Genomic DNA, 144,179 nt, shown 5'->3' with positions numbered 1-144,179 from the left:
CGGATCCGTTTTGCCTGATGACACTGGAAAAACGGATCCGGTATTGCAATGCATTTTTCTGACTGATCGGGCATTTTTCTGACTGATCAGGTTCCTGATAAGTCTTAAAAATGCCTGGTCAGAAAAAATGACATGGGTTTGCATACAGTTTGCCTGATCAGGCAGGCAACGGAACTGCCTGTCAGAATCAAACAACGCAAGTGTGAAAGTACCCTTAATCTGATGGTGGCAAAAACCTATTTGCCTTTTGCAACAAATTGGCAAGTTTTGCATCTTAGCATCCCACACTTGTGAAAACCTGCAAGACTGCGCCAGGTTTCACTGTTGGGGGATTGTGAGGTGTAATAAGATGGAGGTACAATACGTTTTTTAGATACAAATCTGCATCCTGGATGTAACACCTGTCTCATAATTTCTTCCTGATTAAATATGGGCAAATATTTTTTAATTATACAGACTCATTATCTCATTATATTCTAAAGAGAAGCTAGTGGAAAAAGTAACAGGATTATCCGTTTTTTTCTTTCTGTTGTTAAATAAAACACTGTTTTAATGTTAACACTCCATTCTCTCAGAGCCCTCTCTGTGGGCCCCCGCACCCTGGAGAAAGTCTATGTTGTACCAATATGCCTTAGACTTTTCCTGCCATCCATCAGAGCAGGGCGCACTATGAACAGCACGAGCAGCGCACTGAATGTAGGCAGGCTATTATAGCTAAATGATAAAGTACATGGAAGATATATTATAGTGGACTGTAGCATTCAGGTTAAATTTCCGTACTGGCACTTTGTGATAAATTAGTGGTTTTTGGGTTGTAGTTTGGGCGCTCGGTCTCTAAAAGGTTCACCATCACTGCTGTAGAATATACAAGAGAATACAATACTAATTACTGCCGGAGGTCAAGACAGACTCTAACCTCCGGCAGTACTTTGAGCCACAGGGCTGTAAAGATGGCCGCGCAATGTGAGTGCCGCTCCACTCACTTCCGCGCAATGTGAGTGCCGCTCCACTCACTTCCCCCAACTTCATCTGATCCAGAGTGCTCCTCAATGGGTCTCACACAGCCAGATACAGTGGGCGCAGTTCCAGGAATACAGGATCATTGAACCTTATCACCACATTAATGGAGAGTGCAGAGAATAGCACACAAGGAGCAACACCAGACATGAGCTGTGTGACTGAACATGGAAATGGCGCGCCACAACACTTCAGGCCACACCCTTACAGTCTGGGACATAGGAAAAGCCACCCTGATGATCCCCAAAAGCTACCAAATGAAGAGGAGAATGCCTCAAGGGATGAAAGGTCAGTTGGTAATACAAGGGATGCTCTAGCAGCCCTACCTGCATCTTACTCCCCTGTGTCTGAACACGCACTTATGTGTATGCTCCTAGCCTTGAAATCCTCCTTCCATGAGGACATTACTACATTACTAGCACCCATATCAGCATCTGTACAAGCCTTGGATGCTAGAGTATTGCATACTGAAACTAAAATGGGAGAATACGCAGAATCCCAAAATAATGTAATTGATGCCCACAATGACATTGACATGGCAGAGGAGCTGGAGCGGGTGAAATCTAAGCTAGCAGACCTGGAGGACTGCTCACGATGAAATAATATCAAATTGCGGGGCATTCCAGAAACAGTCCCCCCAGTCCAACATCACTTCATATATGCAGAAATTATTTCGGTCATTAATTCCCAATTTATCGTCTCAAGATGTATATCTGGCGGACACGGTACCCAGAGATACACTAGCGAGAGTGCACTTCTTCCATGTTAAAGAGGCCATACTATCTGCCGCCTGGAAAACTCCAACCCTACCAGAGCCTTTTCAAATCGTCAAGCTTTGCACAGATCTTTCAGCAACTACCCTTCGCCAAAGGAAAGTGCTGGCACCAATTACCGTCACATTGAGACAGAGCAAAATCCCATATCGCTGGGGATTCCCAGTCAAAATCTTGGTGAACAAGGACGGCACTGTGCATACAATCAAATCACTGGAAGAAGGCAAGAAACTGCTATCCCCATGGAACCTAAACTTGGCAGACTAGGGACCACCTCAACATCCGAAATATCTCCGGAGGAATAAAAATCGACAAAGGAATCCACCATCTTCTACACCGGGCTGACTTTATGCTACATCACCAAGAATGAATGGTGCAGAATGCTGCAATCCCTCCTTCTGGTACTACACCGGGACCTGCTGATAACAGCCTAGAGCTGATCTCCGTATCCTTTATCCTTTCAAGTTCACGGGACTCTTGTTCAATGATTCCCTTTCTTGTTCTGTTCTGTTCTGTTCATTCAGTTTTTTTTTTCAGGTTTCTTGGCATTTATGTATACTGTCCTGGGTCGATATACCGGGTATTCCAATGCCGGTTAAATGGTGCTCCACTTTATGTCACTTAGGCCTCATGCACACGACCGTTGTGTGCATCCGTGGCCGTTGTGCCGTTTTCCGTTTTTTTTCGCGGACGCATTGACTTTCAATGGGTCCGTGGAAAAATCGGAAAATGCACCGTTTTGCAGCCGAGGCCGTGATCCGTGTATCCTGTCCGTCAAAAAAATATGACCTGTCCTATTTTTTTGACGGACAACGGTTCACGGACCCATTCAAGTCAATGGGTCCGTGAAAGAACACGGATGCACACAAGATTGGCATCCGTGTCCGTGATCCGTGGCCGTAGGTTGCTTTCATACAGACGGATCCGAAGATCCGTCTGCAGAAAAGCTTTTTCAGAGGTGAGTTTTCACTTCGTGAAAACTCAGATCCGACAGTATATTGTAACACAGAAGCGTTCCCATGGTGATGGGGACGCTTCAGGTTAGAATATACTGAAAAACTGTGTACATGACTGCCCCCTGCTGCCTGGCAGGTGCTGCCAGGCAGCAGGGGGCAGACCCCCCCCCCCCCCCTGTTTTTAACTCATTTGTGGCCAGTGCGGCCGCCCCCCCCCCTCCCTCCCCTGTAGTTAACTTCTTGGTAGCCAGCCCCCCCTCCCTCCCCTGTAGTTAACTAATTGGTGTCCAGTGGGCCCCCCCTCCGTCCGCTATAGATAACTCATTGGTGGCCAGTGGGCCCTCTCCCCTCCCTCCCCCTCCTAATTAAAATCGCCCCCTATCATTGGTGGCAGTGGTGAGTACCGATCGGAGTCCCAGTGTAACTGCAGTCCCGGTTGCCATGGTAGCTTAGCAATTTGTAGAAGCTTCATACTTACCTGAAGAGCAGCGATGTCTGTGACCGGCCGGGAGCTCCTCCTACTGGTAAGTGACAGGTCTGTGCTATAAGCAATGCGCCGCACAGACCTTTCACTTACCAGTAGGAGGAGCTCCCGGCCGGTCACAGACATCGCAGCTCTTCAGGTAAGTATGAAGCTTCTACAAATTGCTAAGCTACCATGGCAACCGGGACTGCAGTAGCGTCCCGGTTGCCATGGTTACCGATCGGAGCCCCAGCGATTACACTGGGACTCCGATCGGTACTCACCACTGCCACCAATGATAGGGGGGCGATTTTGATTAGGAGGGGGAGGGAGGGGAGAGGGCCCACTGGCCACCAACGAGTTATCTACAGCGGAGGGAGGGGGGGCCCACTGGACACCAATGAGTTATCTATAGCGGACGGAGGGGGGGCCCACTGGACACCAATGAGTTATCTATAGCGCACGGAGGGGGGGCCCACTGGCCACCAACGAGTTAACTACAGGGGAGGGAGGGGGGGCCCGCTGGCCACCAACGAGTTAACTACAGGGGAGGGAGGGGGGGCCCACTGGACACCAACGAGTTTACTACAGGGGAGGGAGGGGGGGGGGCGGCCGCACAGGGGAGGGAGGGGGAGGGGGGGCGGCCGCACTGGCCACCAATGAGTTAAAAACAGGGGGGGGGGGGTCTGCCCCCTGCTGCCTGGCAGCACCTGCCAGGCAGCAGGGGGCAGTCATGTACACAGTTTTTCAGTATATTCTAACCTGAAGCGTCCCCATCACCATGGGAACGCCTCTGTGTTAGAATATACTGTCGGATCTGATTTTCACGATGTAGCTCATATCCGACAGTATATTCTAACATAGAGGCGTTCCCATGGTGATGGGGACGCTTCAAGTTAAAATATACCATCGGATTGGAGAAAACTCCAATCCGATGGTATAAAAGAACTCCAGACTTTACATTGAAAGTCAATGGGGACGGATCCGTTTGAAATGGCACCATATTGTGTCAACTTCAAACGGATCCGTCCCTATTGACTTGCATTGTAATTCAGGACGGATCCGTTTGGCTCCGCACGGCCAGGCGGACACCAAAACGACTTTTTTTTCATGTCCGTGGATCCTCCAAAAATCAAGGAAGACCCACGGACGAAAAAACGGTCACGGATCACGGACCCACGGACCCCGTTTTTGCGGGCCGTGAAAAAAAACTGTCGTGTGCATGAGGCCTTAATGTGAAGGGTCTTAATTGTCCATAGAAACCAGATTATATGTGGAGGGAAGCGTTGCTGCATCATGCTGATGTAATGTGCATATGTAATATCAGAAAAGAAAACAAAGGGTGTTTTGATAGCCGTTAGGAACATGGTTGCTTTTACTCAGGTTACACAAATAACGGACTTGCAAGGCCGCTACGTAATTTTAGTATGTTCCTTTAACAATGTCACTTACACCATTGTCAACCTCTATACACCTAACCGTAGACAACTCTCATTCCTGCGTAAGGTAATAAAAAGAGTCAACAAAGTCAAACAGGTCCGCCTACTTATCTGTGGGGATTTTAACAGCATTATAGATTCATCTATGGACTCCAGCAACCCTAATAGGCTGGCTCATACAGGCCTAGCGTACCTTGTACACTCAGGAAAACTCTTTGATGTATGGAGGACACACCATAGTACAGAAAAAGATTTCACCTTCTTCTCTGAAAGGCATGGGACGTACTCCCGTATTGATATGTTTCTAGTTGACCACGCATTATTATATAGAAGTTAAGCAACCAGTATTGGCTTAATTAAATGGTCGGATCATGAGGCGATAACACTCCAAGAAAGCTCTGATAAAACTCCTGATAGAATATGGAGAAATAATACATTTCTCCTTGGCCATTCCACATATGGAAAAGAAATAGAGGCCGCCACTGAAGAATTTTTCAAATTCAACACAGGGACATTATTTAATGTGTGTTTCAAATGGCTAGCCTATAAAGCTTTCATAAGAGACGTGGTAATAAAGATAGACCATAAAGATAAGAAAGCCAGAGAACATAAGCAAACCACCTTATTGGCTGAGATAGACAAACTTGAAAAGCTGAACAAACAGAACCCAACAACTAACACTTCTCAATCCATAAGGAATACACGTAACCAATGAAGAGACTTACTACTTCATGATTACGAAAGGGCCCTGGTTAAAACTAAAACCAGATATTATGCCCAAAACAATAAGGCTGGCAAACTCTTAGCTTCTAAATTAAAATCCCAACATACTCTCTCTAGAATCCCCTATATTAAGGACCTGGCCAATGGGGCTAAATATACAGATCCCAGGGATATTGCTGCACAATTTAAATCATACTATCGTGCTCTATACAATATAGGAGATCAACAACCCCCTTACGATGGCATATCTGCCTCAATACAAGATTTTTTTAATCAGAGCACAACTACCAACTCTGACACAGGAACATTTAAATACTTTATGCGTCCCCATCACTATAGCAGAGATCCTTAACACCAATAAAACACTACCCACTGGCAAATCCCCAGGCCCGGATGGCCTATAAGAAGCTCTCCACACTAATATCCCCATGCTTGGAATCAGTTTTTGAACAAGCCACACAGGGTGTTCCATTCCCGCCTGAGATGCTCTCTGCACTGATTGTAACATTGCCTAAACCGGGAAAACAAGCAGCCGTTCCCCAAACTTTTAGGCCTATATCCCTTTTAAACATTGATATTAAACTAGATGCCCAAATATTAGCCTTCAGACTATCTTCAATCATGCCTCTCTTGGTGAAGCCTGACCAAACTGGTTTTGTCAGCGGAAGACAAGCCTTCGATAACACTAGACAAGTGCTAAATATACTAGATTATGCTGAAACACAGAAAGTCCCTATGGTGGAGGTGACGTTAGACGCCGAGAAGGCATTTGACCGTATTAACTGGTCCTTTGCATTCTTGGTGTTACAGCATATGGGCTTCAAGGGGACAATATTTTCAGCTATACAAAACCTATACAGCAATCCATCGGCTAGAGTTTTTACCAATGGAGCTATCTCTGAGTCCTTTCAAATCCGCAATGGGACATGTCAAGGATGCTCTTTGTCTCCACTGATCTTTATACTAACCATTGAACCTTTAGCACAACACCTACGCTTAAATGATAGTATTAAAGCAATCAATATAGGAGGGCAGAGGACACCTTATTTCCCTATACACAGACAATATCATTCTTACATTGACGGAACCAACTAGCTCATTACAGGGGGCTCTAGATATTAAATCTGAATATGGCTCCTTATCATACTATAAGATTAATACGCCCAAATCTCAAATATTGCCCCTGAACATTCCCCAAGAAACCCTCCATGTACTAAAGTCTTCTTTTCACTTAGACTGGCAAGACAATGAAATACAATACCTGGGCATTCACCTTACTAAAACCCGATCATAATTGTACTCCTGTAACTAGTACGAACCACTACTAAAAACAATAGAACAAGAGTTACCAGCTTTTGCTAAACATGAAATCTCCTGGGCGGGCAGGATAGCCACCTCCCAAATGTTACACTACCTAAAGTATTTTATGTTTTCCAGACACTCCCTCTGCCACTTCCTACCAGTTTCTTTTTAAAAGCTAAACAGCTCCTCAACAAATTTATCTGGAAGAATGTGAAACCCAGAATATCATACAACCTAATGGTCCTCAGGAAAGGCAAGTAAGGATAAGGACTACCATGTCTTCGCTACTACTATATAGCCACTAATATTTATATTTTGAGAGACTGGTGGATAGGAAACACGGATAAGGATTGAGTTCATATAGAACAAAATGTGGCCCACGTCCAAAACCTTAGAGCCTTAATGTTTGGGTATGTCCTAGATCCTGCCACGAATCTTGGTAAATCACACGTGGTAACATACTCTGTAAACCTTCACTCCTCGGTAGGTAAAATGTCCCAAGTTGGCATTACAGCAGCCCCCTTAGAGGTCCTAGAAATGTTATTTTATATGTCCTTACGTAATTGGACACAGAATGGGATAAACTCAATCCAACAATTGTACTCCCAAGAGACATTACGATCCTTTACAGACCTGCATGAAGCCTATGGAATTCCTTAATAGGGATTTTTACAAAAACTTGAGGATCAGACATTTGCTAACAACCCTACACAGATCCCCCCCACCCCACTATTCCATGCCGATATTCTAACTAACCCTTTTCAACATTACTTCTCCTAAGGTCAAAATAATTATACCAATTTATGAAGCTCTATTACATACCACAACGTTCGAGAAAACAACCCCGATCATATCCTGGGAAAGAGAGATGGGCAAAATATATGAAACTGACGTTTGGAGTAATGCCATTCTTTTCTCCTCTACAACTTTTAGATGTACTACTCATTACGAGACAGCTATGAAAACTCTCTTACGCTGGTATTATACGCGTAGCAGACTACACACCATTTTTCCAAACTCACCACCTTACTTGTGATCATGCCCTATCCTCCTCTCTTACTGGAATGCAGTGTTCTCACTTTTATCCGAGATACTGCACTATAGAGTTGAACCTTCCCCAGGCCTTGCTCTCCTTTTCGTGAATATAGATTCATTCCCGGTAACTACACGAACTATTGTGGGGTATGTTCTAATGATTGCAAAACTAGTGGTGGTACATTTCTGGAAGGAGATAAAACCCCGGATTTGAAAGAAGTAGTGGCATCATTCAACATTACATATACTTATGAAAAGCTACTTTCCTATAGGTTTCTGCATAATAGTAAGATAGAAAAATTGTGGCATATGTGGACATCACACCCTTTACACAAATAGGGATAGATGAAGAGATAAGCAAAGACTCACAGACAGTACTTTATTTCCTTTATTTCATTTATTTACTCATTGTATCGATATTAATTGTTGATTCAGTTCATACTTGATGTTTTGATGTTTTCATTTTGTCCTACTTTACAGTGGATGTATACTTGATCTGCCATCTGAAATCGCAACTGCCTGTTCAATTTTACGATTTAAATTGTATTTCTACACACAATATGCAATACATTTCAATGTGCTGATAACTCAATAAAAAGTAATGAAACAGATTTTTTTTTATTGTGTAAAACTTATTAATAAATTTAAAAAAGTATGCATATTAGGTATTTCCACATCCGTAACAACCTGCTGTATAAAAATTTCACATGATCTAACCCCTTAGGTGAACACCGCAGATAAAAAAAAAAAAACGGTGACAAAAAAAGCTATTTTTTGTCACCTTACATCACAAAAAGTGTATTACCAAGTGATCAAAAAGTCATATGCACCCTAAAATAGTACCAATCAACTGTCATCTCATCCCGCAAACAGTGAAACCCTACCTATTATGTAAAACTGAAACAAATAACCAAAAAAATCATATTTGGTATTGTCACTCTATAAAAATAGCACATGATCTAACCTGTCAGATACACACTGTAAATAACAAACTAAAAATAAAACGGTGCCAACATATAGAACAACAAAAAATCATATGTACCCTGAAATAGTACTAACAAAACTGCCACCTTATCTTGTAGTTTCCAAAATGGGGGTCACTTTTTTGGAGTTTGTACTCAAGGGGTGCATCAGGGGGTCTTCAATTGTGACATGGCCACTTAAAATTATCCTTCAATTGTGACATGGCCACTTAAAATTATCCCAGTGAAATCTGTCCTCAAAAAACCACATGGTGCTCCTTTCCTTCTGCGCCCAGCTGTGTGCCTTGTAGGAGAGTCCCCGGAATAATAATGGACGGACGATACGTGCCACCAGAGGTCCTGGCCTCGGTGGAGTAAGAACCGGATCATTGCGGTTACAGCGGCGAATGCTGCTGGCGCAGCGTGTCCGGGCCGGTTCTTACTGTTCCCCACGGCCAGCCCAGGTTTTTGGTGGAGCTGGGCCTTTAAGAACCCAGCCTGCTGATGATGGGGGTGGGGTGTGTTTTGCTGTGCTGGAGATTTCCACAGACAGAGTGAGTGCTGGTGAAGGAGAGTCTGGGCGCAGCACACATTGAAGGATAGCCCTTGGGACCTGTGGTGCTACGAGCCGAAGGGGCTCTGGCCTGAGGGAGACAAAGGCAGATAGCCTAGAAGCCTGCAGAACTGCTGTGGTCTGTCCAAAACAAGGTGACTCAAACCTGCTGTTTATTTTCTATGGAAGGACTTTTGTTTTATGCACTATGTGGATATGCACCTGTGTGGTCTGCACATTGCCTGTTATGCCGTTGGTGTGAATAAAGTCACAGTGTATCACAAAGACTGTCTATGATTGCCTCAATACTGCCGCCGCTACCGTAGCCTACCACGAGCACATCCCCACAATTGGTGGCTTGGAGCGGGCATTCCTGCAGTGAGGCAGGCCTGAGGCAAAAGTTGTGTTGGACTGCATGTCATATATCAGGCCTGCAAGTTTTATGGTTCCTGACAAGATGGAGGAGGCCATTAAGCACCTGATTCAGAGTAATGTACAGCAGCAACAGGCATTGCAGGCTCAGAAGGAAAGACATGATGAGGCTATGTGTGCACAGCAGCAAACAAACAATCTCCTAATGCAGCAGCTGGTAGCCATGCAAGAGTCGGTGCGAACATCCCTGCAAGGAGTTTCAACTGCAACAACCCCGACTGTGTCTACCGCCAGGGACAAAGTCCGATCCGCCCTGAGGAAAATGGGTCCGGGAGATGATATAGAGGCATTCCTGATGGTATTCGAAAGAACCGCGGAGCAAGAGAGGCTGCCGTTGGAGCAGTGGGCCGAGGTGGTGGTGCCTTTTCTGGTGGGGGACGCACAAAAGGCCTATTTTGACCTCAGCTGCGATGAGGCCAAGGACTATGAGAGGCTAAAAACTGAGGTGTTGGCCAGGTTGGGGGTAAACACCTATGTGCGAGCGCACAGGGTGTATCAGTGGGTGTTTGCCGAGTCCCGACCCGCCCGTACACAAGCCTATGACTTACTTCACCTAGTAAAAAAATGGCTTCAGCCTGAAATATTGAGCACTTCTCAGATGGTTGAAAGGGTCGTGGTCGACAGATTCGTGCGTACCCTCCCGAGAGCCATACAGCGCTGGGTGGGACAAGGCGATCCAGGCAACCTGGAACAACTGGTTAGCCTGGTGGAGAGGTATATGGCCACTCAGGATTTGGTGCGGGACTCAGCGGTACTACCGAAGTCACGTCAGCCCCCGTTGCCGACCCGGGATCCTGAAAAAGGGATCCCACCACATAAGGAGGGGAGTGGATCTCCAGTCCGTGGGAGGAATACCCTGGGGAGGAGGGAGGCTGCGAGGATCAGATGTTGGCATTGTCAGGACTGGGGACATGTGGCATCCAACTGCCCTAGGGCATCCGAACCCATGGACTGCGGGTTCGCTCGCCGGTCCTCTTTTTATGCCCAACCGGTGTATATAGCTGACCCCCTGCTGGCGGCGGACAACCCTCCGGTGTGTGATGTCGTTGTTAATGGACACTCCGTGCAGGCCCTGCTGGACTCTGGGAGCCTGGTAACTCTGGTCCATGAGTCGCTGGTAACGGAAAAACTCCCAGAAAGGCGAACCCTTACCATTGTCTGTATACATGGGGATCGCAGGGAGTATCCCACCACTAAGGTTACCCTGGCAGTGTGTGGAAAGGAGGTACCACATGTCGTCGGGGTGGGGAGACGGCTCCCTTATGCCGCAATATTGGGGAGGGACTTTCCCCTGTTCTGGACTTTGTGGAGGAACGGGTTGCCTACCTATGGGGAAGGAAAATGTCCAGGTCCCGAGCCCGAGGACCCCGAGGCAGGGACCCCAGCTGTAGGGGTCACCGTAGAGGAGGTAGAGTGTAACCCTGACCGGTTTCCCCTAGAAGTATTGGCGGGTGAGACAGTAGAAAGTTCGTCCATCCTGGATCTGGAGGTACCCCGAGAAACCTTCGGGACCGCACAGCTCCAGGATTCGACGTTATTGCGGGCTAGAGAAGGTGTGTCGGTGGTTAATGGTGTTGCCCAGCGTCCCGGCGCCGATACCGTATTTCCTCACCTGGCCTATAACCAGGACCTGTTATATAGGGTAGACAAGGTGAGGCAGGAGGTGGTGGAACAACTGGTGGTGCCCCAGCCTTACCGGCGAATGGTCTTGGATTTAGCGCATGCGCATGTGTTGGGTGGTCATCTAGGGGTTAAGAAAACGCTGGAGCGAATTCTAAAACGGTTCTATTGGCCTGGGATATATGAGGAAGTCCGGAGGTTCTGTCAGTCCTGTCCAGTGTGTCAGCTGACTAGCCCCCAACCTCACTATCGCAGTCCACTGGTACCTATGCCCATTATAGAGGTGCCCTTCGAAAGGATCGCCATGGATCTGGTAGGCCCCATTATTAAGTCAGCCCGAGGTCACCAACACATCCTGGTAGTGTTAGACTATGCCACTCGCTATCCGGAGGCGGTCCCATTGCGCCATACGTCGGCCAAGGTAATAGCTAAAGAGCTCATGAGTATGTTTGCCCGGGTGGGGATACCAAAGGAGATTCTGACGGACCAGGGGACACCCTTTATGTCCAAAGTAACAAAGGAATTGTGTAAGCTATTAAATATTAAACACCTGCACACGTCCGTCTACCATCCCCAAACCGATGGGTTAGTAGAACGGTTTAATAAGACCCTGAAGTCCATGCTAAAAAGAGTCGTGGCTAAGGACGGGAGGGATTGGGACTTACTGTTGCCCTATGTTTTGTTTGCGGTACGGGAGGTGCCCCAGGCGTCCACGGGGTTCTCGCCCTTTGAGTTGTTATATGGGCGACATCCCCGTGGGCTACTGGATATCGCTAAGGAAGCATGGGAGCAACAGCCTACGCCTCATAAAAGTGTGATAGAGCACATAGGAAAAATGCAGGACCGAATAGGGGTCGTGTTGCCGATCGTCCGTGAGCACATGGAAGCGGCACAACTGGCCCAGAGTCGGGTATATAACCGAACCGCCCGGGTAAGGACATTTCACCCGGGGGACCGAGTTCTTGTACTCGTGCCCACGGTCGAGAGTAAATTCTTGGCCCGGTGGCAAGGACCCTATGAAGTTAAGGAGAAGGTGGGCCCAGTTGATTACAGGATATACCAGCCAGGGAGGCGGAAGCCCGAACAGGTATATCATGTGAATCTACTAAAACCTTGGAGAGACAGAGAGAATTTGTTGGCAGACAGCCCGCCCTCTGTCGGGACGTCAGGGAGTGACCCGGGGTCACCAGGTGTTCCGGAGAGCGCCGCTGGGGTGACGATAGGGGACGGACTGTTGACCAAACAAGCACAAGAGGTGAAAGAATTTGTTAGTCGGAATAGGGACGTATTCTCTGACCTTCCTGGACGTACCACCTTGATCGAGCATGACATTATCACCGAGCCCCGGGTGAAAGTCCGCCTAAGACCATACCGAGTACCGGAGGCTCGGCGACAGGCCATTTCGCAGGAGGTAAGATCGATGCTACGTCTAGGGGTCATAGAAGAGTCAAAGAGCGAGTGGGCTAGCCCGATTGTCCTTATTCCCAAACCGGATGGTTCATTACGGTTCTGTAATGATTTTAGGAAATTGAATGAGGTATCAAAATTTGACGCCTATCCCATGCCTCGGGTAGACGAGTTGATAGAGCGGCTGGGAAAAGCCCGGTATTTTTCGATCCTAGATCTCACGAAGGGCTACTGGCAGGTACCTCTGACGGAGGCGGCAAAGGAGAAGACGGCCTTTGTCACCCCGGAGGGGCTTTTTCAGTATAGGGTGTTGCCTTTTGGGTTACATGGCGCTCCGGCTACGTTCCAGCGTCTGATGGATGTCGTCCTCAAGCCCCATCACCAGTATACCTCCGCGTATCTGGATGATATAGTCGTGTTTAGCCCAGACTGGGAGGGTCATTTGTCAAAACTTCAGGCAGTGATAGATTCTCTAAGGAAGGCGGGGTTAACTGCCAACCCAAAAAAATGCTCGGTGGGACTAGAGGAAGCTCGCTATTTGGGGTATGTGATTGGACGCGGAGTCATTAGGCCCCAAGTAAATAAAGTTGAAGCAATCCGGAATTGGCCCAGGCCTCGTACGTCCAAGCAAGTACGGTCATTTTTGGGCCTGATTGGGTACTACATGAGGTTCATTCCCCATTTTGCCACCTTGGCAGCCCCGTTAACCGGCCTCTTGAAGGGTAGAAAGTCGGTGATGGTTCGCTGGGGGGAGAAGGAGGAGGAGGCGTTCTCCCGTTTGAAGTCGGCCCTATGTGAGTCCCCAGTTCTGGTGACGCCCGACTTCAAGCGGGAGTTTGTAGTTCAAACAGATGCCTCGGGAGTAGGACTAGGGGCTGTGCTTTCCCAAGAGCTCAACGGGGAAGAGCACCCCGTGGTTTTTCTAAGCCGCAAGCTTACCCCAGCAGAAACCCGGTATAGCATTGTGGAGAGAGAGTGCCTCGCCATCAAGTGGGCACTCGAGTCTCTCAGATATTACCTTCTGGGGAGAAGGTTCCGTCTGGTGACTGACCACTCCCCTCTCCAGTGGATGAGTCGGGCTAAGGAGGGGAGCGCTCGGGTTACCAGGTGGTTCTTGTCCCTCCAAAACTTTAAGTTCACTGTTGAGCACAGGGCTGGCCGCTTACAGGGGAACGCAGATGCCCTGTCCCGGGTACACTGCTGTGCGTGTGTTCACCCCCTCAGGCTTGAACGGTATGTTCAAGCCCTCAGGGGTGAACAAAGGGGGGGGGGATATGTAGGAGAGTCCCCGGAATAATAATGGACGGACGATACGTGCCACCAGAGGTCCTGGCCTCGGTGGAGTAAGAACCGGATCATTGCGGTTACAGCGGCGAATGCTGCTGGCGCAGCGTGTCCGGGCCGGTTCTTACTGTTCCCCACGGCCAGCCCAGGTTTTTGGTGGAGCTGGGCCTTTAAGAACCCAGCCTGCTGATGATGGGGGTGGGGTGTGTTTTGCTGTGCTGGAGATTTCCACAGACAGAGTGAGTGCTGGTGAAGGAGAGTCTGGGCGCAGCACACATTGAAGGATAGCCCTGGGACCTGTGGTGCTACGAGCCGAAGGGGCTCTGGCCTGAGGGAGACAAAGGCAGATAGCCTAGAAGCCTGCAGAACTGCTGTGGTCTGTCCAAAACAAGGTGACTCAAACCTGCTGTTTATTTTCTATGGAAGGACTTTTGTTTTATGCACTATGTGGATATGCACCTGTGTGGTCTGCACATTGCCTGTTATGCCGTTGGTGTGAATAAAGTCACAGTGTATCACAAAGACTGTCTATGATTGCCTCAATACTGCCGCCGCTACCGTAGCCTACCACGAGCACATCCCCACAGCCTGTACAGCAGTTTACAAATGGGGTGTTTTTGTAAACTACAGAATCAGGGTAATAAATATTGAGTTTTATTTGGCTGTTAACCCTTGCTTTGTTACCGGGAAAAAATGGATTAAAATGGAAAATCTGCCAAAAAAGTGAAATTCTGAAATTTTATCTACATTTTCCTTAAATTCTTGTGGAACACCTAAAGGGTTAACAAAGTTTGTAAAATCAGTTTTGATTACCTTGAGGGGTGTAGTTTCCAAAATGGGGTCACTTTTATGGGTGCAAAAAGGGGGTCTTTAAATGTGACATGGCAACTTAAAATTATCCCAGTGAAATCTGCCCTCCAAAAACCACATGGCGTTCCTTTACTTCTGCGCCCTACTGTGTGCCTGTACAGTAGTTTACGATCACATATGGGGTGTTTCTGTAAACTAAAGAATCAGGGTAATAAATTGAGTTTTACATCAAGACACGGAGGCTCATATTGCTTTCTCCTTCTTTACTGAACCACCAATAGCAGCAAAGAGAAAAAATTAACATACAGGGAACCATAGCAACCAATGTCCCTCCCCTATGGCCCCTATAATAGGCCGCTCCTCCTATGGCTCTTCCTCTTTCTTTGCTGCTGCCAAGCTAAGTACACCTTTTATTCTCTGCTGTTTTTAGCTTTGTGTTAGGTTTTCTCTTCATGTTTGCGCTGCGTACACTGGGTGACTAACCCTGTTTGCTGTACAGCGCTCCCCTTGCTTTTACCCCCCTACCACTTGCGGTGCAGGTGGGGGGTTTGTATTGCTGCGCTTATCCCTGCGCTTTGGGGGATATTCGGTCGGCGCCCTCTGGGCTCCCCCCCTTTTTGTTGCGTTTTTCTTGCTGGGTTTGCCCTGGCTTTGGCCTTGCTTCGCTGGCCTTTTCTCCCGCCCCTATCTTAATTTATTACCTGCGCTTGCGTTCACGCTGCCCGGGGGTTTAGGGGCGGGTCCTCCCTCTTCTATTTTGCGGCGGCACCATTTCCCGGCGCTTCTCCGATCGGGGTGGCCGCGAGATCTCGGCGGCCATCTTGGAAACCCTCTGCGATCGCCGGCCACGAGATCTCGCGAGATCTCGGCGGCCATCTTTGTGAGAACGGCCGCATTTCGCGGGCTTCTGGGGGCGGTCCTTTAGCTCCTGTTTCCGATCGGTCACTCGTCTGTCTCCCTGCACGGTCGGCGGCTCCTGCTCTCCTGCCCTTTGTGTCTCAGGTGACCGTCGGCCTTTTCCCTGGCCTATTCTTTTAGCTGGCTTATTCTTTTAGTCACAGCGCTGCCCCATATAGGCATCTGTTGGGTCATGTCTGCTCCTACCCCACCTCCTACTGCCAGTCGCCCCCCCCTCCTCCCCTGAGGGGCTTAACTCCAATGATTCAGATACGCAGGCGCTTGCGCTGCAGCGCTCAGTGTCTGACACGATTATGGCAGCCATGGGCTCCATGTCGTCTGTTTTGTCACAGACTATTGCCCAGGCTCTGTCCGCACAGCCCGCTAGTGCTCCCTTGCAAGACCCCATTGCCGCACCGCAGCCTACCTCTGTTGATCCCCCTGTATTACAGGGGACTTTGACTGGTGCGCATCTTGCCACCCCAGAAACCGTGCTTAGCTCACGGAAAAGGGCCTCTTCCCGCCAGGCAGAACGGGCGCGGACATGGAAATGCGCTAAAGCGCAATCACCGGATCTGTCTGACTCGGATAGAGTTTCAGATGAGGAGGCGTTAGCGGACTTTGAGTACGGCATAGAGGAGGATCTCACCCCCCCAGTTCAGGGCCCCTCTACCTCCGCTGCTGCGGCCTCCTCTGCCAAGGAAGTGGCGTCAACCTCCACGGCTACCCGTTCTGAGGTTGTGTTGGATGATTCGGGCGAACCTATGTTCGACCCCGAGTCGTTGCATCACCCTCGGTCGGCGGAATGGCTTCCCTCTCCTCATGTGGGAGCGTATTTGTAGCACTGGGTGCGTCACTCGCTTAGCCGCGAGTCGCGCAATAAACTTAGGGCCGAGTGTCCCCGGCCAGTGGTCCCAAATAAGGTTTGTGACACCCCGTTGGTAGACCCCAAGATGTCGCAGTTTTTAGCCAAAACGGGTTGGAACCCGAAGAAGGGCCTGGATTCAGCTCTCCGCAGCTGCCAGGACAAGATGTTAGACGTGTTTGGCCCGTTGACCAGAATCTTGGAGATGGCCGAGGCGGCTAGAATCGAGGGTACCCCAATTGACCCGGCGGAATTGAGGGGCTGGGCCCAGAGGGCCGTATGCCTTGCCGGCAGTGCCAATACGGCTATAGCAATTGAGAGGCGCAAGGCGATCTTATTTAAGATTGACCCCAAATTGGCCAATTTGGCGCTCACTGAGGCAGGGAAGGATGCCTAGGGCCTCCTCTTCGGCGAGTCCTTCATCAAGGACATGAGCCGGTTCGTGGGCACTTTTACTGCGCTGGACAAGGCCCAAGCCTCTATGCGCAGGGTCTTCCAGGGACGGGTCTCTCATCGGGCCGGCAGTGGTAGGGGCCGCCTGTCCGGCCGTGCAAATTTCCAGGTCCGTGGAGCGAACAGAGGTTCCGGTGGACATCGTCCTCAGTTCTAGGACCAACGCAACGCATCTCCGTTCTTCGCCACAAGAGGAAATCAATGGCGTTCTCGCTCCTTTCGGGGCAACCCGAACCATCGCAGACCCTTGGGTAAGTGCTCCCCAGATTGGGGATTCTATGGTACCTTGTGTGGGGGCAGACTCCTGCTTTTTTCCCACGCTTGGAGCCTCATTACCGCAGATCCGTGGGTGCTTGCCACGGTCAGGGGTTTTCACATAGAGCTCACGGGGTCCCCTTATCTGATTCCTTCCCCACCGCTCGTCCCTCTATCGCGCACGGATCGTGCGTTGGTGGACGCGGAACTGCAGTCCCTCAGGCAAAAAGTTGGCAATAGAGCCGGCGCCCTCTGCATCGGCGGGTGTGATCAGCAATATCTTTCTCGTGCAGAAGAAAGATGGGCAGATGAGACCGGTCATCAACCTTCGCTCGTTGAATGCGGTAGTACGTTACCGTCATTTCAGAATGGAAGGGATCCATCTCCTTCGGGACTTGTTAGTCCCTGGGGACTGGATGGTGAAACTGGACCTGAAGGATGCCTACCTGCTTCGTTTCAGGTGGGACGGAGAGGTCTGGAGGTTCACCTGTCTGCCGTTCGGGCTGTCTTCAGCTCCCTGGTGTTTCACCAGGTTGCTGCGTCCGGTCGTGTCGTGGTTGAGGACTCGGGGTGTGCGCCTCATCATCTACCTGGGCGACATCCTTCTGATGCACGAGTCCAGAGCGGGATTGCTGGAACATCTACGCTGGACGGCGGACCTGCTGTCGGGTCTCGGTTTCCTCCTCAACCGGGAGTAATCCTGCCTTGCTCCGGCCCAGAGGATGGAATTCTTAGGATTCACGGTGGATTCACTCTCGGAGTCCCTCAGCCTGCCGGCGACGAAGTTGCGGGCGATCCGCAAGGAGTTGAGACATGCTCTCCTCGCTCCCCATCTCTCGTTACGTCACCTGGCCCGCATTATCGGCCTGTTGGCCGCGTCGATTCAGGCGGTATTCCCTGCCCCACTGCATTGCCGGGCGCTCCAGCGACTGAAGATCACCCATCTTCGGACCGGTGCCGCCTTTGCGGACGCGGTGGTTCTGGATTCGGAAGCCCGGGAGGAGTTGGCTTGGTGGATAGCCAATCTAGAAGCGTGGAACGGGAGAGCGATCTTTGGATCCCTACCGGAGTTGACCATCGAATCGGACGCAAGCCTCCAGGGCTGGGGTGCCCATTCCGTTTCGGGGGTACTCGCTCGGCCACTTTGGCTCGTTTGGCCAAGGATTTTGGTCATTTTGCCTGTCCAGGGACATCATGGTGCAGGCGGAGTATTTGCCGGGGTTGAACAACGTTCAGGCGGATTGGAACTCGCGCTACCTGTTGGATGGCAGCGACTGGCAGTTGGATCCGCAGGTGTTCGCGGCGATTTCGGATTTATGTGGTCCGATGTCCGTCGATCTCTTCGCCTCTCGGCTCAACAGACAGCTCACCCGGTTCTTCAGCTGGCGTCCGGACCCGGAGGCGATGGCGGTGGATGCATTCCTCCAGGAATGGTCGGTGTCCCGCCTGTATGCGTTTCCTCCATTCTCGATGAACCCGAGGACTCTCCTGCAGGTTCTCCGCCATCGGGCGGACTTGGTTCTGGTGGTCCCGTTCTGGGGGTCCCAGGTTTGGTTCCCTTCATTGTTGAAGATTCTGGTGGAAATCCCTGTTCTTCTCCCGAGCCGGTTACATCTCCTACGCAACCCTCAGGGTCTACACCATCCCCTTCTCCTCGACGGATCCCTGCGGCTGCTGGCGTGCCGGATCTCCGGACACCTGGATCTTTCGAGGGAACTTCGGCTGAAACTCGACGACTATTGGACAGCGCGTGGGCTCCCGGCATCCGAAAGTCTTACCGGGCAGCCTGGAGAACTTGGGCTAATTGGTGCGTGGAACGGGACTTGAATCCCGTTTCGGCACCTGTAGTTGACCTGCTGCTTTTCCTCACCTCTCTCTTTGAGGCGGGGAAGGCGTGTCGGACCATTAACCTTTTCAGGTCCGCTATTTCTTCTACCCACGAGGGCTACACGGGTTTCGCGGCTGGTCAACATCCTTCTGTGTCTCGCCTCCTTCGGGGGGCTCGGTTGTCTCGTCCCCCTCGGCCTCGTTTTTCCACTACTTGGGATGTCTCCCTGGTTTTGGGCTTTTTGGCCTCTTGGCCCGAGAATTCTGCTCTATCCATTAGGCAATTGTCCGCCAAATTGTGGGCATTGTTTTGCCTCATTTCATGTAAGAGAGTATCGGCTGTGAGGACCCTTGATTACGATGCGCGTTCACTTACCCCGGAGGGGGGTTACCTTTAACATCTCGCGTCGCACCAAGACTAGCATCCGGTTCGTGTCCTACCCTAGTTTTCCTGCGTCTCCGATCTTATGCCCCGTGGCGTGCCTTTGGGAGTACGAGTCCAGGACTCTGGCACTCAGGTCTCCTTCCAGGCCACAGCTGTTTGTGTCTATTCGGCATCCGTTGGGCCGGTGGCTAGCCCTACGTTAGCACGTTGGCTTAAATGGGTTATGTCGTTGGCGGGTGTTGACACTTCTGTCTTCACGGCACATTCTGCGCGGGGGGCCTCTGCCACCGCGCTGGCGGTTTCGGGGGCCAGATTGGAGGACGTGATGCGCCTGGCCGACTGGTCTAATGTTACCACGTTCAGAGAGTTCTATTTCCGTCCTCCAGCTAATTTGTTTGCTTCAATTATTGACAGGCTTTGAACTTGCAATATGAGCCTCCGTGTCTTGATGTAAAACTAAATGATTTTCCTATTTCATGACGTAAAGTCATAGTTTTATTAAAGACACGGAGGCGAGTATTGCCCACCCTGGATTCCCTCCCTTGGGTCTTTTGGTGGGTTGTTTTTCTTTCAGGGCTCGCTTATGTATATGTCTTTGCGGTGTTTGTTGTCCTGTTATTTATTAATGACATTGTATTTATTGTCCTGTTGGTTGTTTCTTTGCCATTGTAGTGTTTGTTTAATGCACTTTATTGCCGTTGGTCATTCAATCCCTATCGGGTCTGTTTGAGCAGTTGGTGTCCGATGCTCTTGTCCTGACATGCCGGTTTCACCTGGGCCCATGGTCTGTTCTCTCTTTCAGGTTGAAGCTGCTTCTAGGATGGTATACCGTGTTCCGGTTTAAAGTTCTTCGGTGGTTGACCAGGTTGGCGACTGCTGGTTCCTGCTTCGTACAGAGTGGAGTTCTTCGTTCCGGTTGATGTTCAGAGTTCGTTGGATTGTTCGGGATGTTGGCACCAGGATCCCAAAGAAAGAGGAAGAGCCATAGGAGGAGCGGCCTATTATAGGGGCCATAGGGGAGGGACATTGGTTGCTATGGTTCCCTGTATGTTAATTTTTTCTCTTTGCTGCTATTGGTGGTTCAGTAAAGAAGGAGAAAGCAATACTCGCCTCCGTGTCTTTAATAAAACTATGACTTTACGTCATGAAATAGGAAAATCATTTAGTTTTGTTTGTCTGTTAACCAGGGGCATAGCTATAGGGGAAGCGGCTGCTCTGGGGCCCTAACCCAGAAGGGGACCATCCAGGAGAAGGAGGACTAAAAGATTTTGTCAGGACCCCCTCAACAGTATTACACAATGAAATGATATACAGTGGCAGTATAGATGGATGGAACAGCTGCCGGGCCTGGTCTGAGAGAGTAATTTTTACTAGCCACAGGAATGGGGGCGGCATGAAAGGAAGGTGTTGCAAAAAAATTACTGGGGGTTGCAAAAAAATTACTGGAGGAGGGGGACCCCATTAAAAAATTTCTGTGGGGCCCAGTCATTTCTAGCTACACCACTGCTGTTAAAGGGAGTCTGTCACCAGATTGTGACCTTATAGACCGCTTACATAGCGCTCTAGCATAGCAGTCTATGATTCTAATGGTACCTTTGATGTTTGCTTGTGAAGTTCCCCCAAGGCAAAAACTGACTTTTATTCAAGGGCTCGCAAGTGCCCAGGGAGGGGTTCACCTCGTTGGAGCCCAGGCTGTTCTGCCTCTTTTCGCCATATCCCCGCCCCAGCCTCTTCCTCTGCCCGCCCCGCTCTTCCTTTGCGTCCTCCTTCTCTGCAGCGAGATCCCGCGCCTGCACTATCCATTGCTTGGCCGGGGCATGCGCACTGCGATGCCCATTGTGGGCACCGCATCGCAGTAGCTACTACGCATGCGCTGGCCAACGGTGAGAAACAGCGGCGGGGAGGCGGACCAGAGACACCCACAATGGGCATCGCAGTGCGCATGCCCCGGCCAAGCAATGGATAGCACAGGCGCGGGATCTCGCTGCAGAGAAGGAGGACGCAAAGGAAGAGCGGGGGCGGGCAGAGGAAGAGGCTGGGGCGGGGATATGGCGAAAAGAGGCAGAACAGCCTGGGCTCCAACGAGGTGAACCCCTCCCTGGGCACTTGCGATGCCTTGAATAAAAGTCAGTTTTTGCCTTGGGGGAACTTCACAAGCAAACATCAAAGGTACCATTAGAATCATAGACTGCTATGCTAGAGCGCTATGTAAGCGGTCTATAAGGTCACAATCTGGTGACAGACTCCCTTTAACCTTTGCTTTGTTACTGGAAAATATAGATTAAAATGTGAAATCTGCCAAAAAAGTGAAGTTCTGAAATTTCATCTACCTTTTCCTTTAATTCTTTTGGAACACCTAAAGGGTTAACAAGTTTCTAAAATGTGGTCATTTATGGGTTGTTTCTATTATGCAAGCCCCACAAAGTGGCTTCAGACCTGATCTGGTCCTTAAAAAGTGGGTTTTAGAAATTTTCTGAAAAATTTAAAGATTTGCTTCTAAACTTTTAAGCCTTCTAACGTCCCCCAAAAAATAAAATGGCATTCGCAAAATGATCCAAACATAAAGTAGACTTATGGGAAATGTAAAGTAATACCTATTATATAAGGTATTACTATCTGTTTTAAAAGCAGAGAAATCGAAACTTGGAAAGTTGCAAATTATTCAATTTTTTGGGGGCAAATTTGGTATTTTTTTTAAATGAAAAAATATATATATTGACTGAAATTTAGCACTATCATGAAGTACAATGTGTCACAAGAAAACAGTCTCAGAATAGCTTGGATAAGTAAAAGCATTCCAAAGTTATTACCACATAAAGTGACATGTCACATTTCCCAAAAACTACCTGCTCCTTAAGGTAAAAAATAGTAGGGTCCTGAAAGGAAAAAAAAATAAGGGGGGGGTCAGTCACCACATCCCAATGTGCAGGTGCACACTGCCATGGCTAGAAACACAAAGAAAAAAAGACAACACAACAGCATTCTACAAACACAAATAAAGTACAATAATGCCATAATTATAGAAAACATTCTGATGCTAATGCTACACTTATTTAGCAAATTTTAGATAATTGGCAAATACATTGTGTCCTGCACTCCTTGAATTTTATGGTGGCCATTAAGGCACAACACCCAAGGCTAATATCTGCGATCGGCGATAACATTAAACTCCTCAGATGCCATGGTCAAATCTGAGTGGTGAAAATGCAGGAGCAGTGCGCACAAGTGCCGATAACAGCTTCCCCTCGCCTAGTAATGATAAGCCAGAGACTGCTGGAGGCGCCGATGCCTATCACAGGTATATTCCAATACAGGCTTGTAGGTGGCAACGCTGTATTGAAATATACAGAATTCTATATTGAGTAATGGATCAAATTATTTTACTAAATAGATGTGTCAATTTAATTATTGCTTGTTATAGTCATCTAGGGTGACTTACAAAAGTAAAAAAATAAAAAAAGTTTATAAAATAGTTTTTAAAAATATAAAAATTTAAATAACCCCTTTGCCAAAAAAAAATCCTAGACATTGCTATGTCCGAAAGTTACTATTAAAATATTCCAGCTTCCCACTATATTATATGCAATAGGGAATCTGTCACATTGACCATGGTGTCTCAGCTGTAGGCAGCATATTATAGAGCAGGATGAGCTGAGCAGATTTATATATAGTTTTATGAGAAAATATTCAATATTATTTGTATTTCATTCATTTATATCCCTGCTCATTCTGGGTTTTGAAGTCAAGAAGCCGGTCCTATCAATGATTGACAACCTTCCCTCTATGACTGTGTATACAGAGATAGCGGTCAATCACTGATAGGACCGCCTCCTTGACTTCAAAGCCCAGGATGAGCAGAGATTTAAATGTATAAATTACAAGTTTTATTGAATCTTTTCCCATTAAACTATCGATCAATCTGCTCAGCTCCTCCTGCTCTATAACATGCCTCCTACAGGTCATACAACATGGTCAACGTGACATGTTCCCTTTAAATGGTGCCATTTAGAAGGTACAACTTGTCCTGCAAAAAACAAGCCCTCATGGCTCCGGAATGGCAAAAAGTAAGAATTCCTCAGGGGCTCAAGGGGTTAAAATCTATATCTATAATGTGCTAATTACAATGGATGAATTCAAAATTAAAATCAGCAGTTGAACACCCCATTTTTAAGGTTGTGCATTCTGGTCAGTTTAATTAAAAGACATTTCTCCCCGACATTACATTCCCCAATCTACAAAAGAGGAAATAGATGGATAGTGTAACCTCTAGTTCTTCAGTGCAGCACTGTGCACTTGTATTTTTCGTGGTGTGTACCATTATATGTTATGTGGGATAGCATACAATTGACCATTGATGTAATCATAGATAATATATACAGTATATGTTATTATACATTGCACCCTTATGAATATATATATCATGTAAGCTTAGCAGTGCTGTATGTAGGGGAATGATGCTGTATTCTAGTGTTAGTCTGCAAAGCTGTGCTTGGAGTCAGCGTGTAAGATGATGAGTGTGATGCAGGGGTGGTGTCTCTGCTTTGCTGAGTTGAGAACTTTGCTGCAGTATAAAAGCTGATGCTGTCCTCTATCTGCCGCAGTGCCCTGCATCCCTCTTCTAGTGTCTGCCAGGCCCAGGACAGCTCCTTGCATCTAGTCTTTCTTTCAGTGCATGATTCATTACTTTTCTCTTTGAGATTGTTTGTCTGTTCCCATTTCAGTCTCTTTTTTCTTTTTGCATTTGACATTTTTGACTCTTTGCATTTCTCTTTCTCTCTCTAATTTCCAGTTTATTCTGTTACTTCATTATGCTCAGCTTCAGCATGGATCGTTCACTAGGTCCTGTTACCTACAGGAGAACTGCGGATGGCTACGTTAGATCTAGTTCTGTTTCCCAAAGTGGCAGCAGCACTTTTCAATCGCAGACTCGGAGTCGTAGAAGTGCCCCATCTTACAGTGAAAGTCGTGAGTCCTCCAATGGGCCAAGGGATGAAAAGGAGGCTTTGCAAGGGTTGAATGAAAGGTTTGCTGGCTACATAGACAAGGTCCGAAGGCTGGAAGAACAGAACCAGAGTTTACAAGAAGAGACAGAAGTCTTAAGGAAACAGCAGGCTGGCATCTCTGCCATTGGGCAGTTGTATGAAAGAGAGATAAGGGACATTCGCAATCAGCTCCTGAAAATAAACTCTGAAAATACTCAAGAACAACTGGAAACAAACCGACTTAATGAGGACATTGAGTTATTGAGGCTAAAGACCCAAGAAGAGGAGAGGCTGAAGGGAGAAGCCGTGTCTGCTGAGAGGGCACTTAGGCAGTACCTACAGGACTGCAGCTTAGAAAGTGAGCAAATTGGAAGGAAGGTCCAGGCCCTGCAGGATGAAGTAAACCACCTGTGCAAAAGCCACCAAGAAGATGTGGAAGAAATGCTTAGGCAGATACAAAGCAGCCAAGTGGCAGCACGTCAGTTTGGAGAATTGCCTGGATTGGAAGTGGCATCAGCTCTGAAGGAAATCAGAGCTCAGCTGGATTGCCATATAGGAAGAAGTAACATGCAAACCCAAGAATGGTTTCAAGGTGAGTAAGCATAAAACGTACATCTACAAGCCATCTACAGCAATCTGATATTCTGTGTCCTCGGTGGTTGCTGCATTGACTAATACTGCAACATATTCACAAATAGCACTAGCATTATAGATAGCGCTACGTTATACTGTATTATTGTAATCTGCATTACATACTGCATAGTGGCTAGAAATAATCTGCACCTATTATACAGCATATGATTGTAAAATGTATACTGAGTCATGTAACGTGTAGTTTAGTCTGGTGTATGACGTGATCAAGCAGATAACAATGAGCCCAGAGTAATGGATGTGATTTTACCTTCTGGCTAGGAAGAGGTTACATCCTAGCACATGAAAATCCTGAGTCATGCTTGGTCTCTGCACGTCTTCTCCTCCTTCATCCTTTCTTGTGCCGCAATAAACCACAGAGAAGCTAATTTTCAATCATCAACCCTATACTGAAGGGAAATATTTTCCTAGTGGAGGGGTTTTGTATTTTTTAGCAGTTTTGTCTGTGTATTATACTGTTTTTGTAGGAAAATATGAAAATTTTTGCCCTTAGCTCTATAGCCAGGATTTGCATACAAAAAAATTAAATATGTCAAGATAAAGACATTAAATTTGCCCTTAAAGGGGTTGTTAGAAGGGACCCTTGACAATAAGCTGATCACAAAGTGTGGCCTTGTGGGGAACCATAAGTGATCAGCTGTAATTTGTGGGGGGACCTGGCAGTAAATGTGTAATTTATGTGCGGCGTCACCACAGGGAAAATTAAACAGTGCACATTCAGATCAATGGATTGTCTGTATAATGCAGAACAGGACAGGTCCTCAAGGGCGAAAGACTCTTTATATGCTCTTTCAGCACTGGCCAAGTAATGAGGATCCAGAAGAGAGGATCTTCTCTTAATATTGTATATGAAGGTGCTTTTACATAATTCTCTAATGGGGTATAGGAAAATGTATTTTCATAATTTTCGAATGGGGGTATAAACTTAAATGGGCTTTCTTAAAGAACTTCTGTAAAGTGGTTCCTCTGGTTAGCAAAATGGTCACAGGCAGGAAATGTATTAAAATAATAAAATAAGTTACACACCCCAGTTCAAAACCCTTCTGCTCCAACGCTGCCGCTCCGATCCTCAGGCTTAATTCACATGACTGCAGAGGTGACATACCATATACTGCACTTGACTGCTGCTGCCAATCACTGGCCTCTGCAGAATTATATGGCATACCGCTGCAGCAGACACATTACTGCAGCCAAGAACACGACTGGGGAGGATCAGGGCGGTGGCCCTGGAGCAGAGGGGGTTTGAACCAGTGGGTATAAACTATTTTAACGCCAGTTTTTTTATGTATTTTTTTTTTTTTAAAGAGGACCTGTCACCACACAATGCAATGCAATCTGAAGGCACCATGGTTTAGAGCAGGGAAAGCCAAGCAGATTGATGTATAGTTTTGTGGGAAAAGATTCAGTAAAACCTGTAATTTATACATGTATATGTCTGCTTTTTCCACTTCCTGTACTGATAGCTGTTCACAGGAGGTGGAAAAAGCAAAGATATAAATTTATAAATTGCAGGTTTAATTTAATCTTTTCCCACAAAACTGCATATCAATCTGTCCAGCTTCTGCTGCTCCATAACAAGGTGCTGGCATTGCACTTTGTGGTGACAGGTCCTCTTTTCATTATGACAACTCCTTTAACGCTACACAGTGATTATTGTCCAAATAGCCCCAGCTCGATCACTGTTGTTTTCGCTTGTCCCCTGCGAAGCAATCATTAGACCATGGAAGTAGGTAGTCAGTAAGTAGTCAGGAAGTAGTCAGGAAGTAGTTCCTGAAATATCTTATATTCTTTTTTACATGTTTTTTTACATTTTTTCTTCATGGTTATTAACAGTTAAGTTAGAGAAACTGAATGAAGCGTCACATGTGAATACCCAAGCCATCCGTTCTGCTAGTGATGAAATAACCACCTATCGACATCAACTGCAAAACCAAATCACCCAGCTAGAAGTTCTGAAAGGAACCCAGCAGTCTTTGGAAAGGCAATGCATGGATCTAGAGGATCGCCACCAGGCAGAACTGGCATCTTACCAGGTAAGACCTGTCATCACTAGGGCTCCGAGGTTCCATTTTTGGAGCACATTTTGCAATTTTAAGCACACAGGTCATAACAAAATGATATAAGGGGTCAAATAAACAGCTTGGGAAAGAAAATTAAACTTTGAATACACCAAATGTATCAAGGCCCCCACTAGTGACCCAGTCTATTAAGAACATATTTTATATCATCCCTTTAAAAATAAAAACAATGTTAGTGGGTTGATCCATGTTCTTAATAGCCTGAGTGCCCTTTTGGTACTTTTTTGGTATTCAAAATCATGGGTAAACTAAATAATTGAGCGCCATTATTTACAGACTTAAGGAGAAAGGAAGAAGACACGATAAACAGGGAAAATGATTAAGGCCTTTAAACATGTAAAGGTTTTAAATAAAGCAGAGGTGGACACTTTCCAAAAAAAGGTGAACTTGAGAACAAGGAGGCACAGTCTAAAACTAGAAGCTGGAACCATGAGGAGAAACATTAATTCATGATGCTTGGGAAAGACATAATTCATTCTAGGACAAAACACCAAAAAAACAACAACATACAAACATAAAAATGGCAGAACAGAAAGTCATCTTGGTCTTTTTCTGCCATGTTTCTAACTGTAAACAAAATATTCTTCTATTACATTTAGATGAGGTAAAACATAAAGGTTTCATTAACAGGGTTGTACAGCCCTTACTAAGCGATGGCCTATCCCCATCACTAACTGATTGGCAGGGGTCCAACACCCCACCAATCAGCTAGTGATGAGGATTGTCAAAGTGGAGTAGTGAAGGAAGCTCATTGCTACAGCACTGTTTCCATTGACTTAAATGGGAGCAGCACTCTAGTAATGAGCTCTCTCCACTACAATGTTGGGACCCGCACTTATAACGAGAACGGAACGGGGAGAGCTGTGGCTCGAGGACCCCAGGTTTCCCGGGGTCCGTCCACCACCAAGCGCTGCTCCCTGCTGCTCCCATACAAGTGAATGGGAGTGCACCACGCATGCGCGGCCCATGCTCCTATTCACTTCTATGGGGCAGACGGAAATAGCCGAGCCAGAGCTCAGCTATTTTCAGCAGCCCCATTGAAATGAATGGAGGGCGGCTGCGCATGAGCAGTGCGCTCGCCACTCATTTCCCCGCTCCGTTCTCGTTGTAGGTGCGGGTCCCAAAGGTGGGACCCGCACCTATCAGACAATGGGGGCATATCCTAGAAATATGCCCTCATTGTCTGTGATGGTAAAACCCCTTTAATAATTATACTTTAACAGTGTTGCCTTATTCTGTGTTCCCCTTAAGGGCTCACGGAGGTCATAGAAAGGGGTCTTTTGTTAGGGATCTTCCTTTTATAAGACCTATAAGACCCATGTATTATAGGGTTGGATATTCATTTAAATGTAAAAGTGACCAAGTTGCAGCTTCACAAAGGCACGTCAGTTGATTGTCAAGGCTTTTTGAAGCTGGCTTGGTGATTATCTGATCAGCCTCCAGTACAACCTTGTTAAAGGGGCTGTTCATTAAAGGGGTTGTCTGACTTTTACTATTGATGACCTATTCTCAAGATAGGTCATCAATATCAGATCAGTGGGGGTCCTACTACTGGCACCCCCACAGATACGCTGCCTCCTCTGCTCCGTTTACCTGCTAGCAGCAGCACTTGCAGCAGTGAGCAGGTGTAATTACAATTAACTGGGCTTCTGAGTTCCTCATTCCTATTCACCGCAGTCATATTTGAAGGAAGTGAAGGTTGAGCATGAGTGATGCCACTCCATTTAAATACAGCGCTTAGCTGTTTCCACTGACCCCATATACATTGAATGGAGCATCGGGTGCATGGTCAACCACTGCTCCCAATATCCTCCTCACTTTATTTGTACAGTGATGGTTGGGGGGCTCACTACTTTTAGTATTTGGTGGGGGTCCCAGCAGTTAGCCATAAAATATCTATGTGGTGAAACCTAAAACTGAGTTTGAATTCTTAGGTTTTTAGGTTTTTAGGTTTTAAATGACAGGATTGGATGACATACACTTAATCTCTTAGATTAATCTTTACTTATAAAGAGAAACCTTATATGAATTTAAGGGAAAGTGTAAGAGGCGCTAAGGGATATTCTTCCATTTACAGGTAGATCTAGCTGAAACTACAGACCTCTGTGCCTGCATAGCTCAGAAGTAGAAGTGAGTGAATCGACTCTAAATTAATCGGATTTGTTATGAACTTCACAAAAATACGAATCCAAAGTTGTGCCAATTCATTTAGGATGAATTGCGCAGAATGGTACCCACGCCATTTTACTATGAACATTAGCGGGCAGGGAGGATGGAGATGGAGGATCATATTACCGTGGGAGGGGGGCATATCCTGATTGGCTCAGAGACTGTCAGACAGCCTGTGAGCCAATCGGGGGGGCAGGGGGGGATTTTGGCAGTTCCTTGAGTTTTTGGGCTAGTTCAGAAGGAGAGACGTCATTCTGAGCTTAGTCTACAATGTGAAAGGGTGTGTGTTGGCTGTGTCTGGCAATCAGCAATTACAGGCGAAAGCAAGTAAGCTTAGGGTATTGTAAGGATAAATTAGGGACATATTTAATTAGCTAGATTAAATAAATAGGTAGAAAAGTCAGGATTTTATCAGACAAGGAAAGCATAGGGTCACTCAGAGTTCTGTGTGTGTATATGTGTGTGGGTGTATGTGTTTTATACTGAGGGAACATGCTGCAATTGGAAATCTACTGCAATGACCAAAAATCTGCAGTGCCTGCAGAAACATATTTTTTTTAGCAACCAGCCTTTAAAAAAAGGCTGCTGGTGCTACCATGGGCTGATAGAAAAGTGCTTTATTCACAACGATACAGGTCAGTACCTCTCTGCAATGTCCTTCATGATCCTGGGGCTGCTTCTCAGTGCAATAAAGGTTAGGAAGCAGATTCTCCTCCACTTTCTGTGGAGAGAATTGCAAATTAAACATTCAGTATGCACATAAGAAAACTGCTAAAAACATAGAAGGGGAGGGATATTTAGTTGTGCTTCTGTCTGGTAATCATGGAAAAAACACTTGCAATTTTGCTACCGTTTAGTCAGTGTATCAAACCTGTGACTTGGCATTGCTAAAATAGGTCTCATAATAAAATGTCTGGTAAATGAGTGGAAAACAGAAGACCCGTACCCTCGTCATCTGCAATCGCAGCATCAGCCATCCAGCCAGTATTAGTAGAAGTAGCAGCAGGCCACAGTTCTCCCTCACTTTTGATAGGTGCCAGATTATTATTCAGGACAATGAGAATGATATTGTGGACTGGATGGCTCTCTTCTCTTCCCAATCACAGCAGGATATTGTCGATGTCACCTCTGAGGCGGACACCGTGCGTTTGAGCCAGTAGTTACTGCATTCCTCCTGCTCCTCCTCCTTTTAGGCCCAGAGAAGTCTTTCACTTGCATCATCTTTGTCTTCATTGCCTCCATCTAGTGGGCAACTTCTTTTTTCCTGAGACAAGGCAACAAAAGCCCATTTGCTATGGAATATACTCAAGATAGTCTCCATGTTGATAAAAACATAGAAACACAGAATGTGTCGGCAGATAAGAACCATTTGGCCCTTCTAGTCTGCCCAATATACTAAATACTATGAATAGACCCTGTCCCTATCTTATATGAAGGATGGCCTTATGCCTATCCCATGCATGCTTAAACTCCTTCACTGTATTTGCAGCTACTACTCCTGATATTACTTTTAAACCTTTGCTCCTCTAATTTAAAACTATGTCCTCTTGTAGCAGTTTTTCTTCTTTTAAATATTATCTCCTCTTTTACCTTGTTGATTCCCTTTATGTATTTAAAAGTTTCTATCATATCCCCTCTGTCTCGTCTTTCTTCCAAGCTATACATGTTAAGGTCCTTTAATCTTTCCTGGTAAGTTTTATCCTGCAATCCATGTACCAGTTTAGTGGCTCTTCTCTGAACTCTCTCCAAAGTATCAATATCCTTCTGGAGATATGGTCTCCAGTACTGAGCACAATACTCCAAATGAGGTCTCACTAGTGCGCTGTAGAGCGGCATGAGCACCTCCCTCTTTCTACTGGTAATGCCTCTCCCTATACACCCAAGCATTCTGCTAGCATTTCCTGCTGCTCTATGACATTGTCTGCCTACCTTTAAGTCTTCTGAAATAATGACCCCTAAATCCCTTTCCTCAGATACTGAGGTTAGGACTGGATCACTGATTTTATATTCTGCTCTTTGGTTTTTACACCCCAGGTGCATTATCTTGCACTTATCAACATTAAATTTTAGTTGCCAGATTTTTGACCATTCCTCTAGTTTTCCTAAATCCTTTTCCATTTGGTGTATCCCTCCAGGAACATCAACCCTGTTACAAATCTTTGTGTCATCAGCAAAAAGACACACCTTACCATCGAGGCCTTCTGCAATTTCGCTGATAAAGATATTAAACAATATGGGTCCCAGAACAGATCCCTGAGGTACTCCACTGGTAACAAGACCATGGTCTGAATATACTCCATTGACTACAACCCTCTGTCTGTCCCTCAGCCACTGCCTAATCCATTCATCCATTGATGATTTGTGTGAAAACAATCAGCTTTTAGACTGCCATGAGGAAGAGGTTCAGGCGGAGGACGAGGACCCCATGCAGAGCTTATTGTTGTTGTTGGTGGTAATAGTAGTGGCTCGTGTAGCCATGGTGAAAGCGGTATGGGCAGTGGTAGCTGTGGCAACAGTGGTACTTGGAACAAATACAGAGGAGGGAATTTTGAGGGGGGCCAAGGAGCCCATGATGACATATTATAGTTTGATAAAAGTGACAGGGAGGGTAAGGGCTATGATGGCGATTGTGTGTAGGACAGAACCTGAAAACCAGATTGGGTTGCTGAGGAACAGGTGACATCAGAGGAAGCGTATGGTGGCTGCAGCAGTAATAAAGAACAGAGACAACTACATCCAAAACCTAAAAATAAAAAAAGATCTGGAACTGACAATGTCTCGGCGCTCATCTGCCTCTGGATCTGTGCAAGTATCTCAGTATGACATCCCAGATCCAGTGGGAAAATATAACTGGCCAGCAGTTAGAACGAGACTGTCCTCCTTCCTTCTGGTCTCCTTTGCAGCAGCCAAGCCACTTTCATATGCAGTACAATGTCCTTGTCATCATCAGTTACTGCTTCTGCTACTGATTACATGTGCTCAGCCTCAACGCAAGATACCTAGCTACCATTATTTCTCCAAAAGAGCCATCCCTGCCTTGTACAGTCGTACACTGGCCGCTGCTTCCAATTGTTGGGCAGGGACAGTATGTGTATTTCACAGATCACTGGGTCAATTCTTTGAGCGGTAGCTGCCATGCAGCACCATGTGCTATTAACACCTTCACAATTGTCTTGGTCTGGTTCCCACACCAGGTTCTCCAACCCCTCCACATCCTAATCAATGGGCATTCTCCTGTCCCTACCAGAAAAAAGGCAGATCATTGCTTTTATATTATTATTATTATTATATTCCTCCGTCCTATTATACATGTAAAGTGAAGTATTGCCATGCAGTGTTAGAGCTGATCAGCCTTAGCAAGAGTAGACACACAGCGGATAAGTTGCTAAAGCACATCAAGCAGCAAATATCCCCCTCACTGTCTACCTGCCAACTCCAACTAGGCAAGATGGTCAGCAACAATGGCAGGAACAAGATGGCTGCACTGCATTTGGAAGAAATAACACATGCTCCGTGCATAGCGCATGTCAGAAATTTAGTGCTGCAACACTTTTTGAAAAAGTACCAATGCTTGCAGAAGGGACTGCCCTTGCATTTCAGCCATTCTTCTGTGGCAAGGAATACCCTCCTGGACTTGCACCACTTGATCTGTGAAGTTCCACCTAGCTGAAATTTCACCTTGCATATGCTGAAGCGTCTGTATGAGCAGTGTGAAGTGGTGAATGATTTTATCATGCACCAGACCACCGCAGCGAGCTTATGTAGTTTTGAGCTGTTGTCCCATGGAGGAGGAAGTGGAGGAGGAGGAGGAGGAGGAGGAGCAGAAGATGCAGGAGGACGTGGCTAATAATGATGACACTGGCCATGGTAAACAATCATCGTAGTGGAGTGAAGCCAGAAAGAACTGGGTCTTAGGGCACACAGGTGGGCATGGTAAGTGGTATGCTTGCTTGCTTGCTTACGTACTCAGAAGCATTTCAATAGCATCAAGCAGTCTGCTGATTACTGGATATCCATGCTTGTAAACCCTCGCTAGAAAAGCAAAATTAGTGATTGTTTTCCTGTTTCCAAAAGGGAGATCAAATTGCTGTTTTACCAAGATACCCTGTGTACACAGCTTGCTGCAGCTTTCTGCAAACAGGTGCCTGCTGCCCACGTCTGACCAGGAAGCCCCTCTCTGCCCCAACGCTGAGTCACCAATCTGCTGCTGTCTCTGATACCACAAGTAGCAGAACCCGCAACAGCACCAGCCGCAGCCAGTTCAGTCTCATGAACATGATGGAGCAGATTTTTTCATGTGCCGTGCCAAGTTGATGCAATTCAGCAAATGGAGTCTTACGGCCTGAACAACCACGTTCAGTTCTACCTGGACTGTAGCCTTTCTCTGGCACATAGCCCATTCCCTGACTCAATGGATTTTTGGGCAGGTACATTGGAACAGTGGCCGGAACTGGACCAGTTTGCTCTCCCTGCACTACCAAATAAAGTTGTCCTCAAAGGGTACAAAACATCCCTTTTGTCAAAATGAATAATGATTTTCACACATCTCCAGCTGAGGCCTGTGAATAGATTTGCCATTGATGACAGTGGCTATTTATCACTGGCATGATCAAGTCACTGTCACTAACATCATGTCCAGTTCTGTATGGCTGCCGCCACTGCTGATACTCCTTCTACTGCCACTGCCATTACTCCTACACAGTCTCCACTGCTACTACTACCTCAACACAGCCGTGCACACCTTTTGCCTTATCTGTTTCATGCTGTGCTGCTACTGCTGGCTCAACTATTGCCTCCAGTTATTATCTCTACACACCTTACCCTTTCCACATAAACACTGTACTCCTGCTGCTCCCAAATAAAAGGGAGAGTTTTTCCAGGCTTGTTCAGAACAAACAACTGTTCCTTCAGACATTAAAATCTGTGTGTATAAACAAGGGTCCGACTCTGTTAAGGCATAATTTTTGGATGCTTGTTCAAATGATCAGACAGATGCCTCCTGAATTGCTCTGCCAGATCATAGAGCAAACAGCAGTTACAGCAACAACAGTATTTTAACACGTGTCCACTCTGTCCCCTCACTGCAGTCATCTTTCTAATCAGTGAAGGAAGAATCCTGTAGCAAGGTTAAACTCCTGTGGTCGAGGATCCATTCCAGTAACTTGTTAGATCCAACAAGTAATTGTTCTGCACCAGGAGATTTAAAAACATCCACCTTTTTTCTGACATGGATGAAAAACATTCCAAAGCATACCGCTGCTCTATCTTCAATGCATTTAGAATGCTAGACAGTCCTAAGGTGCATGTACACATACTGAGGAGCAGCTAAAGGTAGGGAAGGAAGCGCTCCCACCCGACAGTCGGCTGCTCGTTCAGTGGGAGTTAAGTGCTGTATTTACATGAAGCAATCACCTCTACATTATGAGGACAAGAGATCGCTGCTGCTATCGCTTGTCCCCATACATAATCATTGCTCCTGAGCAGTAGAGTTCTGTTTAGACAGCACGATCTTCTTCCCAGGAACGATGGTTGAGGTGTCTGCATCATTTCACTCTGATCTGCAGCACCTTTAGACGGGCAGATTATTGGGAACAAGCATTTTTAGGAACAGTTGTTTCCATTAATTGGCCCCAAATATCGGGACGTATAAACCCACCTTTTTTCATGACTAATGCCTCATTCACACGTCAGTGTTTTGGTCAGTGATTTCCATCAGTGACTGAGCCAAAACCAGGTGCGGCTCTAAACACAGAACAGGAGCAGATCTTATGTCTGTGTAGCCTACGCACTGGTTTTGGCTCACAATCACTGATGGAAATCACTGACCAAAACACTGACGTGTGAATAAGGGTTAACATGCATAGGAACTGACATAATTTAAAAACATGAGTGTAGTCACTCTGTCAACCAGCTGAGATTTCGGGTCATTGATTCGGTCGACATTCCAAGAAGGGGTGGTGGTGATAGAGAACGCATGTTGAGAAAGAAAGAGTTAAAATTGATTTTCACATTACAATCTCTACAAGCCATTGGGCATAATATCGAATTCAATTTGAACAGTATTGATAGGTAGGATACTTTATGAGCCATTTGTTCAATTCAGCATGATGCTGTTTTTACATGCTTGATAAAGGCTACTATGTAGCTGAAACGTCGTATTTAGCTTTTGTACGCACTCAAGGCTTCAATAAAAGAGACACCGGACATGCTGCTGTGATCCTTCTTTCTTCTGCTGTTCTGTAGATTGCTGTGGATCTGCGGACTTGTTGCGGCTGATGCATTCCAGAATTGGTTGATGAGGTCCGTTTGTGCTGCTCTACAACATTACTTGTACATGATTTAAAACCAGTGACACACCTGTTGCAGGGTGGAACGTCATTGGTTTTAAATTATGTATTTTCCTATGCACATTAGTCGTAAGACTGTGTAGCAGACAATGGAGCAGCTGTATGGAATGGGTTTAGAAAGTCAGAAATAAAGGTGGATGTTTTTAAATCAACTGGTGCAGAACAATAACTTATTGGATGCAGCATTAGCCCCTTCACCTGTATATTTGGCTGCATTATAGCTCATTATTATACTTCTGTATAATAAAATGTATTTGATTTGGATCTGTATTGCCCGGCTTACAGGGAGCAGGGGCCAGTTCCCAAATTGCTCTGCTCACGAGCTACAGAGACTTAGAGCAACAATGCTTTCAGTTGCTCCCCTGGATGCTTCGCCTTTTACAATTCTAATACCTTAGTTAAATGTTAGGCTGTGGGTGGATTTGATATACATCAGCATGACAGCATCTCCATAGTGCTAATAGAAGTGGGCAGCAGCTTAGAAAATGTAGTCAAAAAAACCATTAGAGACAGGTTTAAGCAGTACGGTTTTCTCTTAGAAGCTGAAGTCCTCTCTCCCAGCCCTTGAGTTATGAGTTTTGTTGTATGGTAAGGTGGGATTGCGCACTTCAGACACATGGAGTTTGGGCCATGTCAAACTAAGTACAGGCTGGGCGGTAGGGGTTCTCATCAGTGGGGGAGACACAAGCTGTGCGGCAGGTCCTCTGATCACATGGGTTTGGGCAGTCACGAAGGTCTTTAGGCTGCTGGGGGGGGGGGGGGGGGGGGACTAGTGGCACTAAGAGCCATAGATGAAGCATGGGCATAGCTGGGTCTTATTTGGTTGGAGGGCCAGGACAGGAATGCTTTAGACCAGCGCTTGGAGCGCTGCAATCTGCCAGGTTACCAAACGTGTCTTCTGCTCCCAAGCTACATTATTACATCCTAAACATTTATGACAGTTCTATTAGACATACAACAATGAAATAGCATATTTTTCAGACTATCCAGTGCAGTAGGAACAAAATGTTCCTATCTGAAACCTGTGTGTACAAAACCCTTTGTACAAACCAACACAAATATGGGTCTTGTATTGAGATAGACCCATAGGGAAATAGAGAAAGAAATAAATGAAGAAGGAGGGGGGGGGGATTGTAAGATACCTACTATTTATCTTTCAATCTAAACCAAAATTGTATTAAACAAATTAGATACCTTACTTAAAGGGGTTGTCCCGCCTTGGAGCCAACAAACTGTGCCACTGAGAAAAAACAAAACAAAAAAACATACTCACCTGCCTGCGCTCCTGCGACTGCTTCTTCCTGGTCACTTTTGGTCCCTGTACGATCAGGGACCGGCTTGGTCTCAGCGGTTATAGTGGTTACGGGTACAAGTTGTTTCCTGGTCTTGTGGGAACGGGAAGCGTCCGGGAACAGAGCAGCGGCAAGATTGCGGACAGATAAATGGGGTTTTATTCATCTATTTATATATTTATGTACAGGGGCACAAGTTAAAGGGAACCTGCCACTATGAACGTGCAAATTAATCTACAGGCAGCATGTTATAGAGCAGGAGGAGCTGAGCAGATTAATATATAGTTTTATGGGAAAATATTGAGCAAAACTTGTATTTCATTCATTTAAATTCCTGCCCATTCTGTGCTTTGAAGTCAAGGAGGCGGTCCTATCAGTGATTCACAGATATCTCTGTATACACAGTCATAGAGAGATAGCTGTCAATCACTGACAGGACCGCCTCCTTGACTTCAAAGCCCAGAATGAACATGGATATTAATGGATAAATTGCAAGTTTTACTGAAAGTATATATCAATTCACTTAGCTCCTCCTGCTCTATAATCTGCAGCCTTCAGCTCAGACACCATGTTCAACGTGACAGGTTCCCTTCAAGACTCCAGGGGTTGTCAGATACAAGGCCAGGTAACTCCCTTAACTAATGTAAGCGCATATCTGGTTTATTCTTTAACCTCTAGATGAGAGGCATGCATGTAGGGCACAGCAAACAGTGTTTGTAGTGCTGTACATGTACAGCTCGCTGATTGATCAGGCACAGGAGCTGTGCCCACTTGGTCCATACAGGGGCTTGGCATTAACTGACAGCCAGGCCCCTGCTGTATCTGCCGGCATCGTTGAAAACTCCAATGCTAGTGATTTAGCCACTTAGATGCCGCAGTCAATGCTGACTGCAGCATCTAAGAGGCTTACAGAGGGACAGGATTCCTTCTCCAACTCTATCGGTTCCCGATGTGATCACAGTGTGATGATGGTTGCCATGGCACCAGGAAGCCTGACATGTACAGAAGCCTATGAGGCCCAGCCTCCAAGCTGGGTCTCATAGGCAACTGTCAGTTTAAAGGCAGTACAATACAACATGTATTGTACTGCATTGAACCAGGGATCAGACTCTGAAAAGTTGAATGGGGACTAACAAAAAAAATGTAACGTGTCTTATAAGAAAAAAAAAAAAATACAACTTTCAAGTATAAAAAGTATCCCTATTCCGCTAAGTCATTTATAATTGAAAAAATAATTTATATATATATATATATATATATATATATATATATATGATATCACTGCATCCACAACAACCAGCTTTATAATGTTATCATATGATCTACCCCATCAAGTAGACACTATAAAAAAAAATCTTAAAAACTATGCCAGAACAGGCATTTTTTGGTCACTTCATCCCACAAAAATGAGCCCACACACAAGACCATCGCGAGACAAGAAAAAGGCATAAAATAGCAACACAAAAACTCTTTTATTGTGTAAAACGTAATATTTTTTTTTAACTAAATAGACATTTGGTATCACCACGTTTGTAATGAGGTGCTCTATAAATGTATCACATGCACTACCCCATCAAGTGAACAGTGTAAAAAAAAAAAAAAAAAAAAAAAGAAAGAAAAAACTATGCCAGAACCGCCATTTTTGGTCACCTCGCCTTGCATCATACCAATGAAAATGTCAACTCATCCAGAAAAAAATTTGATCAATGCCAGAAAAATGTATATTGCTCTCAGAAAATGGCGACACAAAAACGTGATTTATTTTTCTTTTTTATTCTGTGTAAAAGTAGCAAAACATAAAAAAAAACTATATAAAATTGATATCTCTGTATCTGTACTGACCGGCAGAATAAAGTTACTATGTCATTTTTCGCTGTTTATGTATCCTAAAATAACACCAATGATAATGGCAACTCATCCCGCAAAAAATAAGCCCTCACATAGATCTGTCGAGTAGAACTCCCCCTAACAATTTAAGGGGCGTATTGCGTCTCAGATTGCACAGGCTGGGCACAGCATATTAGGGACTGAAATGCCATATTTGTAAATATGTAGTCTCCAAAATGAGGTCACTTATTGGGGTTTTTACTGTACTAGAACCTCAGAGTCTCTGTAAATGGGATGAAAATCGGCATTTCAAAAGCCAAATACTGCTCCTTTCCTTCTGAGCCCTACCATCTGCCCATATAGCAGTTTCTGTCCACATTTTTTGGCATTTCCATACCCCGTAGAAGCAGCCTATAAATCCAAGTATTGTGGTGTGAGTCTCAGATGGCATGAGTTGGGCACAACCTATTTGGCACTGAAATGCCATATTTGTGGAAATATTGCAATTTGTATTTTGCACGGTCTTCTGTTCATTAATTTCTGCAAAATACCTGTGGTGTCAAAATGCCCAGAGTCTGCAGTTGTTGGCAGCCAGTGCTGTATAAATCACAAAACTAGGCCTCAAATACACATGGTGCTCCTTCTCTTCTGAAGCCTGAAGTGTGCTCAAATAGTAGTTTACGACCACATAGGGGGTATTGTCGTACTCAGGGAAAACTATATAACAAAATGTGGGTGGCTTTTTCTCCTATTACCCAAGGGCTGACACAGACAGGAGAGGGCCCCCATGCAAGACCAGCACAGGGGTCCCTTGCTCTCAAACCGATCACTATAGAGCCCCTCAATTCCTTAGCTCAGTCCATTACATACAGTCTAAGGCTACATGCACACGACCATATCCGCAAATTGTTTATCCGCAAAACACGGATGGCACCCGTGTGTGTTCCTCAGTTTGCGGAACGGAACGGGCCGCCCATAATAGAAACGCTTATTCTTGCCCACAAAATGGACACGGGGCCACAGAACGGAGCAACGGATGCAGACAGCACACAGCCCCATTGAAGGGAATGGGTCTGCACCCGAGCTGAAAAAAATGCGTCTCGGACCCAAACAACGGTCCTGTGAATGAGGTCTAACAGGCAGCAGATAGAAACTTTTAAGGTCACAGTGGGCCCCCTATCTCCTAGGCACCTGTGCAGCTGCACAGGTTGCACATATGGTATTTCTGCCCCTGCTATTACCATTTGTAAAAATGAAATATTTGAGTCTAAAACTAAATATAATTGAAATACAATAAAAAAATGTATTTCATATCCCAATCTTAAAAAAATCTACGAAGCACCTGTGGGGTCAAGTGGTACCTCAGGGGCTCTGCAAATGTGACATGTCAACTGAAAACCTTTCCAGCGAAATCAGCCCTCCAAAAGCCAAATGGTGCTCCTTCTCTTTTAAGCCTTTTGATATGCCCATTCAGCAGTTTACGACCACATATGGGTTGGCTTTACCCATTTTTATAATGAACAATGTGGGGCTAAAGCAGCATTCAATTGAAAAAAAATTAATGTTATTTTTCATTTTCACAGCCAAGTGTTTCTAAATTCTATTGTTTCAAAACACTCACTACACCCCTCGATAAATTTCTTGAGAGGTGTAGTTTACAAAAGGGTCATAGGGTCATTTTTATGGGGTTTCCATTGTAGGTGGGTTGCCATATACAGGGAAAATGCTTAAAACATTGTGTGGTGCTTTGGGAGAAGTAACCCTTGTGAAAATAAAAAAACATGTGGGGCTAAATAAGCATTTTATTGGAAGAAATGAAATTTATCATTTTCACAGCCAAGTGTATGAAATACCTATTGGGTCAAAGCGCTCATTTAGGGGTTTCGTTTGCAAAATTGGGGCACTTTTGGGGTGTTTCTACTGTAGGGGTTTTTCAGGGACTCTTCAAATGTGACATGAAACCCAAAAAACATTCCAGCAAATTCTGATCTCCAAAAACCATATGGTACTTATTCCCTTCTGAGCTCTGTACTGTGCCCATACAGCAGTTTTTAACCAAATATGGAATGTTTCTGTAAACTTCAGAATCAGGGTAATAAATATTCAGAGTGGTTTTTCTGTATTACATGAAACAATGGATTAAAATAGAAAATCTGTAAAAAAAAAACTAATTACATTTTTAAATGTCACCTTTATGTTGCTTTAATTCCTGTGGAACACCAAAAGGGTTAACAAAGTGTCTAAACTTTGTTTTGAATAAATTGAGGGGTATAGTTTCTAAAATGGGTCATTTATGGGTGGTTTCTTTTATGTAAGTCCCGCAAAGTCACTTCAAATCTGAATTGGTCCTTAAAAAAGTTGGTTTGGGAAAATTTCTTGAAAATTTCCAAAATTCTAAGTGTCCTATCCATCTTAAAAGCTGAAAAATTCAAATCTAGAAAAATGGCATTTATTTTGGATTTCTTTTTAAAAATCGGAGTAGAACATATCCACCCAATTTTACCACTAACTTGAAGAAAACATTCTCAGAATCTGTTGGATAAGTAAAAGCATAACAAAGTTATTACCACATAAAGTGATATGTCATCCATAAGATGAAAACTGACAGGGAGGGATTAAAGAGTACCTGTCACTACAAAATGCAGTGCAAATTGCAGGCAGCAATCCATTCAAAAGGTAAAACGAAATTAGAGCAGCTCTCACCTGCCTGGAGACTCTAACCATAAGGACACGGACCGCTCCCTCACCCGCTTTGGGAGCAATATATGAATAAGTAAAGAGAAGTTGTTCCAAAAGCACTTTATTCGATATCCAATATTAAAAACATCCAGGTACAGGTTGCATCAGTCTACGCGTTTCGGGCAGAAAACAATTTTAGCCCTTACTCATGGCCCAGAGTAAGGGCTAAAATTGTTTTCTGCCCAAAACACGTGGACTGATGCAACCTGTACCTGGATGTTTTTAATATTGGATATCGAATAAAGTGCTTTTGGAACTTCACAAGAAAAGGCTGGACAAGTTCTCTTTACTAATTGCAGGCAGCATATTATACAGCAGGAGATGCTGAGCAAATTGATAAATAGTTTAGTAGGAAAAGATTCAGTAAAAATGTATACATTTAAATCTCTGCCATTTCTGATTGTTCATGGTCAGGTGTTATCAGTGATTGACAGATATCTTTATATACACACACAGGGAATGCTATCAACCATTGTTAATACCTCCCCTGTGCACATCTACCAGTGACTGACGACTATCTCTGTATACACACTTACACATAGAATATTATCAATCACTGATAACACCTCCCCTGTGTACATCTATCAGTGACTAATAGCTATCTTTGTATACACATTACACAGAGAATGCAATTAATCACTGATAACACCTCCCCGTGTACAAATATCAGTGACTGACAGGTATCTATGTATACACACTTACACAGAGAATGCTATCAATCAAGGATAACACCTCCTCCTTGTACATCTATCAGTGAGTGAAAGCTATGTATACACACTTACACAGTGAATTCAATCACTGATAACACCTCTTCTGTGTACATCAGTGACTGACAGCTATCTATCAATCACTGATAACACCACCCACATGTACATCTATCAGTGGCTGACAACTATCTCTGTATACACACTTACACAGTGAATGCCATCACTGATAACACCTCCCCTGTATACACCTACCAGTGACTGACAGCTGTGTGTACACACTTACATAGAGAATAATATTACTAATAACACCTCCTCCGTGTACATCTATCAGTGACTGACAGCTGTCTCTGTATATACACTTACACAGGGAATACTATGAATCACTGATAACACCTCCCCATGTACATCTATCAGTGACTGACAGCTATCTATGTGTACACACTTACACAGGGAATGCTATCAATCACTGATAACACCTCCCTATGTACAGCTATCAGTGACTGACAGCTATCTCTGTATACAGACTGTAATGGCGTGGGCTCTTTTGACCAGGTTTGAAGAAAGTCAGGGACAAAACAAAGTCTCTTCAACACTGTCTATTGCTTGTTCCAGCCAACTTACAGTTCATTTACAGCCGGATCACAGCCGGGTCAGGTAATCAGTCCACAGGCCAGTGTTTGCGTCACATGATCTGCAGCCTCTCACTCCACAGACACACACTGCTTCCTGCTGCTCACTTTTAAAACACAATTGTGCACATGAGTCACGTATAAAATCTTGAGTGGATAGTGGGGAGTAAGCACTCACCCAGTTCTTTGCTTACTCCCAGTAAAAGCCAGGCCCAGATTAGTTGATACCGGCTAAAGTAGATCGCAACAGTGTCCACCATCTATCTTAGTGGACACTAAGTAAGTCTCAGGTGCATCACAGCAAACTACAATATGTATCTCCTTAATAGGTTTCGTGCACCATTCTCGGAGATACATACCGTTCTTCATATATGAGGCCTGTTACTGCCTCACAACACTTACACAAAACTATATATCAATCTGCTCAGCTCCTCCTGCTCTATAACATACTGCCTGCAGATTGCACTGCATTTTGTGTTGAAACGCCCTTTTTAAACTAATTGCCTTCTATATTGAAGCTCTTGTCTAAGCAGTAGACCAATGAGCCAATCATCTGAAACAATATATTAACTGACTTGTATAGATGCTATGTCACTGTATAGCCATTGCAATTACCCAACCATCACTCAAAGTCATGGCACCATTTTTGCACATGTTGTACTGTTATAGTGTTAGGAATGTATATGGCTCACAATTAGCTGTTAGAGGGGTTGTCCAACAGCCTGCACCCCCAACGATCAGCTGTTCTGCAGCAGCTCTGGCACAGGAACTACACAGCTTTGTCCATTGTGCAGTGGATAGAGCAGGTTACTGCAGTGCTGCTTTTATTGACTTCAGCTCTGTCCACTGCACAATGGACTTTGTAGGTCCAGTGCCATAGCTGCTGCAGAATCGCAGATCAGTTGGGGTGCACAGTGACACACCTGCCAATCAGGTAGTAATGGTATATCCTGAGAATAGGCCATCACTTGTAAAGGGTTGAACGACTTTAACTGTGGAACTTTTGAGGACTTTTATTCTCTTATATTTCTGTTAATAAAGTCCTTTTTTTTGTATTCAGGAAGCTTTGCATCAGTTGGAAAACGAACTAAGGAACACCAAGTGGGAAATGGCTGCTCAGATACGAGAGTATCAAGATTTGCTGAATGTCAAGATGGCTCTGGATATTGAGATTGCAGCATATAGGTAGGAGTGGCATTGCCTTTGAAGAAGCACTCCCAGAATTTTTTTGTCCCTATGTAAATGTGCTGGTTTAAATTAATGTTTGTTTAACAAACTTTCATATCAATTTATTTATATATTTTTAGTGTCCATTACTTTTGGCATTTAGATCATGTGACTTCTTCTTGAGACTCACAGATTGCCACAGAGTCTGCCGTATGAACAGGAATTATTTTTGTCTATTCAGTCCAATGAGATTATACCAGCACACTTCAAATTTCCAGGAGTGCCTCTTTAAATCTAAAGCTGTAATCAATTTTAAATGTATATGAGATCTTCAAAGTTCCTACTGAAGTCTACAAATGTTTAAAAAAAACAAAAACAAAAACAAACTTTTATTACAATTTTACATTGAATTTATTGTTTTATACAATACATCAATATGTTCATGAAGAATCCGAAGAAACCCCCTTTTGCAATACAAGCTGGCCTCTTGATCAATTGCAAGAGAGGGACAAGAGCGTGAAAAATTGTAGGCTGCGTACCTATTGGTAGGGAATTATAAAATCACATAACTAAATGAAGGACTGTTCATTCAAAACTATGAAGCTGATCTTCAGTGACTAATATTGCAGCACATTTTGAATAAATCTCTTTGGGCACCAGCAGAGCTAGTCCTACCATTAATCATCTGATCTGTGGGTCTGGCATCACACACTCCAGCATTCAGCCGTTATCACCATGGAAAGCTGCAGCCGGTCCACCAGAGCAAAACCTGTCTGCTATGGTGAAGTGGAATTCTATTGACATCTATGGAACTGTTCCTCTGTTATTGCTCCAGGGAACATACAGTGGATATAAAAAGTCGACACACCCCTGTTAAAATGTCAGGTTTCTGTGATGTAAAAAATGAGACAAAGATAAATCATTTCAGAACTTTTTCCACCTTTAATGTGACCTATAAACTGTACAACTCAATTGAAAAACAAAACTGAAATCTTTTAGGTAGAGGGAAGAAAAAATATAAAAATAGTATGGTTGCATAAGTGTGCACACCCTTAAACTTTGTTGAAGCACCTTTTGATTTTATTACAGCACTCAGTCTTTTTGGGGTATGAGTCTATCAGCATGGCACATTTTGTCTTGGCACGATTTGCCCACTCTTCTTTGCAAAAACACTCCAAATCTGTCAGATTGCAAGGGCATCACCTGTGCACAGCCCTCTTCAGATCACCCCACAGATTTTCAATCGGATTCAGGTCTGGGCTCTGGCTGGGCCATTCCAAAACTTTAATCTTCTTCTGGTCAAGTCATTCCTTTGTTGATTTGGATGTATGCTATGGGTCGTTGTCATGCTGAAAGATGAAGTCCCTTTTCATGTTCAGCTTTCTAGCAGAAGCCTGAAGGTCTTGTAACAATATTGACTGGTATTTGGAACTGTTCCTAATTCCCTCTAGCTTAACTAAGGCTCCAGTTTCAGCTGAAGAAATACAGCCCCAAAGCATGATGCTGCCACCAGCATGCTTCACTGTGGGTATGGTGTTCTTTTGGTGATGTGCAGTGTTGTTTTTGCGCCAAACATATCTTTTGGAATTATGGCCAAAAAGTTCAACCCTGGTTTCAGCAGACCATAACACCTTTTCCCAAATGCTTTTGGGAGACTTCAGATGTGTTTTTGCAAAATGAAGCCTGGCTTGGATGTTTTTCTTCGTAAGAAAAGGCTTTAGTCTTGCCACTCTACCCCATAGCCCAGACATATGAAGAATACGGGAGATTGTTGTCATATGTACCACACAGCCAGTACTTGCCAGATATTCCTGCAGCTCCTTTAATGTTGCTGTAGGCTTCTTGGTAGCCTCCCAGACCAGTTTTCTTCTAGTCTTTTTATCAATTTTGGAGGGACGTCTAGTTCTAGGTAATGTCTCTGTTGTGCCATATTTTCTCCACTTGATGATGATTGTCTTCACTGTGTTCCATGGTATATCTAATGCCTTGGAAATTATTTTGAACCCTTCTCCTGACTGATACCTTTTAACAATTAGATCCCTCTGATGCTTTGGAAGCTCTCTGTGAACCATGGCTTTTTCTGTGGGATGCGACTAAGAAAATGTCAGGAAAGACCAACTAGAGCAACTGAACTTTATTTGGGGTTAATCAGAGGCACTTTAAATGATGGCAGGTGTATGCTGACTCCTATTTAACATGACTTTGAATGTGTTTGCCTTATTCTGAACACAGCTACATCCCCAGTTATAACAGGCTGTGCACACTTATGCAACCACATTATTTTTTTTCTTTTTCTTCCCTCCACCTAAAATATTTCAGTTTGTTTTTCAATTGAGTGGTACAGTTTATTGGTCACATTAAAAGGTGGAAAAAATTCTGAAATGATTTATATTTGTCTCAGCACAGAAACCTGACATTTTAACAGGGATGTGTAGACTTTATATCCACTGTATAAGACAACTGGGTATTACACCATTCCCTTTTTTAATAAGTTGTGTCCCTTACACAATTTGACACTATCAACACTGGGTGAAGAGTGTCAAAAACTGTAGGAACACACCACTTTGACAAGGGGAATTCTAACATTAATAACTGACATGTCGGGAATGCTGATCCTTTTTATAGAAACTGTCCACCTTACAGATTTCAGTCTGTATTTGAAACCATAAAGAGTAAACTCTCTATTCAGTAAGTTGTGAATAATAATGTTCCTCTTAAGCATTAAGCTACAACTCTGTATCATATCCACAATATTTGAGATGTTAAGGTAAGGAGAAATGCAAAACACAATATTTACCACAAAATAGCTATGAAAATAACTGATGAACCATTTTTATTTACTAAAATAGCATTAAAAGCAGCACAATGCAAAATAAATATATGTGATGTATTTGTAACTGTGGTATTTGTACAGATTTAAACAAAGAAAAAGTGATTTTGAGGGCATTATTGTTGGGAGAAATTAAAAACCTAATTTTATCAATTTTCCTTCATAGAAAGCTACTTGAGGGAGAAGAATGTCGTATTGGTACCAGTTTTGACCATTTTCCATTTGATGCAAGAAGCCCAAGGTTACCTAGCACACCGAAGCACATTAAAGTAAAAAAGGAAGAAAAAATCAAGATTGTAGAGAAGTCAGACAAAGAGACAGTTATTGTAGAGAAACAGACAGAAGAAACTCATGTGACTGAAGAGTTGACAGAGGAAGAAGAAGTGATCACATCTCCAATAAACGAACCTGAAGAAGAAAATGAGAAGATCAAAATAAGACCAAGAAAATATCAAGAATTAGATGACCAAACTGAAGTTGATGAAAAACCATCTAAGAAAGATGGAAAAGCAGAACCAGCAAAGAAAGAGGGAAAAAAGCCAGTCATCCATGAAGAAAAGCCTGACACTAATGAAAATGAAGGTCAAACAAAACAAGATTCAGGAAGGAAAGATGATAAGCAAATGGTAATCAATAAGGAAGAGAAAGGAGAGAATAAGGAAGGGGAACATGCAAAGTCAACAAAAAAGGGAGAGTCCATCAAAATAGATGAAAAGGCAGAAGAAAAAATAAAGTCACCTAAAGTAGAAGAAAAGGCAGAAGAAAAGCAGCAAGATAAAGAAGTGGAAAAAAAGCCAGCTCAAGTAGAGGAGAAAAAAAAACTGCCTGTAAAGGAAGATGAGAAAAAGTCACCTAAGGAAGAAAAACCAACAAAGGTAGAAGAAAAGCAGCCAAAGAAGGAGGAGGGAAAGAAGCCATCTAAGGCAGAGGAGAAGAAACCACCTGAAGCTGAGGAAAAGTCAAAAGTAAAAGAAGAGGACAAAAAGTCAACTAACGAAGAGGAGAGGAAAAAAAAGCAGCCTGTGAAGGAAGAAGAAAAAAAACCTATGGAAGAAAAGAAACCTCCTAAGATGGCTGAAAAGCCGTCAGAGAAGTTGGATGAAAAGAAACCATCTACAGTAGAGGAGAAGAAACCAGCTCAGGTAGAGGAAAAGCAGTCAGAGAAGGAAGATGAAAAAAAGCCAGCTAAGGCAGAAACAAAGCAGCAAGATTTGAAAGAGAAAACTAAACCAACTACAGAAGAGAAGAAGGAAAAGCAGGTAGAAAATAAGTTATCTAATGAAGAAGAGAAAAAAACTGCTAGTAAAGATGAAAAACAGACGTTGAAGGAAGAAGAAAAGAAGTCTCCAAAAGCAGAGGATAAAAAAACAACTAAGAAAGAGGAAAAGCAACCAGCAAAGGAAGAAGAGAAGAAGCCAACTAGTGTAGAGGAAGAGAAACCATCAGAGACAGAAGAAAAGCAACCAGTGAAGGAATTGGAAAAAAAGTCAGCTAATGTAGAGGAGAAGAAAACAACAAAGGCAGATGAAAAGTCGCCCCAGAAAGAGGTTAAGACATCATCTAAAACAGATGAAAAGACATCAGTTAAGACAGAAGAAAAGCAGTCAGTGAAGGAAGAGGAAAAGAAGCAACCAAAAGCAGATGGCAAAGAAACAAGTAAGAAAGAGGAAAAACAACCACCAAAGGAAGAAGAAAAGAAGCCAGCTGTGGTGGAGGAGAAGAAGTTAACTAAGGCAGGAGAAAAGGAGCCACTGGAGGTAGAGGAAAAGAAGCCAGCTGTGGTGGTGGTGAAGAAAACAACAAAGTTGGATGAAAAGCAGTCTGTAAAAGAGGATACTAAGTCATCTAAAGCAGATGAAAAATCACCAGTTAAGCCAGAGGAAAAGCCGCAAGTGAAGGCAGAGGAAAAGAAGCAACCAAAAGCAGAGAGTAAATTAATTGTGGAGGAGGAAAAACAACCAGTTAAAGAAGATGGAAAGAAGTCAGCAAAGATAGAAGAGAAGAAATCAACTAAGGCAGAGGAGAAGAAAACAGATAAAGCAGAAACAAAAAAAGAATCTGCTGCGGAAGATGATAAAAAAGCATCCAAATCAGAAGAGAAGAGGCCAAGCAAAGAAGCAGAAAAGCAGCTAGTCAAAGAAGAAAATGGACCAATTAAGGCAGAAGAGAAGGTACTAAAGATGAGTGAGGTAAAATCGGACCAAAGGCCTAAAAAAGAGAAATCCCCAGTGTCAGAGCAACCTACTAAAGAGAAAAAAGAAACAGGGGATAGCCCAAAGTTACCTAAAAAGGCCTTGGAAACAAGTACTATAAAGTCTAGTGGAGATCTGAAAACTAAGCTTGAGAAAAGTGAGAAGTCTTCTGGTACAGATCAGATAGCAAGTAAGCTCTCTCAAGAAGCAAAGAAAAGTGAAAAGTAAAATAGCTTATAAAACACCAGCGCACACGGATGGTTGGAACCACCAAAAAGGTCCCAAAAGATCCAAGAATCATGATCTGGAACTGTCATTTTCAGAGACGCTGCTTTGATGTGGTGAACCCCACTGTACTGCTGAACAGAACTTGGACAAAAAGCCAGCCACTTACTAGGGTGATCACAAACAACAGCAGCTCTGCCGGTTCCTTTAGTCCAGTGGTTCAGCTCTATTCTTAAGAAACAGTAACACGTATGTACTACTGAACATATAGAATACACTTGAGAGGTTCAACCCAAGGGTCACATAAAGGGGTTCATAGCAATATGATAAATGCATTACTTGTTCCACTGTAGTTACTATTAGAGTGTTTTGAAAGTAAGATATAGTAGGAATACTCTTTAGAAAGGATTGAATTTATTGGACATATAGGTGGTAATTTAACTAATGCATTAAGCTAATGAAGATGTAGCGAGGGGATATTTAGTGAAAATATATTTGAAGTTCCTGCACCCTTTCACACCCCCACCTTGTCTTTTCACTAACAGCAATGCACATCCTATTTTTCTCACTTTATGAGACTAGTAAACGACTGGTGGTTTGGATGACTCCACAGAGTAATGCTCTTGATATACAATGAAAAATTAGCAAGTGATAGTGGAATATTATAAATTAGATCTTTGATGGACATGATTAGGTAGGTTAAAGTCAGGGGACACATGCAATAATTTCTCGTATAGTTTTATGGGATATGCTAGTGATTTTAGTTTCACTGATTTAATGCAATCCAAAGTGTAGAAGCCATGTGTAACTGTTCAGAGTCGGCAGGACACATCCCTCAGTTCACATAAGTACCACACTTGCCTGTAGACACCTGAGTCGAACACTCTTCCAGTTGAAGATGCCTTCTTAGTAAAATAATGAATGTAGTGATATAAAACTTCAGGGAAGTAACACGGGTGTATTTAAACAGCCATACCTAAACATTCATGAACAGACACCTTAACACAGCTGCACTTTTTGCTCTGGTCAGCCCTTTGCACAGTACTACAGAAGAACCTTCAGTGTGATCCTGATCCTCAGTCTACCATCTTCATTACAACTTGTTTTGAACTAGACCTACCTGGTTAACTTCAACATCCCACTCTCCTTCATGTCAAACTCAAAAGAGCTCAGGAAGCTAAAATACATGAGTTGTTTGCTGTACTCCAAAACCTTCACAGCTACTTTACATGGGTCTGCCCGTGTCAGAGTTTATATTTTTTTTAAAGTCTCCATTCCCTAACAAAATACTGGCTCTAAAGGGTTAAGTAAAAAAAAAAACCCTATGGAGCAATTTGGTTAGTAATAAAATCATTTATGTCACCTTCACAGACAGTGAAAACACTTCCAAACTGTAAGGATACATTCCCATAGAACATATTTTGCAGCAGCAAAATCCCTAAAGAATCAATGGCAAACCCCACCATAAAGATTTTTGTGGATTTTGCTGCAGATTTCGCCCTATGCTTTGCAAAGAGTAAAATTCTCAGTGTAAATCCAGATCATACATTGGCATGCTGCTGTTTTTAAAATCTGCACCGCATGTCAATTTCCGCTGCAGGCTCTCTGTAAGGGCTCCGTGCCTGTGCTGTGGACCGCAAACTACGGTCCGCAATGCACGGGCACCGACCGTGGGGCAGCCGCATGCAGATCGCGGACCCATTCACTTGAATGGAGTTCGCGATCCACATCCGATGGTCCGCACAGCAAAAAAGTAGTGCAAAAAAGTAGACAGCTGCAATTACACATCATCTCTGTCTCGTGGGAACACAGCTTAAACAACTTCTCATTCTTCAGCTTTTTGGATCCCTACAACATGTAGGACAGAGGGACATTGTTAAAGGAATTATCTGGGATTTACATATTTATGACCTATCCTCAGGATAAGTCATCAATATGACATCGGGAGTTGGACCCCTACCAGTCAGCTGTATGAAGAGGCTGTGGGACTCCATGAGTGCTTAGGCCTCTTCCTAGACCATGTGACATCATGTTCATCATTCACATGGCCCAGGTGCAGCTCAGTCCCATTCAAATGAATTGGGCTGAGCTGCCATGCCAAGAACAGCCACTATACAATGTATGGGGCTGTGCTTGCTAAGCTGCAGCTGATTGGTGGTGGTGGTGACAGGAGATGGACCCCTGCCAATCTTATATTGATCACCTATTCCCAGGATCATCAATATGTAAATCCTGGAAAAGCTCTTTAAATGCAGTTACACCTTAATTTTCATGTCTTGGGTGAAATAAGGCATTATTTCTTTACAGGTTGCTTAAATGAAGAGGGAAACACAGGACATTGAGCAGCAGATGAAATGGTTCATGGTGTAAGATGTATGCTATGGCTTAGAAGTAACAATGCACTAATGTAGTCCTGGTTATCTTGCTTACTGATTTGTGCAATATATAGATATATATTAATAAAATTATTATAAAGTTATATTCAGTTTGTGTGGAAAGTGGACTTCAAATGTTCTGCCATTCTTCTAAAACTGCTGCATGTAACCATCTCTCTATGGTACCAAGTCCCCAAAAAATGTGATCTTCTGTACACTCCCATAACTCAGTCACTTTCAATTATATAAATACACAGAGATATGGCTATTTTAGCAACAAAATTACATACCTGTGAATGAGCCTTAAACAGTGAGAAGCCTTACCAGAAAGTGGTTCAAGTGGACATCCCGCTGGTTCAGCTGGACAGGGGCCCTGAAGCCTGGTGGACATTCCTGCCAGAGAACAGGAGTTGATAATGACCATGGATTCCAGGCACAACTTGTAAGCTGGAAGGTCAGGGTTGGTTGGAAAGGGTTTGCTAAAAAAAATAAAATAAATGGGGGTGTGATATAATCGGACAAATAGGCATGGCTTCATAAAAGCAGGGCATGCATCAAGTTGTCTATGCTCTGTCTCCTCATTCCAGCAGTGGCCAGGGTAAAAGAGGTAAGTATTGTAATATGATTGAAGCGTTTGATAAAGGTGTAGTAATAAGCAACATGCTCAGTGTATAAGTAAAATATGCACTTTCAGCATTTGGTTAATATATCAATGTGTACAACACGTCCAGTGTGCTTGTAGTGTGTGCGGCAACAATTTGAGCATGGTGCGTCTGTAGTAGGTGTCCAATGTGTGTGTACGTATAGGATGAGTGGCATCTGTGCATGTGTTTAACATATAATTCCCCACTATTGAGTTGCAAAATTGGATCAAAGTAGATTTTAGACACCAATCAAAGGAAATGTCAAATGATGAAGTGAAAGGTGGGACACAGATTTACCCAGTCTAGATTAACTTTTTTTTAAGGTGTAGCTTTGGTGTTTTGATGATCTATCCACAGGAAAGATCATCAATATTAGTTCAGTGGGGGGTCCGATTCCTGATACCGCCACTGATCAGCTGTTTGAAGAGGCCGTGGTCTTTTCCTAGGCCACTGATGGCATTTTATTGGTCACATGGCCTATGTGCAGCTCAGTCCCATTCAAGTGAATAAGTCTGAGCTGCAAAACAAATCACAGTCACTATACACTGCTGATTGGCAGTGGTGATGGGAGTCAGACCCCCACAGATCGCATATGGATGATCTATCCTAAGGATAGATCATTAGTATTGTATTTCTGGAAAACAGACTTCCCCTAAGGCCTCAGCGCACACAACTGTACGTTTGGACTGTATCTGATCCACATTCATTTCTATGGGGATGTCTGTTCTGCAAAAAATAGAGTATGTCCTATTCTACAAAAGTCAATGGGTCTGCAAAAAGAACGGATGAAACATGAATGTCATTTGTTTTTTGAGGAGTGGCATTTTGCAGACTGAGAATGAGCCCTAAAGAGTGAGAAGTCTTACCAGAAAGTGGTTCAAATGGACTATTGGTTAACCCTGAAAGAACCACATTAAGGTTCCAGGGAGGAACCACAGATTTAAAAGTGGGTCTTAAAGGGAACCTGTCACCGGGATTTTGTGCATAGAGCTGAGGACATGGGTTGCTAGATGGCCGCTAGCACATCCGCAATACCCAGTCCCCATAGCTCTGTGTGCTTTTATTGTGTTAAAAAAAAACGATTTGATACATATGCAAATTAACCGGAGATCAGTCCTGTCCCTGACTCATCTCACGTACAGGACTCATCTCAGGTTAATTTGCATATGTATCAATAGTTTTTTTTAACACAATAAAAGCACACAGAGCTATAGGGACTGGGTATTGCGGATGTGCTAGCGGACATTTAGCAACCCATGTCCTCAGCTCTATGCTCAAAATCCCGGCAACAGGTTCCCTTTAATTTAACTGCAACCTTTAGAAGGCGTATCACCCAAGGAGGATCAGCTATTTGCTTATCATATACAGAACTTAATGTAGAAACATGCACCTTCAAAGTGCTAGGATAAAATCCCTTATTAAAGCCAGCCTGCAAAAACCCAAGAATAGCCTGGATAGAAAATTTGATACAAAATAGGCTGGACAGCCCACACCACCAGCAAAACCTATTCCAGATTTTTTAAATATATCTTTGAAGCGACCTGATCGCTGGCAAACATGATAATTATTACGCCATCCAGCAAACCATGCTGCTCAGTCAGGCATCAGCAACATTCGGCACTTCAGCTGTGGTGAAACTACACCATAGAAGTGAATGTTGCATATTGGTAGTTGTAGTTTCACATGAGCTGGAGTGCCGGGGGTTGCTGAACCCTGTGCTAAGTGAAGAAGTACTATCTGAGAGTGAAGGATTTGACTCTGAGATAAGAGATTGAGAATCCATGGTAGCACCCAAGGACCTTCCAGAGACATTAACTTCAGCAGGGGGAACCAGGATTTTTTTTAGGCCAGATTGGGCTATCAAAATTACTAGGGTTTTTTTCTACACAAATCTTCCTCAGGACTGGGAATGAGGGATAGAGGAGGAAAAGGCTATGCTAGTAGAAATTTCCAAGGCTGGGCAAGAGTATCTCCTTCTACCACTTCTGTTATTTGGAGAAAGGGTGAAGTTTGGTAGTTTTGTAGAGATCTGTGGAACTCCCGTCTGTTATCTGAGAAAATGTTTGAGGATCTAGACTCCATTCTCCTAGGTCTAACCTCACTCTGCTGAGGAAGTCTCCTTCTTTATTCAGATGGATTGCAGACAGCGATATTACGTGCTTCTCTGCCCCAAAACTCCTGCAACCAAAGGCTCTTTGTTCCTCTCTTTTGAGGTAGATATGCTGTCATGTTGTCTGATCTCACTTTCACATCCTTCCCTATCCACTGTCTGTAAGGATTTCAGGGCCTCCCAAACCGCTAATAGCTCTTGTAGGTTAGAGGACATGTCTTTCTGTAGGGCTGACCATTCTCCGTGAAATGAGAGATATGACCAGTAGGCTCCCCATTCCCAATAGCTTGTATCTGTGGTGACTATCTACAGATCATTGTAAATCCACAGAACCCCCTTCTGCAGACTGGCTGGATGAAGCCATCAGGTAAAAGATTAGGCTACTAATGGAGAGACTTGCGTCCTGTTGTCTAAAGAAGACTGTTCCTAGTCCCACACTGATAATATGGCCCTCTGAAGTTGTCTTTGACACAGCTGGGCCCATTTTTCTGCTGGAATACAAGCTGTCATAGAAGGCTGTAGATTCAGGAATTCTGCTATTTGACTCTGTAGTTTGCATATTTTCTCTGACAGAAGATAACATTTTTGCCAATTGGAACCCAAAATTATTTTTATCAATACTACCTCTAGTGAGGGAGAAAGACTGGATTTCTTCCAGTTTATCATCCAAGCCATGCAGTACAACAGCTGACAGACCTGAAAATTGGATTTTTGTACTTACCGTAAAATTTGTTTCTCGTTCAATTCATTGGGGAGGACAGCACCTTGGGTATATGCCCAGCTACCACTAGGAGGCGACACTAGATATGAAAAAGGTTGGCTCCGCCCAGGTGGGCTATACCCTCTCCACAGACACTAGGCTAATCAGTTTGTACCAATAGCAGTAGGACAGAGAAACAAAAGCAAAGAACCAACATGTCCTGGACCAGGGGAAAAGGGTTTCCCACGGCGCAAGAAACCAACCATGGTCCAGATAATCGTAGGTTAAGGTCTTTATTGCAGGTATACAATGCGTTTCGGGGAAACTCTCACCTTCATCAGGTAAAAACACTGCATATGCTCTGGAAAGCTTGTATCTTTTTGGGGAATTCTGGCAGCTCCGATAAGAAGACCACTATCCGTGGCTGCAGACCTACCACCAAACAGGATTCCAGTACACATCTTGATGAGCCCATTCTAGAGTTGTGCCTACAGGTAGCATATCCTTTCAAGTTGAGCCTTATACTGGAACCAATACTTACCCGTTTCATATGGTATTAGCCCATGGTGCACTTTTCTGTCTAAACAGCACAAACAAAGCCTGTGGATTTAGACCAGGGAATGAATTAGAACAGCAGCCCAGTGACAAAAATAGAAATGAAAACAAAAGGGTGGGATTTGTGTCCTCCAATGAATTGAACGAGAAATTGATTTTATGGTAAGAACAAACATCCAATTTTCTCGTTAATGTCATTAGGGGACACACACAGGTGCAGAGCCATGTGACCCAACAGGACCAGGAGGGGCCATAGCATGAAATGGTAGATAGAAAACTAAGGAAGTGAGCCGAGAGGCTCCAGGACCAGGAAGACTCAAAAGATAAAAATTGTGGGAGACCACCAGGATCCCAAGGACAAGTGCCTGGTAAAAAGGCTGTATGCAAAAAAGGAACAAAGGGAAACACACAGCTCCACCCAAGGTGGGAAAAATAAAGAAGCTAGAGGATAGGGAGCAGGGCTAGATGTCCTGCACAAGAACCGAGAGTTGAACAAGTGCGCACTAGAGAGCCAGAGGAAGGATCTGGAAGAACCAGGGCTCCCTCTGGAGAAACAGGAGAGCAGCACAACTGGAAGGAGTCTGTTGGTAATGGCCTAGCACTCTGCATATAGAAGGATGCTCCAGGAGGAGGATCTATAAGAGGACAGACCCAACAAAAAAAATTTCACCTCGAGGGAACCTGGCAGGAGAGAAAATGCCTGGGAAAAGGACAGGAGCAGTCCTGAGCCAAGGAAGAAAAAAAAAATAAAACTTCCTGGAGACAAACTAAAAGGAAAACCCTGTGAACCACCCCTCGGCAAAAAGAAGGCGATTCCATAAGGGCTGGAAGCAAAGTAACCTGACCAGTAAGAGGACCCGGCAAGGAAAAAACTCTAAATTGTCTCAGACCAAAAACATGGCCTGTCCGTGGCAAACACCATGTGAAGATCAGGGTAGAGAGGAAACTAGGAAGCACTGGAGGCTGAACAATTGAGAGAAAAAATAGCAACGACTCACCATGGGAAGGGAAGCAAGCCTTCTTTCACTGCAAGGCAGGTGGGAAAAGAGAAACACCCTATGAGAAGGTGGAAACCCCATCCTGCCAGAGAAGGCAGCCATCATCTGGGGGAGAAGGGGGTTCTTGGTAATGGCCAGGAGAAAGGAACATAAAGACATGGTTCCCACACAAAGAAGGCGAGAATCAAGCCTAAAAAAAAAAAAATGGAACAAAATAGCACTGTAAAAATGTAAGACCAGAGAAATCTCTGGCCACATGAAGTCTTAGGAAAAAATGAACCAGTCACAGGCCCTGGTAACAGTCATTGAGTCATTGATAATTGTGATGAAAGACTCAAAAAAATCAATGCTATATTTAATATAGAAGATGAGGACTCAATGTTCTGGATCTCAAAATTCATATGAGTTATCTTGAAAAGTTGCTCACACGTGAAATGCGCACCTGGTGGGACTTAACCTCATTAAAGTAGTATGAGGATAGAGGAATGATTCCTCGCGGCCTGAGTCTGCTGAAGAAACCCACAACTATTTATTCTGAGGATTTTACCACCAAATTGCAAACTATTTTGTCAGATTGCTCCATCAAATTAATGGGACTGATTATCTCTCACAAGAAAGAGACCCTGGTTAATCTACGGGAAGAAATCAGTTACTCAAAATTCCATTGCACCTCTGGCGGACTCGTCCATTTTTTTAGATCTGGATGAGAAACTCCAACTGAATTTAAATAAAATGGAGGACAGTCTGATTGCTATCAAGCAGGAAAAATTTCGGCAGAGACATGCAAGATTATAAAACCAATAATGTCTATAACTGGCCTGCTGTTAAAACCAATACTCCTCTTTCCATCATGAGAAGAATGTATAGAGGAAAGAAATCCAGGTTTCCCAAAGTCAGCTTCAGTTCTACAGACATCGACTCCTCCGACTCAGCGTCAGAAACCACACGTCCCAGCACTTCATCTACACCTCACGTTACCGCAGAGGAAACCACCTGCCCTAGAAAACCAGCAAAAAACGCTGAGCAGGGCGTAGACACAAGAAAAGGTGGGCGTTACCCCTCGCATCAGAGAAAAACCTAGTTCATTCTCAAGTGATCAACATTTCCTCTATGATACTCTCCCAACCACAGATTCAAGTTCTATCTAAAGGACTATCTTTTTAACCAACGTGTCATTTTGACATCTACAAGACCCTACTGGATGTGAACAGATTAGCTCGGGACCTTACCCTAAAGAAACACTTTGCTTGTAATGATACAGGTGAATCCTCCCCTGCCATTTTTGTTCCTGTCTCTACTCCTCCTGCCACAATTTCTCTCAGTCAGATAAATACGTCCTTCCAGGAACTTGTCCACATGTCTCATTTACAGAAGTGTCGGGACATTTCTAGTTCTTTGTCTGTGTCCGATTTCTCTCGATATTTTGTAACTCATAATCGTGATTTCTATCCCATACAGTCTCGCTCTCTGGCTCTTGATCCTTTTCAGGAATCAGTGGAGCGAGATCTGGTTGCTTTGAGGGATAGCTGTCAGTCCTGATCTAAATTTAATAGTAATTGCAATCTATCTACTGCTGAAAAAACGGCTCTAAAAGGAGCTTGAAAATATGAAAGATGTTGTTTTTAAACAGGCGGACAAAGGGGGGTCAGTTGTGGTCATGGACCGCTCCATATATGCGTCCCAAAATCTTCTCATGTTAGGAGACTCAGACACATTTCTGGAGAGGTCACATGACCCCACTCCCCAATTCCAAAAGAATTTATCCTCTTTGTTGTCTTTGGGGGTTAAGAGTGAGTTTATGGATCAAAAACAAGCTGATTTTATATGTTTTACATCCTATCATTCCCATTTTCCACTCTTTACCCAAGATCCACAAACCAGGCTTCCCCCCACCTATGCGGCCTATTGGGATAGGTTCATTTACGGATCGGTTGTCTGCCTGGGGTGACAGTTTGTTGCAGCCACTTGTCCAGACTATTCCGGGCTTCCTTCTAGATACTAGAACTGTACTCCAGTCCTTTCATCAATTTTTCTGAAAGCCGGAATATGTCTGGATAACTGCAGATGTCACATCTCTTTATACTGTCATTCCCAACCATGCAGCCATAGTCTCTTTACGATGGTTCCTGAATACCTATGCTGATTAGAACCAGACAGATGAAATGGCTATAGCATCTGAAGATGGTACAGGTACTCTGTGGAATAAGGGAGCAATATGGTTGCGTGATGCACACTAGCACCAGGATGGTGTATTGGCTACAGCGTCTGGAGAAGTAATACGGTGGCCTGGAACACTCTCCGACTAGGAGGATGTGTTAAATATAGCCCCTGGTAATAGTAAAATTACTCCAGCTGAAAAGGAGATACATTAGAACCAGGAAAGTCTGCCGGATACAGCATTTGGCAGTGGTACAAGTACCCCCCTGTGAAGGGGAAGGCGTACGTACCTGGAATACCACATAGGTGTGCCGGCGTGCTAAACATGGCGGCGGGTAAAGCACCCCCTAATGGAGAGGCAGCAAGCTGACTTACCTGTGTGGATAATATCCTGTGCAACCAGGGGAGTGCCATCTGAAAATCTACTAAAGGGGATACCAATCCTGGAGAGGAGAGGTTCCTCAGTGGACATTTGTCTTTGACCACACAGAGATTCTGTATGGCGGAAGACCGCCTGAAACTCTGTTCAGAGTCAGAATCTGTGCAGAGGAGTCCCCCTATGAGGCAGAAGAAACCTGAGGCGTTTCCCTCAGTGCTGGTCAAGTCCTGGGAGGAAACGAGGATGTAGGGGATGCAGGGGATGAGCGGGACCTATGAGGGGAGACCATAGGCCACTATTGGACTCTGCCCCCTGATATGGACGAGGCAGGAAGCAAAGGACTCCCGGGGGGGCCGATGCTGCCGCATGAGGGCAGGGAAGAGCGCCATAATATCATCATAGCTGAGAATGGGCACAGGCTACGGTGGAGGTGAGGGACCCACGTGGGGAGAAGGTGACCCCTGAACAGAGTTTAGGGTAACCCGACTGAGCCCAGGCTCCAGTCACGGCATGCAGGCCAGCCAGGACGATAGCACAGCAACCCCCAGCCACCGCAGGAGAAGATGCAACCCAGGGGGAGGGATGAAGGGCAAGGGGACCTGCCACAACATGAACCACCGAACAGGGGCCCAAGATAATACGCCCTACCAATAACGCTACATGCGGGCGTGGGGCACTGTGAGTATGGGGAAAGCACCCTCTGGGAAGAAGGACAACTCGTCCTCTCACCGGAAATTCAGTTCAGAGACCTCTAGAAGGCCATGAGGGAAGCAACACCCCTAGAATAAAATAAATAATAAATAAAAAATGGCGGGAGAGAGTTTGGCCTAGCCCCGGCAGAAGCCAGGAGCTAGAGTAGTGTAGCCGAAAATGAGGCACCCCCTGCGGACTGATGCTGCAGGTTGCTGGGAAGTGGAAAAAAGCTCCAAAAGGCAAAAAAAAAGGGTAGTCACGGAAAGGGGGTCAAAGCGACCCACATTATTGAGAAAAATGACCCAATAGAATCCCTAGATGGCAGGGAAAAATTGGAAAACAAATACGGCCTTGTCACAGCCAGAGCCGGGGACTAAAGTAGATGCCGCAGCCGAAAATGAAGCACCCTAAGAGGGCGGACACCACGGGACCTGGAGAGGGGAAGAAGGAATGCCCTGAGGGGGGAGGGAAGGGGGTAATAGCAACCACCATATAGAGAGAAAATCAGCCACACAGAGATCCTGGATTCCAGAAAAAAGGCGGGAACTGGAGCAGCCTAGTCCAGGCACAAGCCAGGGACCAGAGTAATTAGGAGGCCGAGGAAGAGAAGGACAGCCAGGGGGGAGGGGACCCTGATGGAGTATGAATGGATGGGAGGGAAGGAGTCCTAACTAGGGTAGGGAGCATACTCACCATCTGGCATCTTTGGGCACCACAGGGTCACCCCTTCGGTAAATTCGCACAAGAGTGGGATTACCGGTACTCCACTGCAGATGCTGTAATAGGGGACTGGGTGACCGGCGAGGTACGCTCCTGCAGGGGGTGCTACTAAAGTGGACTTCCACGATGAAGACCCCCCCCCCCTGCTGCAGGATAAAACCTGCACTTGTAAAGTGAAAAAAATGTAAAAGAAAAATAAAGAAAAAAGCTAAAAAAGTAGCAGCAAGACCTGCAGGAGAGAAGGTTGTGTCTGCCTCCTACGGACACTAGACTAAAACTGATTAGCCTAGTGGAGATGGTATAGCCCGCCTGGGCGGAGCCAACCTTTTCCATATCTGGAGTTGCCTCCTAGTGGTAACTGGGCATATACCCATGGTGCTGTGTCCCTAATGACATTAACGTGAAAGACATTGTTTTCTAGGCCTGATGCTGAACTTACCACTAGGAGATCATATAAATAAGGAATGATCGGTATATTTGTTCTTCCTCAAATGAGCTATGACTTCCAGCACAATTTTTGTGAAAATTCTGGCCACAGACGTAATCCACAAGGTAAGGGCTTGAAACAGAAAATTATGTACTACATCCTTGAGCTAAACCGCTAGTCTTAGGAATTTTTGGTTCTTGTGAAACTGGAATACGAGTCCTGTAAATCTAGGGACTCCATAAAATCTCCTTTTTGTAGCAGATTTATAATTAAAGAGAACCTTTCACCGCTCCTGACATGCCTGTTTAATAGCTTTATGCATTCCCCATGTAATAACAATTCTGGAACATCTTTTCTTATGTCTCTATGTCATGCCATTACTTTATTATTTCTACTACAAGTTATGTATGAATTGCTATTAGCCTTCAGTAAGGGTACAGAGGGGAGGTAACCAGTTGGGTTACAGTCTGAAAATGGCAGCACTGATTAGATAGCGTGAGACTGTGCAGATACACACCCGCGTCTATTCAGTGCTGCCATTTTTAGCAATTCATTCATAACTTCTAGTACAAATAATAAAGAAATAGCACAAAACAGAGCTATAAGAATAGATGTTCCAGAATTGTTGGTACATGGGGAATGCATAAAGCTATTAGACCTGTCAGGAGTGGTGAAAGGTCATCTTTAACTTTATAGATTCTTTGTTGAACCTTTCATATTTGATGGATTTGTTGAGCTCTGTTCCCTGGCGTCATTGTTTGGTATTTTCAGAGGTTTATGTATTAAAAATATATATATTTTCTTTCCCTCTTTCTGGGATTTCCCTCTTTTTTTCTTTTACCCTGGAAAAAAGTTCCCTTTTTGAATTTCCAAAAACGAGATTTTTGTGAACTCGCCTGTGAAATCTCTTTCTCGCCGAGTTCATTGGGGGACACAGGACCGTGGGTATAGCTGTTAGCTCCTTCCTTGCAGGCTATACCCCCTCCGGCCTGGAGAGAGCAACTCAGTTTGTGCCCAAGCAGTAGGAGTAGCCGAGAAAAGAAAAAAAATAATATATAAAGGAACAACCAATTAACACCAGTAGGACCGAACCACCACAGAGGCCACTACCGGAAACCAACCACCACATATGCGGCCACAATGGTAACTAATGGGTGGGTGCTGTGTTCCCCAATGAACTCGGCGAGAAAGAGATTTTACAGGTGAGTTCACAAAAATCTCGTTTTCTCGCTTGTTCATTGGGGGACACAGGACCGAGGGACGTTCCAAAGCAGTCCACGGGGAGGGAAGAACTACATCCTATGGGACAAGCTTTCACGGCCGTTCAGACACTGCCGCCTGCAAGACTTTGCAGCCCAGAACAGCGTCTGCCGATGCCAAGGAATGCACCTGGTAGAATTTGGTAAAAGTGTGTAGGGAGGACCAAGTCGCAGCCTTACACAGTTGAGAAGCAGAAGCGTGGTGGAACCGATCCCATGAAGCGCCTACTGCCCTGGTGGAGTGAGCTGTGATCCGGACAGGCGGTACCTTACCCCGGGAGTGGTATGCCTCGGCAATTGCCAAACGAATCCACCTTGCAATGGTAACCTTAGAAGCCGCCAGACCCTTATGCGGCCCTTCGGGAATGACGAACAAAGAATCTGTCCGTCTGAAGGAGTTAGAAGTGGACAAATAAATCTTCAGAGCCTGAACCACATCCAGAGTATGGAGAGCCCGTTCCCTAGGATGAGAAGGGGACAGGCAAAAGGAAAGGAGGACTATGTCTTTATTGACGTGAAAAGCCGAGACCAACTTCAGTTGAAAAGACGACACCGGACGGAGCACCGCCTTGTCCTGGTGCAAAACTAGGAATGGTTCCTTGCATGATTGAGCACTCCGAAACAGGTCTGATTGATGTGATAGCCACTAGAAATGCCACCTTCAAGGTAAGCATACGGAGAGAAACATCGCATAATGGTTCAAAGGGAGCAGACTGAAGAGACCCCAAGACCAAGTTGGAGGTCCCAGGAGGGTAAAGGGGAGCGATAAGGAGGAACAGTATGCGCCACCCCTTGAAGAAAAGTCTTCACCATGTTCCGCGTAGCCAGGTTGCACTGGAAAAAGATAGACAGCGCCGACACCTGCCCTTTTAGAGAGCTAAGCGCCAGACCAGAATCTAGGCCCGATTGGAGAAAGGAGAGGATATTTTGGAGCGAAAAACGCAATGGTGGAATATCCCGGTCCTCACAGAACTAGAGAAATTACCTCCAAGTCCTGTAATAGATTCTGGACGACACCGGCTTCCTGGCCCGAATCATTGTCTAGATGACTTTATCAGCGAAACCTCGCTGTTTCAGAATGGCGGGTTTCAACAGCCACACCGTCAAAACATAGCGACTCGAAATGCTGGTAGAAGATAGGTCCCTGCGAGAGTAGATCTTCTCTTAGCAGAAGGGGCCACGGTGTGATTATCACAAAGGGGCCACGGTGTAATTATCTCAGAGTACCACGCTTGACGAGGCCAGTCGGGGGGCGATGAGTATCATCTGGATGCCCTCCATCCTCATCTTGCGGAGCACTCGAGGAAGAGGCAGAAACACGTACAGAAGGGAGAACCCGTCCCATGGTCTACTGCGCATGCCTTTGGATCCCTTGTGCGAGAGAAGAAGGCGGGCAGCTTGTGGTTGAACCTGGACGCCATCAAGTCCACGTCTGGCTGTCCCCAACGGTGACAGATTTCTGTGAAGACCTCCGGGTGCAAGGACCATTCCCCCGGGTCCACGGTCGTCTGACTGAGAAAGTCCGCTGTCCAATTATCCACCCCTGGGATATAGACTGCCGACAGGGCTGGTACGTGCTTCTCTGCCCATTGAAGAATCAGTGAGGATTCGGCCATCGCCGCTTCACTGCGGGTTCCCCCTTGATGATTGATGTGGCGTTGTCCGACTGTATCCGGATTGGCTGGCCCTTCAGAAGGGGGGGGGGACCAATAAAGGAGGGACAGACGAATGGCCCGAAGTTCCAAGATATTGATTGTCAGTTTGGACTCGGATTGAGACCAAACCCCCTGTACCGTCCGGGGTGGGAAGACTCCTCCCCAGCCCTGAAGACTGGCATCGGTAGTGATGACGGTCCAGTAAATCGGGAGAAAGGATTTCCCCGAATCCAATGTTGGTGTGGAGAGCCACCATCTGAGTGCCGAGCGCACCATTGGAGCGAGGACTATGGTTTTGTCCAAGGAGTCCGCAGACTTGTCCCAGGACGAGAGGAGTGCCCGGGTGTGAAACTGGGTGAACGGCACAGCTTCCATAATTCCCAGAATTTGCATGCACCGGCAAATGGATGGGGAACGGAGCTTGAGAAGAAGGTTGACCACTTGCCGGAGGGCCTGACGCTTGTCCCGAGGCAGGCGAACTAAAGCCACGTCCGAGTCCAGAATCATCCCCAAAAATTTGATGCATGTGGATGGGCATAGGGACAACTTCCGGAAGTTCACTAGCCAGCCAAACTGTGCTAGTGTCTCCAGAGTGATGAGGAGACTGTCCTTGTTGTGGGTGAAGGATGTCACTTTTACTAAAATGTCATCCAAGTAGGAAATGAGAGATGCCCCTGGAACGAAGGAGGGACAGGACTCGAGCCAGAACATTTGTGAAAACTCTGAGCTGTTGCCAAACCAAAAAGGGAGGGCGATGAATTGGTAATATTGGGAGCCCACTGCAAAACGCAAGAATCGATGATGCGCCGGGGCAATGGGGACGTGCAAGTATGTGTCCTGGATATCTATGGAGGAAAGGAATTCGGAACAAAGACTCCATCCGGAACCGCTGTATTCGGAGAAACCAATTTAACAGCTTGGAGGTCCAGAACCGGACGAACTGACCCCTCCTTTTTGGGAACTACAAACTGATTTGAATAAAAACCTGTGAAGTGTTCCGTGCGGGGAACCAGTGAAATGACCCCCTGAGACAGGAGAGCCTAGATCGCCTGAAAGAAAGCAGTGGCCCGATCCACCTTTTTGGAGGAAGGGAAGCAAACTCGAGCTTGTAACCTGACGAGACGACCTTGAGTGCCCATGCGCCCGCCAATATTCCTGAAATAGGAGAAGGTGACCCCCCACCCAAGAGGATGGGGGCGTACCATCATACTGAGGCCTGTTTGTTGGCTGCGGGGTGGGTAGGCTAAGCCCGTGGCCATCAAGCTGGTTGCGGCTTAAAGAATGGCTTATTTAGCTGATCCTGAGGGGTGGCTCTGGAAGAGATCCCTGTCGCCGGGCGCGTACCTGCAAAGCCGCGAAAGGACTGGGACAACCTAACGTGAAAAGTGCGCTTATGCTTGCTCCGCGGAAGGTGGGTACTCTTACCTCCTGTAGCCTCAGAGATGAGCTCACCCAGACGAGACCCGAATAAACGAGTGCCAGAGAAAGGCAGAGCTGCCAGGGAACGTTTTGAGGATGAATCCGCTGCCCACACCTTGAACCATAGCTCGCGTCATAGAGTGACTGCGAGAGCTGAAGAGCGGGCAACAAGCGTGCCTGCATCCAATGATGCTTCACAAAGGTACTTCCCTGCCTGGGAGATTTGTGAAGCCAAGGCCTGGAGTTCTGGAAGCGGGACCCCCACATGGAGGTGTAGAGCCAACTCTGAGACTGCCTTCGCCACCCATGTGGAAGCAAAAATGGGCCCGAGCATGGAACCACTAGCCGCGAAAATAGACTTAGCAACAGATTCCATGCGGCGATCTACTGGATCCTGAAGTGAGGACCCGTCCGCCACAGGCATAGCTGTATTCTTGGCCAGACGTGCTACAGGGGGATCCACTTTAGGAGAAATGGAGACAGTCTGCCGGAAAAGGGTACAGCAGATCCAGACGCTTTAAAGTACTAAAGCGGGGATTTGGATGATCCCAAGCCTTAGACAAGACGACGGAAAAGTCGTCATGCAGTGGGAATGTCCCGTTGGACTGCCTTTTGGAGTGGAGAAAAGACGCGCTCTGGCGGCTGGTAGAGGGAGACTCATCCTGCACTTGGAAGGTGTCCCGTATAGCGGCAATTAGACTTTCTACCATAGCCACAACCCTGGGAGAGAACTCAGGATCCGTATCGGAATCAGAGTCTCCAATTTCCCCTTCAGACAGCACTACTCCAGGAACAGATAATGCGTCCGAGCGTGACCCCTGAGGGGGTGGGGAAGCAGATGCGTCCGAGAAGGAGGACTGTCCTGCTCTGCAATGTTTTTGTGAAGATCTGCTCCGCAGTTGCTCACCCGATGATGGCACGGCCTGCAATGGTGTGGACTTATCAACCAAGCAACCCATTAGAGACAGGGTGGATTGGGATAACTTGGAGAGGTCCTCCACTGCCCAGGCCCATTCTGGTTCCATATTGGAAGGACAGTCGGGTATCTGCATAGGCTGGGAAAGGGGGACCTGTTTGGGCGCAGAGCAAACAGTCCGGATGGCCGCATGGAAATTTAACGCTGCATATAGTGCAAGCAAAATAGGTGGTGTCTGGAAGTTTGCGGGGGTCGCTGGTGGGCTCAGACATGGTAGTCCCCCTAATGCTGGAGACAAGCTGTAAAAAAGCTAAAAAGAACTGCCCTACCAGCATGTGACCTCAGGTCCTGTGTCCCCAGGCACCTCCTTTTTGCCCCAGTAGCAGCAGGAATTTAAGCCACGCCCCCACAAAAACCAGAGAGGGACGAACTGCGGTCTGGACAGATTGAACAGCCGTCCTGACTTGATGAGCCGCGGCCTATTGTAGCGGGAAATGAGGCAACGCCCCCCCCGGCGGAGATGGGGGCTGGCGAATTGCAGCCTGAACGGCAGGACAACAATCACTTGTGTGCTTGTTAATGGGCCGCGGCCGACCGCAGCAAGGAAGCCCTGCAAAGCCACCAGTTATGGACCCCCGATGTCCGGTGCGGCATCCACCGCACCGGTATAGTAAGAGCGGAAGGGAAGGGGCGGGGCCAACCTCCGAATGGTCACTGCTCCCACACCACCTCAAATGCTCCCCTGAGAAATTTGCCCCCAGCAGGTTAATGCACCCCCCACAGAGCTGCCGACCTCCTGCCACAAGAGTGTGTGGAGGGAGGGGGGTTAGTGAGAGGGTTAATACTTACCCTATGTGCCTACTCACCTCACCTTCTTCCTCTCCTCTTTACCCTCCGGTGGTGTACCAGCAGGGGCACCCCCTCAGCAGCTGGCACATCAGTGGCAGGCGCTGGAATGGTGGAGGGTTACCTGATCTGGGTGACCCTTAGTTGGTGGGAAGCAGGGGAGCGAGGCTGCCCTGGTCCTCTTTTCTTCTTGGGGGAGGTCGGACGGTGAGGAAAACCTGACACCGGACTCGCTCCCTGGGTAGACAGAGTAGCCAGGCTACTCAGTTTCCCATACCTAAAATAACAAGCATGATGCCCTGCAAAGCAGGGAGGTCTGCGTCCTGCGACACTAAGCTTCGCATCTGAGTAACACTGCAACTTGGTCCTCCCTACACTTTTACCAAATTCTACCAGGTGCATTCTTTAGCATCGGCAGACGCTGTTCTGGGCCACAAAGTCTTGCAGGCTTGTCCCATGGGATGTTTCTTCCCTCCCCATGGACTGCTTTGGAACGTCCCACGGTCCTGTGTCCCCCAATAAACAAGCGAGAAAACAAGATTTTTGTGAACTCACCTGTAAAATCTCTTTCTCGCAGAGTTCATTGGGTGGGGAACACAGCACCCACCCATTAGTTACCATTGTGGCCGCATATGTGGCGGTTGGTTTCCGGTAGTGGCCTCTGTGGTGGTTCGGTCCTACTGGTGTTAATTGGTTGCACCTTATGTTATATATTTTTTTCCTCGGCTACTCCTACTGCTTAGGCAAAAACTGAGTTGCTCTCTGCAGGCTGGAGGGGGTATAGCCTGCAGGGGAGGAGCTAACACTTTTTTCAGCCTAGTGTCGCCTCCTAGTGGCAGCAGCAGCTATACCTACGGTCCTGTTTCCCCCAATGGAAAAAAACAGGGGAAAAAAATAATTGGCGTTAGAATACTTTTCTGAAGTCTTTTCCAGGTCCTGACCAAATAATAAACCTCCATGAAAGGGAATTCTACGTGACTTCACTTTTTACCCAACAACAGCTGACCAAGATTTCTACCATAATGCCCTTCTAGCAGTATTAGTAAGCACAGTGGTTCTAGCTGCTATATGAACAAACTCGGCAATAGCATCTTAAAGAAAATCAAGAGCAGCGTTTTAGAATTCCTAACTAACTTTGCCAGGGAAATATCCACCTTAGGACAAGCAGAAAGCACAGACTCATCCTCATCACTGAAGAGTAATCTGTGCTTAACAGTTCTGGGTAGGCTTGAGCGAATCGATTTGTTCAAAATCTTCATTTTTAATGTGGTTTCCTTACAGCATCAAAATGTATTGGCTACGCGGAGCTAAAGTTTGTATTGGCCAAAGTCTGTGAATTACTACTGTATTTATACAATATCTGCTTTTTTAAAACACTTTAAAAGAGGAATCTGAAGTGGGCTTTGATACTGGCTGGTACCTTAATACCAAAGCACACTTTGGATTTTTATTTCTATTTTTAAATACGCAGATAGGAATACAGAAGTAATTCACCAAAGTCTTAGGCAACTTCGACCGATGTGAACTTTGGCTCTATGGCTCTAATTAAAGCATGGCGGTTTTTATGTACGGGAAAAGCATATCTTTTTCTGCTCTAAACCACCGAACATCTGATCTTGAACTGTTGTCGGAATTATTTTCATCAGATAAATTCATAGCTGCCCATACAGCTTTAATTATTTTTTCTGGCAAAAACCCTCAGAATCTAACAAAGAGAAAACAGGAAGAAATAATCTTACTCTCCCTTAGACGTGACTGGTATAGGCTCAGAGACGGCAAAATCTGCTAAGGCTGAAAGCATATCCTGCTCAACAATATACTTCACTTCATCTCTCAAAGCACATTTTTAGCTATATTTGAGGTACATTTCTGGCATAATATATGCATACAAGTCTCAGATAGTTTAGCAAGATAGGCCGCACATTTTTTTATTTTAGGTGCAGATTTAGCTTTATGAGTGATTTCTCTCTCACTCTAATCATGCATCATGCACACCAGGAAGGAAAAATACAAGAAAACCTAAGAGATCCATAACATGAGCCATAAGGGCACCCTATATTTGCCGTAACTTACTCCATTCAGGTCAGTGGGCGACCACCACCTTGAATTTCACGCCAGCATAGTGTGGACCCACGTCAGAAGGGGCCATCAGGCATCGCTTAGCCAACTCAATCAAGCCCCCTCTGACGTCATACGCCAGAGCTGAAAATATCAGATTGCGAAGGGGCTATATTAAGATCGAATGGACTCCTTGAGTGCTACAGCAGATCTGAGGAAGGAGGAGTTAGATACCACATCCACATCACGACACTCTACAAATGTGGCAGACAAGCCATGTGTGCCCCGTTCCTATCTGCCTCCACAAGAAAGGACACACAGACAAATTTTGTGGTGCTGGAGGAGTGTCAAATCTATTTTTCTTGTACCTGGTTGGAGGAGGGTCATCTCAGCTTAGTGCCATCGTGAAGGACAATAAGAAAATAGGGGTGTCAATCCAGATAAGAGTTACAGCATATTCTTTGTTAAGTACACAATACAAAATAGTTGGAATAAAACTGCAAATTCTCTTTCTAGGCAAAGCTTGGTCTAATTCTGATTTGATTCCATTCATTTAATAAATCTGGAGTAGTGGAAAAGAATAATGTAATAATAAACTATAGTCATTTTGGACAATGGTTTATTTCAAACTATTACACCATCTGCTTCCACAATGTGGTGATGGGAAGGAAACAGCTAAACAAACAAATGAATAAAAAAATAGTGATGATCTGTGTTTCAGCGGTGGCTGAAAAACCCTTGTGGAGAATTATACTTGAAAGGCTTCATACGGCTGGGTCCCCTGTGGTAAACAAAAAGAAGATGATTATGTAAATTAGCGGAACATGCAGAAAGTTCTTTAGTAAATGAGCAATTCTTTATTCTTTTTAATTAGCATTACAGGCTGGTTCTAGATGGATGCATTACGGCCACAGCAACGGACCGCCATGTTTCTACAGAACCAGATTTAAGCCACCGTAGAACCCGAATGAGATCTTATGTCACAGGAAAAATCAATATCACGGTATATTAACCCTTTTGCTAAAAGCGCCGTACATGGTTTAGATGCAGTGATCAAGTGAGATCACGGCATCTAAAGTGTCAAAAACCTAAACGCTTGTATCGGGTATCACCGCGACCAAAAATGCCCCTACTATTCAAATATAAAAATATTTTTTCAATACACTGAATAGAATAACAGAAAAAAGGGTCAATATGGCCAATTTACAATTTTTTCATTGCTTCTCTTAGCCAAGTAAATGTAATAGAATGTGATCAAAAAGTCACACACACTCCAAAATGGTATCAATAAAAAGTACAGATTGTCCTGCAAACAAATTAGCCCCTATACAGCTCAGTAGACATAACTATAAAAAAAATAAGTTATGAGGTCAGAATATGGTGATGTAAAAACATTTTTTTTTTCAAAGTTAACATTTATTTTTACATTATTTAGACATAAATGAATGGCATAGGTCCGTTTTGCCGCAAACGAAATGCAGTTGGTACAAAACCCGTAAAATAGTGGCAGAATTGCATTCCCCCAATTCCACCCCATTTGGAATTTGTTTACCGCTTCCCACTACACTGTATGCATAATTAATGGTGGCATTAGAAAGTACAACTTGTCCCGCAAAAAATAAGCTCTCATAAAGCTATGTGAACGGAAATATTAAAAAAAAGTTATGGCTCAAGGAAGATGGGGAAGAAAAATAAAAACGCCAAAAAAAAACCAACTAAAACAAAAAAAAAAACACTCCGGTATCCTAAGGGTTAAACAAGCTTGAAAATCCCTAATTTGTTAGGAGGGTCTCTTAATAATATTCCCATAGTACCAGCTGCTAGGACCCCAGAGATCAGGTGTGATTATGGCAGCAAGTGTTTAACTCCCTACAGTATCACCCAGAGTAAATAAAAGGTTTACAAAAGCCCTCACTGAAATCAAACGGCGTTAAAGGGATTCTGTCACCTCCCCTCAGCCAAAAAACGATTTAAAAGCAGCCATGCAGCACAGCTTACCTGGATTAAGCTGTGCTCTTTTATCTTGAAATCCGTCCAGCAGTTACTGCAAAAAACGACTTTGATCGATATGTAAATGCGTCCTGAAGGTGCCCAGAGGGGCGTTTTTTTCTTCTTAGTGAGCCCAGTACCGCCCCTATTTCAGTGCCCAGCCCGCCTTCCTTGTACTTCCTAACCGCCGCCCCCAGCCTGCCACAGCCTCTCCTGCCTCTCCTCCCCCTCCCTCACGCCGAACGAAGTCTCGCACAGGCGCAGTACCCACTGAGGGCTGCGCCTGTGCGATCATCAGGAGACTGAGGGCGGCAGCTTCATCTTCGTCACTGGGCATGCGCCGAGCCCAGTGACGTCCGATGTTAGCTCTTTCCCTCAGTCAGCCTGGTAGGATGCGCAGAGGATTGCCGATCGGCTGCTGCACCCTGCGCTTTCTCCAGTCTGCCTGCCACAGTGAAGACGGCCAGCGATTTCTTTCCCCACAAATAAGTATTTGTTTTTGCTCAGTGAAAATTTATAAATTCAGTAAAGCTTTACTTAATATAATAATACCTAATTCGCCCCAACAAATACTTATTTCTTTCCTGAAGGGAGGGTGGGGAAAGAAATCGCTGGCCGTCTTCACTGTGGCAGGCAGACTGGAGAAAGCGCAGGGTGCAGCAGCCGATCGGCAATCCTCTGCGCTTCCTACCAGGCTGACTGAGGGAAAGAGCTAACATCGGACGTCACTGGGCTCGGCGCATGCCCAGTGACGAAGATAAAGCTGCCGCCCTCAGTCTCCTGATGATCGCACAGGCGCAGCCCTCAGTGGGTACTGCGCCTGTGCGAGACTTCGTTCGGCGTGAGGGAGGGGGAGGAGAGGCTGTGGCAGGCTGGGGGCGGCGGTTAGACAGTACAAGGAAGGCGGACTGGGCACTGAAAGAGGAGCGGTACTGGGCTCACTAAGAAGAAAAAAACGCCCCTCTGGGCACCTTCAGGACACATTTACATATCGATCAAAGTCGTTTTTTGCAGTAACTGCTGGACGGATTTCAAGATAAAAGAGCACAGCCTAATCCAGGTAAGCTGTGCTGCATGGCTGCTTTTAAATCGTTTTTTGGCTGAGGGGAGGTGACAGAATCCCTTTAATGTAATGCGCAAGATTGAGAGTGACACTTCCCCAAATTGGCACTGAATCAGGTAAGTGATTCAACTTTGGGAGTATCATACATAAAAAATAAGTGTATATATATATATATATATATATATATATATATCTCTTGAAAAACATCCAACAGTACATTGTAATAGTTCTTCTTGATTACATACTTAACCAAACGAAGACATATCTTCTCTGGAGGAAATTCATGTGGACCCTCCACACTGTTATCATGGCATTCTGTCTCCAAATAGACATCCAACAACATGCACAGTCTTTGCAGCTGATTTGTCAGCAACTGAAACCCAGGGGAAGGACCACTAAGTTCTTTATAGTAGACGTTGATTTCACTTTCCATAACCTTCAAGGGAGTATAAAGTGGCAGATCAGACCCCATCATCCACACACCCAATAAAACATATCACAATGTAGAGCTGAAATTCTTTACATCATAGAATGCCATACATTTTTCTTTAATGCCTTATTTAACTTGATTTCCATCAGTGATTGTGAGCCAAAACCAGGTGCGGCTCTAAACACAGAACAGGTGCAGATCTTTCCCTTATATCTTATGTAGGTGGAGGCTCCAATCCAGGGTTTTGGCTCAAAATCACTGATGAGAATCACAGACCGAACACTGACTGGGAATAAGGCATAAATCTCCAAATTATACAAGCTCCTTAAAAATGCCACTACTATGAAACAGGGGTCCAACACTGTGAAAAGGACAAGCAGGCAGTGCATGAGAAAGGGAGCCCTGGCCAGCCAGTGGCTCTACTCCAACTACTGGTGGATTGACAGGGCTCTCCTCGATAAGCTGCCAATACACACTTTCATGTGGATTTTGGAAAGACCAAAGTTAAACACTATTTAACTGCTTAAGAGAATCTCACCACTGCCTTTATTGAAGGTTTTTTTGGGGAGCACAATACTGATGACCTATCCTCAGGATAGGTCATCAATATCAGATTAGTGGTGGCCCAACCCTGTTGATCAGCTGTTTCCAAGGATGCTCCAAGTCCCATAACAGCATACAAAGCACAGAGCCATACACTGTATCGTATGGTATGGTACTGCAGCTCAGGCCCATTCACTTGTGACCGACTGTTAGGGGTGCTGGGAGTTAGATATTGGATTACTTTAATAATCCCACCAACTCATGAGAAGTCCCAATATTTCTGATAAACAATAGGTTACTTACTCGAATGTTTTCATCATTTCTGGAACTACGCTCACCCTTCCAGTTGAGGCAAAGACTAAACAGTGGAGGGATGACGCAATAACCAGGATTAAGAACTACTGCTCCGTGAAGTTTGGCTGCAAAGAAACAATTAAAAAAATTAAATCTAAAAAACTGCATCTCATTACTTAACCACTTCACATCCGGGCCATTTCCCCCTTCCTGACCGGGCCTAATTTTGCAAATCTGACATGTGTCACTTTATGTAGTAATAACTTTGGAATGCTTTTACTTATCCAAGCCATTCTGAGACTGTTTTGTACTTCATGACAGTGGTAAATTTGAGTCAATATATTTCACCTTTATAAAACAATCCAAAATTTACCCAAAACTTTGAAAAAGTCTCAATTTTCTAAATTTCTATTTCTCTGCTTTTAAAACAGAAAGTGATACCTCATAAATTATTTATTACTTAACATTCCCCATATGTCTACTTTATGTTGGCATCATTTTTATTTTTTTAGGACGTTAGAAGCCTTAGAATTTTAGAAGTGATTCTTAAAATTTTTAAGAAAATTTCCAAAACCCAATTTTTAAGGACCAGCTCAGGTCTGAAGTCACTATGTGGGGGCTTACATAGTGGAAACCACCTATAAATGACCCCATTGTAGAAACTACACCCCTCAAGTTATTCAAAACACAAGAATTAAAGGAAAATGGAGATGATATTTATAAATTTCACTTTTTTGGCAGATTTTCCATTTGAATCCCTTTTTTTTCTTTAACACATCGAGGGTTAACAGCCAATAATAACTCAATATTTATTACCCTGAGTCTGTGGTTTACAGAAACACCCCACATGTGGTCGTAAACTGATGTAAGGGCACACCGCAGGGTGCAGAAGAAAAGGAGCACTGTATGGTTTTTGGAAGGCAGATTTACCTGAACTGGTTTTTAGATGCCATGTCCCAATTGAAGACCCCCCTTACAGTAGAAACTCCCAAAAAGTGACCCCATTTTGGAAACTAGGGGATAAGGTGCCAGTTTTATTGGTAGTATTTTGGGCTACATATAAATTTGTAATTGCTCTATATTAAATTATTTGTGAGGCAAGGTAACCAAAACATGGCTTTTTTTGGCACTGTTTTTTTTTTTTATATATGTATACTTTTTATTTATTTATTTCACTTTAACACCACAATAGAATTTCTGAAACAAAAAAATGATGTTTTAATGTCTCCATGTTCTGAGAGCTATATATATTTTATTTATTTTTTTTGCGATTTTCTTATGTAGGGGCTCATTTTTTTTCAGGAAGAGGTGATGGTTTTATTGGTACCATTTTGTGAGACATACGCCTTTTTGATCACTTGGAGTTGCACTTTTTGTAATGTAAGATGACAAAAGTAGCTTTTTTCTTTCACACAGTTTTTATTATTATTTTTTTATGGTGTTTATCGGACGGGGTGGATCATGTGATATTTATAGAGCCAGTCGTTACAGACGCGGTAATACCAAATATGTGTATTTTATTTATTTTTTTCCATTTTTTTATTACTTAATTGGGGGATTTTTATTTATTTATTTTTTTACATGTGAAACCTTTTTTTATTTTTTTATTTGTAAACACTTTATTGTTTTTATTTTTTACACTTTACGTCCCCTATAAGGTCATAGAAGACTGGGGGACATTTACCTTCACTTTTTTTTTATTTATTGATTTCTTTATTGATTTCTCCTGTAACTGGGGCTGACATAGTAGCTCCAGTTGCAGGGGAAATACAGCCCCAGAGAGTCTGTATAGCAGAATACAGTGCTGTACAGCCTCAGTGCAGGGCTGATCGAGGTCTGTAGAAGACCTGACAGCTCCTGCACTCTCCCGGCATAGTGCTTCCTGATCTGTATACACAGTAATCGCTGAGCGCTGTGCATACAGCGATCTAGAAGGCAGGGACATCTGGGAACTGTCCCTGCCTTCTCTCTGGGTTTCCCTGCTGTCACTGACAGCAGGCCCCCCGCTCCGCAGCTGCACGGTTAGCGTGCAGCTGCCATCTATGAATTGACGTTCCAGAACGTCCATTCAGAGATAAACATCCACCCACAGGACGTTTATATCCTATGGGCAGATGTGAAGTGGTTAACATAAAAGGCTAGGTGACCTACTTTATTAGTGGGATTAAGTACTTTCATCTATGCAATCAGCATCCATATGTGTATATAATACATACAAGGTGAGCCAAAAAATAAAATAAAAAAATCACTGTGAACTTACTGATGAAAATACCATACCTGCTGTAAGAGATGCATATAATACTATACTACTAACCGGCGAAACTCCCATCTGACTGTTGGGATTCCAGTTATGTCTTGAATGTCATACAAGGGCAATATCACTGTCCATAGCACAGGCTTTTTGCTCATCCTACATACAGTGCATGCCACTATTAGGCCAGACACAGATGAGCAAGTTAAAGGCAAGAAACTTGCTGCGTGATTCCCATTCTGTCCTGTACTCCTCCGACAGGATCGCACAGGGCTATAATGATTTAGAAGTCTATGTGACCCTGCCAGACCTGGAATCTATTGAGTTACACTGACCTAATGTGAGGTCGGAACAGGAACTCACACCGCCACATGGAGCGAGTTTCTCGCATTGAACTGGCAATGTCTGGCCTTAGGATGGATTCACACATGTAATTATTGTGGCAATTTATAACGCAGTTTCACTTTCTTTTCTTTGCTAGCGAACAGCCCTGCATACTGTGCTATTCTTACCGTCATATGTGACAGAACTGCCCAGAATGGTATAAAGCATCTTTACTGCAAATATACATTTTTTATGGAGGTTCTTGGGAACAGTTATAATCCTGTCGGATACCTCTCAAAACTAGGACATGGCTTGGCCGTGTCTCTTTTCTTAAAAGCTTGTCTTAGTTATAAAAAAAAAAAAGTTAACATTGTACACATTGAAGATATGTCTATAAATATTGCGGAATATTCTAATATCAGATTACAGATACCAATTCTTACCTGTCCCCCTGTCAATCATAAGGGAATAATAAAGATGGGTGTTCAGTGCTAAGCCACACTCCACAATTTCTTTAGTATACGGAAGCATCTGTAATTGAGGGAAGCAATCACGCTGAGTAACACTGTACATAAAAGTGTGTAAGCACATGTAGCATTCATAATATACAATACATATTTAAATAAACTAGTGCACATTTAAGCTTTCTTAATACAATACATTTTAACATAATATTTGTGGAAAAAAAACCTCAGGAATGCAGATTAAAGGGAATGTGTCATCAGAATATGGCTGATTATATATATTTTCCATAAAAAGGAGTTAACCATACATATACACACACATATACACATATATATATATATACACACACACACACACACACACACACACACACAGTTCCTGATCAAAAGTTTAAGACCGCTTGAAAAATGGCAAAAAAAATTATCATATTTTACATTGTTGGATCTTAACAAGGTTCCAAGTAGAGCTTCAACATGCAACAAGAAGAAAAGAGTGAGACAAAACATTTTTTTGAGCATTCAATTGAATATAATCGATTAAACTGAAACAGGCTATTTTTCAGCTGATCCAAATTTTAGGACCACATGACTGTAAAAGGCCAAATATGTGCAAAAATGTGGATTCATTGTCATTTAGCTCTTGGAGATGTCATTAGTCTAGGGGTTCACGTACTTTTTCCACCTGCACTGTGAATGTTTACATGGTGTGTTCAATAAAAACATGTTAACATTTAATTATTTGTGTTATTAGTTTAAGCAGACTGTGATTGTCTATTGTTGTTACTTAGATGAAGATCAGATCACATTTTATGACCAATTTGTGGTAGTTTTTTTTGGGAGGTGTGGTCCTAAACTTTTGATCAGCTGAAAAACAGCCTGTTTCAGTTTATTCGTTGTTTTCATTAAATTGAATGCTCAAAAAATGTTTTGTCTCAATCCCATTTCTTCTTGTTGCATGTTGAAGCTCTACTTGGAACCTTGTTAAGATCCAGCCATGCTAAATATTATTTTTTGCCATTTTGGCGATTTTTGCTTCAATTTTACATCACAATTATATATATATCTATATCTATATCTCTATATATATATATATATCTATATATCTATATATATATCTATATATATATATCTATATATATATATCTATATATATATATATATATATATATATATATATATATATATATATATATATATATATATATATATGTATATACACGCTTGAGATATAGATATCTCTCTCTCTCTCTATATGTAAGAAAAAGTATGTGAACCCTTTGGAATTTTATGGATTTCTGCACAAATTGGTCATAAAATGTGATCTGATCTTCATCTAAGTAACAATAGACAATCACAGTCTGCTTAAACTAATAACACAAATAATTAAATGTTAACATGTTTTTATTGAACACACCATGTAAACATTCACAGTGCAGGTGGAAAAAGTACGTAAACCCCTAGACTAATGACATCTTCAAGAGCTAATTGGAGTGAGGTGTCAGCCAACTGGAGTCCAATCAATGAGATGAGATTGGAGGTGTTGGTTACAGCTGCACTGCATAAAAAAAAACAAAAAAAAAAAAAAAACACACACACCAGCTAGATAGGCGCGATAATAGATCCGCGAAGCCGGTTTTCGAGCTCTGATCATGGTTCTCACCACTGCATCAGAGAAGCCTCTCTTCCTCAGGATGTAGGTCTCAATAGCAACGCCGTTAAAACGCAACTGACGTGAATTATGGTGGAAGAGCGGTCCCTGAGATAGAAGATCCTCTCTGTCGGGAAGAGGCCACGGAACGTCCGCTAGCATTCGGACGACGTTGTAGAACCAGGCGCAGCGCGGCCAATCCGGAGCGATAAGAATGGCCGGTATCCCCTCCGCCTTGATCTTGCGCAGCACCTTCGGCAACAGAGGAAGTGGAGGGAAGACATAGAGGAGGTCGAATCGCTGCCAAGGAGACACCAGCGCGTCCACTCCGCACGCCCTTGGGTCTCGAGCGTGGGCCAGGAACACCGGCACCTTGTTGTTTAGCCGGGACGCCATTAAATCCACGTCCGGACGGCCCCATCGGCGGTAGATGTCCTCGAACACCTCCGGATGTAGGGACCACTCTCCCGGATCCACCTTGGTGCGGCTCAGAAAATCCGTCGTCCAGTTGTCGACGCCCGGAATGTACACCGCCGACAACACTGGAACATGAGACTCCGCCCATAGGAGGATCCTCGCCACCTCCTGCATCACTGCCCGACTGCGCGTTCCGCCCTGATGATTGACGTAGGCCACAGCCGTGGCATTGTCCGACTGAACACGCACCGGCCGAGCCGCAAGGAGGGAAGTCCAATGGGAGAGGGAGTTGAAGATCGCCCTTAGTTCCAAAACGTTTATCGGAAGACGGGATTCCTCCGTCGACCAGACCCCCTGAACTATGAGGTTCCGGAGAACGCCTCCCCAACCGATGAGGCTGGCATCGGTGGTGACTATCGTCCAGGAGAACGGAAGGAAGGACCTCCCTGATGAGAGATTCGGGGAGGCCTGCCACCAAGGGAGAGACAACCGAACTTGCCGGGACAGGCGGACGGGAACGTCCAGACCCCGAGAGGTCTTGTCCCAGAGGGCAAGAATCCACTGTTGTAACGGTCGAGTGTGGAACTGGGCATACGGAATCGCCTCGAAGGAGGCGACCATAAGGCCCAGAACCCGCATGCACTCCCGAATGGTGGGACGAGGAGCTTGTAGAAGGAGCGACACCGCCCTCTGAATCTGAGAGGACTTGGAATCCGGAAGAAACACCCGAGAACTCGAGGTGTCCAAAATCATCCCCAGGAAGGAGAGTCTCTGGGAAGGGTGGAGAGAGGATTTTGGTAGATTGATCAGCCACCCGAACCGTTCTAGAGAGTGAACGGTAATTCGGACGCTGTCCTCGGCCTGTGGAAGAGACGGGGCTTTTATCAAAATGTCGTCCAGGTAGGGCAACAACGAGATGCCCCTGGTGCGAAGAAGCGTCAGTCGAAAAAGCCGGTCGCAGGGAAGTGCCCGCCAGAGAGAAGATGGACTTGGAAAGTGAATCCAGGCATCTGTCCACCGCATCCTGCAGGGAGGAACCGTCTAGGACAGGAAGGGCCGTGTTCTTGGCTAACCTGGCCACCGGAGGATCTACCTTAGGGGAAGAAGTCCACTTTTCCACCGAGTCAGAGGGGAAAGGGTAAAGCGTATCCATGCGCTTGGTGGCCGAAAATTTCTGATTGGGTCGGTCCCAAGCCTTAGATATGACCGCTGTGAATTCCTCATGAACGGGGAACACCGCGGATTCGGGCCTTTTAGGCAGAAAGAGGGAGAACGCCCGACTAGTGGAGGGAGTGGAATCTCCTTGGATATTAAAAGTGTCACGGACAGCCTCCACCAATTCGGATAACATGGTGGAAAGCTTAGGCAGGGGTTCCCGCTCCGTGGCCCCGTCCGATCCGGACAATTCCCCTTCGGATTTGCGCTCCCCACGAGAGGGAGAGTCAACCGTGCATGCCTCAAGGCGTGGGGGAGAAGCTGAGTCATCCGACGAGGAATGCTGCCGCTCACGCTGTCTCTTAGACGTCAGACGCCCCCTGTGAGAATCACTGAGAGGAGATGGAGCGGTGGACGCTACTGGAGTAGTAGCTGCCATACGCTCCATGAAGGACATGGCTGCCTTGGCAACTAGGGCCAGATCCGCTGCCGCACTAGACATGGCGGAAGCCCAGGCGGGTACCGCCGGTTCCGCAGGGGCAGAGGGAGGACTGGGCTGAGCAAGAGAAGGAGGCTGATCCTGTCCAGGAGCAGGGCACGAGTCACAGGTGCCAGAGGCAGAGAAAGGCAGAAGGCACACCTTGCATGACGCCAAAAGAGCCTGAGAGGAGGCCTTGGCAGATTTAAGTGCCCCAGGCTTTGGCATGATGGAACCCCACAGTAAAATATCTCCTACCAGTTGCTGCAAAGATCAGGAGCAGAGCAAGCTGTTATCCTACCACCCAGGCAACGCTAGCAGAAGTCTCCGGTGTATGAGAGGTGAGGAGCTGCACGGCCGCGAGCTGACAGAGTCTCCGGTGTAAGGAGAGTCAGAGAGGCATGCCGAGGCTCCGCCCCCCTGAACGCGTCATCATGGCGCGAAAAAAGCACGCGAAATAAGTGTGCGCGCGCGTTTTGAACAAACACCCTGTCTCCCCTCACGTGGCGCAGCAGGGGTTAATGAGGCCATGGAGGAGCGGCCTGCCGGCGGGCGCTGAGAGAGCGCAGCAGCCAAGGCCCGAAGAGAGAAGCGCTGAAGCCCACAGTTATGACGGACGCCGCCCCCTGGGGAAGTTTAAGGGGGAAGAGATGCCAGTACTCCAGTGCCAAAATGTCCCCAAAGGAAAGTGCCCCCATCAGGATCCTTCTTCAAGCTCACCCAGGTAGCCACAGACAAACAGACACAGAGGGAGGGGGAGGGACTGGGCAATACTTATCTGCTCAGCATGCTCCCTCGATGTCCAGACCAGCAGGGATGCACCTCTTCAGACTTCTGACTCCAATTCAGGAGAACAGTGGTCTGGTGGAGGGTAGGCAGCAGGCGTCCCAGCAGCTGGTGGGATGCAAGAGCTGACATGTTGAGCCTGGATCCACTTTTCTTCTGTGGGGGGATGGGAGGTAGCCAGGACACGTCGAAAGACGGTGGCAGACACTCCACGGGGGCCAGGAAAGCGCAATGCTGACCTGCGTCCCCACCTGAAAACAGAAAAAAATAACAAACAGGAGAAGAATAAGCGTCACCTCCTTGGACGGACACTAAGCAAAGACTGAAGTCCTCCTGGAGGTGTCTGGGGGTATAGCCCGAGGAGGAGGAGCTTCGTTTTTGCATAGTGTCCCTCCTAGTAATACCTCTAAGCTATACCCATGGTCTGTGTCCCCCAATGGAATGTACGAGAAAGTGGAGCTTGGATGCAGTGAGAGCAATCAATGGTGCCGCCCTCATTGTGCCAAAGGCCTAATTTGCAAATCGGGAAAGTATCATAACTCTGAAACGGAGCCTCAGGTCAACAAAACAAAGACAGTGTTTTAGTCAGGTGAACGACAGCTATGTGTCTATGCAAACAGTTAGATAGGGAGGTCGCTGGTGACAGATTCCCTTTAACCTGTTCAAGCGACAGCCAGTTTGGACCAAATGATGGAGCCACATTTTTCAAATCTGACGTGCCAGTTTATGTGATATTAACTGTGGAACGCTTTTACTTATCCAAGCCATTCGGAGATTGTTTTCTTGTGACACATCGTACTTCAGATTAGTGGCGAATTTGAGTTGATACGCTTTACCTTTATGCAGTAAAAAACCCCACATTTTTTAAATTAGAATTTATCTGCTTTTAAGACAGATAGTGATACTTCATAAAATAGTTACTTTTCATTCCCCATATGTCTACTTTATGTTTGCATCATTTTGTAAATGTCACTTTATTTTTTCAGAAAGTTAGAAGGCTTAGAAGTTTAGAAGCAAACTTAAAAATGTTTAAAGGGAACCTGTCACCAGGATTTTGCGCATAGAGCTGGGAATATGGGTTTCTAGATGGCCGCTAGCACATCTGCAATACCCAGTCCCCATAGCTCTCGGTGCTTTTATTGTGTAAAAAAAAACGTTTTGATCGATATGCAAATGAACCCGATATGTGTCCTGTATCCGGAGAGGAGTCCAGCGGAAAGGAGCCCAGCACCGCCCCGCGTCCTCCGAATCTCCTCCTTGCTGGCTGACGTCACAGAGCTGGAGCGCCGAAATTTTGCGATGCGCGAGCTAGCGCATGCGCAGTGTCGGCATCATGTTCATTCCCTGTGCTGGCATCAGCACAGGGAACGAACTACGCATGCGCTAGCTCGCGCATCGCAAACTCGTGGTGACAGGTTCCCTTTAAGGCTACTTTCACACTTGCGTTCAGAGCGGATCCGTCTGGGGTCTGCCCAGACGGATCCGCTCATATAATGCAGACGATGGGATCCGTTCTGAACGGATCCGTCTGCATTATATTGTAGAAAAAATTCTAAGTGTGAAAGTTGCTCAGACGGATCAGTCCAGACTTTACATTGAAAGTCATGGGGGACGGATCAGTTTGAAAATTGAGCCATATAGTGTCAAATTCAAACGGATCTGTCCCTATTGACTTACATTGTAAGTCTGGACGGATCCGTTTGCCTCCGCACGGCCAGGCGGACACCCGAACGCTGCTGAGCGGAGCGGAGGCCAAACGCCGCCAGACTGATGCATTCTGAGCGGATCCGCATCCACTCAGAATGCATTAGGGCTGGACGGATGCGTTCGGGGCCGCTTGTGAGAGCCTTTAAACGGCACTCACAAGCGGAGCCCCGAACGCTAATGTGAAAGTAGCCTAAGAGTATTGCCAAAACCAACTTTAAGGACCAGTTCAGTTATTGAGTCGCTTTGTGGGACTTAATTAGTAGAAACCACCCATAAATGACCCCATTTTAGAAACGACACCCCTCAAGTTATGCAAAACTGATTTTACAAACTTTGGTAACCCTTTAGGTGTTTCACAAGAATTAAAGGAAAATGGAGGGGAAATTTTAAAATTATTTTTTTTGTGCATATTTTTCATTTTAATAAAAATTTTCCAGTTAGTAAGGGTTAACAGGCAAACAAACCTCAAAATTTATTACCCTGATTCTGCAGTTTACGGAAACCCCCCATATGTGGTTGTAAACTGCTGTATGGGCACACAAGGGAAGGAGTGCCATATTGGTAACAGAGGGCAGATTTTGCTGGAATGGTTTTCAGGTGCCATGTCACATTTGAAGAGACCCTGAGATACCCCTAGAATGAAAACCCCCCAAAATGTACCACATTTTGCAAACTACACTCCTCAAGGAATACATTTAGTGGTGAAGTGAATGCTTTGACCAAAGAAGCGTTTCATAGAATTTAGAAATGCATGGCTGTGAAAATGAAAAATTTACTTTTATTTCCAATATAATGCTGCTTTAGCCCTAATTTTTTTTTATTTTCACAAGGGCTAATAGGAGAAAATGCACCCCACAATTTGTTATGCATTTTTCCTAAATACGGCAACACCATATATGTAGTCGTAAACTGCTGTTTGGGGACATGGCAGCATTCAGAAGGGAAGGAGCGGCATCGGGATGTTCTAACAATGTAATTTGCTGAAATTGTTTAAAGGGGCCATAACATTTTTATTTTTTCACCAATGTAGCTGTGTGGGGCGTGGCCTGACTGCCGATGTAGGAAGACGCATGGCGTAGAGCTCCTGGGAAGAATCCTGATTTTCATGTCTGCTCACCTCCTGCCTAACTCCAGAGACAGCCGACAGCACACCGAAGCCTCCCTGGACGCTGGGGTAACTCCCTGGTACTATCATGACCCGGCAGAAGCAGAGGGAAAAGGAGGGTAGAGACGGCGGCACGGACACTCCGTCCAAACAAGATGGCGCCGCACAAGCTGCGAAGCTCACTGATGTGGCGGTAAAGCTTGGGAGGTTCGCCCGCACCCCGGCCGCCGCGGCTACTGGTCCGGAGCCTGAGACTGAAGTGTCTGATGAGGTGAGGGGAGCGGAGCCTCAGGAGGCAATTACTTATGCCTCGATTGTGAAGCAGAAAGAGTGCCCAGTATTGCTACCGGAGACGGAGCCTGTCCCTGAACCTACCATTGCGGACGTATACAAAATGGTAGCGCAGTGCAGCGCAGCTCTCACATCCCTGAATACTAATATGGGAGGCCTCAAGGAGGAAGTTTTATTAATCCGCCAAGATATGCGGCAATTTAAGGAGAGAGTGGGAGAACTCGAGGGTCGCGTCAGCGATATGGAGGATCAGTTGCCACCTGTTAAGAGAGACTTGCAGCGAGTTATTCATAATGTGTCATTACTGATAGCCAAGTCTGATGATATGGAAAATCGTCTGAGGCGCAATAATGTGCGCTTTATTGGGATACCGGAACGCACTGAAGGTTCGGATCCAGTTTCATATATGGAAAAGTGGCTGGTGGACACTATTGGCAAAGAAAAGCTATCCCCACTTTTTGCAATAGAGAGGGCCCACAGGGTGCCGTTTCGGCCTCCACCTCCGGGAGCGCCTCCAAGACCTCTCCTGATTAAAGTTCTCCACTATAGAGACCGTGATGCCATTCTCAAAGCTGCCAGAGATACTCCTGACATCCAGATTGCTGGTAGCAGAGTCCTGATGTTTCCGGATTTTTCTGCAGAAATTCAGAAAAGGAGGGCGAAATTTTTGGACGTAAAGAGGCGTCTGAGGCTTCTGCAATGGCCTTACTCCATGTTATACCCGGCTAAACTTCGGGTTGTGGCGCATGGGTCCACGCACATGTTTGAGGATCCGGTTGAAGCGTGTCAATGGCTGGACATTCATGAGAAGGATCTGCGTGGCAACAATACCTGAGGACTTGGTGATATTATTGATAGAACTTTTTCTATTATAATGTTTACTTACTGATAGTTTTTACTGCCAGTTATAAATGTATGGTACTCTGTTGTTTCCGTATATGATAGGGCGGCTATGTATCCTGACTTAAAGTCGGTTGTTTTTTCTATTCTGTTTAGGTACTTATAGGGCAGGGTAGAAGGTTGAGTGGTTTGTTCTTATAGTTATCCAGGCTGCTGCGTCACTAAGTGATAGGAAACTACGCTTCTGTGTTCTTGTGCATATACCACTAACCGTGGCAGTTAGGTTCACTTTGTGTATGTATGGTGTACCCCTATACATCAGATTTATGACTTACAATAGGTTTACGAATGTTGGGGGGGGGGAGGGTGGGATTCTGGGAGCAGGCTCTATCTTTGCATTTACCTCAGAGAGGAGGTTCGTATGGATCTATCGGCACTGGTTCTTGTATCTGATTTTATATGCTCGCGATGTCTTCTGTTAACATAGTAGCCTGGAATGTGCGGGGCATGTCACAAGCCTCTAAGCGTGCAGCAATATTTCATGCCCTGAGAGATGTACAACCAGCTATTGTTTGTTTGTCTGAGACCCATTTAAATGTTGATAGGACGCACTTGGCGCATAGAGCGTGGGTAGGTTATGAATACCATTCTACTCACTCCACACATGCTAGGGGGGTTACCATCCTGGTTCATAGATCTATACCATTTACTGTGTATGACTCATATATTGATGATGGTGGGAGGTTTGTGTGTCTGAGTTGTAGTATTTTTCATTTCAGGATTGTTTTGGCGGCGGTGTATGTTCCCCCCCCATATTCAGCTGAAGTTATGAAACTGATTATCTCCTTCAAGTCTAAGTTCCCATCAATTCCGCTGCTGGCCATAGGGGATTTTAATATGTATCTTAATGGCGCCTTGGATAAATTCCATAATGGGCTGGGAACATGCTCCGCTGCTTCTACTTCTCTGGCGCGGTTGTTGTCAGAGGTGGATCTATGTGATATATGGAGAACTTTGTATCCTACGCAACGTCAATTTTCCTGTTATTCCACCACACATGGTTACTTGTCCAGAATAGACTTGGCTATTGGATCCTTATCTTTAGTGGCCCTGACAAAGAAAATCTTGTATCTACCTCGTAGCATATCTGACCATTCTCCATTATTGATAACTCTGGAAGTAGGTCCCCAGACACATGTTGTTAGACCTATTTGGCGCTTGAACCCATTCTGGTTGTCAATAGTGGATACTGGTACTGTGATATCCGGGGCTTTGGCTGATTTTTTGTCTATTAATGTGGGCTCGGCGTCGCTAGATGTGGTGTGGGATGCTATGAAGGCATATGTGAGGGGGCTCTACATTAAACATATCAGCGTTAAAAAATCTAAAAGTCGTGCTCTGGACAAGGAACTCTCAGATCGTGTTACGCATTTCGAGGCTGATTATGTTGCACAGCCCACGGTAGCTGGGGAGCTGCGATGGAAGGAAGCCCAGAATCTTCTGAAGGAACATATACAGGCTAGAGCGGAGGATAAAAGGATGTTTACGACCCAAAGATATTTCGCTGAAGGTGAAAGTGCAGGTCATTTGTTAGCTGTGATTTCTAGGGCTCAGCAGGGTCCTTCTTCTATCACCTCACTTAGGGGAGGGAATGGACAAATGGTGGTGGGGAATGAGAACATTCTGGAAGAATTCTATGTACATTTTAAGGAGGTTTATAGGTCCAGGCTGGTCGCCACTGATTCTTGTAGGTCTGGATATTTGGAGGGAATTGACATGCCTGTCCTGTCTGAGGAGAATAGGGCGATCCTTGAGGAGGATATTACGTTGGAGGAATTGGAAGAGGCACTAAAGTCCTTGCCTAATGAGAAGGCACCGGGTGGAGACGGTCTCCCTGGGGAATTCTATAAAAAACATGGAGAACTGCTACTTCCGCACCTGCTTGCAGTATTTAAGCATGCTTTTGGTAGAGGTATTTTGCCTTCCTCCATGAGAGAGGCTATAGTTGTAGTAATACCAAAACCGGGTAAGGATCCAGCTTTGGTAGATTCGTATAGGCCCATTTCTCTCCTGACGGTTGATGTTAAACTCCTGGCAAAAATTCTAGCTAATCGATTAAATAGAGTTATTCACACCATTATTCATGATGACCAGTCCGGTTTTATGCCTGGTAAATCCACGGCTTTAAATCTTAGGAGGCTATTCCTGAACCTCCAGTTAGAGGGTAGGGATGTGTCGGATAACAGGGCCGCGGTGGTCTCTCTTGATGCTGCCAAGGCTTTTGACAGTGTTGAGTGGGATTACTTGTGGGCGGTCATGGCTAAAATGGGCTTCGGAATGGATTTTATGAAGTGGGTTAAACTTTTGTACTGTGAACCCAGGGCTAGAGTGCGAGTTAACGGGCATTTATCGTCAACTATTGCTTTGGAGAGGGGGACAAGACAGGGCTGTCCGCTGTCTCCGTTATTGTTTGCGATAGCCATTGAACCCTTAGCTTGTATCCTGCGTTCTACTTCTTCTGTGGGTGGGTTATTGCGGGGCTCAATGGAGGAGCGAGTATCATTATATGCGGATGATACATTGATATATGTGAACGATCTGGAAAAGTATATGGATGCAGTAATATCTGTGGTGTCTCAGTTTGGCGACCAGTCTGGATTACTAATAAACTGGGATAAGTCAGTGATTCTTCCAGTATCCTCTCAAATACCGTCACGCACTGCTGCCTTCTCCGGACTTAAGGTGGTGCAATCCTTTAAGTATCTTGGGGTAATAGTGTCCATGAACCCTGCAGATTATATTACCAGTAACCTCCTACCCTTGTTGGAGAAATTTAAACATAAGATCACAGTGTGGCATAAACTGCCTTTGTCAGTGATAGGAAGGGGAAATTTGTTGAAAATGATCCTTATGCCACAATTGCTTTATGTCCTGCACAACTCCCCTGTTTGGATTCCCGTGCATTACTTTCACAAAATTTTACGACTGTTTTGTTTTTTTCTGTGGAAAAGTAATAGGGGGAGAATAAAGTATGAAACGCTACCAATGTAGCTGTGTGGGGGCTTGTTTTTTGAAGGACAGGCTGTTTTTATTGGTATCATTTTGGGGTACATAAGTGTTTTTGATCACCTTTTATAGCATTTTTTGTGGAGGTGTATTAGGTAAAAAACGAGATTTTTGTATAACTTACCCGTAAAATCTCTTTCTCGCTCTTTCCTTGGGGGACACAGAAGACCTTAGGTATAGCTCATCTCCATAGGAGGCGTGACACTAAGTGAAAACTGTTAAGCCCCTCCTCCACAGCTATACCCTCAGCCTGGAGAGAGAGACTGCCAGTTGCGTGTCCAAGCAGTGAGAAAAGGCAAAGTCCAACAAGGAAACAATAAGCCAACTACCCAACGGGTAACAAAAACTCGGAAAACGTACAGAGAAAAAACAATGAATGGGTGGGTGCTGTGTCCCCCAAGGAAAGAGCGAGAAAGAGATTTTACTGGTAAGTTATACAAAAATCTCGTTTTCTCGCCCAGTTTCCTTGGGGGACACAGAAGACCTTGGGACGTTCAAAAGCAGTCCAAAAGGGGGAGGGACCACAGCACCAAGGTGAAGCACCCGAAAGGCATCAATGAACCGCCGCCTGCAAACCCAGGCGGGGCAAGGCAGCAGCTGCCAAAGTCAGAGTATGCACCCTGTAGAACTCAGCAAGGCGTGCAAGGCAGACCTGTGGCCGCCGTGCCCAAATGCACGGCCGAAGCCCAATGCCTCCGGCCCAGGAGGCACCGACCGCTCTGGTGAAAGGAACGGTGACACCAAAGACAGAATCCTGCCCTTGGTGCGGTAACCTCAGCAATAGCCAATCTGATCAAGCGGAGGAAAACCACCCTGGAGTCTATCAACCCTATGCACAGACCTCCTGGAAACCCAAGAGGCCGAACGTCTGCAAGAGTCGGAGATCTCCAAGCAAAAAAACGGCAAGGCCCAAACAACGTCCAAATAGGTAAGGCGGTGAAACGAAAGGCAAACACCACCTTAAGGAAGAAACAGGATGCAGAACAGCCCTGTCCTGGAAAAGACAGAAAGCTCGTAACAAAAAAAGGGGCCATACCGGCACCCGTCAGAGACACGACTGATACGGAACACAACCGTACAGGACAGAAGGGGTAGAGAGAACTCCTGTAACGGCTCCAAGGACAAGATTGGAGCGCCGAGAGCTCAGGATATAGTCCCCAGGGCGGTACCGAAGGACAGTACAGAGGAACCAAAGAGCCACTCCGAGGAAGAAGGCCTTGGCAGGCCCAGAGGCCGGGAACGCTGGAAGAGGAAGAACAGCGCCGACACTTGACACCTCAAGTAAAAGACAGAACCATGGGGAAAGAACTTCAGAGTGGGGAATGCACAGCTTCCCACAGAACCCCAGACAAAAAAACCCTAAGTCTTACGACAGATCCTGGACGAGACACAGCCAGGAGTGGACAGCAGCGAACCCGCTGGAGTCGCCTGGCAAGCAGGCGAAAACCCAATGTGAACAGGCGCAGACCAGTAACACGGGCAGAAGGGTCGACAAAACTAGCCCCGTCGGCCCTCGAACAACGTTGTCCCGTATCCACCCGAATGGGGGAGCAGAAGGACAGATGGAAAGAACCCAAAGGATCCGCCAGATGCCAGGAGAAGGCAGGCTAAAGTCCATGCTGATGTAACCACGTTGTACAGCCCCGGTGTGGGATCAAAGGACAATCTGGACCGAAAAGGTAGTCCCCCCAAGTTATCGAGAAGGTAAGTCTACATCAGGACCATCGTCTTAGAATGGGCCACGCAATCTGCACTCAGCGGGAGGACAGAACGCGGTAGACTCGGTAAATAGGCACACAGCTAATACAGCCAGCGTGAACAAGGGAGACAGTACGAGGCCAAAAGGAACACCGGAACCATCCACATGAACAACCATGCTCACCCCAGAGGGGAGGACAGTGAAAATACAGCCTCCGAAGTCTGGCGGGAAGCCACATCGGAGTGAGCTGTATAGAGCGGGAGCCAAACAAAGCCGGCGAAATAAGGCAGTCGAGACAGAGGCCGACATAACACCCTCCAACCGAAAGGAGGAGGAGTGGGCAACAGGGAAGCCACAGGACAGCTCAAAAGCAGAACCCGCTACACTGTGAGACGCCCGGTCCACCGCCTCGCAGAAGGCGAATACCTTGAAGAACCCAAGGCGGAGGTCCTCCGGACCTGGGTAATCCAGCACCCAAGAGAAGTTGGGTGACCGTCCCGAGAAGAGCAGCCCGAACCCGGTAGCAGATCAGACAGAAGCGTAGAGGCGCCAAGAGGAAGGACTCATACCACACTGCATCCGAAGAGGAGGAAATTACGGCAGGCAAGGGAACCGCAGTCCTGCCAGAGCCAATGAAGAATTCGAGAGGCGCTGCAGACAACAGCACTCTCGACCATGTGACCACTAGCGCAGGGAAGCAATGCCGCAGAAGGACGCAAAGGGCATGCATCTAGGACCCACGAACACTCCCTGGAATGAAAGGCCAACTAAATGAATGAGCACCACCCAGCTCGGTGCAGCAGAGAGAAATAGAGCCTGTCCGGTCAGGAGGACAGAATGAACTCCCTAGGGACGAGTGCAAGGCTGGCGGCAAGCATCGTCTCCCAAGAAACAAAGGTATGCCGCAGGAAGCAGGTGAGGCATACGTACGAGCAGCCCCGCAAGCAGCGAGAAGGCCAACCCACCTAGAAAAAAGGGGGGCTCGTCCCAGAGCGCCACAGCATGTACGGAATTGCAAAGTGCAACCTGAAAGGGAGTTATGCACAAACCTAGTATAGCATGCGATGGAACCCAATCAGTCCACCCCGAAAGGGGGGAAATTGTACCTGGCCAACTGCAGTCGGCAAGAGTGCAAAGACCCGTCCCAAAAGGGAGTGATGCCTAAGGCCGTACCTACTTCAGAGAAGCAGGACATACCCTATAAACCAGCAGGAACGCAGGAGGTCCACCTAGTGAAAGGGGAACATGCACAGGGGTATCCTAGCATTAAATGAGTGTGCAATGATACACCCAACACTGAACTCAGCGAGAGAGTAACTACTCTGCCAATGAAGGGGGACATGTACAAGTCCAGCACAGCCATATAAGGACAGCCGTGAATCCCATGAGCGTGCCAAATTCTGCCCTTGAAGTGAGAGGTGGTCACGCACAAGGCCAGCACCGTATCCAATGGAAGTGCAAGCGTTCCACCCATGTTAGAGGGCCATTCTCATGGCCAGCAACGTATCCGGTGAGAGTGTAGCACACCGCCCAGAAAAAAGGGGGTAAAGCACATGGCCAGCATCTCCTCCAGGGAGAGTGCGAGCACACCGCCATGCATGAGAGTCATACACATGGCCAGCAACGAACTGGCGAGAGACAAACACAGGCACTAAGAATGCGTGCATGTCGCCTGAGGAAGGAAGGCATGCCCCTGGCTGGCAGCGAATCCAGCAAGAGTGCGTACACCGCCTACGGAAGAGGGGTCATGCATATGGCCGACAGCGGATCCAGCGAGAGTGCAAGCACCCTGCCATGTATGGGGTACATGCACGTGGCCAGCAACGTACCTGCGAGGAAACACCCAAAGACAGAGGGATGTATGTATGCTGCCTGAGGGAAGGAGGCATACCCAAGGCCGGCAGGGAATCCAATGAGAGTGCAGCATACCGCCTAAGAAATGGCCGGCAGCGAAACCAGTGAGTGCAGCATAATAACATAGTACATAAGTACATCATAGCACATCAGCGAGAGTGCAGCATTCCGCCTATGGAAGGAGGTCGTGCACATAGCCAGTACCGTATCCGGTGAAAGTGCAGTATTCCGCCTAAAAAAGGGGGTCATGCACATGATCGGCAACAGATCCAGTGAGAGTGCTGCGTTCCGCCCAGGAAGGGGGTCACGCACATGGCCGGCAGCGAATCCAGTGAGTGCAGCGTTCCGCCCACGGAAGGGGGTCACGCACATGGCCGGCAGCAAATCCAGAGAGTGCAGCGTTCCGCTTATGGAAGGGGGTCGTGCACAAGGCCAGCACCGTATCCGGTGAAGGTGCAGCATTCCGCCTAAGAAGGGGGTCATGCACATGGCCAGCCAGGGAGAGTGCAGTAGCACCAAAACTGGAGAGATGATGAATGCTGCCTACAGAAGGACCGAATGCACTTGGCCAGCGCCGTATCCTGGAAGAGGCAAGAAAACCGCCTAAAAGGGGAAATGCCCTGGCAGCGACGCAGGCTGGGAGCGCAACACCATGCCGCCTGTGGAAAGAGGTCATGCAGACATGCAGCATTACTGATGAGGCTGCAGCGTCCTGCGCAGCCCAATAGAAATCATGATCTATTATTATTTATTTTATTATTATAATTTTTATTTTTTTTCCCATTATTTAAACTCAGCCTCTGAGGCTAAAGGGGAGCCACCATATAGGGGCCCTGAGAGACAGGAGAAAAAAAGGGGGGCCAACTATACAGACCCATTTTTGGGAGCCGGCCTGCACCCAAAGGGTTAACAGGGATACGGCCTGGAGGGCGGCGTGCGATCCCCTGGGGGCGGAGGAACCTCCAGGCGGGAAAAATTCGCGCCTGGAGAAGTTCCCGCCCCCTCCACCAGAGGCCGGAATATTGCGGCCTAGTAGGCCGCGAAGCCGGGGGCTAAATTGCGGCGCCCGGCCCGTCATACCGCCGGGACCTGAGGCGGAACGGCGCTTCAAACCGGCCGCGGGAGCCCACCCCGCGGGCCGGTCGGGATTGCGGCCCAGCAAGCCGAAGCCTGGGACCAAATTAGCGGAGCCCCGCCGACCGGCACCTGCTGGGGCATAGCCCAATGCCAGCCGCGGGAGCCCACCCCGCCGGCCAGAAGAGACAGGGGCCCGGAATGGCGGTTTGCCGGCCGCGGGAGCCCACCCGGCCGGCCGGAAGAGACAGGGACCCGGAATGGAGACAGGGGCCGGAATGCGGGTTTGCCGGCCGCGGGAGCCCACCCCGCCGCCAGAAGAGACAGGAGGGCCGGAATGGCGGCTCGCTGGCCGCGGGAGCCCACCCCGCCGGCCGGAAGAGTAAGGGGGCCTGGAATGGCGGCCCGCCGCGGGAGCCGCGGAGCCTAAAATCTTTTGCGGCGCCCGGCCGCACCGGAATATTAGTGCTGACCGGACCGGTGCCCGTGATGGGTCCGGGGCAGCAAGGCGCGGGCCCTCTGGCCCTGAAGCAGTGGCCGGTAAGAGGGAGGGGGACCCTGAGACCGGGTCTGTGAGGGTGGAAGCCTGCATAACCCCTCCGTCAGGGGCAGCTAGGTGCGAACCTCTGCAGCTCCCCAGGCATTCTTCTTGCAGGGAGAAGGGTGCCAATGTCCTATGGAGGGGAGGAGAGGGAGCAGAATGTCACCCTGTGGCAGCCAGGGGCCAGCCTAGGGCTAGCAGGGACAAAAGGGTCCACAGGCCCTGTCAGTATGGGGGTCAGGCACGCAGGAGACCGGGGTGGGGGGGGGGGGGGGGACGTAGGGCTGGAGAAGCCAATCTCTCACCATAGCCGTCTTCACCCTCGGTCCGTTCCAGCAGGGTCGCCCCTTCAGCTACTGGCACCGTAGTGGCAGGACGCTGGAAGAGGGACTTGGCGTGCGGGCGACCCTTGTGCTGGCGGGATGTAGGGAGCTGGGCTGCCCTGATACACCTTGCCTTCTGTGGGGGAGGCAGCAGTGCGGAAGACCGGCACTGGCGCAGCTCGACCCCGGGAGAAACAGAGAGGTCTAGTGCATCTCTGTTGTCCCTGATGTTCTGGAACAAAAAGAAAAGAAAAAAGTAAAAATCAAAAATTAAAACAAGGAGAAAACAGCCCTGCAGAGCAGGGAGTGTCTTGCCTCCTTGGACACTAAGCTAAAAACTGGCAGTCTCTCTCTCCAGGCTGAGGGTATAGCTGTGGAGGAGGGGCTTAACAGTTTTCACTTAGTGTCACGCCTCCTATGGAGATGAGCTATACCCAAGGTCTTCTGTGTCCCCCAAGGAAACTGGGCGAGAAATGGCAATTGTGTCAGTGTTTTTTATTTTTATTTTGTTCCTCTTGCGGTAAATATATGAAAATTTTATTCTGTGGGTTGATACGGTTATGTTTTACTACTTTTTCAGCATAAAATCACGTGTGTAAGGTGTCTGGTTGCCATGGCAACCATCAGGCCGCTGCCATCGCAGCAGCAGCGGCCCGATGGAAGAGAGTGTGAGCGCTCTCCCTCTCAACCATATGGATGCCGCGGCATCTGTGGGGTTAAATGGCTGAGATCAATGCCAGCACCGATTTCGGCCGTAGCAACAGTGTCAGCTGTAAGTTACAGCAGACACTCTCTGCTGATGGCAGAGGCTCAGTTCCTGAGCCGCTGCCATCAATGCTGGCAGAGAGGCTCAGTTCCTGAGCCGCTGTCACTTTATAGTGTCACAGCCCCGGTAAGCAGTTTGGATGTGATTGTACATCCAAAAGCAAAAAATTACTTGCGATTTGGACGTACAGTTACGTCCAAATACGTGAAGAGGTTAAAGGGACTCTCTCATTAAAAGAGTTTTCCCATCTTAGACATGTGCACTGCTCATAGTCTCTTATTTCTATGGTCATTTTGAAAATAGCTCAGTGAGTGTGCACGGCTGTTACCTGCAGTCCCATAGAAGTGAATGGGGAGCGCACCGCAAATGCATGGCAGCCTCTCTATTCACAGCTATGGCAGTTCTGGAAATTTTTTCAAAGTGCTCTCCCTCACTTTTGGGGGCCTTAGCCCAGTGATATGCCACCAATGTCTGCTATTAAAGCAAATGAACGTCACACAAGGATCCCTATGCTAAGCAGCAGAATAAACCCAGCCATCCTTTTATTAGGCTATGTTCACATTTGTGTCTATAATGGAAACCATGGCACACTGCATGGATCTGTAGTTTTGACTGAAAATAGCTGCCAGGTAAGGCTACTTTCAACTTGAGTTCGGAGCGGATCCGTCTGGTATCTGCACAGACGGATCCGCACCTATAATGCAAACGCTTAGATCCGTTCAGAACGGATCCGTTTGCATTACCATGAACAAAAAAATATATATTTTTTATTTTTTTTGTTCATGATAATGCAAACGGATCCGTTTTGACTTTACATTGAAAGTCAATGGGAGGTGCATCCGTTTGAAGATTGAGCCATATTGTGTCAACTTCAAACGGATCCGTCCCCATTGACTTACATTGTAAGTCTGGACGGAGCCGTTTGCCTCTGCACAGCCAGGCGGACACCCAAACGCTGCAAGCAGCGTTCGGGTGTCCGCCTGCTGAGCGGAGCGGAGCCCAAACACTGCCAGACTGATGCATTCTGAGCGGATCCGCATCCACTCAGAATGCATTAGGGCTGGACGGATGCGTTCGGGGCCGCTTGTGAGAGTCTTCAAACTGAACTCACAAGCGGAGCCCCGAACGCTAGTGTGAAAGTAGCCTAATACTATATTTCCTTCTACTTTCTGTGCTGAATAATTGAACAGGCATCTGGACTGTCAGCTGCAGGTCTTTACGCAAACTCATCATATATAGATAGAAAACTGTATGAAATAGCACAAGTGCAACCTGTACAGCTGCTCAGGGGAGGTAACAGACCTCTTTGGGTTGGGTTCACATCATGCTTTTATCTTACATTTATGGGATGCCTCTGATGAATGCCATACAGTGGCAACTGTCGCTATAGAGTTCCGTTGTAAAAAAACAAAAAGTATACGTTATTGCCTACGTTTTTTTCTTACTGGAACTTGCAGGATGAAAAAGCGTAGTGTACTATGCTTTTGTACCTTTTTTTTTTTTATAACAGAACAAAAATGTGATGAGAATCCAGTCTCAAAGGAGTTTTCCTGGCATTTATATTGATGACCTATCATCAGGATAGGTCATCAATATCTGATCGGTTGGGGTATGACGCCTGGCACCCCTGCCGATCAGCTGTTTGAAGTGGAGGCGGCACTCCAAGCGAGAGCTACTTCCTCTTCATTACACTGGCCGTTGTCTTGGAAGTGCAGTGTAATTACAAGTACTTGCTTGATTCACTGGAATGGAAGACTATGCCACCAATCCACAGGAGACGATGCATGTGTATTCAGACAATAGGTATCAATATAAATGGCAGGACAACCTCTTTAACAGAGATGTTTCTTTCTGAGCACAATAATAACTGGTTCCTCCATCCTAAAAGATTATTAAATAAACTTCAACTCACCACATAATCTTCATACGGTATCATACTCCATCTAGTTAGACGGGATACGACCTTTGCCGGAAAGAGATTCTGGCATTCTACAGAAACTGGAATAATGCCATGTTCTGTCAAATAAAATAAACCACTGTCATAAACTAAAACATGACATCTGGAGGGAGGGAAATGGACTGTGGACAAAGATCAGATGAATAGAAAGGGACTGGACCACTTACCTAAAGAAGCAAACTGCTTGTGCAGAGATAAACGAGACAATAGCCGTGACCTCAATAACTTAATGGTCTTCTCCATGTGGCTGGCGCTTAGAGTGTTGTCTGCTACGACTGACGGCTATGGGAGACATAGGAAATAATCTTGATAGTCTTTACACCGGCGGCTAGCTAGACAATACAGCCATGTAGCTACATATTAAGTTCTGTATTCTTTACCTGAGGTTGATCTGTTGGAAAATGCAGTCCTCCCATTCTTTGTACCCACAGATAGGGATGGCCAAGCTCTGATATATAGTCACTCAGATCCAAGATACTACAATGCGTTAACCAGACAAATAAATGGGAGATTGTTTAACCAAAATCTTTCACCAGGTGTTCTATACAGTACATTGTGCCCTGAGTACACAGAAAATAAGATTGAGTTTCTTGAGGGCCCACACCCCTAGAAGAGAATATGCACCGAGTTCACTCCCTAATTTGTAGAAGTAGGTAGTGGAAACAGCAGGGAAGCAGCTCTCTGATCGATTGCAACTAATTGGCACTTACAGAGGATCTGTAACGTCTCCTAACAGGGCTGTTTTTAGTAACTACTTGCATTTTCCAAGTAATTACAATTATTTGCTAGCAGTTTGCAATAAAGATCTGTCTGGGAGTTACTAGTGTGGGGTGTGCCCCAACCAGTCTGACACCGAATGGATAATTATATATAACAGGCACTCTATCATTCAGAACTGCATCGAGTATCTGTGTACACCATGATATAAGGCAGGCATCCTCAAACTGCGGCCCTCCAGCTGTAAAACTACAACTCCCGCAATGCCCTGCTGTAGGCGGATACCTGTAGGCTGTTCAGGCATGCTGGGAGTTGTAGTTTTGCAACAGCTGGAGGGCCACAGTTTGAGGATGCCTGATATAAGGTAATATATATTCTTGTGTGTGGCCCCCCCTTCTAAAATCTGAATATCACAGATATAAGTGCAATAAAATAAAGGCTGTCTGCCAGACCAACTAGTTGTACGCAATTTTATATAAATTAAGGCATATCACTACAATTCTTAATAATGCATTTTATTATGGTAGAATAATATATAAAAATATAAAATGTAAAAAAGAAAGAAAAAAAAAAAGTTGAAAAATGTAAAATTTGTACTTCTAAAAAATATTAAAAATTGAGCACAGTTATGTATATGGTCCAGAATAGTCCATTAATATCCTTTTGTGGTTCAATTTAGTTCAATGGCTCCATATTTGATGAATGTATATAATCGTTATCGAGTTGATCCAAAGGGGTAAAATTGTTCAGTGTCCAGTGATTGTGATGAAAAAAAATAAAAAATTGTGAAATAATGTGTATACAGTGGATATAAAAAGTCTACACACCCCTGTCAAAATGTCAGGTTTCTGTGCTGTAAAAAAATTAGACAAAGGGCTCATGCATATGACCGTATGGCTTTTTCAGTGTTTTGCGGTCCGTTTTTTACGGATCCGTTGTTCCGTTTCCTTTCTGTTTTTCTATATACAGTAATTACAAAGAAAAAATTGGGCTGGGAAAACATTTTCAAAAGATGGTTCCGCAAAAACGGAACGGATATGGAAGACATACGGATGCATTTCCGTATGCGTTCCGTGTTTTTTTTGCAGACTCATTGACTTGAATGGAGCCAAGCACCGTGATTTGCAGACAATAGGACATGTTCTATCTTTTCACGGTACAGAAATACTTAAATGGAATGCACTCAGACATTTCTTTTTTTTTTGCTGAACCATTGAAATTAATGGTTCAGTATATGGACCGCATACTGAACAAAAAAAACGGCCAGTATACTGAACGCAAAATACTGTCGTGTACATGAGCCCAAAGATAAATAATTTCAGAACTTTTTCCACCTTTAATGTGACCTATAAACTGTACCACTCAATTGAAAAACAAACTGAAATCTTTTAGGTGGAGGGAAAAAAATAAAAATAAAAAATAAAAATAAATGAAAATAATGTGGTTGCACTGTGCACACCCTCTTATAACTGGAGATGTAGCTGTGTTCAGAATTAAGCAATCACATTCAAAATCATGTTAAATAGGAGTCAGCATACACCTGCCATCATTTAAAGTGCCTCTGATTAACCCCAAATAAAGTTCAGCTGCTCTAGTTGGTCTTTCCTGAAATTTTCTTAGTCGCATCCCACAGAAAAAGCCATGGTCCAGAGAGAGCTTCCAAAGCATCAGAGGGATCTCATTGTTAAAAGGTATCAGTCAGGAGAAGGGTACAAAAGAATTTCCAAGGCATTAGATATACCATGGAACACAGTGAAGACAGACATCATCAAGTGGAGAAAATATGGCACAACAGTGACATTACCAAGAACTGGACGTCCCTCCAAAATTGATGGAAAGACGAGAAGAAAACTGGTCTGGGAGGCTACCAAGAGGCCTAACAGCAACATTAAAGGAGCTGCAGGAATATCTGGCAAGTATTGGCTGTGTGGTACATGTGACAACAATCTCCTGTATTCTTCATATGTCTGGGCTATGGGGTAGAGTGGCAAGACTTAAAGCCTTTTCTTATGAAGAAAAACATCCAAGCCAGGCTACATTTTGCAAAAACACTTCTGAAGTCTCCCAAAAGCATGTGGGAAAAGGTGTTATGGTCTGATGAAACCAAGGTTGAACTTTTTGGCCATAATTCCAAAAGATGTTTGGCCCAAAAACACTGCACATCACCAAAAGAACACCATACCCACAGTGAAGCATGGTGGTGGCAGCATCATGCCAAGGGGCTGTATTTTTTCAGCTGGAACTGGGGCCTTAGTTAAGCTAGAGGGAATTATGAACAGTTCCAAATACCAGTCAATATTGGCACAAAACCTTCAGGCTTCTGCTAGAAAGCTGAACATGAAGAGGAACTTTATCTTTCAGCATGACAACGACCCAAAGCATCCATCCAAATCAACAAAGGAATGGCTTCACCAGAAGAAGATTAAAGTTTTGGAATGGCCCAGCCAGAGCCCAGACCTGAATCTGATAAAAAAAATCTGTGGGGTGACCTGAAGAGGGCTGTGCACAGGAGATGCCCTCGCAATCTGACAGATTTGGGGTGTTTTTGCAAAGAAGAGTGGGCAAATCTTGCCAAGTCAAAATGTGCCACCCAAAAAGACTGAGTGCTGTAATAAATTCAAAAGGTGCTTCAACAAAGTATTAGTTTAAGGGTGTGCATACTAATGCAATCGCCAAGAAAAGTATACAGCCACCGCAGCTCTCACCCACACTGTGGAGACACAGGAAATACAGACCCGGACACGGCCTCAGAAAAATCCAAAGAACAGAGAAGATTCCAGCTCCACGTGCAATTTCTTTTATTAAGCTTCCATAAAATCAGACATCAACAGCAGACAAAGTACTGTGACGCGTTTCGGGCTACTTCATCTTTCGCCCTTCATCAAGACATGTACAAACACTAAAAGCTAGGTTATAAAAAACAGCGGTATGACCCTCCCTCCTGGTCAGCTAATCATCCCCACCTGAGATAGCTGGAGGGTGGGGGTGGGGGGAACGACCTGATCAAGAGCACAGAGAATGGCGATCCAAACCTAAATAATCACTTATACTGATATGTTAGATCATACTTTTTATTTAACCCATTCAGAGTGCAAGTTCCTAAATTGAACATCCAGTAGGTTTCTCTACTGAAGAGTTTTTGTCTGTGGTTCCCACCCCTGACTAGGAGGGAGGGTCATACCGCTGTTTTTTATAACCTAGCTTTTAGTGTTTGTACATGTCTTGATGAAGGGCGAAAGATTAAGCAGCCCGAAACGCGTCACAATACTTTGTCTGCTGTTGATGTCTGATTTTATGGAAGCTTAATAAAAGAAATTGCACGTGGAGCTGGAATCTTCTCTACATTTATGCAACCATTTTATTTTTATATTTTTTCTTCCCTCTACCTAAAAGATTTCAGTTTGTTTTTTAAATGAGTTGTACAGTTTATAGGACACATTAAAGGTGGAAAAAGTTCTGAAATGATTTATCTTTGACATTTTAACAGGGGTGTGTAGTCTTTTTATCTCCACTGTATATCATAAAAAAGGAATGGAAAAGTATGAAGAAAAATTAGAGAAAATAATGTAAATTATAAAATATATAAAAATAATGAGTTGTATGGAAATGAATATACAATAAATATGAGTACCGTATATAATATAGATAAATAATATGGATAAACTGGTGATGTTGTTGTATAATCAATAATTAGTATATCCCTCTGGTTGATACTTGATTAAGGTATAGAATTACCATATTTCTCGCCCTATAAGATGCACCCCCCCCCCCCAAAAGTGGGGGGGAAATAGCAGTGTGTCTTATGAGGCGAATGCTGCATTTTGCTGAATTTTCAATGATATGCCGCGGGTGTATCAGCTGTGAGGGAGGAGGGGCTGGGGGCCGGCATCTGCTTTCTATAATAACAGCGGGGCCCGTGCAGTGACTGTATTCAACTACACGGGCTCCGCTCGCTGTATATAATCGTATCTGTAATTGTAGGCATTGTTAATGTAAACAAATTCTGGGTAATCAGCGCCTGTATTACGGTACTTACAAGCACTCTGTAGCAGAGAGGAGGCAGGCCGGGAGCTGGCAGTGTGAGTCACTACGTCATGCGCCCACACCGCCTGCTGCATTCATGAAATGGGCGGCGCAGGCACGCGACTTAGTGACTCTCTGCTACCTACTTCCTCTCTGCTACCGAGCGCTTGTAAGTACTGTAATACAGGCGCTGATTAACCTGAATTTGTACACATTAACAATGCCTACAATAACAGATACGATTATATACAGTGAGCGGGGCCAGTGTAGTAGAATACAGTCACTGCACGGGTCCCGCTGTCATTATAAAACCAGATGTGACACCCACCCCCTGTATTGGGGGTCATTCACACTACAGGGACACTGTTATGGAGGGGATCTGTGGATGATACATAGCATAAGATGCTATATATGTGTCACCCACAGATCCCCCCCATAACAGTGTCACCCACAGATCCCCCCCCCATAACAGTGTCACCCACAGATCCCCCCCATAAGTGTCCTCAACAGACCACCATTAGTTCAAAAGGACACCTTTTGAATCAAAATATTTTTTTTCTTAATTTCCTCCTCAAAAACCTAGGTGCGTCTTATGGGCAGGTGCATCTTATAGGGCGAAAAATACGCTAACTCCTTCGTATTAGGATATACATGTGAAACTCGAAAAATTTGAATATCGTGCAAAGTTCATTTATTTCAGTAATGCAGCCTAAAAGATGAAACTAACATATGAGACTCATTACATGCAAAGCGAGATATTTCAAGCCTTTATTTGTTATAATTTGGATGATTATGGCTTACAGCTTATGAAACCCCAAAGACACAATCTCAGGTACCCTTTGCTCAGGGGATATGGATTAATTATCTGACTAGAGTGTGACACTTTGAGCCTAGAACATTGAACCTTTTCACAAAATTCTAATTTTAAGCTGCATTAATGCAGTTCTTTTTAATTTGCATTACTAAAATAAATTGACTTTTGCACGATATTCTAATTTTTCGAGTTTCACCTGTATGTGGTATCAAGCTCAATGTATCTATCAAGTTGTATCAATAGCGCGCTATTTGCTACTATGTAGCTCAGTTACCGTATTGGTTCCTGTATTGTGCTCTCACCAGCAGACTCCTTTCATTAGTTTGGCGGCATGTTGATGCTGCTCCTGAGGTTGGTGTCCCACGTGTTGGCGCGCTTTTCAGGGAAACCTTTTAAACGGAGCACCTTATCAATTTGCCACGACAGGTGAGCCACCACACACTCTTGGATTTCTCAGCCCTGATTGGATAATGTCAGACTGTGCAGGGACACACCCCAATGGGTAACACCCATCTAGAGCTTCATTGCAAACTGCTAGTAATGTATTAATTTCTTCTAGAAGGAATGGTATATAGAGTCAAAGATGCTTCAGAACGGTTTTTACATGAGGAATGCAAGTAGATACTAAAGCAGACAGGGGAGGTGACATGTCTTGTTTAACCAGAGATACCCTATATACTGACATGTCCCTTTAAGTACTTAAGTATAACTCACCCCACTTTATCAAACTGATACTGGTTAGCTGGGTTGGGAGTTTTCTTTCCATCATCTCCGGGGTAGAGGCAGCTGAGAACTGTGTCAGGGTTCAGTAGCTCACTAGGTTAAGGAAAAAAAAAAGACAGAAAGTGAAAAAGATTACAAAATAAAAATAAATCTGTATTCTATGGGATTTTTATTTTCTTCACTTACCCAGCATTGATGGAGCTTGCCAGTTCAGACGCTGGAAAGACTTTTGCCTTCACAGTAAGGATATTGAGGTTCATAAGGAAGTAGCAAGTAAGATTTAAAGAGCTGTTATCTGTAATTCAGAAGAGACCAAATGGAATGAACACTGTTATAATTAATACTTCTTACCAACAAACACTTATCCTACTGTCATACACAGGCCACTGCTAAATTACCTTTGCATTTTACTATGAGGGAAACACACAGTGGGTGCCTCTTTAATATCTCCTTCCTTTTATCATCTAGCTGCACCCCAAGTGTTGGACGCCGACGTTTCTATAAGAAAAAAAAGTGAGATTATATATATATGGTACTCCAAGATGGGTGAAAAGATTGTGGACATGCTTTTTATTCAACTGCTAAGTTTCAGCAGAACACAATGAGGCTTTAAGCCATTTTAAGTGTGTAATACTAAGGGTATACACACACACTCTCGCTGACAAAAAAAAAAACTTACTAGAATTGAATACAACTTTATATGTCTTGATGTAATGTAATTACATTCATATATGTTACTCACTTACATAGTGCTTCTATATTCCACAGCGTTTTACAGCGCTCGCTGTCCCCAATGGAGCTCACAATCAGTATTTCATTGGAGTGTGGGAGAAACACAGAGTACCCGGAGAAACCTATGCCAACTAGGAGAACATACAGATTCCATGCAGATGATGTCCATGGTCATTTAAACCTAAGACTGCAAGGTACCAATGCTAACCAATGGGCCACTGTGCTGAATGAAAGGATAAGTTCATTGGGGAGAACTGTACAATTCAAAGGAAGCTTTTGGGCCACGTCTAGCCTAAATACATATGGTTGGACATGGAGCCATTGGCACATGGAAGGCATTTTATAGTCATGGATAACCGCTTTAATTAGGGAAAGATGTTTATTTATAATAGAAAACAGGGTGGGAAAAGTCCTCTTAGCAAAGCTCTAACTGAGCATTGCTAAGGAAAGTCTTCAGCGTTCTACTATGTGCTGTAGTCACAGGTGTGCACACACAGAGGCTTTCAGCCTGCCTCGTCACTACCCCAGTCCCTATGTACATGTGCCCCAAACTATCACTGCCGATCATCCTTCCTATGTGACATCCTGTTTTCTAGTACAATGAAACATCTTTCCCTAATACAATATATTACAAAAATTTTAACAATCGCTGTCTCTACGCTGTATTAAAAACAAACTCAAACCTTAGCTACTCTAACTAAATATATCCTGCAAGATCAAGAATGACTGGGTAGGAATCTGTACATGACAACAATTTTTTTTTATAATTGTTAAATGAAATCCTACAGGTTAACATATATCATTGAAAAAATCCTTACTGTAGTTTGCTCCTCCTCTGCATCAGAATCACTTTCATCATCTAAAAGAAGATAGAACGGAGCAATGTTAAATCATATTCATGTTAACCACTTCAGCCCCGCTAGGTGAAACCCCCTTCATGACCAGGCCACTTTTTACACTTCGGCACTACACTCCTTTCACCGTTTATCGCTCGGTCATGCAACTTACCACCCAAATGAATTTTACCTCCTTTTCTTCTTACTAATGGAGCTTTCATTTGGTGGTATTTTATTGCTGCTGACATTTTTACTTTTTTTGTTATTAATCAAAATGTAACGATTTTTTTGCAAAAAAATGACATTTTTCACTTTCAGCTGTGAAATTTTGCAAAAAAAACTACATCCATATATAAATTTTTCGCTAAATTTATAGTTCTACATGTCTTTGATTAAAAAAAAATGTTGGGGCAAAAAAAAAATGGTTTGAGTAAAAGTTATAGCATTTACAAACTATGGTACAAAAATGTGAATTTCCGCTTTTTGAAACGGCTCTGATTTTCTGAGCACCTGTCATGTTTCCTGAGGTTCTACAATGCCCAAACAGTAGAAAAACCCCACAAATGACCCCATTTCGGAAAGTAGACACCCTAAGGTATTCGCTGATGGGCATAGTGAGTTCATAGAACTTTTTATTATTTTTTTAAACTCGCTTTATTGGAAAATGATAAGCAAGTTATGTAACAGTACATTCAAGGATCCGTACATTGAAAAGAGTCGTACAGTGTTGCATAGATAAAATTGCCATAGCATGTAATTCTTGTCATTACAAAGAGCAATAAACAGTATTCTGTATCCACGAAACATCATTTGTCTGACGTCATTAGGCCATGCATTACAGGTCATATCATACTTTACGGCATGCAAGTGAAACTTTTCAACAGAGCCTGATGTCTCTCATTCAGGCGAGAACACCCTCAATCCATTGAATGCAGATGGGCCGTCGTAGCAGTCAGATGGGAAGCACACCATGGACCCCATATTTTCTCGAATTTTTGAGGGCAACCCCTACGGGAGTACATAATCCTCTCAAAGGGAATAATGCTATTGACCAAGGTCTTCCATTGTCCAACCGTAGGAGGTCTGTCCGCCATCCATCTAACCGCAATGGCTTTCCTGGCCATAAATAGGGTTTCCCTAATGAGGGTAAGAGTGTAACGTGGTCGTGACTCATCTTCTACTATACCCAAAAGGCAAGATTTAGGACAAACAATTAGTGAGTCCGGAATCAGGGATGAGACCACATCCACCACTCCTTTCCAAAACCGCTGTATGTGACAACACTCCCATATTAGATGCCAGAAGTCCGCATTTGCCAGGTGGCACCTATGGCACTCCGTGTTCTGCCTCCTACCCATTTTAAAAAGCCTGGTTGGGGTTAAATAACATCTATTTAAAATGAAGAGCTGTGTCAATCTGTTATTGAGAGATGGGGATACAGCCACCGGAGCCTCCAGAGCCTCTCCCCATTCCCCATCCGTCAAAGTAGGAATATTCCCTCTCCATTTACATTCCGCGCCTAAAGGAGAAGCCGAAATTTTGAGGCCAAGCAGGTGTGTGTAAATGGCTGAAATCAATCCCTTTGGGCCTTGGGTCCTAAAGACCCCTATCAGGGGATAAACTGACACCGGCCTATTCAGATCCTTCAACTGAGCTTGGAGGGCATGTCTCAATTGGAGATATCTGAAAAAGTGTGACCTCAAAACACCCGCTTTGGTCTGCAACTGTGAGAAGGAGAACAGTATACCCTTTTCATATAGATCTTTCAAACAGCACACCCCATATCCTCTCCAAATCACCTCCCATTCACTCTGCATCAGGTGCGGAAACATCGGGTTGTTCCACAATGGTATATCCTCCGGCAGGTCCTTATATTGCTGCAACTTTGCAGCCCCCCATACCTGGTGCGCCAATTTATGTATCGGTAGGAGCGAGCCTGACACAGAAGATCGGCCCTCGAGTACAGGCCACAGGGTGGGAAGCTGCAAATATTCCCGCAAATAGTATTCAGAGCTAGGAAGTACGTCCCGGGTCACCCATGGCACCAGATATCGCAACTGACCAGCAAGGAAATATAGATGCAAGTCTGGCAGAGCTGCTCCACCCTGATCCCAACTCCTCTGTAGAGACCTGACGGCTAATTTTCTCCTGTTCCTACCCCAGATAAATGTCGCCATAAGGGAGTGTAGCTTATCAAAGAATACTCGTGGGACAGGTGTACAAGCGTGTTCTAACAGGTATAAGGCTTTGGGTTGAAGAACCATTTTGATTAAGTTTACCCGGCCCATCGTGGACAGTGGTAAAGTATTCCAGGATTTAAACCTATCCATGAAGTATGCCACCAGAGGGACTATGTTCAACAAATGAGAGGACTCCGGGACTTTAGTAATAATCACTCCTAGATATTTAAACCTGTCCACTACTAAGAGATTCTGATACACTGCTGGCCAGGCTGAGGTCCACAAAGGCATAATGGCCGACTTGGCCCAGTTAATACATAGTCCGGAGAATGCACCAAACTGCTCAATAATGGATATTGCTCTCGGTAAAGTGTACTCTACGGAATCCATGTACAGAATAAGATCGTCAGCATATAAACCCAGCCTGTCCTCCCTGCCTCCCAACCCCACACCTCTATAGACCGCATCCTGACGAATTCTCAGCGCCAGATGTTCGATGGCCACCGCGAATAACAGAGGAGATAGGGGGCACCCCTGCCTGGTACCTCTGTATAGCCTAAACGTGGGTGATAAGGATCCATTAATCATGATGTTCGCAGATGGGGAACTATATAGTAGATTGATCCACTTGATGAACCCAGGACCAAATCCAAAAAACTGCAGGACCTGCACTAAGAAGGGCCACTGAACTTTTTATTTTTTGTCACAAGTTAGCGGAAAAACGAGATTTTTGTGAACTCACCTGTAAAATCTCTTTCTCGCGTAGTTCATTGGGGGACACAGACCGTGGGTATAGCTGCTTGCTGCCACTAGGAGGCGACACTAGGCTAAGAAGTGATAACTCCTCCCCCGCAGGCTATACCCCCTCCAGCCTGGAGAGAGCATATCAGTTTGTGCCCAAGCAATAGGAGTAGGAGAAAAAAATCAATAATGAAAATACAGTACACAACCTACAACTGACAAACATCAGTCGGAATGCACCAGAACTGAGGACCATACTGGCCCACCAAACGCCAATATGTGCGGCAAACAGAACACTGGGTGGGAGCTGTGTCCCCCAATGAACTACGCGAGAAAGAGATTTTACAGGTGAGTTCACAAAAATCTCGTTTTCTCGCTAGTATCATTGGGGGACACAGACCGTGGGACGTCCTAAAGCAGTCCACGGGGAGGGAAAAAACCACACGCCCCTGGAGAAAAAACGCCCTCGAGGATGCGGCATCCGCTGCCGCCTGCAAGATCTTGCTGCCTGGAGCAGCAACAGATGATGGCTAGAAAAGACCCCCGAAAAACTCGGTGAACTTGCCGGAAAACCAAGACGCTGCCCTCTAGAAGCGATGTCTGGAGTAGATGAACCCGAGAAATGACGACCGCTGGATGGCAGGCCATCACTCCGCTAGGAAGCAACCGACAGGCAGACATCCCAGGAAAAAAAGCATCCCGTTGGAAGACGCCAGCTATGACAAGGACCTCCAAGAAAATCAGGCAGAAAAACCATGTCCGAGAAGACCCGAAAAGCGGTGACCTTCCGCCAGAAAGAAAATTCTGGCGGAGCACTGCCTGATGCAAATGACAAAGGACAAATGGACGTACAAAAAGAAGAAGAAGAAGTCCCAGAGGGGGGGCTTGTTTGTTCCTGAAACGCCCCCAGCGATCTACCGATCGTCGGGGCGAAGCCGGTTGTAGACCACAACTGTGGGAGCGGAACCAAAATCCAGGTTCGCAGGATCCTCCTCTGGTTAAAAGAAACCGGTAATGGAAAAAAAACCATAATTGACATATTGACTTCCGGGCAGAGACCAAGATAAGAGAATACTCTCCGTGGAAAAAAATAGATCCCAGATTCCATCGCTATACAACCCATTGCCACCGGTCGAGGAGACCGAAGGGAAAAGGTGGTCAGCAGTCCAGCTAGAGGAAGGACAGGAAGAAAAATAGGGGTGTTCCGTTCAAGGAACGAAATCCCTACCAGTGGTGACAAGGTGTGACAGTCACCCGCTCAGCCTGGCTTGGGGGGACCGTAGTCCACCCCCGGAAGGAGCAGTGAAAGGAATGACCACCATCGCTTGATGTGACACAGAAGTAACCATAACTGAAGGAAGGAATCACTGTAGTGGTAGACGAGTGCCACAGGGACTAAGTAAACATATCTGACGGACAGTATCACCGTAGTGGTAGACGAGTGCCACAGGGACTAAGCTACCCAGTCGAGCGCGCCCAAGTAAGGTGCTGATAGCTATGGCACTGACGCCAATGCAAAACCCGAGTTGACGACACAAGAACAATAGTCGTCAGAGCAACGGACAGTTAACAGTAATGAAGACCACTGAGAGGTCAGGGCAAGCCCATTGCCATCAGGGACTGGCACTGTACAGATCTCTTGGTAATGAAATACACCCTTGAGGAGGAGCCCATACAAAGGAAGCTGCCAGAGTAACGCAAAGGCCACACTCCCGCTGAGGAGGATGCCACACCGTACAGGATACCAATCCCAGAGTCGGAAGAAACCGCCGTCTGACGAAGGAACTGTGCAATAGGAATGTTCAGTAGGAACCCTAGCATGTAGTGGAGATGCAAATACCCTTTGTACAGTAATAGCTACCGCCTGCTCCTCCCAGCGTAAAACTGAGGGAGAGGCCTAAGGACACCCAGAAGTAGCATGGAACCAAGCTAACTCAGTCAACCAGAGCCATTCTGAGGCATTCCATCTAAAAAGGGGGCAAAACCAGAGCAACCGCCGAAGCAGTGTCAGGGTAGAACCCCTATCTGAGGGGGCTGACCCACTGCCATGAGTTCGATCTCCGGCCCTTGTGAGAACTACCCTTGCTTTTTTTTTTTTTTTTTTTGTCAGAAGTGGGATCTGAACCCACGCCTCCATTTGGAGACCCGAACACCCATACACGGAAGAGATTAACTCGAGTCTGGCACATTAGACCACTCGGCCATCCTGACTTAGAGAACACGCTGTAGTAGTCAATGCAGAATGCCAGCAAAACACCCTCACCTAATGAGGAAGAGTGGTGGCCCAGAATACGGAGTCAGTGCAACCTTGGGCTCGCTGGGTCGTAATCCCAACATTTGTATAATGGCGTGCACCCACACGCTGTAGAGGACCAAGTTCTGACCGACCTGAACGGTGGAGGCCCATAGGGATGGGAATCTAGGGCACCTGAAGAGCTGCTGAGCGACTCCCTTAAGAGAACAAGGAACGACCTATCTGCGCCAACCACCAGTACCAGAAGAGACGGGAGGATACAGTATGGGAGCAGTCCCAGTATCCATATACCTCTAGATGAAGAGTACCAGGCACCAATGGCAACGACTGTTGCCGCGGCCCACCCGTGAAGGAAGCCACGGCATGTAGTGCGGAGGCTTAGTTGAATTAAAGCATGCATAGATGCTCAGTGATTTCCCGTTAGATGTAGAAGGGGGTAATGCCACGACTGTTGAATAGTATTCAGTGGTAGCGCAACCCTCCGTCAAGGAAGGAAGGTAGGGAGATAAACAGAACCGCATCCAACGGTAGTGTAATAACCCCCTCCCTGGAGGGGGTAACGCGTACTGTAAGCACTACCCTCAATGGAAGTGCAACCACTCCACCTATGAAGGGGAGAAAAATATATAGGGAGTACTGTATCCTGAGGTTAGCGCCAGTACCTAACCTATGGCAGGGGGTAATGCACCCAGTAGGAATTGACCCCTATGGCAGAGAATTACACCCCTATCGAAGAGGATAATGCATACGAATAGTCCCGTTCCCGGTGGGTAGAGAATTCCTCCACCTAAGCAAGGTGGTAATACTTACAGCAAACATTGCCACCCGCGATAAAGCCATAACGCCTCCTATAAGAGAGGCTAATGCATAACGCCAGTACTGTACCCAGTGGAACAGCAATCCGTCAACAACCGAAAGGGGAGACGCAAATGGCTGGCACTGACCAGTGCAAGTGCCGTCAGTCCACCTGTGGAAGGAGGGAATACAAAGGGTAAGTACTGTATCCAGTAGCAAAGCAAATGCCGCCTAAGGAAGGGGCAATGCAGACAATCAGTACTGCCGGTAGCATGGATGCAGTCTAGAAGGTCCATATCAGAGTCCGCAGAACTGTTCCCTGTTCCCTCAGAACCAACCCCTGTCAGAAGGGAGGGTTCTGAATATCACCCTAATGAGGAAGGATGGAGGTGCGGAGGAGACCGAGGAGGAATGTCCTGCTCGTGCGCAGCTCTACCTCTTAGCATCCAGCCATGGCAGTTGCAGGCTGTGACAGCGGTGATATAACCATCAAAACACCCAGGAGGTGGAATCGGCATCCCTACCTGACCGCTCACAGGATTGTGTGGGCGGTACTCAATCGACCCACAATCCAGGAGGGTGGATTGGGAACTGCCAGAGGTCCTCCATTGGATTGCGCATGTGGATTAACAACCAAATGACCCAAGAGGGTGGATTGGGAATCCAGCAGCTGTGTTCCCCTGGCTTGTGCAGGTGGAGCATTATCAACCAAACGGCCCCGTAGGGCGGATTGGGAATCCTGCATCTGTGTTCCCCCCGGATCCGTGCAGGTGGAGCATTATCAACCAAACGGCCCCGTAGGGCGGATTGGGAATCCTTCAGATGTGCTCCCCCGGATCCGTGCAGGTGGAGTATTATCAACCAACGGCCTCAGCGGGCGGATTGGGAATCCTCAGATGTGCTCCCCTGGATTTGTGCAGGTGGAGCATTAATCAACCAAACGACCCCGTAGGGCGGATTGGGAATCCTTCAGATGCGCTCCCCTGTATTTTTGTAGGTGGAGTATTATCAACCAAACTGCCCCAGCGGGCGGATTGGGAATCCTCCAGATGTGCTCCCCTGTATGTGTGCAGGTGGAGTAATATCAACCAAACAGCCCAACGGGCGGATTGGGAATCCTGCAGATGTGCTCCCCTGCATTTGTGCAGGTGGAGCATTATCAACCAAACGGCCTCAGCGGGCGGATTGGGAATCCTTCAGATGTGCTCCCCTGTATTTGTGCAGGTGGAGCATTATCAACCAAACGGCCCGTATGGCGGATTGGGAATCCCTCAGATGTGCTCCCCTGGATTTCACCTGTGGTGGCCTATGCACCAGACGACCCAGAAGGTGGTCTGGGAATTCTTCATGTGTGCATTCTCAACTAAACAGCCCCGGAGGGCGGATTAGGAAACTGTGAGCAATCCTGCCCTGTCCAGATAGGACATGGGCCCAGCCCCATACCCCACCACCAGGGTGGACATGCCGGCAGGAAGGGGTTAGGGTTAACTTCCTAATCTAAGGTAATTGGCATGCAGAAAGGGGACACTCAGATAATGCAGTGCCGGCTGCAAACAAACGACTTGCCACAAAGGGTTAACCCAGCTCAGAGGACCAGATGCGGAGCTCAGCGGGGCACCTGGGGGAGGAGCGACAGCTAGTCGGGGAGAATCCGCGCCAAAAGGACGAACCCGCCCCCTCCATAACTGGAATGAAAGTTGCGGCCTAGTAGGCCGCAAAAGCCGGGACATAAAGTTCGGCGCACAGCCGACCGGGCGGTACTGCCGGTCGGTTACCACAGCGGGGCCTGAAGGGCAACCGCCGATGTCTGCCCACTGATTTGGAGGGGGAGTGTCCACTCTCGCTGCGGGAACCCATCCCGTGCCGCTAAAACAACTGCACGGGCTGAATCCCGGTAGGCCCGAAGAGGAGCCGGGGGCTAAATTTTTGGCGCCGGCCAAACGAATAGCCGGCCGGGAGTGGAGTGACCGGAGCGGCGCTCTGCAAGTGCCCTGGCTGAACATCGGCCGCGGGAGCTCACCCCGCAGGCCGTACAACTGGACCAGAATCTGAGGAGAACCCAGGCCCCCCGTATGGACAGAAGCCCAAACCTACATTGGGCCTGAGGTAATGTGGGGCCCTCACCATGAATGGCCCACCTGAGGAAAAAGGTCCTCCATCTTATGATGAGGTGACCGGGGGGGGAAGGGAGAAGGGGGAGGGGAAGGGCCGAGGTACTTACCCAATACGGACTACTCACCCCATCTTCATCCTCTTCTCTTCACCCTTTCTCAGAGTACCAGCAGGGTCACCTCTTCAGCCGCTGGCACACGAAGTGGCAGGAGACTGGAATGGCGGAGGGTCTCGCCGGATTCAGGTGACCCCCTTGGCTGGCGGGAAGCAGGGGAGCTGGGCTGCCCTGGTCCACTTTCGTTTCTTGGGGAGGGCGAGCGGTGAGGGATTCCGACACCGGCCTTGCTCCCGGGGTAGACAGAGTGGCTAGGCGACTCTGTTTCCCCAACCTAAAAGAGGAAAAAGATAAAATAATAAAAGTAAGCCGCCCTGCAAAAGCAGGGAGGTCTGCCTCCTACGACACTAAGCTAAAAACTGATATGCTCTCACAAGGCTGGAGGGGGTATAGCCTGCGGGGGAGGAGTTATCACTTCTTAGCCTAGTGTCGCCTCCTAGTGGCAGCAAGCAGCTATACCCACGGTCTGTGTCCCCCAATGATACTAGCGAGAAATGATGATGATTTTTTATTTTTATTTTTTTCTTACAAAGTCTCATATTCCACTAACTTGCGACAAAAAATAAAAAATTCTAGGAACTCACCATGCCCCTCACAGAATACCTTGGGGTGTCTTCTTTCCAAAATGGGGTCACTTGTGGCGTAGTTATACTGCCCTGGCAATTTAGGGGCCCAAATGTGTGAGAAGAACTTTGCAATCAAAATGTGTAAGAAATGACCGGTGAAATCCGAAAGGTGCACTTTGGAATATGTGCCCCTTTGCCCACCTTGGCAGCAAAAAAGTGTCACACATGTGGTATCGCCGTACTCAGGAGAAGTTGGGGAATGTGTTTTGGGGTGTCATTTTACATATACCCATGCTGGGTGAGAGAAATATCTTGGCAAAAGACAACTTTTCCCATTTTTTTTATACAAAGTTGGCATTTGACCAAGATATTTTTCTCACCCAGCATGGGTATATGTAAAATGACACCCCAAAACACATTCCCCAACTTCTCCTGAGTACGGCGATACCAGATGTGTCACACTTTTTTGCTGCCAAGGTGGGCAAAGGGGCACATATTCCAAAGTGCACCTTTCGGATTTTGCAGGGCATTTTTTACACATTTTGATTGCAAAGTTCTTCTCACACATTTGGGCCCCTAAATTGCCAGGGCAGTATAACTACGCCACAAGTGACCCCATTTTGGAAAGAAGACACCCCAAGGTATTCCGTGAGGGGCATGGCGAGTTCCTAGAATTTTTTATTTTTTGTCGCAAGTTAGTGGAATATGAGACTTTGTAAGGAAAAAAGAAAAAAAATGAAAAATCATCATTTTCCGCTAAATTGTGACAAAAAATAAAAAATTCTAGGAACTCGCCGTGCCCCCCACGGAATACCTTGGGGTGTCTTCTTTCCAAAATGGGGTCACTTGTGGCGTAGTTATACTGCCCTGGCAATTTAGGGGCCCAAATGTGTAAGAAGTACCTTGAAATCAAAATGTGTAAAAAATGGCCTGCGAAATCCGAAAGGTGCCCCTTTGCCCACCTTGGCTGCAAAAAAGTGTCACACATCTGGTATCGCCGTACTCAGGAGAAGTTGGGCAATGTGTTTTGGGGGGTCATTTTACATATACCCATGCTGGGTGAGAGAAATATCTTGGCAAAAGACAACTTTTCCCATTTTTTTATACAAAGTTGGCATTTGACCAAGATATTTTTCTCACCCAGCATGGGTATATGTAAAATGACACCCCAAAACACATTCCCCAACTTCTCCTGAGTACGGCGATACCACATGTGTGACACTTTTTTGCAGCCTAGATGCGCAAAGGGGCCCAAATTCCTTTTAGGAGGGCATTTTTAGACATTTGGATCCCAGACTTCTCACACTTTCGGGCCCCTAAAAAGCCAGGGCAGTATAAATACCCCACATGTGACCCCACTTTGGAAAGAAGACACCCCGAGGTATTCAATGAGGGGCATGGCGAGTTCCTAGAATTTTTTTTTTTTTTGCATAAGTTAGCGGATATTAATTTTTTTTGTTTTTTTTCTCACAAAGTCTCACTTTCCGCTAACTTAGGACAAAAATTTCAATCTTTCATGGACTCAATATGCCCCTCACGGAATACCTTGGGGTGTCTTCTTTCCGAAATGGGGTCACATGTGGGGTATTTATACTGCCCTGGCTTTTTAGGGGCCCTAAAGCGTGAGAAGTCTGGAATATAAATGTCTAAAAATGTTTACGCATTTGGATTCCGTGAGGGGTATGGTGCGTCCATGTGAGATTTTATTTTTTGACACAAGTTAGTGGAATATGAGACTTTGTAAGAAAAAACAAAAACAAACAAAAAATGTCCGCTAACTTGTGCCAAAAAAAATGGCTGAATGGAGCCTTACCAGGGGGGGAGTGATCAATGACAGGGGGGTGATCAATGACAGGGGGGTGATCACCCATATAGACTCCCTGATCACCCCCCTGTCATTGATCACCCCCCCTGTAAGGCTCCATTCAGACGTCCGCATGATTTTTACGGATCCATGGATACATGGATCGGATCCACAGAACGCATGCGGACGTCTGAATGGAGCCTTACAGGGGGGTTATCAATGACAGGGGGTGATCAGGGTAATCACCCCCCTGTCACTGATCACCCCCCCTGTAAGGCTCCATTCAGACATCCGCATGATTTTTTACGGATCCATGGATCGGATCCACAGAACGCATGCGGACGTCTGAATGGAGCCTTACAGGGGGGTTATCAATGACAGGGGGTGATCAGGGTAATCAGGGTGATCACCCCCCTGTCACTGATCACCCCCCCTGTAAGGCTCCATTCAGACATCCGCATGATTTTTTACGGATCCATGGATACATGGATCGGATCCACAGAACGCATGCGGACGTCTGAATGGAGCCTTACAGGGGGGTTATCAATGACAGGGGGTGATCAGGGTAATCAGGGTGATCACCCCCCTGTCACTGATCACCCCCCCTGTAAGGCTCCATTCAGACATCCGCATGATTTTTTACGGATCCATGGATACATGGATCGGATCCACAGAACGCATGCGGACGTCTGAATGGAGCCTTACAGGGGGGTTATCAATGACAGGGGGTGATCAGGGTAATCAGGGTGATCACCCCCCTGTCACTGATCACCCCCCCTGTAAGGCTCCATTCAGACGTCCGAATGATTTTTACGGATCCATGGATACATGGATCGGATCCGTAAAAATCATGCGGACGTCTGAATGGAGCCTGACAGGGGGGTGATCAATGACAGGGGGGTGATCAGGGAGTGTATATGGGTGATCACCCGCCTGTCATTGATCACCCCCCTGTAAGGCTCCATTCAGACGTCCGCATGATTTTTACGGATCCATGGATCGGATCCGTAAAAATCATGCGGACGTCTGAATGGAGCCTGACAGGGCGGTGATCAATGACAGGGGGTGATCAGGGAGTGTATATGGGTGATCACCCGCCTGTCATTGATCACCCCCCTGTAAGGCTCCATTCAGACGTCCGCATGATTTTTACGGATCCATGGATACATGGATCGGATCCGTAAAAATCATGCGGACGTCTGAACGGAGCCTGACAGGGGGGTGATCAATGACAGGGCGGTGATCAATGACAGGGGGGTGATCAGGGAGTTTATATGGGGTGATCAGGGGTTTATAAGGGGTTAATAAGTGACGGGGGGGGGGGGGGGGTGTAGTGTAGTGTGGTGTTTGGTGGGACTGTACTGACCTACCTGAGTCCTCTGGTGGTCGATCCTAACAAAAGGGACCACCAGAGGACCAGGTAGGAGGTATATTAGACGCTGTTATGAAAACAGCGTCTAATATACCTGTTAGGGGTTAAAAAATTCGGATCTCCAGCCTGCCAGCGAGCGATCGCCGCTGGCAGGCTGGAGATCCACTCGCTTACCTTCTGTTCCTGTGAGCGCGCGCGCCTTCACAGGGAATCTCGCGTCTCGCGAGAAGACGCGTATATGCGTCCAGGAGGAGTAAAGCAACCACCTCCCGGACGCATATACGCGTACGGCGGTCGGGAGGTGGTTAAGACATGTTTGAAGAACTGCACAAGAAATCAGTGATTTTATTTACAGAATTTCTCTACATTAACCATATAATTAAGGCTGGGACTCCATGGCAACATATCTCATATCAATGGAAATATAATTAATTAAGGGAACATTGGGGAAGTTTTTGGTTAAAGGGGTTGTCCTGCCATATAAACTGATGATCTATCGACACCCGCGGATCAGCTGTTTAAAGAGGAGGCTGCACTCCACGCGTCGTCGTCTAATTACACGTACTCGCTCCATTCAAGTGAATGGAGCGAGTGCTTGTCATTACACTGCACTTCTGAGGTGACGGGCAGTGTAATAAAGAGAAAGCGGTGCTCACATGGAGCGCTGCCTCCCCTTCAAACAGATGATCAGCGGGGGTACCAGGTGTTGGACCCCCGCCGATCTGATATTCATGACCTATTCTGACGATAGGTCATCAATATATATGGAAAGACAACTCCTTTAAAGGGATTATCCGATGTTTTGTAACTGATGACCCTACTCTGGATAGGTTATCAGCATCTGATCGGGGGGGGGGGAGGGGGGGGGGGGGTGTCTGACACCCGTGAGCATCGCTGCCTTCTTGCTGCTTATTGTAGGCCAGTGATGTCACGATCATGAGTCATGTGGCCTCGGCCCGGCTTAGCCCCATTCAAGTGAAAGCAGGGGCATAAAATGCTCTATGAAACAAACAGCTGTGATAATCTAAATGACATAGAGGAGGCTACTTTACCAGTCGCCTTTTAAATACCAGATCATACACACGAGATGATGCCCTGTCAGTTTCATATTTACTGTCAGGGTACTTTCACACTTGCGTTGTTGGATTCCAACAGGCAGTTCTGTCGCCGGATCCGGCAAACTGTATGCAAATGGCTATCATTTGTAAACGGATCCGGATCAGTCTCACAAATGCATTGCAATACCAGATCCGTCTCTCTGGTTGTCATCCGGAAAAACAAATCCGGTATTTATCTTTATCACATATTCAAAGGTCTGCACATGCACAGACCGCAAAACCAAATCAGTTTTTCAGGAACACTTGGGGCCGGATCAGGCATTAATGCATTTCAAATGGAAAATAATGTAGGATCCGAAATGTGTTCCAGAATTTTGGACGGAGAAACTACCGCAGCATGCTGCGGTATTTTCTCCATCCAAAAAAAACTTACAGTGACTGAACTGAAGACATCCTGATGCATACTTAACGGATTGCTCTCCATTCAGAATGCATTAGGATAAAACTGATCAGTTATTTTCCGGTATTGAGCCCCTAGGATGGAACTCAATACCGGAAAAGTTTAACGCAAGTGTGAAAGTACCCTTAAACTGAAAGATATTTTATACTTGGGGCCAAAAACTCGAGATACCATTCCTTTGACCCTTAGGATATTGGAGGTTTTTTCGTTTGTGTTTTCATTTTTCTTCCCTATCTTCCTTGAGCCATACCTTTTTATATTTAGCTGTATGAGGCCTTTTTTTTTGCTGGACAAGTTGTACTTTCTAATGCCACCATTATTTATGGCATACAATATAGTGGGAAGCGTTAAAAAAAATTCAAATGGGATGGAATTGTAAAAAAAAAACAAAAAAAAAAAAAAAACGCAATTCCTCCACCGTTTTACAGGTTTTGTTACCACAGTGTTTCGTCTGCAGCACAACTGACCCATGCCCTTCATTCTCTGGGTCAGTTCGATTACAACAATACCCCATATGTATAGGGGTTTTAGGTCTAAATAGTGTAAAAATAAATGTAAACTTTTTTTTGTTTTTTACATCGGCATATTCTGACCCCCATAACTTTTTTTATAGTTATGTCTATTGAGCTGTATAGGGGCTCAATTTTTGCGGGACAATCTGTACTTTTTATCGATACCATTTTGAAGTATGTGTGACTTTTTTTAAATCACATTTTATTAATTTTTTGGGGGTAAAAGAAGCGATGAAGAAAATTGACCATATTGACCCTTTTTTCCTCCATTAGGAAGGGGCGATTTAAACATTTATATTTTTAAAATCTTTTTATATATTTAACAATTTGTGATGATTTTGAAGCTCATATATGAGCCTATAAAATCTGTTTTTAAATATTTAATTTTGAACAATCTTTTTATTTTTTATTAATTTATTACTGTCAATTGCTCTTTTCTTATGTTTGGCCTTATGGTGGCCAAAAAAAGAATTGCAGCATGAATGCTGCGAGTCTCGTCAGCGAGACTCAGAGCATTCAAAGCAACTACCGACATCCCCATTGGCCGCAGGGGATGTCGGTAGGAGTGGGTTTTTTACACTTTAGATGCCGTGATCTCACTTGAGAGACCTGCTGGCCATGACGCCCACTGAACGCGTGAGCAGGCGCCAAGTTTACACATTGCTCCAGCGGCGTACATGTACGGCACTGGTAGCAAAAGGGTGAAAGGTAAGGGTCAAAATTTCCAGCTTTAAAAAAACAAAAAACACACAGTCTGGCCAATTTTTAGGTTGACAGACCTTAGCAATACTTCTGTTGAAAAACCACATATCCATATTACATTATATACCTTGAGAATCCTCGGGTGGTTTAAATAAGGCCTTTGCTTCTTCAACACTGCCTTCAATGCTGACCACAAGCTTCTTATCTACAAAACAAGATGGCAGATTTCATCAAAGTCATTATAACATAAAAAAAAATAAAAAGTTGTATATCATTCTGATATAATGCACACCATTTAGGGACAGTATCAACACCAATTGGGGTCAGTCTCCACATCGCCTTAGGGTTGGTGTTGTGTTTAGCTGGCAGAGCACACGCTGTCTCAACTGAACAAAGACTGGGCTACATACAGTAAGTCCACTGAGACGGTAGAGCACACGCTACAGTATGTCAACTTAGTATAAACTGAGCCGGTAGAACACATGCTACAGTATGTCAACTGAGCATGAACTGAGCCAGTAAAACACATGCTACAGTATGTCAACTGAGCATGAACTGAGCGGGTAGAGTATGCACTTACAGTAAGTCAATTATGCATGAACTGAGCTGGCAGAGGACAAGCTAGTAGCAGCAACTTTTTTTTTATTTCAGGATTAAAATAAAACAACATTTTCTCATTTGCTATCTGCACCAGCACCACTGTTAATGCCTCAAGCTCCACACCACAAAGCACAAGACCAATAGCCAGCAAAAAGAAAAAGGAAAAAACACCATGAGACTTATGGCCACTACAAAGTCTCTCCCATTTGTAATCATGCAAAAGCCACCTTGATACTGGAAGCAAAATGCCCTGTGTGTCTGTAATTTACCACACAGGTTTAAAGTGACAGAGAAGAGGTCAACAGAAGACATATACTCACCCTGCCTATAGGGCTGGGAGTAACTCTTCATATGGGCTGACATCAAGACAAGGGAGATACAGAGAAAGAAATTAAGAGTGATAAATAGACCAGATGATGTATGGACAGCAAGGAGAAGTGCGTGGTGATATGCTGATGTGTGAAGCACTGAACAAATGGCTGACCCAGGTTACTAAACTTCAGGCTCTACTATGATGAGCCCCTGTAAATCCTTCCAGTCAATTTTTTTTTTTTTTTTACAAAAGTAATGTACAAAGCTCCAAGAAGAGAAAGATAAGAAAAAACAAATATAAGATAGTAAAGATGACAAAAACCAACACATAAGCAAATATTAAAGGTCACTTCTGATGGAACTTGTGCTACCTGATGAAAAGGCTTAGCATGGTCTGAAAGCAATTTTAACCTACGGTACATAACCCCAAAAATACGTTTAATGATGAACTTTCCATTATTAATGGCCAATGAGGTTTAACCGCCTCTACTTTATTTTACCTCAAGCCCCTTTAATATTTTTTTACTTGAAAAAAATATTAAAGGGTTTATCCAGGAATTAATATTGACGAGCTATGCTCAGGATAGGTCATCAATATCAGATTGACAGGTTCCCGATCAACCGTTCTGCAGTACCTCCAATGCCGTCCGAATTATACAGCTCCATCCGTTCTGTTGAAGATGGATCTGGTACTGCAGCCCTGCTGGCATTTACTTTAACAGGTGCAGCATTATAGTAACCAGCAATGTCCATTACAGAATGGATGGCGCTCTGTAGATCTAGTGCTCGAGCTACTGGAGAACAACTGATTGGCAGAGGTGAGGGGTGTTATTTTTTTCCACAACCCCTTTAAGCTTTGCACACAGACACAGATTTCATATTTATCTAGTGAATAGAGTTTTAACACCCCCCCCTTTTTTTTTAATGTATGATATTGGCCTCCAGGCAGACTCTACATGATCACGCAGACAGTGCATATGCTGTGGAGCTGTCCTAATCTGCGGCGCTATTAGCAGGAGATTCTTGCTTTCATTAACTTAGTCTATCGACTATCCATGTCGCTGGATCTCCTTTCAAATGTTTTGGGATCCATTTCTAAACTGTCTCTTTGTAGTTCTGCAAACTAGCTGTTGTACATCTATTGTAACAAACATGGAAATCAATAGCTCAATAGCCCTTATGCCTCTCATCAGCCCCCATTATCATCTATTATGCCTCTCATCAACCCCATTATCAGCCCTTATGCCTCTCATCACCCCCATTGCCTCAGATCAGCCCCCAGCAGCCTCATGTTTTATTTTTTTTTTTAAAACAAAAAAAACAAAAAAAATTACCTCTCCTGCTCCTGGACGCCGCAGCTCCTCCCTGCCCAGGATCTTCTTTTTCCTGCTGTCGTACAGCGTGAGGTCACAGAGCGCCCTAACGGTGTGCACAGCCGACAGCCAAGGACCAGGAAGCAGTGAGCACAGAGCCTTCACTGCTTCCTGGTCCTCCGGTACTAATGAGCGCTTCCATTCGCGCTCATTAATACTCACCCCATAAGACACATGGGCATTTTCCCCCCACTTTGGGGGGGGAGACTGCGTCTTATGGGGCAAAAAATAAGTTATGTAAAAACTCAAACATTATTTGATCGAAACAACGGTTCATCTGGTGAACGATAATTTTGCTGATGTTGGATGAGAAGTCCTGGCTTGTGATGTCCATTCTAGTTCATCCCAAAGATTTTTGGTGGGGTTGAGGTTTTGACTCTGTGCGGCCAGTCACGTTCTCTACACCAAACTCACCTGACCATGCCTTTATGGGCCCTTGCTTTGTGCACTGGGGCAGTCATGCTGGAACAGAAAAGGGCCTTCCCCAAACTGTTTCCATAGAGTTGGAAGCATACAATTATCCATATGTGCCATGAACTACTTTTGACTGTAAAGTGTATTTTCGTCAATTACTTGAGCTCCCGCATTTGAGCTCCCGACTCCTCTGCATTTAATATGCGAATATATTTTATACATTCCTTGAAGGAAAGAAAGGCAACATACAGCTGTTCCACCAGGTTCTTCTAAGCTCTTATAGCAGAGAGGTAGTTGGGTAGAAGCTGCTGCCTTCTCCTTTGTGTGCTGATCTTCTGCTGAAGATCGGGCAGTGGGAGGATCCAGGAAGGGGCATTTATTGTAAAACATGACTTCCCTAGTAGAATCCCATAGTCATGTTTAAAGTTTAAGCTAACAATCTGAGTTTACAAGTTTTTATAGCCTTAGCTGAATGACAGCAGTTTTTCTAATGGCTTACAGCTTCAGTCTTGAACTATTGACTATCCGTTCCCTTCACTTATACAAGTGTCTCTAGTCCTGCAAAAAACATATTTACTTAATCAGTTATCAGTGAGAGGCTAGGTTAACCATGGGCGTTGCGTTCCCTGTAACAGCGGAACACAACACAATGGTATTGCCGCTCCTTAACTGTGCATTGCGTGCCATATAGTGAAGCATATGCAAAGCATGCTTCTTCACGGTCAGTTAACGTGTTCGTTTTGCGGCAACGTGACGCACTGCATGCATTGGTCTTTATTCTTACAGTAGAGAAGTAATTATAACTTTTTGTGAATTGGGACATTTAAACTTTCTTTTTATTCCAATTTAATTTTTGTAGGAGTCTGAGTCGGTTCATTTTTGCTGACTCCAGGTACCCATAATTGCCTCTGACTCCACATCTCTGATCCCCCATGCTTAAATCTTCCTTCCTGGTTTGCCATGTGTCTGCTGTCCCATCATGCCTTAGGGTAGAGAAATGTATCCTGACATTAGCAGATCATGTGACACTAACCACGCCCCTTGTAATTACCAATGACGCTTCCTGACATCCTACGCCATAAATTATTCGCACCTCCGGCAGTCCGTGGGCCTGGAGTGAAAACTACTCCAGCCCCTGAATTAAGCAGTTTTCACTACCCTTACGTCTCTTTCCAGGTGTAAAAGATAGTGAATATGTCAGAGACAAACTACCAAGTGGCAAGAACAAGTAACATAAAATATTGTCGCACAGGCGTTCAACAAGATCGCAAAACGGGGTCTACCAGCTTTTTATATGCCGAAAAGTGGCATTGTTCACTTAGTAAATGAGCCTCATTATCTGAACTTGGCAAGTGAAATCATAGTAAGCGTATTTCAGAAAATAAAAACCTAAAACACTTACCACATGCCTGGCTGTAGGCGCCAGCTTGAACAAACAGCACATACAGAGGTGCAGGTAGATGTCGTGCTGTCTCATACTGTTTATGCATACAATCAAATGGCATTGATAAGTATTCCTGTACCGGCAATGAAGCCTGAAAAGGAAAGTTAAATATTTCAATTTTCCAAAGCAAAAAGAACATTTTTAAAACATTCTGGCCCCAATAGAGAAAGGCTCACTGCTCTTTATTATGTGTAGCCAACATTAAAAAGGCAGACATAACATTTTGATACTTTTTACAGTACTTTCTGACAATTAGGACCTAATTTGCAGTAAAGGGAAATGGCTATCAAAAGGCCTTTCCAATGAAATACAGGATATAGATTTCTAATTGCTCATAATACACCATCAAGGTTAGGTCAGTTCAAGTTGGCCAAATCCAGACCAATTTGTATGCCCACTTTGACCATGAAAAGTAACACTGATTGTAAAACATACTGTAAAAGGTTGATGGGGCAAGGCCCTAACCCTGCTGATGCATAGCAGAGAACTGCACACACCAAAAGTCTTCAGTTATCAAATATTGCTGTATTTGGCCCTATAAAGACACCATCATCAACTCTCTCTTCTAGAGGGCCGAGGCCTGTATCATAGCACCAAGTACAGTATTATGCCTCCTCCTAAGCAGAAAATGTGTTTGAGGAAGGTCAGTAATTAAAAGATCGAACCCTTACTATTTTGGATTGCCTGCAAAATAATACATCTTTGAAGCAACTGAACTTGGGGTGCAGAGTCCCTTATGTAAAACATTTTCTAAAATTTCGATGACTAGGCCATCTTTCTATTCCCAAAATGCAGGCATTTCACTTCTCCACACAGTACCCTACTAGTCTTCATGAAACCATGCATATGCATTGTGGCCGTCTCTAGTAGCAGGGCATCTTGCCAGGCAGTCACCCATACCCACCTATTTGTCTGGAGAACTGCCTTATTACTTATAAATAGGAGTATTCTGCCTTTTAGCATAACTTTCCTTCAAAACTTCTTTAAGCATTACCGTTCCTTCTTATACAAACATAAGACTTGGGAAATATGCTTTTTGGGGCGCAACTTTCCAATTTAAAGTATGAATCTAGAATGCTGTAATATGGAGTTCAGCAATCAAGCATTAGTTATATTTGGAATGTGATAAAAAGTCTACATGTAGCCCCAGCCTAATCGAATGTGCTGTGGAAAGAAAATATGAGCAAATGTTGATTAAAGGAATCCTAGCGTTAACTACCTGCATAATGCTTTGAAGCTGTGGCTGGAGGCTGTTTAGATATTCCTTCTTAATGTCGATCTCCTTTAGAATCTTCTCTTTACTAGCCAAACTCTCTTTATACTTCTCTGCCAACCTAGGAATAGACAAGAAACCAATAGCATTTCTTTCACAAAATACTAAGATTGCTTAGAAGACAAAAACGGACTAGAATCTATATAATGGCAAAACATAAAAAAAAAAAAAAAAAAAAAAAAATCAAGGGAGGAAATTTATCAGGACTAAAGTACCCATACAGCAGTCTTAATCTCCCTTCCTTCACTGGCTTGAGATGCGGCTTAATAAATTAGGCACATCTCTGCCCTGCCATGCACTAGTAACTGAAGTCTACGCCAACAAATAAAATCAAAAGTTGCTTTATATCTTCACTTTAAAAAGATACCACACATATTTCCATAATCTTCTGTTGCGTTTTGACCAATTCAGATCTTAGTCATATGTGCTGTATCTTTTTAATGTTAAGAAACAAAGCAACATTTGATTTTATTTGCTGGGTCACTTTTTGATCCTCGTTCTCCAAGTTAGGGAGATTGAACAAACTCCAGATCCGAGCTGAAGTGGGATACTTTTCGCTCCACCTGAGAGCTGGACACCTACAAAATACAAGCTTAGTAAACGTCCCTCAATTTGTTCTTAAAATGTACAAGACCTAGTGGAATATAAGACAACTATTTCTAACCTTTTCCTCTGTTCAAGCTCCCAGTCCAGACGAGCTAATGTTTGCTGATGTGGGTCATTGGATGTAATCTCTGGCTTGCAAATCTCTGGAGGACCCTCTCGATAAAACTCTTCCACACTCACAAGTTCAATTTCTTCATGTTTTGACCTGCATTGTGAGCACAGAGACAATACATGAAGACCAGCAGGATTTATATTATTTTTACTCGTTCTACGCACACAGAAAAATGCATCTCAGTATTACTTAAACTCCAGACACTTGGTGATCTCCTTCTGAAGGTGCATAACTTCATACAACAAGTTCTGCAGCTGCAAATGATATGCATCCACTTTCTGTTTAGCCTGGAGAGAGAAATGAAATATAGATAAATGGTCTATACATCCAACCTATGGACAAGATAGGTGATAAATGTAAGACTGGAGTGGGTACAACAGCTGGGTCCCCACAGTCCATGGTGAGGATGAGATTAATGAAGCAATAGTAAAATGTGTAAATAGCCAGGGGAGTTCTAGTGGCTGAACCACTACTCATCTAATATTTATCAACTATCCTATGAATAGGTGACAAATGAATAGTGAAAAAATACTTTCAAGGAAAATAACGCATTGAACAAAGTAAATTACAAACCATACAATTCGTTAAATGCTGCCCCTATCAGCCTATATAGTAAAAGTTAAACAATAACGTAAAATCATGTACCTCATGAGTTTGATCTCTAGCTTTTTTTAGCCGGATGTGAGCCAAGCGATTCAGTTTTTTCAGGGTCATGAAGTGTACACAACTCTGGATACGTCTTTCCTCGATCTCTGCAGACTGATGCAGAAGACAGTGAAATTGAGATTAAACAGAAAATCTATGTAAACCGCCATCTACAATAGGATGATACACATCCATTTTGTTTTCCAATAAGCTGCTGATAAAAGCTCTCTCTCTATACACAGCATAGGTACAAAACTGAGCAGTGGAAACGCAGGTGAAGCCCTCCACGAATACGAGAACTCTGCACTCAGCTGGCACTGTAGATCACGTACAGCGATTTTATGAAAGCTACTTTAACACCCAAAGGGGTTATCTGATCCCTGAAATTTCCCCCCCCCCCCCCCCCATATGCCCAGGCCTTTCACACTCAATGTACTTACCTCGTTCCCTAGCACCCATGTCACTCCGGGTCTCCGCACAGCCGCTGCTGCATCTCCCTGTTGCGCAGATAAAAACATTGCCTGCCCCCCCCCCCGGAATGTTTTCATCCGCAGGACAAGGAGATGCAGCGGCGGGCGTGCGGGGACCAGGGCGAGTTAAGTACATTGTGTGTGAGGGTCCCAGGCATATGGAGGTGGGGAGGGGGCATTTCAGGGATCAAATAACCCCTTTAATGTTACCAATTTTCGTTTCTGTTATCCTTTCGGCCATCCGAGATCCATAACTTTTTATTTTTCCGCTCACACAGGCTTATGAAGGCTTTTTTTTGTGGGCAAATTATATTATTTGGGACCATTTAATTTACAATATCTTGTATTGGAAAAAGAGGGGGGGGGGGAATTTGCAGGGTGAAACTGGAAAACAAAAAATTCCACAATTTTTTCTTGGATTTTACTTTTTCACCATTCACTGTGTGCTAAAAATTACATGACAACTAACTTTCACTAAATATACTTACCGCATCTTTGCTCTCCTTGCTTTTCAGATCCTGAATTTCAGCCATGAGCCTCTGCAGATCTTCACAGGTCTCCTTGTACAGCTCGTAGTCCTTTTTTGGGTCTCGTAAATCTACCTCTGACTCCTCACTGTAATATCGCCCCTCCTGTACAAACAATAAAATAACAACTATAGGTTTAACAGACAAGAACCTGTCATTACATAGACCCTTTTGCATCCTTCAGTCATATGTTACTCCATCAGTCCCACTGTCTGCGGATCAGCAAGAACAGGGAGGCAAAGTGCAGGACCAGACTATGAAGGGCTTGGCCCGGACCAATAGCAGGCCGCGACGGGAACGAGCTTCCCTAGCATCGCAGGTGAGATGCAGCGGCGGCCGTGCGGGCATCAGGAGCAACGCAGATGCCGGGGAGCAAGATAAGTATAACTGGTATGAGGTGCCTGGGCATTTTGAGGGTCATTACAAGGGTATAAGCTGCGAAGGAACACACATGTGTCGTCCAAGCAATATACTCCTAGTTCCATATATTGGGACAAGATCTTGTACTGAGCGGAGAGCTGGCAGCAGAGGTGAAGGCTTACTACATGCCTCTTACAGCAAGGCATTATGGGAAGTGTAGTCTCAGCATGAAGCTGAGTAAACAAACACGCCAGCAAATAAAGCAAATGGTAAGTGCCAGGAATCAGTAATAAACTATGTTTTTGACCCAAATGGGCTCATCATGTCGGGTACAGCACAGGGACTTGCTTTAGTAAGGGATCCGGAGAACCCCTGTAACTATATCAGCGCTCATCACCTGCTCCTCATGGCGGCTTCGCTTCCCTTCTTCACTGCGAAACACTTTTGGCTTCCTCTTCTTGGCATCTGAAGACATTCTTTAGGATGATGTCAGTTCTACCACACTGGGGGAAAAAAATCCAAGCGAATGAACGGAGCGGCGCTCGTCCACTTCCGGTTCGTAGGTCACGCGCCGCCAGGAAACGTGACCTCTGACCCTCGCCCGCCACCATAGAGCTGTCTGTAGGACGACCGGTCTCGGCCGGTGGTGCAGGCGTGTGAGGAGCGCCCTCTGTAGGAGATGACCGTAAGTCGATGCTCGGAGCGGATGTTTATGTCCGTATATTTTACTATAGTCTGCACAGAGCTGTCCATTAATGAAGACGTGATTCTGGAGGCAGAGCTTTTCCTGGAGTTCCTGACAGACGTCCTTTTGAAGACCAGGACAGTTACTGATAACAGAGAATAGTGGATTCTATTCACCTGCGTAGCCAATGGAGATGAGACAGACTGTAGCTGACACTTTGCTGTATCCATTCACATTGCGGGATCAGTGTGCCAAAATACTCCACCATTTATTTACACAATAAAAAGACATAAAACGTAACAGTGATAAAGATGGCCACTATGCAACGCGTTTCGCCGGCGGACTTTCTCAGGATCATGCCTGATGAAGCCATTGGGATTTCGGTTTTTAAAGTTATAGAATCGAAGCCCAAAGTTCCTAACCGAAGTCTCACGAGACTTCATACTTAAAGGGCTTCTGTCACCCCACTGAAGTCATTTTTCATTTTTTGGCTACTTAAAATCCTTATACTGCGATTTATGAATATATAGTCCTCTTACTCTTTTTCGTTCAGTAGTTTCTTAAAAAAATGCACTTTTATAATATGTAAATTACATCTCTACCAGCAAGTAGGGTGGTTACTTGCTGGTAGCAGCCGCATCCTCCTTTCCGCCCCCTCCTCATGTTGCCTGACAGGGCCAGTGAGCGCTCTTGTCCTCTGGCTAGCCCCGTCTGCCTTCTAAATCTCACGCCTGTGCCGCATCGGTCTTCAGTCGGCGCAGGCGCACTGTGAGGACGACGCTCGCTCGGCCGCTCCATCCTCAATGCGCCTGCGCCGGGTGTAGATGTGACGTCATCGGCGCAGGCGCATTGAGGATGGAGTGGCCGAGCGAGCGTCCTCCTCTCAGGCGCAAGATTTTGAGCGCAGACAGGGCCAGCCAGAGGACGAGAGCGATCGCTGGCCCTGTCAATCAACATGAGGAGGGGGCGTTTATTTGAAAGGAGGATGCGGCTGCTACCAGCAAGTAACCGCCCTACTTGGTGGTAGAGAGGTAATTTACATATTATAAAAGTGCTTTTTTAGAAGAAACTACTGAACGAAAAAGAGTAAGAGGACTATATATTGATAAATCACAGTATAAGGATTTTAAGTAGCCAAAAAATGAAAAATGACTTTAGTGGGGTGACAGAAGCCCTTTAATGCCTGGGCATCTAATATAGGTTATACTTACCCTGCTCCCCAGCTCCCATGTCGCTTCTGATGCCCGTACGTTCACTGCCCGTCATGCTGACCAATATCAGGCCATGACAGGGACGAGCCTCCCTAGCCCGTGATGCTAGGGAGGCTCGTTCCCGTTGCCAGATGTTTTGATCCGTGTGACAAGGAGATGAAGTGGCAGCCGTGCAGGCATCAGGAGCGACACGGGTGCTGGGTAAGTATAACCTGTATGAGGTGCCCGGGCATTTTGGGGGTTGGATAACCCCTTTAATGAATTTTGCCTCCACGTAGCACATACATTTAAATGAAGCATTAAAACAAAGTTGGGGAACAAATCGATTTTGAATCGTGGATCTGAAGTGTGATTCGCTCATCCCTAATCACAATGATCCGGAACGGTTCGTTCTCAAACATTGCCCTGTGCATCAGCCCTTATAAGTTAGGGAGACTGAATACCACAAATATGTTAAAGGGAATGTATCACCTATATTTTTTGCTAATTTAAATATTTACTGAATCATATTCCTTTTTTTGTTATCAGGTTTTATTTTCTACTAGTGACAGATCCCTTTAGCAAACCATTGGGTCACTTTCATTAATTGACCTAGCCATTCTGCTAAAATCTTGTACTGAACCGCTCCAGTGTTCAGTACAAAGTGTGAGATCTGATATTCATGAGGACTTGTTCTCCCGTCCCCTGATTTGCTTCTTTTTTTTCCCTCTTTTTTTTTGTGTGAATTATCTAGCGTTGGTGATAATTGCATTTCTTAAGACACATATTATTGTATCAATAAGAGTGTACATCATAACAGGTACACTCATAGACCTTCATATAAGCAGACACTCATAGATGCCCATAGACCTTCATATAAGCAGCTGTTGTCCAGAAATCGAAAAATTCTATTAATATTCGGCAAGGTTCCAGATTTCCAGCAGGCAGCAATTTTCATTCGAGTGGCAAATATTAAGTGGCTGGCTATAGATCTGAAGTGGAAGGGAAGGTCTAAAAGACCTATAGATAGAAGAGCCATCTTAGATGAAGGTCTAATAGGATAGCAGGCTAGTGATGATATAAACTTAAAGATTGCGTCCCATAAACACTTAACTGTAGGGCAATCCCACCACATGTGAAGATATGAGCCCAGAGCTTGGCCACATCTCCAGCACTCTGAAGACATTTCAGGGAAGATCTTATTTAAATATACAGGGGTTCTGTACCATCTATACAAAAATTTTCTTGCCCCTTCTAAGTGATCAGAACATTTAGAGAGTTTAGATACAGAGATAAAAGCTTTGTTCCGATCTGAATCCGTAAGAACAGAGCCCAACTCGGAATTCCATAGATCCAAGATGTGTTGTAAAGAATTAGTGCCTGATTCTTTCAACAGTTGGTAGCCTTTAGTGATTCCTTTGTCTAGGCTATGGGATATATGTATCCAATCCATCAGTAAGTGGTTACGTGAATTACAGTTGAAATTTTTGGAGATTGTAGTAAATGTCTAATTCTTAGATATTTATAGAAATCCGAGTTGGGGATGTCGAATTCTCTGTGTAAATGTGCAAATTCAACAAAAACATCATCCTTCCACAATTGACCAACATTAGTAACACCCGAAGATACCCAATTTTTGATCCGCAGGTCTGGGATGACTAATTCACAGATTTCCAAAGGTAATGCGGAAACTGAAACGGAAATTAACCTTTCTATTCTGGTAATGGAGTACCTGGTGCTAAGTATTGCATTTAGAGTTGATAATAAAGAATTATTTTTGATACCAAAGACCGTTGTAGCGGAAAGACGTAAATTTATATCATGAGATCCCATTAAACTTTTTTCAAGTGAGACCCACTGTTATGGACTATTGATACAAAATGGATACTTGCTTGTTGAGGACTATGTTTAGCTAAGATGGTAGCCAGGCATTCAGCCAACACCTATAAACTAGAATCTTACTTTGTGTTTTTATCATGTGTTTCTTTGTGGTTTCCGTTCAGCTCAAGCAAGCAGTTACAAAGAAAGAAGAAGTAACGGTTTCACCCAGGAGCAAGGGGGGAGGGAGGAGGAATTTCCTCTGGCCGTCAAGGTTACAGAAAAGTATAGAGTTAATAGCCAATAGAAAAGATATACTTTATCTTACACCCCCCTCCCACCTGCTTCCTGTCGTAAAACCTATGTATTGTCTGTTGTTTTCAGAAATAAACCAGAGATACTGATTAACTCCATGCAGTGGGTTGTCTGTCTGATCTCTCCGTGCACGTATCTTAATTAATTTGGAGCAGTACATCAACCGAACTGGCAGCTTGGCCAGAACCAGAACAATTTTGGCGCCCAACGTGGGGCTCGAGGATTGGACCCTCTGTTCCCGTACCCCCAGAGACCAGACGAGGAGAGGCGCACTAACGGACACCGGGATCGCAACCCGTGATATGAGGTAGGAAAATTGAGTCATCTTGCCTATAAAGTGTCCCCTGGTGTAGCCTCTTGGTGTTCGTCTGAGGGAGGGGTGCGGAAGCAGTCTGGGACGTCCTCGAGGGCATGAAAGTAAGAACCCCATATGTTTTTTTAAAGTCTTGATGTACTGTGTTGTGCCTATAAGTTGTGAAGACCCTGTTGACAAGTATCATTGACTGGAGACACGGAGTTCTCCTGTGTGCCTGTATCGGAGTTCAGCCCGGTGTCTGACTCGAATCTCCATAAAGGGGATGATCACAGATGGGTGGAGAGCGGTTCGCGGTAGCCCAGAGTGTGCTGACCGGGACTCAAAGGTCTTCGCGTCCAGTGATTACTCTATACAGGAGGTCTTTAGGCGGCTTCAGTAGGTACGAGAGATAATGGGAAATGAGGAAAGTGTCCCGAAGGGTTACTGTTCACCTGAACAGTACGTGGCGGACAGGAGAGGCAAACGTTTCATAAAAAGGATTAACTAAGTTGGAGAAGAGTTATAGTGTCTGTAAAGGAGGCATCCTATGTATTGCCACCTGGCAAGTGTTGTTAAACGAGAAGAGAGGGAAGTTAGAAGATGATAAATTGACAGACATGGTCCGTGTGTGGTTGGACTGTAGTAAAGAATTTGAACAGACCGGGGGGGAACTAAATTTTGATGAGAAAAGACAGCGATATTTCTGTAAGCCTGGTGTTGCATTGATACATGACTTGCCACCACCCTATAATGGCGCCGGGAAGAAAGCAGGTGGGTGGACCTGCAAAACATGTGGTCAACAGAATCCCTCCTCCCGTGATACGTGCCTTCCCTGTGGGGTTCCCCACCCACAAAACCACACCTTGGTAACTACTCCCCGGCACGTCCCATCACTTCCCGTGTTAGCTACAGCGCCATCTTGTCCCCAGGCAACGCCCATGAACGGACCTTTAATATCATTCGGTCCGGACCCCCCCCCCCCCCCGTCACCCTTGCCCCTTCCTACTACATTGTACCCCATGGTTAACCCGGACGGTACATTCATGCTACCCCACTCACCTGCCACCCTTACTCCTATAATGGTAGGGGGGCAACCTGATGAAGCAGAACAGGGGGATGCAGACGGTGCTGCAGAATCCACAATGGGCATACAAAATGCACCGGGTAATATGCAGACTCCTTCGCGGGGTACCCCAACAGACTACGGTGATCCGCCAACTTTACCCCTGGCACCACAGTGGACTGTACCCATGACCGTGGGCCCATCACGACGTTCACAAGATCAAATACTGCAGGGTCAGATTACAGAGTTACAAAAGAACTTACAGAAAATTGAGCAGGGAAACCTTGAGACACTGAAAGAAGCCCTAGCACTTAACCGGCCACAGGGACCACCAAAATATGTGTCTTTCACCCCACAACAGTAATTCACCATAGGGAATTTACTGCCTGACCCTGAGACCCATCCCATGCCCTTTTTCAGGAAACTGTCCCAAGTGCATCAAACCTATGGGTGCACATGGTCGGACCTGCAAAGTATAGTGGAAAACAAGACAGGTGAATACTCCACACTGATAATGGATCAAATCCACATCCCTGAACTTAAAGGTGCTAACTTTGACCCCCGGGATCATGAGTCTGGAAAATTCTTTATAGAACAACTACAGAAATGGACAAAAGCTAAATTAGCAGATCATTCCACCACATTGCAGGACAGCTGCGGGGGATCAGTTGACCCCCACCTTTTTTCTTTTCACAGAAATGTTAGTTTCTGCTGTGTTAGTTTAAGATCCTCTTTCTGATAAGAAACTGTCTCGCTTCTTGGTCTTTGTGGTTTTCACTCAAATTATGTGACACCCACGGCTGCCGGATGTCTGACAATAAAATTCTGCACTGATTCATATGAGCAAGGGGATTCGCTGCAAACCATTTTGCACCTCATCCCCAATACTCTCTGGGCCAGAGGACCCCAGGATATTGGATACCTCAATGTCCCACCAGTCACTGTGACCCTGAAGGACCCCAAAGTCCTACCATACAAAGAGACTGGACCCAGTAGCCAGAGAAGCCCCTTCCTGTGTCAGAGCTATCCATGCTGCCAGCTCTCTTCTAAACGTCACATCTGACGTTGTGCTGGGTCATCCCCTCACTATTCTGGCTCCCCTTGACATTTCTGCCATCCTCCAGCAGACTCAACCTAAACACCTCACTGCACAGCGCCACCTCCGGCTTCAGTGTAGTTTGCTTCTGCCAGATAATGTTACCATTCAGAGGTGCCACATCCTCAATCCTGCTGCACTCCTTCCTCTTCCAAGGGGGTGGTATAATGGAGATTCTGAAGATTTTATTGATCTACATGCTGAAGAGGATCTTCAGGAAGAAGAACTATGGGCCTCAACCGACTCTCTTTACAAGGAACAAGAACATGATTGCATCACAATGATGGAAGCTGAAGTAGGGACACCACCATCAGTCCAAGACACTCCTCTGACAAACCCTCATTGGATTCTCTTTGTGGACGGCTCAAGGTACGCCGATGACAAGGGGAAGTTCCATACAGGCATGGCAGTCACAAGTGAGCATGAAGTGCTGTGTGCAAGACAAATGCGCCCAGACCAGTCAGCACAAGAAGCTGAACTCATTGCCCTCACTGAAGCCTGCCTCATGGCAAAAGACTCTACCGTCAATATCTACACAGATTCTAGATATGCCTTTGGAGTGGTTCATGACTTTGGACTAATATGGAAGGCCCGGGATTACATTACAGCTGCAGGAACCCCGATTAAGAATGCTGCAGCAGTAGCAGCCCTAATGGCAGCAGTACTCCTGCCCAACCAAGTGGCAGTGATCAAAGTAAAGGCCCATACTCGAGCTGACACCCCTGAGGCCAGAGGAAACACCCTAGCTGACCAAGCGGCCAAGGAAGCAGCAGTGAAAGAGGAAAGAGTCCAGTCAGACCAGATTATGATAACACAGGAAGACCTGGAACAAGAAGAAATCACATGGGACCTCCTGAAACAATAACAGAAACAGGCCACGCCACAAGAAAAATTGGATTGGCTAAAAGAGTCAGCCCAAGAAGAGAAAGAATCTGGACTGTGGACCCAAGGAAAGAGAGCATCTCTGCCCAAAGCTCTCTATCCTCTGATAGCTTCAATAGCTCATGGGCCCACCCACCAATCTAAGACCATCATGAAAGAACTAATAGACAAAATATGGGTGGCCCCAGGGATAACCCCTGTCCTGGTGAGGCATACTCAGTCTTGCCTCATCTGTGCGCAGTGCAACCCGGGAAGACCTGAGCCTAACCAACCAAATGTCTCCCCAAAGCCCAGTACCCGTTACAACGGTCAAATTGACCACATCCAGATGCCAATGTGCCAAGGGTTTCAATATGTGCTAGTAGTGATAGACTTGTTCTCTGGGTGGCCAGAAGCCTACCCCGTCCGAAACCAGACAGCAACCACTACTGCAAAAAAACCTGATGCAGGAGCTTGTCTGTAGGTTCGGAGTACCTGAGGTCATTGAGAGTGATCAGGGCCCAGCATTCACTGCTAGATTAACCCAAGAAGTCTGGAAGATGGTAAGGTCACACTTAGCCTATCACACACCCTACAGACCCCAAAGCGGCGACAAAGTCAAACGACTGAACGGGGTACTGAAGTCCAAGATGCTGAAAATGACTGGGGAGACAGGGCTCAGTTGGGTACAATGCCTGCCAATAGCACTATTTTCAGTTAGACACACCCCTAGGCCTCCACACCAAATTTTGTTAGGACACGGCCTAGGATGGGACAGTACTTCCCACAGCAATTGCAAATGCATTATGAATCTGTTGCTAAATATGTGATTGCCCTGAGTAAACAATTGTCTAACATACGTGCACAAGTTTTCTCTTCCATTCCAGATCCTGACTCCCTAGAGGGAAGCCACACTATCAAACCTGGAGAGTGGGTGGTGGTCAAGAAACACATCAGAAACACCCTCGAACCACGATACAAGGGGCCTTACCAGATGTTGCTGACTACCCCGACCTCTGTAAAACTCGAAGGGAGGCTTACCTGGATCCACGCCTCACATTGTAAAAGAGTAAAGGCTGTCCCGACGACCCTGGAACAATAAGCCATGAGGATTCGCATACTGATCATGACTTTGACAGTGGGCATATCTGCAGTGTTCACGCCACTGGGTAATGAATGGGACAATTCACTGACACGGCACCATCAAATTCTAGTCCAGGGGTTGAGACACTCAGAGATTGTTGGATCTGTACCCACAGTCCCGTGAGTTCAACCAGTATGCCTTATTTTGCAATACCCCTGGACCTTTCTGAACTGATTGACCTGTCTAATTCTACCATCTTTCTCACTAGTATACACCAAGTTAAATCCAGTACAAACAAGGACAGGGAAGTAGCCTTACCTGTTGCAGGGTGGGCAGATGCCCCATGGCTCATGATAAACAGATCAGGACCCTCAGTAGATTATAGCTCTACTCCTTGGCAAGAGGGACACTGGGCTAATGTCACATGTTTTCCAAGCTGGACACACTGTTATTGTCTCCAAGTACAAACCAAAGGTATGACATTTAGTCCACACATACACTCAGGTTGCAATGATTCTAAAACAGACAGCCACGTGCAGTGTATTGGTGTAGATGCTGAGAACGGAAAGGATCTGCCCTGTAACAACCGTACTGTACAGGATCTCCTGACAGGTATATTAGCTAACAACACCGAAAGTCAGTCAAATGGATATGAGTTGGCGAAAGGGACACAATTAGCCAAACTAATTACCCGATTATTCAATGGCACAGCAGTGACAGTTCCAGACGACATATACTTAGTTTGTGGACACAAAGCATACAAATGGTTATCCCAGAATGTCACAGGACTGTGCACCATCGCCAGGCTTACTCCTGCCACCTTTATAGTACCACACTCTGAAATTGACATAAATGCAGTACCTAAACACACCTTGTATCGTAGGGCCAAAGATAACACACCCAGACCAAATGGCAAGCCACATGTAGTAGAGATGAGCATTTCCAACAAAATTGTTAGTTCCATCTTCATATATCCCATGATAGCGCAGATGTGGGATCATCTGGTAGTAGCAACAGACTACCTGGATGACCAAATATGGGAAGTGATGAGACTTATGAATACCTCGAACATTGTGCAAAACCAGTTAATCATTGTCACCAACCAACACACATTAGTTCTAGATTATGTTACAGCTAAAGATGGAGGTATGTGCCAGATTGTGGGACCCTCTTGTTGCCATTACATAGACCCGCAGGGTAATTTGCAAGTTAAGGTGGGTATAGAGAAAATGGCGGATTTAAGAGATAAATGGCTGGATGCACATAAAGCTGGTAAAGATACATGGTGGTCTGATACCTTCTCTTCCCTTAACCCCAATAACTGGTTCAAAGGTATTGGGGGTTGGCTCATGGGAATTGTCCAAGTAATATTGCAGGTAGCCCTAATAATATTGGTGATATATGTAGTGATTAAGCTCGTTCTTATTTGTGTGACCCGCTTTTCAAAAAGAATGAAGAAAACTGATGTACGACCTATTATGCTCCTCTACGATGAGGAAGGACAGAAGGAAACATCGTTCAACACAGCTCCCCCTCCTCACAATGATGCCTGGCTGAGATAGGGTGAGATGAATCCCAGGGTATTACCACAAGTCCGAGCAACCGGGAGCCTACCTATAAGGGGTAGGTTGTCGCCACTGCGGGTGAAGAGGATACGAATGGTATGCCCAGGGGATTCGCTAGGCGAAGGGAAAGTCTACAATCAAGTCTCCAAGGAGGGACTGTTATGGACTATTGATACAAAATGGATACTTGCTTGTTGAGGACTATGTTTAGCTAAGATGGTGGCCAGGCATTCAGCCAACACCTATAAACTAGAATCTTACTAGAAAAGTATAGAGTTAATAGCCAATAGAAAAGATATACTTTATCTTACACCCCCCTCCCACCTGCTTCCTGTCGTAAAACCTATGTATTGTCTGTTGTTTTCAGAAATAAACCAGAGATACTGATTAACTCCATGCAGTGGGTTGTCTGTCTGATCTCTCCGTGCACGTATCTTAATTAATTTGGAGCAGTACATCAACCGAACTGGCAGCTTGGCCAGAACCAGAACACCACTTCTTTGAAATGTCATTTTTAATCAGGTATCTCAATTGGTCAAGTATAGAGGCTGTGTAATAATGTTTAATGGAGGGAACGTTAAGACCCCCAGTTTTGAGAGTTTTATTAAGGATAAGTGCTTTCACTCTAGGTTTAAGTTTCCCCCATATGTGGCGGCTAATCAAGGCTTGGAGCTTGTTTATATAGCCAATGGGAATAGTTATTGGGATATTACGGAACATGTAAATAATTTTAGGAAGAATAACCATTTTTACTGCAGCTATTCTTCCTAACCATGAGAGAGAATCCATTCTTAGGTTATTTAACCACCTCCGGACCGCCTAACGCAGATGTGCGGTCCGGAGGCGGGAGCGCTGCGCAGAGTCACGCATATATGCGTCATCTCGAGAGGGCCGGGATTTCCTGTGAACGCGCGCACACAGGCGCGCGCGCTCACAGGAACGGAAGGTAAGCGAGTGGATCTCCAGCCTGCCAGCGGCGATCGCTCGCTGGCAGGCTGGAGATCTGATTTTTTTTAACCCCTAACAGGTATATTAGACGCTGTTTTGATAACAGCGCCTAATATACCTGCTACCTGGTCCTCTGGTGGTCCCCTTTGTTAGGATCAACCACCAGAGGACACAGGTAGGTCAGTAAAGTCGCACCAAACACCACACTACACTACCCCCCCCCCCGTCACTTATTAACCCCTTATAAACCCCTGATCACCCCATATAAACTCCCTGATCACCCCCCCTGTCATTGATCACCCCCCTGTCAGGCTCCATTCAGACGTCCGCATGTGTTTTGCGGATCCAATCCATGTATCCATGGATCCGTAAAAATCATACGGACGTCTGAATGGAGCCTTACAGGGGGGTGATCAATGACAGGCGGGTGATCACCCATATACACTCCCTGATCACCCCCTGTCATTGATCACCCCCCCTGTAAGGCTCCATTCAGACGTCCGCATGTGTTTTGCGGATCCAATCCATGTATCCATGGATCCGTAAAAATCATACGGACGTCTGAATGGAGCCTTACAGGGGGGTGATCAATGACAGGGGGGTTATCACCCATATACACTCCCTGATCACCCCCTGTCATTGATCACCCCCCTGTAAGGCTCCATTCAGACGTCCGTATGATTTTTACGGATCCATGGATACATGGATCGGATCCGCAAAACACATGCGGACGTCTGAATGGAGCCTTACAGGGGGGTGATCAATGACAGGCGGGTGATCACCCATATACACTCCCTGATCACCCCCTGTCATTGATCACCCCCCTGTAAGGCTCCATTCAGACGTGCGCATGTGTTTTGCGGATCCGATCCATGTATCCATGGATCCGTAAAAATCATACGGACGTCTGAATGGAGCCTTACAGGGGGGGTGATCAATGACAGGGGGGTGATCACCCTGATCACCCCCTGTCATTGATCACCCCCCTGTAAGGCTCCATTCAGACGTCCGCATGTGTTTTGCGGATCCGATCCATGTATCCGTAAAAATCATACGGACGTCTGAATGGAGCCTTACAGGGGGGTGATCAATGACAGGCGGGTGATCACCCATATACACTCCCTGATCACCCCCTGTCATTGATCACCCCCCTGTAAGGCTCCATTCAGACGTCCGCATGTGTTTTGCGGATCCGATCCATGTATCCATGGATCCGTAAAAATCATACGGACGTCTGAATGGAGCTTTACAGGGGGGGTGATCAATGACAGGGGGGTGATCACCCTGATCACCCCCTGTCATTGATCACCCCCCTGTAAGGCTCCATTCAGACGTCCGCATGTGTTTTGCGGATCCGATCCATGTATCCGTAAAAATCATACGGACGTCTGAATGGAGCCTTACCAGGGGGGTGATCAGGGAGTGTATATGGGTGATCACCCCCCTGTCATTGATCACCCCCCTGTCATTGATCACCCCCCTGTAAGGCTCCATTCAGACATTTTTTGGGCCCAAGTTAGCGGAAATATATATATATTTTTTTGTTTGTTTTTTCTTACAAAGTCTCATATTCCACTAATTTGTGTCAAAAAATAAAATCTCACATGAACTCACCATACCCCTCACGGAATCCAAATGCATTTTTAGACATTTATATTCCAGACTTCTTCTCACGCTTTAGGGCCCCTAAAAAGACAGGGCAGTATAAATACCCCACATGTGACCCCATTTTGGAAAGAAGACACCCCAAGGTATTCCGTGAGGGGCATATTGAGTCCATGAAAGATTGAAATTTTTGTCCTAAGTTAGCGGAAAGTGAGACTTTGTGAGAAAAAAAACAAAAAAAAAATCAATTTCCGCTAACTTATGCAAAAAAAAAAAAATTTCGATGAACTCGCCATGCCCCTCATTGAATACCTTGGGGTGTCTTCTTTCCAAAGTGGGGTCACATGTGGGGTATTTATACTGCCCTGGCTTTTTAGGGGCCCGAAAGTGTCAGAAGAAGTCTGGGATCCAAATGTCTAAAAATGCCCTCCTAAAAGGAATTTGGGCACCTTTGCGCATCTAGGCTGCAAAAAAGTGTCACACATGTGGTATCGCCGTACTCAGGAGAAGTTGGGGAATGTGTTTTGGGGTGTCATTTTACATATACCCATGCTGGGTGAGAAAAATATCTTGGTCAAATGCCAACTTTGTATAAAAAAATTGGAAAAGTTGTCTTTTGCCAAGATATTTCTCTCACCCAGCATGGGTATATGTAAAATGACACCCCAAAACACATTCCCCAACTTCTCCTGAGTACGGCGATACCAGATCTGTGACACTTTTTTGTAGCCAAGGTGGGCAAAGGGGCACATATTCCAAAGTGCACCTTTTGGATTTCGCAGGCCATTTTTTACACATTTTGATTGCAAACTACTTCTCACACATTTGGGCCCCTAAATTGCCAGGGCAGTATAACTACCCCACAAGTGACCCCATTTTGGAAAGAAGACACCCCAAGGTATTCCGTGAGGGGCATGGCGAGTTCCTAGAATTTTTTATTTTTTGTCGCAAGTTAGTGGAATATGAGACTTTGTAAGAAAAAAAAATAATTAAAATAAAAATCATCATTTTCCGCTAACTTGTGACAAAAAATAAAAAGTTCTATGAACTCACTATGCCCATCAGCGAATACCTTAGGGTGTCTACTTTCCGAAATGGGGTCATTTGTGGGGGTTTTCTACTGTTTGGACATTGTAGAACCTCAGGAAACATGACAGGTGCTCAGAAAGTCAGAGCTGCTTCAAAAAGCGGAAATTCACATTTTTGTACCATAGTTTGTAAACGCTATAACTTTTACCCAAACCATTTTTTTTTTGCCCAAACATTTTTTTTTATCAAAGACATGTAGAACAATAAATTTAGCGAAAAATGTATATATGGATGTCGTTTTTTTTGCAAAATTTTACAGCTGAAAGTGAAAAATGTCATTTTTTTGCAAAAAAATCGTTACATTTCGATTAATAACAAAAAATGTCAGCAGCAATGAAATACCACCAAATGAAAGCTCTATTAATGAGAAGAAAAGGAGGTAAAATTCATTTGGGTGGTAAGTTGCATGACCGAGCGATAAACGGTAGTGTAGTGCAGAAGTGTAAAAAGTGGCCTGGTCATGAAGGGGGTTTTAGCTAGCGGGGTTGAAGTGGTTAAAGAGTCATTAATTTTATTGTATAGAGGCCAGAAGTTGACTTTAAATAGACTGCTAGTAGGGAAGGCAAGTTGGATGCCTAGATATATCAGCGATCCATCAGCCCAGGGAAATTTGTATGAATTGGAAACTGAACGCTTGGTAGTTGGGGAAAGACCCAAGTCAAGAATCTGGGACTTATTAACGTTTACTTTATAGAAGGATGCTTTGCCAAAGTTGGAAATAATAATATTAATAGCAGATAGTGCAGTAGTTGGATTCGACATTACAATTAACACATCATCTGCGAAAAGGCCTATACGGTGGTCTGTGTTTCCTACCGTTATCCCTTTAATGAGTAAGGAGGATCTAATATGTTCCGCAAAGGGTTCCATTGCAAGTGCAAATATTAAGGGAGACATAGGACAGCCTTGCCTGGTGCCATTTCTGATATTGAATGGGGCAGACAGGAAACTAGACGAGTATACTGAGGCACTTGGATTAGAGTATAAGGACATAACTGCTGATAGGTAAAAATCCCCAAATCCAAACTTTTTTAAAGTTGCATAACTATACTTCCAATGTATTCTATCGAACGCCTTCTCTGCATCCAAGGAAAGAAGCAGAGAAGGCCTCTGGGTGGCATGTGCTACATCTAAAAGGTCTATAAACCTTCTAGTACCATCTGATGATTGTCTGTTGAGGACAAAGCCAATTTGATCATTGGAAATTAAAGAAGGTAAAATGCTAGATAATCTCTTTGCCAAGATTTTAGCAAAGATCTTTATATCAGAATTTAATAGAGATATAGGTCTGAAGTTAGCTGGTTTATCTGCAGGTTTACCAGGTTTTGGGAGCGTAATGATCAGTGCATTTAGCATGTCTTTTGGGATTGAGTTTTGTTCCGCTATTAAATTAAATGTTCTGTTTAGGAAGGGGTTTAGAATGTGTGAAAAGCTCTTGTAATATTCATTTATAAGTCCATCCGGGCCAGGGGACTTATTATTTTTGAGGGATTGGATTGCTTCGGAGATTTCCAAGAGTGTGATACCAGAATTTAGGGATTGATATTGGGCTGGAGATAGGGAAGGGAGGGAGATGCCACTGAGAAAATCATTAATATTATTCAGTAGTAGAATTCTTCTGCTATGTGTTTGGGATTATGCCGTTTTTGGCCCTGATTATCATATAGAAAGGAAATTCTTGACTTGACTTCTCTTTTTTTAACTCTATTTGCTAAAAATTTTGAGGCTTTATTACCTTGAGAGTAGTGATCTGATTTAACTTTACGAAGATGGAATTCATGTTTTTCATGAAGGTGGAGGTAGAGGTGATGTCTGGCTGTTTTCAATTTGCTGAAGACTTTTGGATCTAGTGAAGACTTGGAGGATTCCTCCAGGTTTTTAAGGTCAACCAGTAATTTGTTGTCACAACCAGACAGCTGAGAAGCTCTGACAGAAGCCTTTTCAGAACCTCCTCCTTGAGTTTTCTTTGTTCTGGTGTTCAGTTCCTCATCTCGTTAGCCTCTCGCAGCTGTCATGTAGTTGGACTGATTGCTTCCCTTTAAATTTCTCCCCATAATGCATTACTGGGTGGCTTATACTTCTTCCTGGAGTGTGTGTGCATGCTGATCCTATTTCCCAGTCTGCTACTAAGTTATGTGCTGTACATTTATCTGTTATTTTCTGTTTGCTGGATCCCAGGTGACCCTGACTCCCTCCGTGTCTGGTGTAGGGAGCCGGTGGTCGTGTCCCCTCACTATTGTAGGGTGTTGAGGTGTTATATAGTCGAGGTACGTGGATATGCAACCATCCACCTTTGGGATTTTTGCATAGGCTGAGCAGCCAGGGAAAGTGCCAGGTCTTGTGCAGGGGTCTCCCTTTTGGTTCCTTAGCTTTGGATCCAGTGAGTCATATATGCATGTTGCATTGTCTTGTTTCCTGTACACCGTCCGTGACATTTATCTAGAGTTTTCCTTCTATTTTTTTTCTGAGTAGCCGCATGTTTTAGCAGCACACCTCTTATCAACGCCTTGTGTGCACTCCACAATGTGATATCCGACACCAAATTGTTATCATTGGTCTTAAAATATTCTTTTAATGAGTTTTCTGCATCTGTGCGTATAGAGGAATTTTGGAGTAGGGAATTATTAAGTCTCCACGGGGAAAATACTCTATTGCTATACATGTCGTCTAATACGAGGGTTATAAATGCATGATCAGACCATGTAATATTGGAAATGGAAACTTCCAACACTTTTTGGAGAAGCCATTTATCTGAGATAAAGAGGTCAATTCTAGAGTAAGTGTTATGTGGATGTGAAAAAAAAGTGAAATCTTTTTCATTGGCATGGTGAACTCTCCAAATATCAAGGAGCCCTTCCTGAAATAAGAAATCTTGGAGGCGGGAATTTTTAGGAGAGGTGGGAGGGGAAGGTATCTTATCTATTGAAGAGTCAGGGCACATATTAAAGTCGCCACAGATCAATAAGGATCCCTGTTTGGAATCTTGAGCTAGTTTAATAGTTTGTTTAATGAAGTTTATCTGATTGGAGTTAGGAGCGTAAAAGGTTCACTATTGTGTATCTAGAGTTGTTTATGTCACATATAATAATGATATATCTGCCCTCTTTATCTAAAATTATATTATGACATTGAAAAGCAATAGTATTCTTAAAACCTATAATCACACCTTTTCTTTTTTTTGAAGCTGGTGAAAAATAAATGTGTGGAAAGGAGGGGTGGCAGAATCTGTGGGAATCTTCCTCATTAAGGTGAGACTCTTGAATACAGATAATGTCAGCTCTCTGTCTTCTCACTTCATTCCAACATGTGGAACGTTTAAAGGGACTATTAAGGCCCTTAACATTTGCTGAGAAAATTTTTATACCCTTACTGGCCATCTTGGAATTTCAGAGCAACATGCTAGAGTTTCTGTTCTGAATAAATTGTCTAGAAGTACATGACTAATAATATAAAGTACCCAGGTGTTACCGTATAGTAAATGAGGGGAACGTAGAATTATACCTTCGCTTTCAGGTATTCGAGGAGATAGAGGTAGCCCTCTTGTGTTTTTCCTTGCAAAACAATAGAATAAAACATAGAAAATAAAATAATACATAACAGTAACATAGAAATGGTCCAACAGAGACCACAAATTGTGAGGTGTC

General features: G+C 45.3%; 2 protein-coding genes across 3 annotated transcripts; one reads left to right on the top strand and one right to left on the bottom strand.

Annotated features, from left to right (window-relative positions):
* The first annotated feature begins 24,266 nt into the window (after positions 1 to 24,266).
* Positions 24,267 to 49,400, top strand: NEFH (neurofilament heavy chain). Its single transcript, XM_044288545.1, has 4 exons — positions 24,267 to 25,032; positions 26,925 to 27,124; positions 43,940 to 44,064; positions 47,043 to 49,400. Exons 1-4 carry the CDS (start codon positions 24,267 to 24,269, stop codon positions 49,294 to 49,296), a joined length of 3,345 nt encoding a protein of 1,114 aa, XP_044144480.1. The 3' UTR covers positions 49,297 to 49,400.
* Positions 49,401 to 69,806: 20,406 nt separating this feature from the next.
* THOC5 (THO complex 5) lies at positions 69,807 to 127,509 on the bottom strand. Of its 2 annotated transcripts, XM_044275282.1 has the most exons (20): positions 127,319 to 127,509; positions 126,523 to 126,666; positions 125,565 to 125,678; positions 125,109 to 125,206; positions 124,866 to 125,012; positions 124,148 to 124,262; positions 122,887 to 123,019; positions 119,706 to 119,741; positions 118,913 to 118,990; positions 104,097 to 104,137; positions 102,945 to 103,044; positions 102,733 to 102,841; positions 102,538 to 102,639; positions 96,650 to 96,746; positions 96,437 to 96,551; positions 96,225 to 96,328; positions 76,542 to 76,629; positions 73,533 to 73,648; positions 72,502 to 72,692; positions 69,807 to 69,985 (listed from the first exon to the last, which is right to left on the bottom strand). In XM_044275282.1, the coding sequence occupies exons 1-20, from the start codon at positions 127,394 to 127,396 to the stop codon at positions 69,922 to 69,924; spliced, it is 2,070 nt and encodes a 689-aa protein (XP_044131217.1). In that variant the 5' UTR covers positions 127,397 to 127,509; the 3' UTR covers positions 69,807 to 69,921. The 2 variants fall into 2 exon arrangements, with proteins under 2 accessions (XP_044131217.1, XP_044131218.1); XM_044275283.1 differs by lacking the exon at positions 119,706 to 119,741 and having other exon boundaries at positions 127,319 to 127,508.
* Between the last annotated feature and the right edge of the window lie 16,670 nt (positions 127,510 to 144,179).

Source organism: Bufo gargarizans, chromosome 1 (assembly GCF_014858855.1).
Source record: "Bufo gargarizans isolate SCDJY-AF-19 chromosome 1, ASM1485885v1, whole genome shotgun sequence".
In the NCBI taxonomy this organism is placed as follows: domain Eukaryota; kingdom Metazoa; phylum Chordata; class Amphibia; order Anura; family Bufonidae; genus Bufo; species Bufo gargarizans.
This window is presented reverse-complemented; position numbering and strand designations above follow the sequence as displayed.

Bases quoted from the DNA above. Each gene is read 5' to 3' on its own strand.
- NEFH (XM_044288545.1), top strand. From the start codon at position 24,267: ATGCTCAGCTTCAGCATGGATCGTTCACTAGGTCCTGTTACCTACAGG. The intron at 25,033-26,924 runs GTGAGTAAGCAT...GGTTATTAACAG, and splicing joins AACCCAAGAATGGTTTCAAG to TTAAGTTAGAGAAACTGAAT. The intron at 27,125-43,939 runs GTAAGACCTGTC...TTTTGTATTCAG, and splicing joins CAGAACTGGCATCTTACCAG to GAAGCTTTGCATCAGTTGGA.
- THOC5 (XM_044275282.1), bottom strand. From the start codon at position 127,396: ATGTCTTCAGATGCCAAGAAGAGGAAGCCAAAAGTGTTTCGCAGTGAA. The intron at 126,667-127,318 runs GTGATGAGCGCT...TTGTTTGTACAG, and splicing joins GAAGCCGCCATGAGGAGCAG to GAGGGGCGATATTACAGTGA. The intron at 125,207-125,564 runs GTACATGATTTT...TTCTCTCTCCAG, and splicing joins CTAGAGATCAAACTCATGAG to GCTAAACAGAAAGTGGATGC.